At 30.4% G+C, this 143,079-nt stretch overlaps 14 protein-coding genes, 1 non-coding gene and 1 pseudogene across 24 annotated transcripts; 6 read left to right on the top strand and 10 right to left on the bottom strand.

Annotated features, from left to right (window-relative positions):
* Nucleotides 1–4,001: 4,001 nt before the first annotated feature.
* On the bottom strand, nucleotides 4,002–4,095 carry TRNAY-GUA (transfer RNA tyrosine (anticodon GUA)). The gene is made up of 2 exons: nucleotides 4,059–4,095; nucleotides 4,002–4,037 (listed from the first exon to the last, which is right to left on the bottom strand). It is a non-coding gene; the product is annotated as a tRNA-Tyr (tRNA).
* Nucleotides 4,096–4,482: 387 nt separating this feature from the next.
* Nucleotides 4,483–9,097, bottom strand: LOC100810845 (TATA-box-binding protein). 4 transcript variants are annotated; one of them, XM_014762459.3, is made up of 10 exons: nucleotides 8,829–9,095; nucleotides 8,432–8,556; nucleotides 7,653–7,740; nucleotides 7,246–7,317; nucleotides 6,640–6,690; nucleotides 6,324–6,368; nucleotides 6,137–6,229; nucleotides 5,312–5,413; nucleotides 5,147–5,220; nucleotides 4,483–4,783 (listed from the first exon to the last, which is right to left on the bottom strand). In XM_014762459.3, coding segments are annotated over exons 2-10 (603 nt in total). In that variant the 5' UTR covers nucleotides 8,509–8,556; nucleotides 8,829–9,095; the 3' UTR covers nucleotides 4,483–4,782. The 4 variants fall into 4 exon arrangements, with proteins under 4 accessions (XP_014617945.1, XP_006587932.2, XP_014617946.1 ...); XM_006587869.4 differs by lacking the exon at nucleotides 6,324–6,368 and having other exon boundaries at nucleotides 8,829–9,097; XM_014762460.3 differs by lacking the exon at nucleotides 7,246–7,317.
* A 2,679-nt stretch (nucleotides 9,098–11,776) lies between these two features.
* LOC100811923 (CBL-interacting protein kinase 2) lies at nucleotides 11,777–15,376 on the bottom strand. 2 transcript variants are annotated; one of them, XM_014762463.3, is made up of 3 exons: nucleotides 15,182–15,376; nucleotides 14,929–15,060; nucleotides 11,777–13,815 (listed from the first exon to the last, which is right to left on the bottom strand). In XM_014762463.3, the coding sequence occupies exon 3, from the start codon at nucleotides 13,348–13,350 to the stop codon at nucleotides 11,968–11,970; it is 1,383 nt and encodes a 460-aa protein (XP_014617949.1). In that variant the 5' UTR covers nucleotides 13,351–13,815; nucleotides 14,929–15,060; nucleotides 15,182–15,376; the 3' UTR covers nucleotides 11,777–11,967. The 2 variants fall into 2 exon arrangements, with proteins under 2 accessions (XP_014617949.1, XP_003534649.1); XM_003534601.5 differs by lacking the exon at nucleotides 14,929–15,060.
* A 10,395-nt stretch (nucleotides 15,377–25,771) lies between these two features.
* LOC100811390 (prosaposin-like) lies at nucleotides 25,772–29,041 on the bottom strand (annotated as a pseudogene).
* Nucleotides 29,042–31,236: 2,195 nt separating this feature from the next.
* On the bottom strand, nucleotides 31,237–35,118 carry LOC100812470 (uncharacterized). Of its 6 annotated transcripts, none has more exon segments than NM_001255692.2 (6): nucleotides 31,237–31,556; nucleotides 32,346–32,405; nucleotides 32,936–33,133; nucleotides 33,296–33,441; nucleotides 34,041–34,127; nucleotides 35,062–35,118. In NM_001255692.2, coding segments are annotated over 5 exon segments (630 nt in total). In that variant the 5' UTR covers nucleotides 34,123–34,127; nucleotides 35,062–35,118; the 3' UTR covers nucleotides 31,237–31,412.
* Nucleotides 35,119–39,793: 4,675 nt separating this feature from the next.
* Nucleotides 39,794–40,948, bottom strand: LOC100820466 (WEB family protein At2g38370). Its single transcript, XM_026123951.1, has one exon. The coding sequence runs from the start codon at nucleotides 40,946–40,948 to the stop codon at nucleotides 39,794–39,796; it is 1,155 nt and encodes a 384-aa protein (XP_025979736.1).
* A 4,746-nt stretch (nucleotides 40,949–45,694) lies between these two features.
* LOC100813007 (3-oxoacyl-[acyl-carrier-protein] synthase 3 A, chloroplastic) lies at nucleotides 45,695–50,097 on the top strand. The gene is made up of 8 exons (XM_003534603.5): nucleotides 45,695–46,189; nucleotides 46,410–46,558; nucleotides 47,500–47,636; nucleotides 47,897–48,002; nucleotides 48,081–48,199; nucleotides 48,594–48,658; nucleotides 48,744–48,966; nucleotides 49,517–50,097. The coding sequence occupies exons 1-8, from the start codon at nucleotides 46,017–46,019 to the stop codon at nucleotides 49,736–49,738; spliced, it is 1,194 nt and encodes a 397-aa protein (XP_003534651.1). The 5' UTR covers nucleotides 45,695–46,016; the 3' UTR covers nucleotides 49,739–50,097.
* An 8,061-nt stretch (nucleotides 50,098–58,158) lies between these two features.
* On the top strand, nucleotides 58,159–59,245 carry LOC100813546 (uncharacterized). Its single transcript, XM_003534604.5, has one exon. The coding sequence runs from the start codon at nucleotides 58,230–58,232 to the stop codon at nucleotides 59,001–59,003; it is 774 nt and encodes a 257-aa protein (XP_003534652.2). The 5' UTR covers nucleotides 58,159–58,229; the 3' UTR covers nucleotides 59,004–59,245.
* Nucleotides 59,246–65,414: 6,169 nt separating this feature from the next.
* LOC100814092 (uncharacterized) lies at nucleotides 65,415–70,656 on the top strand. Its single transcript, XM_041005211.1, has 4 exons — nucleotides 65,415–65,632; nucleotides 65,767–67,427; nucleotides 67,601–68,637; nucleotides 70,278–70,656. The coding sequence occupies exons 2-4, from the start codon at nucleotides 65,937–65,939 to the stop codon at nucleotides 70,357–70,359; spliced, it is 2,610 nt and encodes an 869-aa protein (XP_040861145.1). The 5' UTR covers nucleotides 65,415–65,632; nucleotides 65,767–65,936; the 3' UTR covers nucleotides 70,360–70,656.
* Nucleotides 70,657–72,513: 1,857 nt separating this feature from the next.
* On the top strand, nucleotides 72,514–77,794 carry LOC100814617 (uncharacterized). The gene is made up of 4 exons (XM_041005212.1): nucleotides 72,514–72,662; nucleotides 72,811–74,457; nucleotides 74,807–75,855; nucleotides 77,367–77,794. The coding sequence occupies exons 2-4, from the start codon at nucleotides 72,967–72,969 to the stop codon at nucleotides 77,482–77,484; spliced, it is 2,658 nt and encodes an 885-aa protein (XP_040861146.1). The 5' UTR covers nucleotides 72,514–72,662; nucleotides 72,811–72,966; the 3' UTR covers nucleotides 77,485–77,794.
* A 1,446-nt stretch (nucleotides 77,795–79,240) lies between these two features.
* LOC100815671 (peroxidase) lies at nucleotides 79,241–81,826 on the bottom strand. Its single transcript, NM_001255160.3, has 4 exons — nucleotides 81,554–81,826; nucleotides 80,903–81,094; nucleotides 80,611–80,776; nucleotides 79,241–79,908 (listed from the first exon to the last, which is right to left on the bottom strand). Exons 1-4 carry the CDS (start codon nucleotides 81,779–81,781, stop codon nucleotides 79,526–79,528), a joined length of 969 nt encoding a protein of 322 aa, NP_001242089.2. The 5' UTR covers nucleotides 81,782–81,826; the 3' UTR covers nucleotides 79,241–79,525.
* Nucleotides 81,827–87,395: 5,569 nt separating this feature from the next.
* Nucleotides 87,396–90,498, bottom strand: LOC100815142 (cationic peroxidase 1). Its single transcript, XM_003534607.3, has 4 exons — nucleotides 90,199–90,498; nucleotides 88,839–89,030; nucleotides 88,489–88,654; nucleotides 87,396–87,952 (listed from the first exon to the last, which is right to left on the bottom strand). The coding sequence occupies exons 1-4, from the start codon at nucleotides 90,481–90,483 to the stop codon at nucleotides 87,567–87,569; spliced, it is 1,029 nt and encodes a 342-aa protein (XP_003534655.2). The 5' UTR covers nucleotides 90,484–90,498; the 3' UTR covers nucleotides 87,396–87,566.
* A 13,599-nt stretch (nucleotides 90,499–104,097) lies between these two features.
* Nucleotides 104,098–105,382, top strand: LOC100306706 (AAI_LTSS superfamily protein). The gene is made up of 2 exons (NM_001349747.1): nucleotides 104,098–104,501; nucleotides 105,106–105,382. The coding sequence occupies exons 1-2, from the start codon at nucleotides 104,164–104,166 to the stop codon at nucleotides 105,116–105,118; spliced, it is 351 nt and encodes a 116-aa protein (NP_001336676.1). The 5' UTR covers nucleotides 104,098–104,163; the 3' UTR covers nucleotides 105,119–105,382.
* A 3,109-nt stretch (nucleotides 105,383–108,491) lies between these two features.
* Nucleotides 108,492–110,498, bottom strand: LOC100527466 (uncharacterized). The gene is made up of 4 exons (NM_001249524.2): nucleotides 110,338–110,498; nucleotides 110,046–110,177; nucleotides 109,680–109,850; nucleotides 108,492–109,000 (listed from the first exon to the last, which is right to left on the bottom strand). The coding sequence occupies exons 1-4, from the start codon at nucleotides 110,416–110,418 to the stop codon at nucleotides 108,926–108,928; spliced, it is 459 nt and encodes a 152-aa protein (NP_001236453.1). The 5' UTR covers nucleotides 110,419–110,498; the 3' UTR covers nucleotides 108,492–108,925.
* A 15,797-nt stretch (nucleotides 110,499–126,295) lies between these two features.
* Nucleotides 126,296–128,735, bottom strand: LOC100775566 (PAN domain-containing protein At5g03700). The gene is made up of 2 exons (XM_003533621.5): nucleotides 128,005–128,735; nucleotides 126,296–127,541 (listed from the first exon to the last, which is right to left on the bottom strand). The coding sequence occupies exons 1-2, from the start codon at nucleotides 128,416–128,418 to the stop codon at nucleotides 126,540–126,542; spliced, it is 1,416 nt and encodes a 471-aa protein (XP_003533669.2). The 5' UTR covers nucleotides 128,419–128,735; the 3' UTR covers nucleotides 126,296–126,539.
* An 8,041-nt stretch (nucleotides 128,736–136,776) lies between these two features.
* LOC100776643 (PH, RCC1 and FYVE domains-containing protein 1) lies at nucleotides 136,777–142,404 on the top strand. Its single transcript, XM_041005514.1, has 9 exons — nucleotides 136,777–136,833; nucleotides 137,726–137,812; nucleotides 137,939–138,028; nucleotides 138,133–138,219; nucleotides 138,313–138,411; nucleotides 138,680–140,767; nucleotides 140,866–141,003; nucleotides 141,251–141,678; nucleotides 142,233–142,404. Exons 1-9 carry the CDS (start codon nucleotides 136,786–136,788, stop codon nucleotides 142,402–142,404), a joined length of 3,237 nt encoding a protein of 1,078 aa, XP_040861448.1. The 5' UTR covers nucleotides 136,777–136,785.
* Nucleotides 142,405–143,079: the final 675 nt, after the last annotated feature.

Genomic DNA, 143,079 nt, shown 5'->3' on the forward strand with positions numbered 1-143,079 from the left:
CAAAATATACTTTTTTTTCATAAAAAAAAAAACTTAGTTCTAACTTCTAAGTATTTGAATAAAAAAACACGTGAAATATACGGGTAGGGTAAATAGCTAATCTTTAAAAAAGCAAAATTAGGGTGGCGTGCAGTATAAAATTGCCATTGTTCTATAGTGTGGAGTAGGCAGAAAGCACTTTAGCATTTAGAATATGCAATATGGTTGATTTATATTACTTGATGACTAAAATTAAATTACAAAAGACAGCATTATAGTATTCTGTGGTAACATGCTACGCTTTTTCTGTAGTTGTTAGTGTTTGATGTATCTTTTGGGTAAACTTTCTTTCGGCCCCAAGATGATACTCCGCGTTTGATGTATATTAGTGCAAGACTGCTACTTACTTAAACCTTTACGAAAAAGAATGAGAAAACCATAGAAAAGTAACTTGTACAGGTTATGGCCGACACTTTGTTAAATGTGTTCTCCAATAAGACAATGCTTAGAGTTTCTAAGAATTTTTTACTTTTCTCTCCTTGTCAATGTATTTGGTATGGATTATTATTGTTTCTCCATATTATTTGACGTGTTTTTTATTCATTTATTTACGTGCATGCATAGATATAGAAAGTTATTGAGGAAACTAAAAAGAAGGCGTGATCTCACTTATTTTTAAATCTATCTTTTAATCATAAAAATTGTACTTATTTCTTGAAAGAAATATATTTTTATAATAAATTAAATAATTTTTACTAAATGATTCTAATAATAAATAAATATTTAAAGATAAAATATATAATTCATTCTCAATTGTAAATTCTTTTTAATCAAACAAACAAATTTTTAACTTATTAGAGAATTGTCTAATGTTTAATATATATATATAATAATAATAGTTTTGATAAATATATTCATAGATAATTATGATAATATTATATAATGGCTTGTAATAAGTAGATTTTATGATAGTGTTTTTGATTAAAAAGTTAATTTCAATAATTATTATACTTTGATAGTAATTTCAATAGTAACAAAAAATAGAGATTCAAAAAAATAAATTTTTTGAAAAGAAACGAAAATTGAAAAAATTAAAAGGTTTAGACAGATGCAATAAAGAGACATGAATACATACACAATAATCTTATGAATCAGTAACCAATTTTGATGTGAGATGTTATCAATGCTTGAGAAGTTAACTAATATGATTCAATCCTTTGAAAATTGATAGATAGAGATCTTATTTATAGACTTTTAATTTTAATGGTCGAATTTCTGAAAAACATAAAAACTTGCTATGGTTGTGCCTAGTTAACTTACCTAGTCGAATGATCCACATCCTCTCAAGTGTTGAGGCCAAAAGGTACATAAATACTTATTATGTGTAATGGATTTAGCCGGCAAGACAATTCACTATGTACTTAAGTTAAATTAAGTAGAATTTTCCATTCATATGATAATTAAGTTTATGATATTTTTCAAAGTTTAACTTATCTTAAAAACCAAAACTTAATTATTTTATATTTTGTATGAAGCGTAATGCTTAACATAACTTTCCTTTATAAAACATGACTTGTGTATTATTTTTCCCTTTTCTAATATAACAAATGACATTATCAAAGGATAGTTGATAAGTTAATTAATCTTCAAATTAATGATGAAGATTTATTACGCAGATTGAGCTTCTAAAATTAGAATTTAGTTTTATGCTTAACTTTTTGCATAAAATAAAATTTATGCTTCTAAAATTTATGCTTTTTATCATTTTATTTAGTTTTAATCTTTTGTTTTTAAATTTATAATTATAATTCCTCATTTTTTAAAATTACATAATTTTAGTTTTTTTATTTGTTGACTGATAGTTGATAATGACGTTACATTTTCTTGTTGATGTGAATGAATGATGTGATCCTTGTTTGGACTAGTAAATAATATTATCTAAGTGAGAGGTGTATTAATTGCTAATGATTTACGAAGAGTTTTATTTATAGATTTTAAGTCTAATATATTAAATTTGATACAAACACATGCTGAATTGCCTAAAATTGATTATATAAGATGTTCATATATTTCCTGATTCGTTTAACATATGATAACTACTTATAATTGTCTTCTAAATTAGTGTACTCAAACTCTTGCCTCAAATTCTTCTTCTCTTAGACTTTGGTCATTTTTATCTCTCTCAACTTGACTTTCTTGTTCTCATTTAGAATTCAAATTAGTTTTTCTCCAATTCATGTATATTTCTTTTAACATAATTTAAATCTACTCCAAATCATAATCTTTGAAGAAATCAAAATTTGACTAGAAAATTATAAATTAACACCAACAAAACATAATGACACGATATATCTATATGATTATACCCTTCTGAGAAGATTATAAATTTCCTTCACGCAATAGTAACTCAGATTTGTTTGCCAATATTCATTGGATATGATCATCATTTCGCCTGGTTAAAATTCAAAACCTACCATGACAATTAACTAGTTATCTTATCACAACTACTGTACAGAAGGATCAGCGAAAATTGCTTGGTGCATGAACTTTGACTTGTAATTACAGATCCGAGCAATTTATATCGAAGCTCAATCTCTTGCATATGGTTGTTTGGTTGCCTCTTGCTTACGCTGAATATGCCAGACATCTTTTTAGTGGGATTTACGCTGTCTCTGAAATGTTCTAAAAGTTGAGGATCATTTCAAACTCGTAAAAGGCTATAAATTATCATAATTATTTTGGAGAAAAAAAAGTGACTAAAGTTTTTTCTCTGGTCTTCTTATTCGTTTAAAAGGGCAAAAATAAATGGAAATGTTACCTATCGATTCTTTCTATAGTGCGGATATATATATAATATTACTTGACCAAAGTAGAAAGGAAAGTATTTTACTATTGTCTTAATTGGTGAAGTATTCTATACTTTTTCTTTAATTACCAAACTCTTATTGGGGAGTTGGGGGCCTAGAGGGGTCCTCTTTGTTTCATATATATGTTTGGTGCCGATTTTTTAAACCCTTATGAAAAAGCATATGAAAATGAAATAATTAAATGTATCCTGAAAAGCATATTACCGAAAAATTGATCGTTTTGTTATTGTAAAAATAAGACCGGCTTGGCGTTCCTTAGAAAAATTTAATTCTATCCGCTCATCAATTTATTTGGTGGTGTTATTATTCTTTTACGTATTTTGATTTGAAGTTTATACTTTATATAGCTGCAGAGCTGCCGCTGTAGCTTGTAATATTTATACATTTAATTAATCATTTGATCATAAATAAAAAGAAAATTAAAAAAAAAAAAGTTACGACTTGCTTGGTCTTTTTTTCCTTTTCTTGTCAATTGAGAATTTTCATAACCATAGTCGTGAGACCAATCATCATGTCTGAAGTGAAGGTTAAGAAAAGTCTTTTGTAAAATGACAACTTTAAGATTTAAAACTCTTAATATTACAAGTAAAGTTCGCCCACAATCATACTGTTAGCACTTTTATCTCTAAAACAAAAACTATTCATTTAGTTATTTAAGATTATAAAGAAGAGATATTTTAACTTTTTTTCTTTCAATGAATATTCTGAAGGATTGTTGTGTGACCTTTTTTAGAGAATAAATTGTTTAAGAAGCTGAATTTAATATTTACTCTAATTTATTTTATGATTAAAATTGTAGTTAAAATTAACCATTCACATAATAGTTTAACGATTAAAATGTCAAAATTTATAATTCCATTTACACACTAACGTATTTTATCAGGATTTTACTCCTTAACTTTTAATGTTAATAATAGTCAAAGATCATTTGATTGCAAACTTGTAACAAAATTTACATTTAAGAAAAAAAAATGGATTCGAAAGCGGGAAACATGATACATCTAGTTTATTCTCTGTTCAATGTCAAAAATGGTTTTGAATAGGTTGCATTTCAAAGTTGTAAAATAAGTATAACTAAAAAATTAACAGAGAAAGAAAGGGCAAAATGGACCAAACTTTGAAAGAAAAAAAAAAAGAAAATTTCAAAAACATAAATCCGACCTGCCGGATTCGAACCAGCGACCTAAGGATATCTATTTGGCATATTACCAACTACAGTCCTCCGCTCTACCAACTGAGCTAAGGTCGGTTTGTAAACTCAATGCACATAAATGATACTTCTTTATACAAATGAAAATATTTTAGCATTTTTCTCATCATTCAACAGTTTTTGGGGTAATAAGAATCCTCGAAATATTCGGATCATACAATGATAATCGTTTTTTAATTTATTATTATTATTATTATCTTTTCTGGTGTATAAATATAAATAAAAAAGGGATAGTTTCATTTCCATATTATACTGGCCATTAATATAGTGAATCAGTTGTTTCAATGAAGATGACCAGTATAGGAACTAGACTAAAATAAAAAGTTGATAAACCAATTCCTTTGTTCAATTACAACGTTATTGTAAGCATGAAGCATAGTTATCAAATGTAGTGTTTGATTAGCCAAAAAACAAAGTTACTCATAGTTGAAATGAACCACAAATAGTTTCCACTTCAGTGAAAGTTATTCATGATTTGCACAGGCTTCCACTTTTTCTTTTCATTCTGCCTCTTATAAATCTCTTTTTCTACAGTCAAATTCAATACACGGTTTTTTTTTTTCTTCCACTTTACTAAAGCAGGATCCCTTTTCTTAAAAGAGAGAAAAAGACAGAACAAACACAGGTGTCTTATTAAAACTCAATCCAGATTACAGATATTTCTATCTCTGGTCTTCATATTTACAGTTCAATCAAGCCTTGCTCCTGCTCTCTTGACAGTAGTAATCTGTGCCATTAATAGCAAATATTCCAAAGACATCAGAACTAACAAGATAAACTTCATGACACACTACTAGTCACACTGAGTGCCTCCAAACTAAAGTTTCAGTTTACTTTTGTAGTTAAATCGCATTTTACATTATTCAGATTTCAGAACTTATACAAATATATGACCCAGAAAAGAAACTGCGTAAAGAATTTCGTCATTTCAATTAGGAAAACCTCAGCCCTACATCTGACACAATTATATTCTGATAGCTGAACAAAGAAAAAAAAATAATAGAGACAATGATATTGATTCATTATATTCCTAGCCCAGGGATTACAACATGTATATCCTATAGCAATTGAAAAAGAGCCACTTCCATACCATTGTTGGTTTTTCCTGAACTCAGTAAGCACTGGATATATGTTCTCAAAAGCTGTGTAAGTCTCATCTCTAACCTAAAGAGACGAAAATGAAAACATCACTGTAAGTGAATCAGCCGGAAAATGCTAAAATGTACATGGGAAGATCCCAAGACCATTATTATACCTTGGCTCCTGTCAGAACAATTTTTCCAGAGACAAATATAAGCAAGACTATCTTGGGTTGCTTCATGCGATAGATTAGTCCTGGAAACAGCTCTGGTTCATACTACCAACAAGAACAAACAAGTTTAACATATGTTAATCATTACTTAAACATTTAGTATGTAGAAAGAAGCCAGGAAACCAACTGCACATGCAGAAACACAACTGAAAATGGCTCTTTCCATCATCTACACTTTCTTTATAACACAAGCACCATGGTAAAAAATACTTCCCCACTCAGTTCTTCCGGTTATAATCATAAAAACTTCCAACACTTTTAGAACATACAAGTATCTGCAAAAGTGCAGTTGGCAATGGATATCATGGGTTAACACAGCCTCTGCTTAATGAAAATTAATAAAAACCGATTTGTGGTTGTTTGGCTGTCATGGAAATCAAGAATGGTTTTCCATTTGTACTAGTTAAATCCATTTTTTCCAAAGTTTACACCTGTTATTGAATTTAGTTTTTCAGTATAGAATATTTGACACCACTAAAATCAGGTATACAATTCAAGGAAACAAAGAAAATTATGTAATATGATACCAAACACCAAGATGTGATTTCCTAACAACAAATAACAATTGAGCAATGATAACCATTTTTCAAATAATAAGCAATATTAGTTAAAGAAAAAAAATTCATCAAGTCATGTACAACATCCTATAGAATAGCCCACGTCAAGAGGACCATATGTAGGACTGATTACTAGGGCAGGAATTTGTGAGGACCATTTTTCCATGAAATTCACCAGGAAAAACAGATGATTATTGCACTTCACACTTACACTTGAGAAAGCACCATGGGAATAGGCAAGACCCTCAAGTCGAATGGGGAACTTGACATCACAAGAGCCAACAATGTTCTGAATCTTAAAATCCTAAAGCAGAATAAAGAAAAAGGAATAAATCAATGACCACAAACTGCTTCTGTAGAGTGGAAAACAACTGATAAAATTTTTGGAGATGTTGAACCTTAAATTTAGCTGGGAAACCAAGCTTTTGAATAATTCTAGCATACTGAAAAGAGAGAAAAACAAGTAAAAAGTGCTATAAATTTTCGAATAAAATGTGTGAATCATGCTTATACTAAGTGAAGAGAACAATAAAATCATCCACCCCTTCCATTGGTTTAAGGAGTTTATTTTTCTACAAACTACAGAATGAATAAGCTCCAAACCAAGCTAAAATTAATGGCAAGATTCTCCAGTCAATCAACCTCAACTTTGAGAAATTTCAATAATATACAGTATGAATGAGCTTACAAGATGAGGGGGGAGCATTAGCATACCTTCCTTGCCGCCAATTTAGACTGTTGCTCACTCTTGGCTCCAGTACAGACCTAACCATGAGATTTAAATTTAGGGGGGAAAAGAGCATAAGAAATAGAAGCCCATCACAAGCAAGTGAAGCAACATGCTGAATCAGTTAGTTTTTTCAAATGAAGGAATAGAAGCCCTTCAAAAAAAATGGCATTGGGGGGTATCCTAATGTTAACTCTGCAGCCACATTACAAGCACCTATAATGGTAAACTAGTGAAAAATGGACAAATCTGAATTGTATAAATAATATAAATATAAATATAGCATTCACTTGGCACTAGTGCCCAAATTCGTGTCCATCAATCTTACCAGCATAGTTAACTAAAACACAGGACAAGAGAATTAAAGACAGAATCAGACAATTACAACTTCACTGCGACTTGCAAAAATGTGTATAAATAGAATAGTTTCTTTATTCTTGACAAAAAAAAAAAAAAGAGAATAGTTTCTTTATATACTTTTTATGTGCAAAACATCAACTGATCTGTATCAACTCACATTAACTTATTGCATGTCATGCAATTCCAACTTAATTGGACAGAAGTACCAGATTCAACCAAAAAAAAAAAAATACCATCTTGCCAGATGCAAAAATGAGTGCAGTAGTTTTTGGTTCCCTGATCCTCATAATAACAGCAGCAAAACGCTGCAAAGATTCAAAAGATAGACATAAGCACTGCAGATAAATGACCAATCAGCATAAAGACATGTCTAGCATGCAAATTAATTATTGATCTCAGATAAAAAAAAGTGTAGTGGATAAGTGGTTTGAAATCAACAGTAACATTAATAGAAATCATAGATCAACCTATCCTCGTTGGACCAAATATTAAAACTACATCTTTTTAGACAAATTTAGAACAGAACAGAAACCAAGTCAACCACCTTCACAATAATTGCAATGCAAAAAGCAACACAATGTACACATGCACACACACACACACAGATGGGAGGAATTCACAATCAACAAGCAAAACTTGCCTTGGGATTGTATTCTGCATTTCGAGCTTGAAGTGCAATTGATTTAAGCTCCAACTTACAGTCCAAATTGACCGTTGACACAATATTTCTGGCAGTATAAATAGTAAACAATTTTAGATATTCCAATGCAAATATAAGAAATCATTATCCAGTCTAAGTAATTAACATAAAATTTACATGAATGCAATCAGCATAATCTGTATATATTTTGAGCTCATCTTAGAAGAGATGTGGAATACACTACAACTCTACAAGGATTTCCACATTAGAGTATAACCCCCATCTATTATGGACATGCCTCTCAAACCTCATTCACTTAGTTCTGATGGCTGAAATTCTGAATTGAGCTAAGAATTCCCATAACGAGATATGTATCATATTTGAATTTGAATTTGAATGCTGACATACAGAAAAAAGGACTGATCATTTACAGGTAATTCTTAAGCAAAACAGTTTCTGTTTTGAAGCAATAGTTTCTATTGGCATACAAGTAAATGATACGTTGACCAAGAAAACATCTTTAGCCCAAATACTGGTAAACCCATCTGATCCACTCGACATAAAACCACGAGGTTAATTTGGAAGTAGTAATCTCAAACTCAATATCATACACGGGGGATCACTTGGATTTGGATAACACTTCTTTATTACTCATGAACAAAAACCCACAGACCACAACTTCAAACTACAACACATTGTTGCAAACAACACAGTTACCCATTTCATGCTCTTAATTACAATCCAAAGAAGCATTAACTTAAAAGACAAGTGATACTCACTGAAGGGTAGGCACAATCCCAGAAGGGTGCTTTGTTAAATCCACAGGTTGGCTACCTTCCAATGCTTGTTCAGCCATGAATAATCAAAATCCAATTTAATGCTATGCCTCAAAACCAGCAAAAAGCTGCCCATCAACGAAAACCACCATGTTCCACAGTGATCAGTACCAAAACCCTCAATTTTCCTTACAAAAGTAACAAAATACACAAAAGAACCAATTTTTAAAAGAACCCAGATCACGGATGGTTTTATACACACACAAAATTGTTTTTGACAAAAAAAAATCAACAAAAGGGCAATTTTTTTTTCCCGCAATCAGGTTATAATCGTTAAGAAATTGTGGGGAAATCCGTGTGTGAAGAATTAGATCTTATTGACAATGGGTATCTATCAGACCTTTTTTCCTTTATATATTTACAGAACTAGGGTTTTCTATCTTTTATATTTTGTTTGACGGATCTGAGAGATTGTTGAGTTGAAATGAATGGAATTGAGGAGAGTGGGAAGGATTTGGTGCCAGAAATTTGTATTTGAGCGTTTAAAAAGGGTTCGATTTGATGGGATTAAGAAGAGTTGTAAGGCTGCTTATTTATAGAGAGAGAAAAGAAATAGAGACATATAGAGAACAGAAGAGGGTAAGAATCAACCTATAGTAAGATAGATTTGTCAGCTTCAGGCGAGCATGATCTATTTGTAGGTGCCCATATTGCCCCTGGAGAGACATGGACACGTGAGAAATGTGTCACGTACCAATGCTGTTGTCACACGCTCATTGACTCGTAGTCATACCTCATTGCTGATCTAAATTATACATATATATATATATAAGAAACTGAATAATAATTCTTGTGAGAAAAAAATTATGGAGGTATAAAATAATTTGATAGTGTTATCTAATTATAAATTATTATTTAAATTACTTTAAGATAAGACTTTTTATCTTAAAATAATTTAAACAATAATTTATAATTCATATAAATTAAATTCTTCTTATATTTGTGAATATAAATAAACTTTTTATATAATTGTTTTGATATTTGTTTGTTTCACACCATCCTATTTTTTATTATTAATCTTCATTCCTATTTTGTAAGCATTAATTTGGGAATTAAGAATGTATTTTTTAATTATAAAGTTAAAATATACTGCATGTTGTAAAGTTAAAATATAATGCTATGAATACATGTTGTGACTTGTAAACCATTGTTTTGGGCCATACTGGGCCTTCCTTTCAAGTAAAAAATTGGGACACAATAACGGAACTTTCCCACCTCCCATTATTCAATAAAAATACAATAACACTTTTAATGAAATTTTCACCTCCCTTCTTCCTTCTCTCATTTCGCAACAGCATCTCCCTCAACTCCCTCAACGACACACCCTTGCAGCGGCATCCCAACACACCCACAATGACAATACCCCTCCCTCTTGTGGTGACTCCTTCCCCCCCCCTCATTCTCGCACTTATTCCTCCTTCCATGAAGGTAAGTGGCTCCTTCATCCTTCTCTTCTCTTTTCTTTGCTTTTCTTCTTCCTTCTTCTCCCTATATTAAATTTAATTAACTATAAAAAGGCTTTAGGAATGGTCTTCTCGTAAGCAAAAATACTTCCAATACTTCCAGAATAATCTTTTCATAAGCAAAAAATACTTTTGGGATGATCTTTTCATAAGCAAAAATTGCTTATGAAAGGTCATTCCAGAAGCATTTTTGCTTATGGAATGACCATTCTAGGAGTTTTTTTTTTTTTTTTAAATCTAGAGCACCATTTCTGGAAGTGTATTTTGTAAATTCTGGAAAAGGGGTTCTGAAAATCATTATTGTGCTTACGAAAAGCCCATTCTGAAAGCAACAACTACAATATGGAGTAGTCTTTCGAGAAGTGTATTTTGTATCTTTCGAAAAGGGCATCTCAAAAAGTACTATTTTAGCTTATGAAAGAATCATTTTGGAAGCAAAAACTGCAATCCAAAATGTCTTTCTAGAAGTGCATTTTGTATCTTCTAGAATGGTCATTCTAGAAGCACTATTACTACTTTTGCTTATGAAAAAGGTGTTCCATAAGTTTTTTCCTTTTGGAAGGGTCATTCCGTAAGACCATTTATACCTTTATGAAACGCTTGTTCTGGAAACAGATCCAAAACTCAAAATAGGAATGTCAATTCCAGGAAGAAGAGTTGAGTTGGAGAAAAAGAGAAGAACAGGAAAAGGGAGGGTCTGGACTTGTGCTGACTGCGGGAGAAAGAGAGGAAGAAGGGAATGCGGGAGAAAGAGAGGAAGAAGGGAAGCAGAGGATCGGAAGAAGATAGAAGGGGTACATTGGGATTTAAAAAAAAAACTAGGAGGTGTAGAATGCAATAAGGAAGGTGCAAAATTCAATTGCCTAAAATTATTGACCCTGGATCACAAAGAACTGACGAGGGGTTTTGGTTTTTCAATAATTAATTTTGAAAAGAAATTTTAGTAACGCATTTGACGAGATTTTTTTAAAATAAACCTTTCTTTATTAGATCAACTTTATATGGAACCTACTGAATAAAGATTGGAACATTATTATATCAACGTAAATTTCACTAAAAGTGTTGAAAAAAGTGTACTTTATAAACACTCATAAGAAAAAAAAAATAAGTAAAATGAATTACACTTTTCTCACAAGTTAAATCAAATTATGTATCTCAACTTGAAAAAATTACATGGGAGAGCATCTATACAAGTTGACCAAAAACTGCATTGGTGGACCAATATTATACTCCGATTTCCCTCTGGTTTCTATAATATATCCTTGGTGCACACCAAATATGATTTGTATCCTGTGTTGACTGTTGGCTCATCCAAAGAAAAACAAGGATAAAAAATTACTGGTTATTCAGCATAACCCCGATAAAGCAGTTAATGTAGCGTGTTAGATATGATCACTATATATGGGTTATCTACTACTACAAGTTTTAGCTTCCACGTCTATTAATCAAACCCGGACACAAAACATTCGTGAACTCATTGGCGAATAAAAGTCAAAAGGCAATATATGATGCCATTTTTAAACTTTCGCCCAATTGCATTTCAGAATCCACTTTTAAATAAAATAAAATGCAAAATAAAAAGCAGAGCAGGTCCAAATCAATTCATAGGAAAATTGGTATTGGGAAAAAAAAAATTAAGAAAATGACACAAACCAAGCAGTTTCATTAGACCCGAACACAGGGAAATTGTGGTGGGGTACTTAGTAACCTATGATATCAATATCATATCACACAGTTACTAACTCAAGCTTCAAAATGCAAATTGCCAGTTCAAAACATGTGAAGCAATATAAAGCAACTAAGTATAAAGAATGACCATGAAGGATGGAATAAAACACCCAAATTGGTGAAATTTGCAATTTAGGTACACAATTGTTCAAGTATCCATCAGACAAGAGGAGGCTGAACCAGCCACATTATTCTATGAGTCCTATTAAAATTAAGCACTTGACTAAGATAATGACAAAAGAAGCACAGTGCATACAAAAACCAAGGGGTGAAATATTGATCATGAAACTAAGCAGTATGAGAAGGTTGGTGCTCTTCCTGGACTACTTCATGTTGCTCTTGCTCTTGCTGTGGTTTTTCTCCTTGCCAGGTCCAAACAATGTCCTTAAGCGCTGGTCTTATATCCTGTTTAAAAAGCTTCTGGTACTCCATGGTGTCACCATTGGACTTTCTAAGTTCCACCATATGGAAGTGTGGGGTAATCTCAAAAATCTCAGCATCAACACCCAAAGTTCCTTTCCTGCCTTCCTTGGAACCTTCCAATTTGAGCAAGCCTCCATCTTTCTTCTTTACTTTCAAGCAAAGCCGCTTACAAATTTCTTCCAACTTCAAGACTATGATTGAGGCAGGCTTTTTTGACATAAACCGTGTCTCTTTCTTGAGAAAAGTGTCCTCGAACAAACCAGATAAATCAAAACCAGTTGAGAAGGAGATAATATCAAAAGCATTTAAGTTACAAGGCTTGGCCTGTTCTTGCTTAGGCTCGGCAATAGGACCATCATTTTCGCATGCTTCAAATATTCCATCAGCATCAAGGGGAGCTAGCTCTTCGTTTTCGGTCACAGTAATAGCAGGCTTCTCCAACCCCTTTTTAAACCAAGAACTTTCCATAATCTTGGCCATTGATATCCTGGCCTTTGGGTTTGGATCCAATATTCTGGACAAAAACCGGCGAACATCCGGTGCAAACCATTTAGGAAATTTGAATTCCCCTCTACCAATCTTCCTGTACATCTCCATCAGATTTGTATCCTGGAATGGAAGATGACCAGCCAATAGAACATACAAGATTACCCCACATGACCATATATCAGCTTTAATCCCATCATAGCCCTTTCTGTTTATCACTTCCGGAGCAACATAGGCAGGGGTACCACATGTAGTATGGAGCAATCCATCTTGGCACTTAGATTCAGCAAGTGCACTCAACCCAAAGTCAGAAACCTTCAAATTCTCATTTTCATCCAATAGTAGATTTTCGGGTTTTAAATCTCGATGACACACACCCCTGCTATGGCAGTAGTCAACTGCACTAATCAGTTGCTGAAAATATTTCCGAGCAACATCCACCTTGAGCCTTCCTTTGACTACCTTGTTGAAGAGCTCACCACCTTTTGCATGTTCCATGACAAAGTAAATTTTGGTTTTACTGGCCATTACCTCATAAAGCTCAACCACATGTGGATGTCTGATTAATCTCATCACCGAAATTTCACGCTTAATCTGATCAATCATTCCAACCTTCAAAATCTTTTCTTTATCAACTACCTTAATGGCCACACTCATGCCAGTTATAAGGTTCCTAGCATGGTAGACCTTAGCAAAGGTTCCTTGGCCTAATAATCTCCCAAGTTCATATCTTTGCATAAGCACACTTCCCTTCTGCTCCATTTACTGTAACTACTCCTTTAGCATACAACCAATGCTACTACCAATAGGATAATATACTAAGTATACACTAAATACAGGTGCTTATGTGACCAGAAAGCAGTAAACTATTCCAAAGATGCTCAAAGCTCATCCATCTTCACAAACATCCCGTTTTGAAATCAAACAATTGCTAAGATTTCCAGCCACCTCAGGCAAATGAGCATATAATTGATGTTGGCAGTGATCTAAACATCCAATCTCATCAAGGATTAATAAGGCTACCTCAGATGGAGCTACAACCTCATTAACCTGAGAGAGGGAACTCTTTACTTTCAACCACATCTTTCAGCATTCCCTGGATTTGGTAAAGTAAACTGGAGAATATTGAAGATGAACTCCTGAGAAACCTTCTCGAGCAGTCAAGAATAAAGCAGCACCTGGTTACCTTTCAACTACCCAAAAGCAAAACATTCAATGAAGGCATACCTGAAAAAAAAAAGGCAGGAAATTGAGTAGGCAACATTAAACAATCCAATCCAACTAAAAAAATTATAAAATGCGAGGAAAAAATTAATCTTTTTCTATCAACATTTATAGCTTCTTTCAGATTTCAGCGTTTAACAATCTGGATTCATGCAAAACAAACTAAGAAAAGGAACAAGGAAATCAAATCTCAAAACAAAACAGCAACAGGTGACTTTTAATCATAAATTTACAGGATTTAACTCGACAACAAATTGGCCAATTGATTAATTACAGATTCCTCCATAATTATTAGGAATAAGTAGTTCAAGACAGGCAAGAAGAAAACAGGTTTGAACAACTACAGAAGTACATGCCTATATGGTGTCAAAATTTAATAGATCCACCCAAGCAGTGACAGTATGCTTCACCAAAGCAATCAAGTTTAATAAAAAAAATCATTCAACTGGTTAGATAAGCACACTGACATTTTTCAATACAACACACACTGATGATGGGCTTGAGACTTAAAAAAGGCACATGTAACCTGTGATACCATCACACGGTTTTGATGAGATCACCAGTGATTTCATACCAAAACAAGCTAGACAAACAAATAAAACAGTGCTCACATATCCATGTGGATTTTCTTAAATTAGGAGAATTTGGTGGAACCTCAGAGAGAAAGGAAATTCCACTAGGTTGAAAATAAACACTACAAGCATGTGTTTCCACCTTCCATCATATCATGGCCCAACTTTAATAATATTCCTTTCTGTCTACCTAATTTCATGTTTGTTTCACATGTCAATGGTCCTGTTTTGAAGGGTAGCAATCAAGTAGAGAAAAATTGTATCCACGCTTTAAGATTGGCAAAACTGTCACCACATACAACAATTCAATCGAAGAAAAGAGGCAAAGTAGAAGTAAAAACAAAAAGAAAAAACTTTTACAAGAAAGGATTAAGAAACTAAGAAATTGTCAATCAGTAATAACAAGTAAACAATCAACACCAAAAAAAATAAAAATAGCACATCCTCAACACAAGAGATATACTAAGAACAAAACCAGTAATAACAAATAAACGATCCACACACACATCACCCCCACAATAAAAAAAGAAGGAAAATAGCACACCTTCAACACCACCACACAAATAAGAACATAAAGGGGTATGGAAAGAGAGTGGAAAAGCTTGTGACTTTGCGAGATGTTGAACAAAATAGAGAGAAATAATCATCAAAATGATGTTAAACAATGATCTCAGACCTGAAGCCAACAAAGTAAAGCTTCAAACTTTCATGCAGAAAAAAGAGTGAGGATGTTGAGAATGATGCAGAAAAAAATGATTGTTTAAACTCATAAAAAAAAAATGCAGAAGGGTGTTTACCTGTGAGGGGGTTTGAGAATGATTGTTAAACTGTTAGTGGCTGCAAATTGCAGTGCAGAAGACGAAGGAGAATTGAGCACCGAATGAGAGAAACATGTGTTGTCGCTTTAACGTTAGATGAGAAAATTTGGGGAGACTCGAATTCCTTCTTAGCAGATTCTTATAAACTTGAATTCTTGTCTCTTCCCACTGGCCCCTCCCCCCTTGACCTGATTGCTACGTTACTTGTTCATTTTATTTTATTTTATTATTATATTTTTATTTTAATATGCTAATCAATACGTTAATAAGTAACAAATTTATTTATTTTTAAATTAAAAGTATAATAAAATAGTGTGACATAGCACTCATCATATCATATCATATAAATATGATATTACTTTTATAAAATATATTTAAAATTTTTATAATTTAAAAGTATATATCATTAGAATGGACTACTTCTAATTGAAAGTGGATTCGCAGCTCCAAACTAGTATTATTGGAGCATCTGAGGGAACGCATTTGAACGAGCAGTACTTATCCTTCACTCAGCTTGATTTTTTTTTTTTCATCAAGTAAATTTTTAAATTCAAGTACAATTCGATTCAAATTAGAGTTTAAGTACACGAGAGCAAGGTGTGCAGGTCGAATAAAATCATAAAATAAGCTAAATTATGTAAGCCCATCTAACTTATCAATTGTTAAATTTATTTTAAACTAATTATTATAGTGAAATTTACATGTTAAATGTTGCTATAACATTTTTATTAAAAATAGCATACAGTAAGATTTAACTAAAGTACTATAGTACTTATTTTTTATACTTGTGTTTTAAGAAGAAGAAAAATATTTTAGACTTTATATTTATCTTTTAATATTCGTTTTGGCATATTAGTAAGATGGCCTTAGAAAGCTTTGCCTTGACGAATGGGAAAATCCTAAACATGAGATGCTAAATGGGTGGGAAATTTTTTGAAAAAAATGGAAAATGACTCACCATTATCTTTGTTTAACTTCTTGTGTTATCCTTCCACCTAAACATTCTATACACAACAAAAGAGTTAGGAAGAAAGAGGAACTCCGTGCATGAGACCTCTTAGTGGTATAAAATTAAGAAGAAATACTATGCATGATGAGGGAAACAATGATTGAGGAGGTGACAAAAAAACCTTAGAGTATGTTATTTTAAATTGTGTAGATAGTCCCATAACCTACAATGAAGGGAATATATTGGGTTAGCATATGTCCCAATGCAATCAGGTCTGATCTCCTTAAAAATTGAAATAGTCGTGACCTACTACATAAATTTAACTTACTTAAAGAAGAAGTTGCTAACTAAATTAATGCAAACCCTAATCAATTGTCTCCTTTAAAACGATAACTTTATCTTCTTTCCTACTTGAGACTTTTTAATTGTAAAAAGCTACATGTTACTTTTGTACAAGAATAACAAATCTAGCTTGTACATTTGATGTAACTTATACATGTATCTATGGCCTCGCCTATTGGCAAAGCCATGAACCTTTTAAGAAATCATAACAAAATCTTGCATGTCAATCATGATAAACCATGTTGGTGAAAGAACAAAACATGAGTAGAAGTTACAATGCCAACGTGTCAACCATCTCTTCGCTCTCTAAATCATCTATATAATTAATTATTGCACCAGGTTTGAGTGCATCATTCATCCCTTGAGAAATATTATGAGGTTTTGGATCATCTAGCAAGTTTAATTAGTTTATGTATAGTCATAACTTGGACATGCATATCCAACAAGATGTCATGGGTATGGAAAGTAAAAGGTGGAGCTTGAATAAGATTAGAGGGCATGGAGTTCTTTGGTGCTACAATGGTGCTTATAGGGGGTTGCATCGATAATTTCATCATGCAAAGGTTGTGGGATATTACTAGAAACTGTAGGAACTTAACCTATAATATTAACCTTTTTCACATGTTGAATATTCATGTCCATATTCTTTCTTGTTTTAGGCCCTTTATGTGATTTTTTCTTTTTCTTTGAGACCTTCCCATGATCTCGTGGGGATCAATAAACCCACTATCATTTGTTTTAAGATAGTAATTGTCCCTCCATCATTAATGAGCTCATCATTGAAATTTAATAAATTAAATAGATTATTTTCCATTTTTGTCTTCCATGATTGACACAACTATCATTATGAACTTTATTTTTGCCATTATCACATTGCCTACTTGGCATTTTCCCCACATAACAACAAGCCAATCATAGTAAAGATCTTGATTATCATAATTAACATTTGTAGCATATTGTGAATTAGGGTTTGCATGTGATTGTTATCTTGTACATACATTTACCCATCACCCTCTTGGGTGGAGAGGGTCAACAAACCGATGGTGGAGTAACTCCAACTTTCAAACAATTTGTTGTGTGACCATAATAGCCATATACAAGTTTTCAAGGTATACATTAAACAAAAATAATAATTAAACCAAATCGTCCACACTACAAGATGTTTTAGGTCAATATCCACAAAAATTCCAACAAACTTGTCTCTTGATACATCAATTGTTCTAACATAATCTCTAAATATTGAATTTCCCACTACTGATGCTAGAGGGTCAAGACAACACTTTTGTCATAATATTCCAAACCAAGGCTAGGAAATTAATTGTATTTAGACTAAGGTTCTATCAATTTAGACATTTAATGGAACAAAATAAAAAATCCATGGATAAACTACAAGATAACAATAATAAAAAAAAATTCCCCCATTGATGACCTTATTTTTATCTTTTGGCTAAATCAAATTTGACCCACATAAAAATTATTCCCCATATCAACCACATCAATGGCTCTCAATGGTGTCTGAATTGCTTTCCGTCAATCCTTCATAATGAGGAAAAGTTCTAACAATATGTTATCATCATATACCATTGAAGCTTTATCCTATTTCTGTCTCCAAGTTCTATTTTAAACAAAATACTTTCAATAAGCTCCACGTGGCTCTAGTTACGGGGTTACGAAGAGGGAGAATTCTTTCTTTCAAGGGGGAGCTTAGCAATGTAACAAACATGAGTGTACTCGTATAAATTAATCAATAAAAAAATGTTAGAAAAGTATTAAGAAATAGTAATAAGACTCATGTTATTATAATTGATTGGAGTTTATGTATGTCTTTGACACTCCTATATTTGGAAATAACAATAACACATCAGTCAGGTTGAAGTGAATAAGATGCAAGGGCAACATTGGTAGCCTTATGGGCCAATATTTGATGAATTTGTGATAATGTGGGTTCGTTTGATTTGCTAAACTTTATCATATTTAACATGATAAATATTTTTATTCTACGTTAATTTTAAAAAAAAATCATGGGATAATACAAAATTAATGAGACGAGAACATGACAAAAACAAACTCCTCAATTTCTTGTTATTCAGAAAATCATGGAACAATTTTTACAACTTTTTGTCTCAAGTATTCAAAAGACAAACATACTTAAAATTATAAAATGATGTTATTTGATTAATTAATAAAATAGCATATAAATTTATTTATTTATGCAAATTAAGAACACAAAGGTGTTGAAGCTAAATAGAATTCTGCAAAACAGCATATTTCTATGTACCTATGATGCTTGCTTAGTGGAGTATTTGCCTGATTACGTTTATAGTGTCCCGATCAACAATCCATTCAAATTCGATGTCGCACAAAGCAACAAAAGTGGTACCCGGAAGCTTCTCAGAGAATAGAAATATAGAATACAAAGTTTTGTGTGAAACTCAAGAAGTTAATTAGCAAGAACAAAATAGAATAGAAAAATACAAAAAAAAAATGAGTTTTTTAATCTTATTTATTTAATATGAACAATAGTTGATAACAAAAATGCATTGAATTTCGTGCACAATTTATTTTTTTTGGTCTCACGAGTTAAGAAAATAGAAGAGTGACACAAATATAATGATTTATATTTCCCAAACAAGTGAAATTCGCCTAACATATTTTGCTTAGAAAAATGAAAAACAATGTATATAGGTTATACAAAGTATACATATGGGACATTATATATAATGAATTTTTCTTTTCATTTTCCCTCTTGCTAAATAAGTAATACAAAAATAGAGTCTATTTTTTTTATCTGTGATAATTGAATACACTATTAAATAATTTATAACACTCACACAACCTACTCAACCAATTAAGCTAAACTTCCTTAATAAATTAGAGTCTATTTAGTTTGACAAAATGATTTTCTTATTTCATATTTTCATTAATTAAAAATATTTATTTTAAAATTTTCAAGATTTAAAAAATATGTTTATTTATTTTTTTCTCATCATCATTTTTGTACCAAATTCATCTCATCACCCCAACACTAATGTTTTATTGGGGTTTGTGAAAAATAGAAGTAAAGATTGTGGAAGGAAGGAAAAGAGACTAAGGGCATATTTGATTATATTCTCCATTTTTAGTTTTAAAAATTGTTTTCTAGAATAATTCCATACTATTAAAAGGCTAATTTCTCATAAAAAATTTATTAAGTTTTAAAAATTGTTTCTAAAACAATTGAAAAAAAAAACAAAAAGAGCTTCCAAGTGTTTTTCTTTTTTATACTGTTTTTGCAACTCATGTAAGCACAAGTAGTGGGACTGCTCTAAGGAGTTTGTCTTAATTACTTCAATTAATATTATTGAATTAATTTTGTTTAATAATATTTAATAGTCAATTTTGGAGGCAATATATATAAGAGATTTTTTATAGAAGATTATTCTATCAATAAATGAGAGGTAAATTATAATAGTCGTCTTAAAAAGTAACTTTAAGTTTTGTAAAATGTCAAAATTTGATTTAATTGACAAAATAATTTTACACTAGTAATTTGCAAATATCTTATTTTTCCCTATTGATTGAATTTTTTTTACATTAATTAAATAAATTAAGAAAAGTAAATATTTCTTTTAAAAGAATAATAGTTCAAGAAAAAATATTTATCTAAGTTGATATAAAAAACTAAAAAATCACGTATCGCAAAATGAGTAAGACACAAGCTATATATGAGAAAGATACAGGTTATATGAGAAAGATATCTTTTTTCTTACTATTAGAAAGAAAGTTATTTATCTTATTTTCAAAAGTAACATTTAAATTTATTTTTAAAAAAAATCTCTCATTTTTTTAAATAAAATGAAAATAGTTCTACTAGCATAAAAGGACAGAATATATATTTTATTTGGTAAACCAAGATTACATGATAATTTTAAAATTGAATTGGATATTAAATTGATAAAGTGAAATGATTGATGTTTTAAGGTATGAAGGTGTTCATGAAAAGAAAGTTATATATATATATATATATATATATATATATATATATATATATATATATATATATATATATATATATATATATATATATATATTAATGGTTCGGTGCTAGATTAATCACCATTGCTATAATATTTATTTAATACGAATTGAACTTTATATAACTATATATAGACATTTCAAATATATTATTGTGTTAGTATAAATGGTAAACGATGAATAGATATTAATGCTAGGAAACAAATCAGACAAGGTGTGGATAATGGATGATCGGTCACTAGCTAGGATCAAATTTTGAATGTTGTTGTGTCACGAATATATAAGATATATTGTAAATTGGTTTTATATATTGTGGTTATCTCTATTCTGTAGAATACCCCACTAACACTTCATTGGCCATGATCAAAAGATGGAAAGTATATTTTCCTTAACAAGAACGACAATGCAGTGCTTATCCCTTTACACCAAGAATTGAAGAATATTTGTTATCTTAATAAATTAAAGACGATTATCCTCTCAAAATAATAATAATTAATTAAAGACGATATATATAGCATTCAATCTTATCGTCCTCTTGAGCTGAGTTTGAGACTATTACATAATGAACACCAAATATTGGCATGTTCTGTAAAGAAACACTCGTTGACTTCACCATCATTAATCATTAGGAAATATATTTATTCTTTGATAAATTATTTAAGTGAAATTTAATCACATGTTGTATAAACGAATGAATAAGAAAATGGTTAATTTCCGAAAATATCTCTTTGGTGACGGCAACAAAAGGCTCCGTAGTGATCTTTATCCGTAAAATGGGACAAATAAGTGTCAAACTTGAAACGAGGTAATGATGTGTTTAGAAGAATTGGTTTAAACTTATGAAAGTGATTTATGATATTTATATATGTCTTGTTTTGAATTTATTTTGATAAAATTTTCTAAAAAAAAACTTATAATTTAACTTATGAATATTATTGTTTGATAATTTTTTTGACAGATTTATATTATTCAATAAATTTTATTAAATAAATATTTAGTTTAATTATTTATTCAATTTCACCCCAAAGACTGTTGGTAGGTAATTAATCTCGTCGGCTTTTTTCCTGCTTATAATTATTAGGAGTGGATTAAATCCAAGATTTTTGTTAGTAAAATATTCATTATTTTATTGTGACCCTTCATAAGATTGATGGGTTACCTTTTTTCTTAAAAATAAAATAAAATGAAGGCCTCTGCGCTTACTCTATTTTTTTGGTTTTAAAAAAAACAATATGAATTATAAATATTGCGATCGTACCGTTGGGTTTATCGCTTTACAAATTTATGACTTTGAAATTTTTTTTGGCAATACGTGTTGATTGAGTTCTGACTATTTTAAATAGCAAATGAACGATTCATTTGCCATTTGATATGAGCTCTTTATAGAAAGTAAATTACTTGCTATAATTTCACAATTCCATCTAAATTCATTGACTCATTTTTATCTTTAAAAAGAAGAAAAGAAAAATCTTAAAAAATTTATCATGTAATAATTTTCTACCAAATCCTTCTTTGGATTTCTCATAATGCCAAAAATTAGACCCAAAAAAAAATAGTTATAAGGAGGCTTAGTAAAGTTGCACTAAAAAAAACACGACATATTTGTCATTTTTTTAAAATAATGTACATATATAGTTCTTGTAATGGCATTGGCCCGCACTACATTATTTTGGTTGGATAAGAGACCTCTAATTTGTGTCAATCTCTCTCTACTAACTATTATATTATTTATTTCTTAAAAAAATATTATATTATTTGTTATATTTTATTATTCTCTTTTAATTGTATAAATATTTTTTTCTTCTCAAAATAAATAAATAGGCATGAATTTCAGTATTACTTTGTGTATGGTGTCCTTAGAAAATAAATACTACACTAATATATTATAATTATCTTAATTAAGTGGTTCATAATTCGAATCATATTTGACTCTTAAATATGAAAAAAAAATCATATTAAAAAAAAAGTATTTTTCTTATGTTGACTCAAGGTTTTTAATGAAAATTTATAATTTATTTGTAGTTGAAACAACTTCATATTAATATGATTAAAAAAAATACTATAACTACCTTTGGCTAAGCCATTTTTTAAAATTAGTAAGCCTTGGTCTCAAGTGACCATAACTTTTCCATTTTTTTTTATTGGACATTCAGTTTTTCCTTCAATAGACTTTATTTTAATTTGTTGTGGCCAATCAGTACTAATACTATAGGCCAGAAGCATTTCGGTGGGCGTTATAAATTATCAGCCATAAAAAGTACTAGTATGATTGAACAACTTGCCCAAAAAAAAACAATAGGGTTGAACAACTTAGCCGTAAAATTATATATTTATAATTTTTTCAAAGGATTCTTTTGGAAAGAGCTGAGACTTATTATCCTTACTCTCTAAACCATTCCTGACCATGAAAAAACATAAAATAATTATAATAAGTCACAATAATACTAATGTTGATTTCATTAATTTTATTTTTATGTTTTTTTATTTCTTTTAATGTAACATTGTCATATGTTACTTGCTGATACTAAGAAGATCCAAATCTAATAAAAGTATAATCTAAAGGATGAATGGTTACTTTTATTCTTAAAAATATAAAAACGATGATGATTTAATCTCTAAAAAAACAAAAAAATAGATTTAATATCTAGATGTGGAAAAAATACCATAAGTATGTTGCCATGCATTAAGTGTATATTTTATTCAGGTGCACATATATCATTACTTCAAATTTTGTAATTGGATAGTTGAAAGTTCAACTGGTATATTTTATTCAGGTGCACATATATCATTACTTCAAATTTTGTAATTGGATAGTTGAAAGTTCAACTGGTCTATTCAAATGTTTTACATCAATTTTGATTGATTTGCACTGTAGTCTAACATGAATTTGATTTTAATAGTAAACCAAAATGACTAAGCGTTTGTTTCAAAATCAAGTTGGTTGGATTGTTCAACCCAGTTTGGTATTTCCTATAATAAATGCGAGTTATGTGTGGATTAACTTGACAAATAAACTAAAAGTTTGTTGACAAAATAAACTTTAAAAGTCTAAAACACTGAAAATTTAAACTTTAATTATAAAATTATATGGTGACAAATGCTTAATGCTATCATTTCTGAGCCAACTATTCCAATAATAATAATAATAATAATAATAATAATAATAGAGAATCATATATACCCACAGACACACAGTGACAATTAATGAAAATCATACACGCACGCATGCAATGAACTCGCACAAATAATGACAACAAAATTTAAAACGAGACTTCAAATGTCTGGCATATATTATATGCTATATACGAAACATTTTATGACTTCAATGCATACTTTGATGAGTTATTGACAAATGACAATAACGTATGGTTCAAAAGAAGTACCTCGAAGGAGCTGAAGTTTTTCATTCACAAGCCAAAAGGCCATATAATAATTAATTGATGAGTTTAGACCAAACAACTGAAATAATGCCACAGCCTCATGTTATTACGCATAGCCCCACATGAAGCTTTCCATTGATGAAGTGGATGACTTCACTCCACAAAACCCAAATTCAAACATAAATTATGGAGGGATATTTTCCTCAACTCAACAATGCTGGCAAAGGACAGATTAAGATTTTCTCATTTGGTTTGGATTATGTTAGGAGAGACAGATCGAGACAAAACAATTACAATAAATTTTACTTCGGGTTTAATAGGCATTGGGTACTAAGGTTCCTACTAAATTCTTATACTGTTAAATCAATTAAAAATCAGCTTTGATGTAAGTTTTAAAATAATTTTTACAATGTAAGTAAACTTATTATACATAACAGTTTGTGATTCAATGCATATATATACTATTTTTTCTTTTATTTTTTTATCTTTCTTTTCTGTGACATGTCATTGTCATATTATTTGTTAACAAGAGAGAATTCAAATCCACACAAACACTATATACGTATACATCAAGTATCAACACATCATGAACCATACCATATTGTTATCATCTTTCTCTATAGCATGTGAAAATCACACCTGGGTGGACCCTCTATGACTATAAGCAGGGACCAGAATACACAGTGTTGTGTCCAATCCAAACAGGTTAAGAAAAACTAGTGGTCCTGTATACAGGAAAGGAAAATTATATCATATCACCCTCAAGATCTATCCGGTTTCCTGTATATTATCCAACGGCTTGGAAATATAGCAATGCTACTTAAATGTCATCTCTGTCCATTCTGTTTGAAGTTGTCACCACAAACAGTTTTTTAACTTGATTGTTGTGTTATAACTTATACATGAACCATCGATTTTCAGTGGCCAGAATGATTCTAGCACTAAAGGCACACCATGTAGCTATCAAAAAGATTTGTTACAAGAGGAGTGCTACGTTCTTTTTAACAATATATATTCATGACTAAAATTTATTGAAAACTTTAAAATTATGAATATAATTTATTAAGTAAGAAGCAAGACTCACAAAATTTGGTTATTTACAATAAATTTCAATCAATAATAAAGAGTGTGTTATAAACAAAATTATTTGATAGTAAGATTATCAGTATCCATGATCTTGACTAATCTTTATATGAAAACATATTCAAGTTTTATAATTTACCAAAAAAAATTTTAAAAACATAATTATGTGTCATGCAGAAATTAATCAAGACTATGATGGTATCAGGCCATCTAATAATTTCATGTTACAAAGAGTGTTGTTAATACTTCTTTTTGTTACAATATCAATTTTTTTTAATGGCAGTGACGATCGAGCAAATAAATTGGAAACAAACAAACGAATGAATTAAGAAACTAGCTATGATGGACATAGAAAGGGTAAAGGTGTTGGAATTGCAATACAGTGCGAAATGAAGGGAAAAAAGAGTTGAGCTTTTACTGCAGTAATGGGAAATTCATACTGAAACAGGTAGAACAACTTGCTTACAGAATGAAGAAATACAAATAACACAACAATTTATCATTTAGGAATTTTACAATTCATGAGTAGATATTTCAAAGCAAAAGCGCACATGGATAAAAGGAATTTAGTTCCTCTTAGAGAAAGTGTGCAAATTAAGAAAGTAGAGATATATTTAGTTACCCTTAATTTAAAGTGAATTAAATTTATGCAGCACTTTAATTCAAATCCAAAAAGGTAGACGCATTGTTAATCTCTAACTTTACACATCTTACTCTTAATTTACCAACCCCAAATAAAAGCATTCAGAATTTTAACATAGATACCATAAAATCCAGATTTTCTTTTTAAGGATCTGCATGTAAACATTCAAATATGTATTGACAAATTATTAAACAAACTTGAGTATCACAATCACTACATAGGAAGACTTGACTTTTCTAATGACCTATAGACACATAATTAGATAGTATTAAAAACTTGACACTGATAATGTATAGAATTTGTGCTCTCCCTCTCCCTCATTGTGTTGTTATATATATGGCAATCTTCTGCAGCAAGTACATCACAAATCTGTTAGAACGTTGTTTCCATAAGAATCTGAAAGAAAGGTTTGCTGGCCAGCCACTGTTGAAGATTTGCATGGCATATATGGCAGTGCAAATATCTGTGCTCTCCAGGAATTTCTCTGCATTGTCAAAAACCAAGGGTCCATACTCCAAAACCATTCTCTTGCACTGCAAACAATTTGGAAGATAAATAAAATAATCAAAATCAAAATGGGATTAGGAAGATTATGCTATTGTGCAGTTTCTACACAACACTACATATTGCCCTTCATAATGTACAATAACATATAGGCAATCCAGATCCTGTAATAACTATCCTTGATTCAGAAAATCCTTCCTCCAAGTATCAGAAGATAATTGTTGTGAGTTTGTTTCTGTAGGAGGTGCAACGACCATCCAAAAAAATTTCACACTAGAGTCAGTTATTGATGTTAAGGAGGCTGCCAAGTGACCCAAGTCCATGAAATTATCATTGCAAGGAAATTACCGTGGTTCCAAGCATGATAGTTTCCAATTTGGTCACTAGGATAGAATTTGAAAATTGAAGCTTCATATGACTGAATATGAACTGAGGAGAATGGACGAATTTGCCAGATTTTTCTCACCTTATTTGCATACTTCTCCACTGAATTGCACACCTTCAGTGATGTCTCAATTATCTCTAGCTGACATTTCAAAATAAATGGTTAAAGATATATTCAACAAAAGATAATCTAAACCAAGCAGGGGCAGTAGTAGGTTTAAAATATTGGAGGGGTCAAAGAAAAAATAGTAGAGGACTTTTAATTTCAAAGTTTTGTAGTAACAGTGTAGAACCAGAAACTATAGAGAAAGTTTGCCCATATCAGGAAAGATGCAGTACAATATCACGCCACAGTGCCACACTTCATTGGAGTAACAGAAAGATGAAATTACTTACCTTAGTGTCACTGTCTTTCAACTTAGCCGATAGAGTTGAAACAGTATCTTTGCAAAACCCACTGGTATCTTCTTGAACTAGCAAGGAAATATATGTAATGAGCTGACAGAGATTGACCTTGTGGCAGAATTCTCCAGGCTGGATTGTAACTATTTCTAAGAAGAAAAGAGGAGCATAATAGTCCACCAAAGTAATGCACTGTGCAATACAGAAGAAACAGATGAATTCATACAGGATCTCATAAATTGTGATTCATTCAGTTATGCTTCCTTAGAAGTCTAAAATGTGTTGATGGTTGTTTGACCAGGTGAACTTTCACAAGTTTCACCAAGTTAGTTCATTGGACATCAAAACTTTGCTCGGTTAATCTTTATACGACAAGTTATTATAAGTTTCATATAGACCATCATGCATTGAGATTGAAGAGGGTGCCAAGAATGCTGTTTAAACATTAGAGAGCATAGTAGGAAATTAAAGTTGATTTTTACAACATCTGAGAACAATTGCAGCATCTAAACCAGAACAATAAGAGATCCAGAAAATGACCAACCTTCTGCTTAAAAGAGGAAGTTTGGTGGCAAATGTTGTGCAGGATGTCAATGATCTCTTGCTGGGTCTTGTTTTCATTCAGATAATCAAGTACCTTAGTAGAATATTCTTCACAAAGTGCACACGCATCTGGTTTTCTGCTTAGTTCTGAAATTTGAAGATAGGTCAACAAGATATTTACACCGCATTTGCATTTCAAACTATATTTAACAGAAAATTATTCAAAGTTTCAAAGATATGCACATGATGTTCAATCAACCCACATTTGCATCAGTGGACTAATGAAAAGTAGAAAGCCTATCAAATTGACTAGTAGTTTTGACAAAATTGGCACCATTAGTATTAAACTTAAGAGTGTTTAAGTTAAAATTCTTCACTTCATTCTTCACCTACACTATAGCATGTCATCTAAAGAAAAAAGGTTTCTGATAAAATTGAAACTCATTAAGTTTACATGGTTGAACTATAATACCATTACTTCAATACTCCTTCCCATTCTCGCGTCACTTATCTCACCTCAATAATTTCTAACTATAAACTTTTCGAACCACCCTTAATTTTAATCTGATCTTACTTTTGACAATTGACTAGTTGCCAATGCCAACATTTTTCTAAGAGTTGGTGGGTATAATGTATGCATAACCAACCTGCCACTCCTCAAATTTTTCACGTTCACCAAACAGACTAAAAATGGGGGACTGAAAATGTCATGTACAATACATGCTTCTTCCACTCTATTGACTTCCTAAGCAGGATAGTAAAAATCAAAGAAAGACAAAAATGAAATTAGGGAATGATGTTATGAGAAGTGTCAGAGTTTGCTGTATTACTGCTTAATAGATCAGGTTTAGCCAGTTCTCTAGCATCACAAGCCCATGCAGCACCCAATACAACAAGAAACAAGAGTCCCATTCTCCCCTCCATGGTTCCTATAACAAAACATTTTTTTTTAGCATGACAACTTCCATCAGGGAAAAGATAGAATTTAATTAAAATTTCAGGGCTATGATATTCCAATTTCCAAACATTTATTAAAGGAAATAAGAATTGACAGAAGGGCATTAATGAAATATGATTCACTCAGACACAAAGATGAACACACAGAAGCAGAGATATATACTCAGACACCGTATATTTTTATGATGTCAAACTCTTAAATCACCTAATGGACTTCAAAAGTTACATGGCACAATTCTTAATTGAGTTGATATAATCAAACCAAAAAGCTTGCAACTCAGTTCATGCTCCCCCTAGAAAAGAAAATCTGGTTGAGAAAATTATGTCAGCGATGATAAACCATTAAACCAATGATCAAAAGTGAAAAAGAACCAGAAAAAACAGAATCTGACTGAAGTGCTGAACCATGATGTCTTCCAACACAGATTATAGAAAGTGAAGTAGTAGCAACTAGCAAGGCCAATTAAGATAACAACATGCAATAGTTGAATGCATCACATGATATGGGAATAAAAAAGACCAGTGGGATAAAATTTAATTTTGAGGATTAGTGGGTGGCAAGTAAAGAGAAAAAAAAATACTATTTTTCTGAGTGGTTTTAATTGGAAGCAACATAAACAAGGAATGAAGAGAAGAAAGACTATTACTTTATTTTATTTTTCTTGAAAAGAAATGATGAGAAGAATGGAAACGAGGTGGCAGTGATTCCTTGCTGGAACTTGGGAGTGTCGTGTTGTTTGGTGCAATGAATGGTTCAGAATCAAGGAGGGTGGGTCTAGCTTTGTTTGATGAACAAATCAAGATGCTTAATCTGTGAGGTTGTCTCTCCCAAAAGTAAAATCTGATAAAGACTTTACCGAGATAACCGAAAAAGTGAAAAGAAACACCATCAATATTGGTCTTAACCCTTAAGCAATAAAAGAACATTTTTTCCCACTTTCTATTTCAATTTGAATAAACAATATATGCCTCGATATTGATTTAATCATTTACTTTACTTTTCATGAAAATTATTCTAAAAATCATTTATTAAAAATATTTTTAAATTTATTAACAATGTATAATAGTTTTTTTTTTAGCAATGAGAGTGCAGCAGTTCTTTTGTTTTTTCTTTGCTTTTGAGAGAAAGTAAAAAGAAATTGTTTTCTTTTCTTGTTCGATTAACAACAATCAAAGGAATTTAATTCCTCTAAAATGATAAAGTGTGTAAATTAAAAATTGAAGACATATGTTTATTCTTAATTTAAAAATAGTTAAATTTATGATTTACTTTAATTCAAATCAAAGGTGGTAGATCCTTATTTTCTCACTAAATACATTTTCACACTTTAAATTTGACAAGCCCAAACAAAAGCATTCAGAATTTCGGCATAGAAACCATAAAAATATATACGAATTTTCTTTTGAAGAACTGCATGTAAACATCCAAATATGTATTGTCAAATAAACAAGCTAGACTATCACAACCAGTACATAGGAAGTTTCAACTTTTTTAATGATGTGCCGACATGCACATAGATAGTGTTAATTAAAAATATCGAATTGGTGCTCCCATTTCCCTTGTTATATTGTATATATTACAATCTTTTAGCAACATGTGAACCATAAATCTGGTAGAGCTTTGCATGCATGTATTTCAGTTCATATATCTGTATTCTCCAGGAATCTCTCTGCATGGTCAACAACCAAGGGTCCATACTCGAAAACCATCCTCTTGCACTGCAGAAAATTTGGAAGATTAATGAAAATTCCAAGTGAATTGATGGGAAAAAAATACTGGATTAGGAAAGTTATATGTTGTTGTGCACTTTCTATACAATGCAAAATTTCTTTGTTGTTCATGCATATTTGCTATTGCCTAGTTCATGATGTACAATAAAATGAATACTATAATGACTATCCTTGATGCAGAAAATCCTCCCGAGTATCTGAAGATAACTGTTGTAGAGTTTGTTTCTCTGGAAAAGGTGCAATGAACATACAAAAAGAAAACAAAAAATTGAAATCAGACAAATTAATAATAACTTAATGTTGAAATGCTTAGTTTAATTTTCCCGTGAAATACATGATTTTAAGAAAGATGGAGTAATTTCTCTTGTCTACTTCTTAACATAAGATCATGATCAGGTTGTTGATGTCTTCACTGACCCACTGTCAATCAAAATGTTCGAATTTCTGAGATCAAAACTTGGTGTGTTTAGGACATTTGATGTGAAGTCAAACTGTTGCTAAGTCAAATGTTCTAAATATCTACTGTTGTTTGGTGATAGGTTATTTTTCATTTGCTCTTCAGTTTATGATTGTGGATTATTTTTTAGGTCAAGATTTTAGTGGGTGGTCATTAGGATTTACAATTATTTGCTTAGTTTGAACAGGCGTGTAATGTTATCAATGAGAATACAGTAGTTTATCCTTCGTCGATTTTGCCAAAGTAAAAAAATTGTTTTCTTTTCTTGTTCAATTTCACAACTATCAAAGGAATTTAGTTTCTCTAAAATGATAAAGTGCGTGAATTAAAAAAAGTAAAGATATACATTTATCTTTTATTTAAAATGAATTAAACTTATGGTGTACTTTAAATTGAAGAAGAAGTTATAAGATTAACTTGATCGTAAAAAGAGAAAGAAAGAAAAAAATTATTATAGTTTTGATTCCCTGACCATCAGATAAAAAAATTAAATCAAAGGTGATCATGTCCTTATTTTCTCACTTTACAGATCTTCACAATTTATATTTGGCAGCCCCATGATAAAAGTATTCAGAATGTTAACATCCAATTATGTATTGTCAAATAATTAAACAAGCATGAGTATCACAGCCACTACGTAGAAAGTTTCAACCTTTTTAATGGTGTGCTGACACATAATTAGAAACTTAGATAGTATTAAGAATTTTACACTGATAATATATTGAATTTGTACTCTCCCTCCCCCTTATTACATTGAATATATGGCAATCTTTTTCAGCCAACAAGTGAAGCATAAATCTGGTAGAGCTTTGTTTCTATAATTAAGAGACTGAAAGAAATGCTTGCTGTCCAGCTACATCTGAAGATCTGCAGGCATGTATTATAGTGCATATATCTGTCGTCTCTAGGATTTTCTCTGCATGGTCAAAAATCAAGTGTCCATACTCGAAAACCATTCTCTTGCACTGCAACAAACAATTTGGAACATAAATGGAAAATCAAAGTCAAAATTATGTTCGAACTTTCTACACAATACTGTGTTGTTTTTATGTATAACAGCAAATATAAAGTGTAGTGGGTAAAGAAAAACAAAGAGGAAATTGTAAATACAGAAGGCTTATCTTATTCATATGCAAAACAGAACTGTTAACAGATAAATAAACCATTAACAGATCAGGCCTAAAAAATAGGAACAAAATAGAATCATCTGAATGGTATTGGATTTGATACCCTCAAGCAAATTTGAGCTATTGATGGAAAAAAATTGTGATTATTGGGAGGAAAGAATCCCACTAAAAGTGATTAGTCAGGTCCTCCAAATCGGTAGATATATATATATATATATATATATATATATATATATATATATATATATATTGGGATTCCAATCATCACAATAAATATATATATTTATTGGCCAGTTCACCTTGTACAACAAAATAGGCTATCCAGATTCTATAATGACCATCCTTGATTCAGAAAATCTTTCCTCGGAGTATCTGAAAATAATTGTTGGAGTTTGTTTGTTTCTCAAGGAGGTATGAGCATACAGAAAAAAAAAAAAATCCACTACAGTATATTATTGATGGTAAGTAGCCGGCCAAGTCCATGAAATTATCATTGCAAGGAAATTTCTGGGGTTCCAAGCATGATAATTTATAATTTGGTCGATAGGATAAAAGTTAAAAAAATGAAACTTCATATGATTGAGTACGAATTGAGGAAAATGGAGGAATTTATTAGATTTTTCTTACCTTATTTGCATACTTCTCCACTGAATTGCACACCTTTAGTAACGTCTCAATTATCTCTAGCTGACATTTTAAAATAAATGGTTAGCATTTTATTCAACAAAAGATAATCTAAACCAAGCAGGGGTAGTACTAGGATTACGACATTGGAGTGGTCAAAGTAAAGATTGTGTTTTAAGAGAACAAAGATGGTAGAAATCTACATATTACATATATTTTCCCTTTTTTTCCACTCATATTATAATATACATCCATATGCTCCTACCCCTGAACATTATAATGAAATATTGTGTATATACATCCATATGCTCCTACCCCTGAACATTATAACAAGATTCCTTTTTTATTTGATTGAAACCATAAAAGAAAGTCTAATTTGCAATCAAAATATCCATACAATCATTTTAAAACTGTGGAAGTAATTCAAGTATGCAACAACCATCAAAGTTTTGTGGTAGATGAAAGCCGTATAAAAGTAAAAACTAAAGAAAAAGTTTCCTCACATCCGGACAGATGAAGTAAAATTTCACCTCACAGTGCAACACTTCATTGGAGTAGCAGAAACATGAGATGATTATTGTTACAACATTTACCTTAGTATCACTCTCCTTCAACTTTTCCAATAGAGTTGAAACAGTATCTTGGCAAAACTCACAGCTATCATCTTGAACTTTCAAGGCAATATATGCAATTTTCTGACAGAGATTGACCTTGTGGCAGAATTCTCCAGGCTGAATTGTAGCTACTTCAGAGAAGAAAAGAGGAGCATAAAAGTCCACCAAAGCAACGCACTGTTTAATACAGAAGAAACAGATGATTGAGAATGAAGAGAATTCTGTATGTTGTTTAAACATTAGAGACCATAGTGGGAAATTAAAACTTTATTTTCACAACAACTTATAACAACTAGAGTATCTAAACCACAACACAAGAGATCCAAAAGGATGACCAACCTTCTGCTTGAAAGAGGGAAGCTGGTGGCAAGTGTTGTGCAGGATATTAATGATCTCTGTCTCGGTCTTGTTTTCATGTAGATAATCAAGTGCCTTGGTAATATATTCCTCACAAAGTGCACACACATCCGGCTTTATGCTTAGTTCTACAATTTGAAGATAGGTCAACAAAATTACTTATGTCACATTTGTATTTTAAACTATATTTAACAGAAAATCATTCAAAGCAAAGTTCCAAAGATTTGAACAAAATGTCATCTTTGATAAAAAAAAAAAAGCTTTTGATAAAATTGAAAATTATTAGTCATGCTTAGAAGAAGAAATGACATATTAATGTTAGACCAGGTGCTTCAATCCCATCAAGGGAAGAGCCTCTGGAAAATGGTCAGAGCAATTCAATCAACAGTGTCTGATTTGAGATTACACAAAATTTGTAAACCTCAATAATTCCAAAATCCAAACTATAAACTTTTCAAACCACCCTTTATTTTAGTCTGATCTTTTGACAATTGACTAGTTGTCAATACCTTCATTTTTTTTAATTGTTCATAGGTAAAATCTATGCATAAATAACCTGCTACTCCTTAAATTTTTCACATTCACCAAAACATATTAATAAATGGGGGTCTGAAATTTTAAAATATCAAGTACAATACATGCCTCTACTCTACTGTCTTCCTAAGCAGGATAATAAAAAGCAAAGAAAGGCAAGAATGAAATTAGTGAGCAATGTTACCGGAAGTACCAGAGTTAGTCAGTTCCCTTGAATCACATGCCCAAGCAGCACCTAATACAACAAGAAACAAGAGTCCCGTTCTCCCTTCCATGGTTTCTATACCAAAATAATTATTTTTAATGACAACTTCCATCACGAAAAAAAGAGAAATTAATCAAAATTTCAGGGCTATTAGAAACCTCAAAGATAAAGATCTGACATTCCAAACATTTGCTAAATGAAATAAGAATTGATTGAAGGGCATATCAAAATATGATGCCATTTTGATAGAACAACATCATCAATTAAATATAATTTACTCAGACACTCTCTTATCACACTTGTAAAAATATATACCATATTGGTTTTTAGCACAAAGTTGGACACAAGACAAAAAAAGGCATATTAAGAGTTAAGAGTTAAGACCATTTATTTTTATGATCTCAAACTCTTAGATCACCTTATGTACTTCAAAAGTAACATGGCGCGACCGAGTTGATATGATCAAAGCCAAAAAAACATGCAATTCAGTTTATGCTTCCCCCAGAAATGAAAATCCCAGTTGAGAATGATTTTGTCAGCAATGATAATCATAAACCAACGATGCAAACTAAAAAAGAACCAGAAAAAAAAAATCTGGCTGAACCATGATGTCATCCAACACAGAACTTTAATTGATTTGATATAATCAAGCAAAAAAAAAACATGTAATTCAGTTCATGCTCCCCCAGAAAAGAAAATCCCAGTTGAGAATAACTTTGTCAGCAATAACCAACGATCAAAACTGAAAAAGAACCAGAAAAAACAGAATCTGGCTGAACCATGATGTCATCCAACACGGATAATAGAAATTAGCAAGACCAATTAACATAACAAGTTAACAACAAACAATAGTTGAATAGATCACATGATCAGATGAAAAAAAAAGTTGTTGGAAATGATAAATTTTGAGGATTGATAGGTGGCAAGCAAAGAGAAAAAAGAACACTACTTTTCTGAGTGGTTTTCCTTGGAAGCAAAGCAAGCAAGGAATGAAGAGAAGATAGAATACCTTTTTTGTGGAAAAAGAAGTGATGAGAAGAAGAATTGAAGATAATGGAAACAAGGTGGTAGTGAAGTGAATCCTCGTAGGAACTTATAGTGTCGTGTTAGTTGGTGAAAAACTGAAATATGGTTGGTTTGCTATCGTCACTTGCATTGGTTGGTACTTTTATTGCAAAGTGAGTTTCTTGGAACTTGAGAAAGGCTTCAGTGTGGGAAGCCTCATGGAGAGGATTGTGTGCCTCACACTTTATCATTACGTGGCAGAATCAGGGAAGGGGTCTAGCTTTGGTGAACAAAACCAACGACCCTTATTATGTGATGTTGACATTCCAAGAGAAAAATGAAAAATATCTCAAAGACTTTAACCACGAGTATTTATAGATTATCTATCAATCAAATATTTACATCAATCATAAGAATCAAACTTACATTTTTTTAAAATTTCATTTGATTCCTTATGAAGATTATCATCTTTATCTTTATTGGTTCAAATACTTTAACTACAGAACCGAAAAAGTGAAAAGGAAATTCATTAGTCTTAACTCTTACGCAATCTCTGGTGTTCCGTTCTACTTTGATCTTTTCTATAATTTTAAAAATGCATACTCTATCTTTTTGGAAAATAAAAAATTCATACGGTCACAGTTGTACATTTACCTGATATGTTAATATTTTCGATTAGTGACTATTGCAAACTAGGGTAATTCACTAATTCGAAACAAATAAAGAACCATTCAATATAATGACTATAAGTTATTTTAGTAAGTTTTTAATTTTTTTTAATAACTGAAAATTTTAGTGATTATTTGATAAGTAAACTTTTTTTTAATAGTTTCTAACATTTCTTGTTTAATATTTTTTAAAATGCATACTTTTAGTTTTTGATATTTTTTTCACTTTTATCCTTACATATTTATTTATTTTCTTTATTATTTTTTATAAAAAAATCATGTATTACTATTTTTTTATTTTATATTTTTTAGTTACTTTAACATTAAGTTTTATCGAATATTTTTAATTTAATAATTTCATTTTTTAGCTATCAACTAAATTATGAGTTTTCAACTAGTGTTTTAATTAATTTCGCTAAAAAGATCGGCAATGTCGATGAAAAAATCCATAGGAAACGCATGAAAAAACGCTGGATGGAATTAATATAACATATATTATTAAAGCTTAAAAGGCAGTAATTTGTTTTATACTATACAGAGAAGAAAGAACAAATTTATGTACTTTTACAACATAAGTTTAAACATATTTTAGTACGGAAAGCAAAAAAATATGAAAATAAGTTAATCATATATTTACTAAAATTAAAAAAATATGTTTTTATAATTATTTTAATACTAATGGTCAAAATATATAAAAAAAATAGTTTATACATTGTTATTATAAATTAGTATACTATCAATACATTTGTAATTACTCTAGATATATGACTTTTAAAATATATAATTAAATAACGGTGCTAAAAATTTACGCTATTAATATATTTTAATTAAATTCTAAATTAGTGAATAAATAGTAGTAATTAATAAAAAAAACATGGTAAGAAAAATTATAATTATTCTCCAATGAAAGGAAGCATCGCGAAATCCGACAGAAATATTAAACGTGAGAAATCTACCAAAGCCGGTCCTTTTAACGCATGGCAAATTGGTGAAAGATTTTCATGCTTTTATAAAATTTAACATTTGGATAATGGTTCCACTTGCTCATCCATGTTTGGATTAGAGGAAAAAATTGAGGGAGAGGGAAATTTTTATTTTATTTTATTAGAGAAAATAAATAAATAAAAGTTAAGTTTTACGTACGATAATTTAATATTTTCTTTTTCTTAGTTTTTAATTCAGTATAAAAAAATCCTCTTTTTTTTTTTTTGAAGTTGTGAGCGGAAAATGAAAGTGTCTACTGTTCTGTTTAGATGGACTGAAAGCATTAGTGAAAGTTATCCAAAAATGTTGGGATTCCACACATTTGAGTTTCAACTCAAAAATAAAGTGTAAGAGGAATGAAAGTGCACATTAATTTGATGACCTTTTATGCTTCCGAAACTGCAGCTCGGAAATTCATTGGTGTATCCAGCATTTTTCTTGTGCATTTACCATATTTTTGTAAATTCCAAAAGTACTTTTATTAATAAATATATGAATTTGTAATTTGTATAAATTAATCCGTATAAATTAATTTGTATAATTCATATAGATTAAATCGGTATGATTTATACAGATTTTAACTGTGTTTTTTAAAAAAATCCGTATGAATATATATGATTCATACGATTTGTAAATCCATATATTTATTAGAAGAAATATTTTTGAAATTTATAAAATTTTGTTAGGTGTATAAAAAAAATACTGAGTGCACAAAGCAATTATCCTATAGCTAAAAAAAAGTTATAGTACAAAATAAAATGCATGTACATGAAATAAGAGAATTATATAAATAATTAATTCTTGTTTTTATTTTCTTGCCTATCAACTTACTTTAGTTCAAATTTTTAATCTTTTTTTAACTCCATCACATTTCTATACAACCTAACTAATCTTCCTCCAGCCTTTTAGACTCATTTTGAGATAAAGTGATGCTTACCATGAGTTTCAACTATGAAAATTAAGGGCATGTTTGTTTTGTCATCACATCCTATGAATTCACGTTTCCTGCATGCATATTGCTTTATCTTCTACGTCGTTTTACTATATTTGACGTGGTTTGTACTAGACATAGTCATCAGACGTTCTTCCAACACATGCGTTAATTCATCCAATAAATATACAAGCATTAAAATTTATACAAATTGTTCACAATTATATATTTTTCAAAACGGTCTAAGAACATATAATAGAGAATATATTTACATAAAACACAAATTAAACACTTTTTTAAAAGATAAAAAATTACTAAAGACAATCAAGTCACTGTCACCGAGAATCCCTCATGAATTTATAATAAAAATTGGTATTTATGTTAAACAAATTTTTATTTAAAAAAAAACTCAATTGGTTATGTTCCAAATAACTACTAAATTAAAATAAATTATTTTACTCACTAAATTATCTTTTATGACAATAATAACCACTAACCATTTTAAAATATTTTGCTTTCAGATAGTCAAACAATAGAAGAAGAAAAATGTTTTTATCGATGTAAAAGTTACAACTTTGAAAGTAGTAAATTATGATGGACCTTTGGTTGAATTTGATATCTAATTTTTTATCCTAAAGATTACACAGCACGTGTGTGTCTGGACTCTTGCACTTGAGACTTTCACATTAGAACCTCTCAAACAATGATAAGAAAAAATAAGAATAATGATGATAGAAAGATATAACATTTGTTTATGTATTTCAAAATCTAAGTTATCAATCTCTTGAAAAAGTTAATAAATAGTGTTTGTAAATTTGACCAATTGCCCAATCGAAAAAAAAGTTTGGCCCATTGAAAAGTTAATAAATGATCTTTCTTTTTTAAATATATAAAAAAATATTAATAAAGTCATTTAATTACAAACTACAACTATCTATAATTTTTAAAATAATAATAACATATTAACTATCAAAAGAAAAATAAATGAGACTCAAATATTTTATCTAAAAAATATAATTATCTATACAATAAAAATTATAAAAGAGTAGAATGTTTTGTTATAAAGTAAAAAAAACATTTAAGTAACATTATATAGATAATTAATCTGCTAAATAATAATAATTACGACATTATATTATATCCCTATATATATATATATATATATATATATATATATATATATATATATATATATATATATATATATTAAAAAATTGTAAAAAGTCATGGATAGTCCCCCAATATTGCAACTCCATGCAAAAGTCAAGATCAAATTTTAGGCCTTAGTTAAAAAATTCAGTATCAACAACTTTTGGTCAATGCCACAATAATTAATATAGCTTATTAAATAAATGGAAATTAAAAATAATTAAAGAGGAATTATCTAAAGTATCTCTAGTTTGGATGAAAAAAAATGTGACAAAATCTTTTTTATTATTTTATAAAAGATTCATTATTGTCGTATATGATTTTTTTTCAGTACAATAATGTCCACTTTGTTTGATGCAATATATCTTTGTTAAAACTTATTCAACATGCTTTTTACAATTTATTTGTTAACTATATACTCATTTTAGAAGATATTTTTTAATTTTTTTTATCGTATTAATTATGTTTATTAAATATAATTTCTAATTTAACTAGCTATTTTATAATTTACACTCAATATAGTTTGGGTGAAAAATCTCAGCATTATTGTAACACTAGGCATGTCATTGTCTTTCATTTCGTTTTAAATCAACTGCTTCACGTTATTATGAGAATGATGCATAATGCACAAGTATCAATCGTAAACAGTTAATGACAATGTCATAAAGACATTACACTCTTACTCTAGCTTTGTATAGAACCGTGTATAAATACAAACAGAGTAAAAACATTATTAAGCAAATAAACTCACTAGAGCCAGCCTAGTAGTAAAAACGTTTGAGTAATTATAACACATCATGCAAGAGGTTAAGAATTCATATGAATCATCTCTACAGCTAGCATAGGAAGCAAATGGAAGTGCATACCTAATAAGTAGTTAATATACAAGCAGGGATCGAAAGCTAAATAAACACTGTTAAAAAAACAAGATATTCAAGCAAGCACAATAAGACAATGAGACAAGGATTGACTTAGAAGATTGAGCAAATTATCCCAACAATTTATCACCTCAAATTCAGGGTTGGCTTCTTCTTCTGTTTTGACAAAATATGCGAGAATCGTGCAAATCCAAATTTCTGGCTCTTGGTAGAAAACAACTTATGGCCAGTTTCTTTCTCAACTTGTCTATCAATTGGTCGATCATTGTTCTGTTTACCAAACATCTGACCCAGTGACACATTCTGTTTCATCGAGATTCCTTCTCCGGCTTCAAATTTTTGTGGTTGAAGCAGCTTCCTGCTAAGTATTTGTCCTATTGATAGGGTTGGCTTTACTGGCTTTGCTTCATCATTTACCAGATGCAATCCATTCACATCAAGTAATTGAGGATCTCTCCAATGATGAGACAAACAACAGTTTTTGAACTTGGTAGAGTTGTGTATAGAAGAACGTCTTTTTTGACCCTCAGATCGCCAATTCCTTAAAGCCTCTTCAACTGCTACTTTGTCTCTATTCGCAGCTTCTACCCTTTCTAGAGCTTCTTCAAGGGCCTTCTTGCTGGTTTTAACTTCTTCTGTAGCTTCTTCTACCCTTTTCAAAATGTCCATGTTTGACAAATTTGTTTCGTCAACTTCAAGCATAGCACTTGCAACTCTCTTCTTGGATTGTTCCTCTGAATCTCGAGCTTTGCACGTCAAAGCAGTATACTTTTCAAATGAAAGAGTAACCTGATTTCCTGGTGAACTGTCATGATTAGATACAACATTAATTTCTGCAAGGGCAAAAGCTTCGACAGCTCTAGCAGCTTCTTTCATTTTTCTGGCCGCAACCAATCTGATCTCAGTAGTTCTTAACATCGTTTTTGTCTGTTCAATCTCAGACATTGTCCTCAAAACTTTTGATTTCGCAGATTCTCCCATTCTTTTGAAATTCTTTGCCTCATAACTCAATCGCTGGAGCTCTCTTGTAATATCTAAAGGGTCATCTAGAGCACCTTTAATTTCAGCATCTTTTGCTATTTGCAGCCTTAATCTGGTTTGGTTTAGCTCTTCCTCAAGAGAAGATATCTTTGAAGTATTTTGAGCTAACCTCTCACATGTTTTCTTAAGTGAGATTCTTTCCTTCTCTAACCTCTTATTAAGCGATTCAACAGAAGTTCGGACGTCAGCAAGGTCATTAGTAGTTTTAGTTAAATTCAATTTGGCCTGCTTCAATTTCATTAGTATCAACCCAGGAGTAGACGAAGGGTAGGGGATAAAACCTTCCCTGGAAGGTTGAAGAACATTCAATTGATTCACTTGGTTTTCCTTTTCTTCATTCTCATCAACAACTGATTTTTTATCACATTTTCCCATCTGAAGATTCAAATTTGCTTCAGACTCTTCCTTCTGTATCTTTGATTTCAAATCTTCAACAAGTCTTTTGGTACTTTCCAATTCTTTCAATACATCAAGAGTTTCCCTTTCTTGCAAGATAAGTTATTTCTCCAATAGCACAGCCTGCTCCTCCAGTTTTTCAGCGCCAAGCTCTTCTGCATGGTGCTGCTAACAAAACAAGGGGATAGGGACAAAGTTCACAATTTAGCTCAACCAAATACTTGAAAAAAGAAGTTTAATTCAAAACGAATATTCACACACAATATAAGGTATTATGCCAAGGAAAAAATGTAGATACAATTCATTAGGTGCTTTTGTTGTTTTCTAGTCAAAAGTGAAGTTTTCCCTTCAGAAATCAGCGAAATAAAGGTATGCTGCTTTAAAGATTAACATAGGTTACCGAGGTGATAACTGTCAAATAAAAGTTGTTTTTTTTTATGAAAAAAGAGTTAAAATATCTTTAAAAATAATTATTTAGCAGTTATTCATGCTTAATGGTTAGCAATTGATGTTTTTTTATTTATGGCTACAGATATAAAAAATAAAGGGATTAAAAGCAAAAAGATGCAAAAAATACGAAAAAAATTAAGATTTTAGCATCAGACTCAGTCCAAAACGCGCACAGCACGCGCTAAGCGCAAAGACAAGCAATTATAAAAAGAGAGTAGGTAGACCCAAGTTCACTTCAGCAATTATAAAAAGAGAGTAAAGTCAAAGGAAAAAGACACACCGAGTCTCGGAGCACTCTCATACTTACCTAAAGCTTGAGAACTCTTCCTTAGGAAATTCTCTTCTTTCTCTCATCATTTTTTTCCTTCTTCCATCTCTTCTCATCCACCAATTCTTATACCCCCATTTCAGTGTAAGGCTCTCAATGATCATGAAAAGTTAAACTCATAGTTAGGACTTGACATGCCTAAAAAGCCAAAGACATGTATGATGTACTCCATATTTATTAATGCAACATGTGTTTTCTATCCTATTGTCTTTTTCTATTTATATTTCATGCATTACTCATCTTTACATTATGTTAGGGTTGGATGCTCGACAGAGGATAACTCTTAATAAAAATATAAAAAAGATATGTATGGATCAGTTTTAGGAGTTAGACGCTCGATAGAGGATAACTTGTAATAGAATTAAAAGAAAAAGACATCATAATGAAATCATTCCTGGACGTAGGATGATAACATTATGTCCATGCATTAAAGCACACATCTAGAATCAAGGTTTCATGCATTTTATCTATTGAATCTTTGCGAAGACATTTGGGAGATGAGTATGTAAAATAGACTTGTTATTGTGAGACATCAGGAACAAATAATTAAATAGATGTGGGTAGGGTAAATTCACCTAATTGATAAAGAAAAATCCAAAAATCATACATCCTAGGCAAACAAGGCATGTTAAGTTCTAACATCTGCATTCTATTGATTTCTCTAATTAATTATTTTGCTTTCTATGATTTTCTCTACCATTAGTTGTTATCTATTACTATTCTTTTACCTATTTTACACCACTCTTTATTTCTTCCCTTACGAATTAAAAATTATATAATAAAAATACAAAACAAAATTTCTGTGGAATTTGACACTCGAACTTCCAAGTTTTACTACTTAGATATTTGGTGCACTTGTCAAACCGTTAACAATATATTAGGAGTTAATTAATTGACAAGAATTAGTTTTGATGTGTGTTTGATTTCTTATTATTGATGGGATCGGTGTTGGATCAACCATTCAAATTTCAAAATGAATTGAGCAAGTGGAAATTCAAATAGAGTTTTTTAAGTACAAATTGAGTTTTTTAGAATTTATTATGTTCAAATCTTGAAAATATTATTTATATTTAAAGATTTTATCTATTTGTTTTAATTTATTTCATATATTTGTTTCTTTTTTTAAGATTATTATGCTGATAGTACTTAAATTTTGTATTACAATTTAACTTTATATATAGAGATAAGAAATAAAAAAATGGTTTGTGTCAAACACATCTCCTGTATTACTTATACACCTCCCCTTTATTTATTTTATAATTATTTTTCCGAATATATCCTTTCATCCTTTTCCAGAAATCAGTGTACCTCCTTCTTTGTCCCTTCTCCTCATCTGGTACGCTTCCTTCGTGGGTTACCTTATGAAATGCGATGTGCAGAGGAACAGAGTCGTCGTACTAATTTTCGGAGAAAACAGAAATGGCACATTTGGAAAAAGAATTACATAACTAGTAAAAGGGGGTATACAAGTAAAAATGAGAGGTGCTTTTAGAAAAATCCTTAAAAAGACAAAGTATGCTCCATGATTCCATCTAAGTCCTTTTGGTCATGTTGGACAATTGTTATTTACACCTTCAAACGTTTTTAGTAAACCTTCTAATTATATTTTTTGAAAAAGAAAAACTTTCAAAATACTAAAATTTTAACACTTCGAAAAGCCAATTTCCAAGAGAGAAAAAAAACTAAACTCTAAATCCTGAAGAAAAAAGGGGCACCAATCATCTTTTAAGTTGCTCTATGTTTGTTATGCATTGATATACTCACTTTCTTGATTTGTTTAAAATAAGCCCTGGAAAAAAATAATTATGAGATTCTAGAAGGAGTCATAGGAATATGAATCTCATAGATGTGTTGACACACCAATCATGTTGATAACAAATTTCTAAATAAAATAATCACTAAAATCATATCTTATTTGCTGATGAAGTCACTCCTTCAATTAAGAATTAAAAACTTAATGACAACCAGAAACACAATCAAATGCCTAGATTCTTTGTGACTATGATGTCACCATAATAAACTATCCCAAATGGTGCAAAGGTTCTCCCTTAAATTTGGTGTCCTATTTTCCCCTAAAAATTGGCTTATAGAAATTATTTCATAATGTTAACATTTTGAAAAGTACTTTTATATTCATAAAATTGAGAGGTGTAAATAACAATCGGACTTTCATTGTGAGCAAAGGAGTTTTTCCAATAGTGACAATAGAACAATGAAAAAAAAACATACAAAAGTTTGAAATTTAAGTATTAAAATATTTCAATCTCATTAGTCTAAACAAAACCCTATAAACTAAAGTAACCCAATCTTTTAAGATCAAACGGAAGTTCATAAGGTATAATACTTCAATTTCATAAGTTCAAAGAAAAATCAATAACTAAAATACTTGAATTTCATATACTTAAACAAGGACATTTAAATAATTTTATTATAATGGATATCCATTTGGTCATCCATATTATATTTGTCACAAATTTCATTTATGGATATAAAAAAATAAATATTTTTGTCATCCCTGATTTGGTACAATTATATCAAAATGAAACCCAATCAAGTGACAAATTGCTTAGCTAAACTTGGTATTTCCTCCATCCTTTCTAATAAGGTTTTTGAAGTGGATTGCTTAGTAAAACTTAGTCTTTTCTCCATTTTTCTTAATAAGGTTTTCGAAGTAACCTTGGTTCTATTTTGAATAAAATAAGCTTATGAGTAATTATACTACCAATACTAAATTTATAAGAATTATATTTTAATCATTGTACATAAAAATCATTTTTTTATTCCGATGTAAAAGCAACAAAAAACTGCTATAATGAATGCTAGAAAGCTCATCGTCATATGGAAAAAACTTACCATTCCAACCATCCCTATCCAAAGCTGCACTATTATACACTCCTTGTTTCACTTCCGCTGGCAATATTGACATTATAATTCAAAGAATTCAACTTCACTAACACCCTGTTTCTGCACTTAAATAACCTAAAAGGCTTTTGCCTTTTCCATAGATCCTGGCTCCTCCCAGGTCCTAACAGTCTCCAACTATTTTTGTTCTGTTTCATTTTCCTAATTAATTAAACGTGTCACTCTCCAATAATTCGGTATGTTTAATTTTCTTCATAATTAATTAGTTGTGATTTTTGTTGGCTCACTCCATTGTCAAACCTCAACTGTCTCACCGGTCAACTTCTTTAGGATTTGTGACTATGAGTGCTCTTTTCATCAATTAAAAAAAAAGTGTTTTCTTCGTCACTTATTTATTTAATCTTTATATATATTTATTTAAAAAAATTCGTTGAAATTAGCAAAAACAGACTCTTCTTAGTTCATACCCAAAATTAATGTTTAATAAACATTTTTTTCCTTTTTTTTCATTTAAACATCTTCCATAATTTTTCCGATCATTATGCTTTTTTAAGAAAAAAATCATTATTTTATTATTGTAAAATATTTATCGAATTAGTTAGTTTTTTATTTTCTTTCAATCATGCTTCTTTCTTTATATATATATATATATATAAAGATTGATTTCAGTTGTTTAAGAGATTCAAACTAATAAGAGATTTAAATAGTCAGATGGATCAACCACAATTTATTAAAATTTTCTTAGTTGCTTACATGAGAGTAAAATAATTTAATCCTATCATTTAATTATAAAGTATGCATGATTTTTATTAAGATAATTTTATGAAAATCAAAATTTTCATAAATAACGGGTTATGATTTGATGAGGATATAATCCTATAGTACACTTATAACTTTACATCGTATTAATTAAAATTAGTATAGATAAAGAGATACAATTTATAGAAATTGTTGTAATAAAATTGGCAGACAACACGAGAATAAGAACCTTGGATTTTCCGTCATAAAAAGCAGAAACAACATTGGAGTTTCCTCAAATCCAATCCATAATCGCTCGCTGCCGAAGATCATTGTTGGCTTTGCTTCTCTCTCTCTGCGATGCATTCATTTCTTTGTTCTTCTCCACCATTTAATACATATAGTTATACTACAAAAGCATAACACATTTATTTATATATATATAAATATTCCCTTGTTGGTGTTACATATACACTTTGTTGTTGTTGTTCTTCTTCTTCTTCACCTTCTTCTTCTTCCTCTTCTTCTTGTAAAATGGCGAATGCATCTGGGTTCTTCACCCCTTCGGTTCCCCACTTCAAAGTGAGGGTTAAGCCTCTCAACACTGCCATTGGATTCTCCGCCAAAGTGGTTTGCTTTGGAAACATCGAAGGAGCTGAAAAACATGCTTCCACCGTTTCCCCTTCTTCCCAATCTCCAATACCCAGGTCGCTTTTTCTCCTCTGCTTGATCTATTTCCGTTAAAGTTTTGATTTTGAATCACACCCTACTCAGTTTTTGTTTGCCATCTCAAGCATTATTTCTAGGTTATGAAGTTATGTAGATACATCGCATGGCCTAGCTTAGCTTTTGTTAATTAGTGTTATTTTGGATCAGAATAATCTGGTTTGTGTTTCCTATTATCATTCGTTTAATTGAAGTGTGCAGGCTTGTCAGCAAAGGGTGCAAGTTAGTTGGATGTGGCTCTGCTGTGCCAGCTCTTCAGATTTCCAATGACGACCTTTCGAAAATGGTTGATACTAATGATGAATGGATATCTGTTCGCACCGGAATTCGTAGACGACGAGTTCTTTCAGGTTAGTCATTGGCAGTGGCATTAGTGATTAGTCCCATCTTGCATGCTAGTACTAGTGTGCTATAAACAGATAGGTACAGTGGTTAGAATTTGATTAGATTACACTGCCTGCTCTTAGAGGGCAAGCCCTGGTGCAATGGTTAAGTTGTGCCTTGGCGACTGGTTAGCCATGGGCCTGAATCCGGAAATAGCCTCTTTGCAAGGCTATGCACAATTACCCTCCTCCAAAACTTCACGAAGCGAGGAGCCTCTGGCATCAGAGTGTGTTACTTAGTTAGTTAGTATGATCGAACAATGATTGATAAAAGTTATAAAGTATAAATGTTGAACACTGAAATCACACATAATACAGCAATACACTTGCTGTCCCAGAGACGAAAGTCTCCTATTATGCAAATACAATAATAATACACTTGTTGTCCCAGAGACTAATGTCTCTTACAGAGAGTTCTTCTCTCTCCACAAATTGCAAATAACTTTACACTCCTAATAACTCAGCATACTATCAGAGATATACTCCTAATACATAACCACCGCCAGTAATTTTCTACACTACCACTCTGCAATTCTAATACAGAACTGTATTCTAAAACAGTTATCTGAGTTTCTAATACATAACTGATTTCTAAAACAGCTATTTTCTATGCTTAACTGTCATAACTACCCCTAACTCTCAGTTTCCATCATAGTACACTTCCTTTCTCAGCTTAGCCTCTTTATGATAAATTGGCAAGGCAAAATTGAGCATCTCAAGAGGGTGAACTTTCATTTATGTTGCATTGCCTGCTGTATAAACCCCGTTCTTGTTTTCATGTGATAATCCTGTCTAAAAGTGCTTAGTATTGTTTTGGAAGTTTTGTGGTATAGTAACGTGTCTGCCTTCTATTGCTTGCTGTGGTGCTTGCTTACCAAAAAAAAAATTGCTTGCTGTTGTGCTTGCAGGCAAAGATAACTTGACAAGTTTAGCAGTAGAGGCAGCTAGGAAAGCTCTTGAGATGGCAAAGGTAGACCCTGATGATCTTGACCTAATATTGATGTGCACATCTACGCCAGAGGATCTTTTTGGTAGTGCTCCACAGGTATGGGTTCAGGATGTATCATGTTGAGATTAATTCTTTACATTCTGCTGTTGTCTTTAACCTTTGCCTAGTAATCCTTTTTTTTTTAATTATTAGCACACTTTAAGGGATTAGTGGTGTATTTGAGCAATTACGATGTTGCAAACTTCCTCTTGCAAATGATTATAGCTTATTATTGTATCCATAGCTCTCCAAGATTGGGTGTCTTCTTTTCATTTATGGAACCTCTTGTATAATATTATTGTCATTACAACATGCAGATTCAAAAACAGCTTGGCTGCAAAACAAATCCATTGTCTTATGACATTACAGCTGCATGTAGTGGATTTGTGTTGGGTTTAATATCAGCTGCTTGCCACATTAGGGGTATGAATTGGCTATTTTTGTTGTCTTGATAATTCCTAAATATGTTGAAAATCATTGCCCTTTATTGTGTGAGTTCAGGAGGTGGGTTTAATAATGTTCTAGTTATTGGGGCGGATGCTCTTTCACGATATGTTGATTGGACAGACAGAGGGACCTGTATTCTTTTTGGGGATGCTGCTGGTGCTGTACTAGTACAGGTAATTGTATATCTTCCAGGCATTGTTCAACATTGGTAGCAAATGTCAGTTAGCAATTTGGATCTTGTTTCTTGGCTATTACAATTAGTTTTGTTGGTTATGTTTGTCTTATCTTTGTTTAAGATGAAAGCAAGGTTTTGAGAATCTTTTTAAAATTTAAGATGATAAAGATTTTCAAACTGTTGTCCTCATCCTTGAAATTACAGTTCAAAGTTGCAAATATAATATTAAATATATTCTGAGAGGAAGTCTGCTGTCCCTAGGTTTTCTCTAGATTTTATTGTTGCTTAAGAATGACAATGAACTGATGATTTTTTATTCGACAAGGAGAAGTCATTTATAGGTAAGGGATATAAATTGATGCCATTGCTCTGGTACCATGATTACATTGCAGGCCTGCAACAGTGAAGAAGATGGTTTATTTGGTTTTGATTTGCATAGTGATGGCAGTGGTCAAAGGTTTGTGCTTCTCATATCATTCAAAAGAGTTTTTCTCTTCTTCCTGTAAGCTATGTAATTAAGAACCAACTCTTACTTCATGTAGGCACTTGAATGCTTCCATTAAAGAAAACGAGTCAAATAATGCATTGGATTCAAATGGTTCTGTGGTTGGCTTTCCTCCCAAGCAGTCCTCATATTCATGCATTCAAATGAATGGCAAAGAAGTCTTTCGCTTTGCTGTACGATGTGTGCCACAGTCAATTGAATCTGCTCTTCAAAAGGCTGGTCTCCCTGCATCTAGCATTGATTGGCTACTTCTCCATCAGGTAAGCTGAAATGATCTATAAAATAAAATTCAAGCTTTTTACCAATATACTTGTTGAAAATTTATGCTGGGAGTAATACTGATGAATGAACCAATTCCTTCATCTGTTGCCCATACTAACTCTTCACAGCATTGTTGTTGCTTATAGCAAATGTGATGATAACTTAGGGTATAGGTAATATCTATTGGTTGAATCACTATTGCAACTTGCTATGATTTCTTCAAATAGGTGGACAAAGTGGATTTGCTATACATTTTGCATTTTTATGTTGGCACCCTAGATGGACAGATGGTGGCTGTTGTGTTATCATTTACTTGCTCAACTTGTTGGTATCAAGTTCATTTATATGTTTGTTTTCTAGTAAAAAGAATGTAAAATATCATTTATATTGAAAACAATTCATTAGCTTGTAGAAAGGTGATGTTACATGCATGTTGTATTGAAAACAGAATATCATTTTAGTTAACTTGGGAATTGCATGGCATACTTCATAATATCTTGTAGAAAGGTGATGTTACATACACTTAGGGGGCCTTCATAATAAGTGCAGGCAAACCAGAGGATTATTGACGCAGTTGCCACTCGGTTAGAACTCCCCTCAGAACGTGTGATATCAAATTTGGCCAATTATGGTAACACAAGTGCAGCTTCCATTCCCTTGGCTTTAGATGAAGCGGTTCGAAGCGGTAAGGTTAAGGCAGGCCAGACTATTGCAACGGCTGGCTTCGGTGCTGGTCTTACTTGGGGTTCAGCAATTCTTCGTTGGGGCTGAATGCTTTTCTTTCACGGCAGAATTGCAAATAGAGAAGAATCAGTTGCAAGTGCAGCTGTCCAAATACCCCACATTCTTACACAATTGTAGAAAATGGGGTTTGGGGAATTTGCAAACGGATAGATATCATTAACATCCAGCACTCCCTAAACATTTCCCTTTCTTTTTGTCTTCAAGTTATTTTGTCTTCAATTTACATTCTCCTTGGGCTTCCTTTCTCAAGTACCATTTTTTTTTCTTTTTGAGGCATGTATTTGTCATTCAGATTTATTTGAAACGAGGCTTACTATTTATGTTTCTCAATGGTACTTGTAATTAAAAATGCAGCATGCCAAGTGTTTGCTTGCTTGTACTTTAAACAAACTTGTCAACACCAAGCCACCCCCTTTAATTTAGTTATTTGTTTTTGGATCTAATAAATTTAATGGGAAGCATCGGGATTTAAATTTTTTGATTGTATGTCGGCAAAATCATGGAAAAGAAAATTATGTTAACGACATTATGACACGTACTTTTACTGAGGAATAGAACAAGAAGAACTTGGGGGGTTGCTGATGCTGTTTTGCAAGTGACTCACTTTCCTGATTATGACTTCTGTGGAGTGTGGTCCATTATTACACGACGAATCAATTATGAAAATGCTGTATAATTAACGACAGCCAATTTCAATCCATTTAGGTGTTAGAAATTGTTTGTTAACCAAAAAGATAACAGAAGGTATGCTTGACCTCAAGCCTCAATGATCTTCTAGTTCTTTAATAGGATGAATTGGTGAACTACTGCTTCTAATATGTACAAAATAGGATACCTGTGTTGACAAAGAGTAAAATATCACAACAAAAGGGAAATCCTTTCTGAATATGGAAAACAAATAAACAAGGCCAGTCCTTTAGAAAGACTAGAGTGTAAGAATGCATCTCTTTCAAGAAGTCAAGGCAAGCCTACAAAACAACTTTAATCTCTTAAAAACAACTGCAACTAACAAATACCCTTTTGCCCTTATCTGTTACAATGAAGAGTTAAGCTAGCCAGTAACCATCCTATACACGGTTCAGCTGCAACCATGCGCCATTGGGGGAAACATGATGTGTATTCAACATGAATCTAACAATACTAGTGAATTCAGGCTCCAAATCATATTTGAGTGATCTAACATGATGAGCTGAGGACCTATGAACAAACCTTCAACATTACAAAATCTATTCTGCAGTGTCCTTATGTTTTCTCCTTGATTTGTTGTACAATTTGGAAGGTGGAGAGGGGGAGGACTCAAATGGAAGTGGTGGAAGGTCCATCTCCCCCTTCAAAATCTTAACAATATCATCAATATCTGGCTGCAACTAGTGAATTTTCTGTAAGCGAGTGTCAAGTAACACAGGCTTGCTTGGTCCTTGTTGTAATCTTCTTTCAATCTCTCATCCACTAGTTCTATCATGTAACTAGCATGAGCCAAGTGGATGAGTCATGAGTCCCCGGTCCTGGCTAACCAAGTCCACCCCAAACTCACCCTTCCACCATAGTGCATGTTTGGACTAAAGTTTGCAAAAGTATCCCAAGTCTCACTTCTCCAAAATTGAGTTTGCAGACACAATTTTACTCTCAAACATCACTATTGAGGGGTAACCAAACATGACCCCAAACGGATTCTACTCTCAAACATGATTTTGGACACTCCCACCGGAAATCCAAACATAAATCCTTGACAAGCTAAAGTCAGAGATCTTCCCACCCCACTCAGCTTCAAGCAGAGCATCCAATATTATGCAGAACCTGCTATCCAAACTCAAACTCCAACTCAAACCACCCCATCTCCAAATAGGGATTCCTACAGGCTTGTGTTGGACATATACTCATACACCAACACTCTTATGTTCTTTTTCACAAGTAACCCGAAAAGGCCACCAAAAATGGTGACCTTAGCTCATTTTGAAACTTCCTCTCTGACTACAAAGACATCTCCAAGAATCACTTTTGTTAATGACATTGGCTGTGTCAATTTAAAGTCATTGGTGGCTTGCGTTAAATCTTTGTATGAGAATCCTTGGAGCTTCAAGGGAGCACTTTCATGAAAGGGGATAGTCTTGAACTTGTGAACAAGAGAAGTAGAGAACGTTATTTGTCAATTTTATTACACTATGTTGATATCAAATTAATAACTTGTCCAAACACCATTTTACCCACTGTTTCATTTTAGACAGCATCCTCTCACACTGCACACATTTTCAATCATGATAAATGGTTGAGATGCATCACAACTTGGATCTCAACCACGTTCAATGAAAGAGTCCAATTGATATTAGGAGATAACAAAATAAAAACTAACTAGGCAATTTGACAACATATACAAACACTTCTCGTGGTCCAAAATTAATATTTCAAAATCAATTCTTATTAAAAAAAAAAGATTAAGTTTTAACTTTTCTTAAAGTATATTAATTTTATCGAACAACGTGAATTGCTATTGCAACTTTTAGCTGCTGCAATGTTCTAGCGGAAGTTTTAGCTCATCAAAGTCCCCCCTTAAGATTATAGCCTTAATTATGCCCTTATTGATGTATGGTGTTAATATGTCTCTATCCTCCGTTAAAAAAAAATTAATTTTTTTTTAACAAAAACGAATTAACAATTTAATGAAGGTATAGCGAAAATTTAATTGTTATTTGTAGATTTTGTAAGGAAGTCACACTGATCCACAACAATTAACGGCCACAAATTCACTTCTCTAATGATTTAGATCAGTATTATTAATAGTGTCATTTATGACGATGAAGATTATGTATTTTCAAATAATAACTTATGTTTAATACAATTGATTGTTATTTTTTTAGCATGATAAAATGATAATAATTATCATACATTATTTATGAGAGATACAAGGTTGATCTAGTGATAATAAAGGAAAGAAGAAGAGAAATATTGTGGGTTTGAATTTATTCGCTAATAAAAATTAATAAACTAATTACTAACATTTATCCAAAAAAGTAAAACATAATTATACACTGTTCTTTCTTACATTTTTTTAATCTTTTTATTTTTTTTATCAGTTACTATATCTCTTACTATCATTTTTATCTCTTTCTTCTTTTTATCTTTCATCCCAAAAATAGTTATGCTTATGTGTTTGCTAAGTAGAAGAACCAACTTCATAGAGTAGTAACTAATTGATTATGACAAAGTAACATACATATTATGACTTGACATTTAAAAAGAACAATGGTGATACTCTCATACACAATTATACAATCCACTTTTTATTTCACCTTTTACCCCCTATCCTATCATATTACATTTTTTTTTATCTTTCTCATCATATTTTTTTATAGTATGTTTGATTAATATTGAGCAAACAAAATTAAATAAAAAATATGATAATAATATATTTTATTTTATTTGATTAATAAGTGGAAAGGAAAATGAGAAAAAAGTCAACTACAAGAAACACATAAATTCAAAATTTTCGTTCCCCTAATTCAAATTAAATTTTTTATTCACTTATTTTCCTTCCATTAATCAAGAAAACCCTAATTAAGTTTATACGCCTCATCGGATTCATACCAATCATTTTCCTTGAAGAAATAATTATGCGATTGCGAGCTTAGTTAGAGATAAGATATAATTAATTGTGGCATGATACTTGTCGAGATACTATTAAGTTTCAAAGTGCATGAAAATGGCTTGATGGAATGTACACATCTTTAAAAAGTTTCCGTTCCGCTGCATACCAGCACATTTTATTCTCCTAAATATAGTGTGGAAACCTTAATTATTAAATAATTCGTTAAATTTCAATTGAAGATCAGATCATCAAAATTGAGCTCAACATTTTCCATCTAAAACTTTCCTCTTTAATAAAGAATCTTATAGATGTTTTTACATACAGATTAAAACTTGTAATAATTAATAATCAAATACAATAATTTTTCTGGGAGAGTGACGTAGCATTCCTCTATAGCATATATCAATGATTACTTATGATCTCATGTGGTAGATTAAATTCTTATTTTCGGATACTATAACTAATAATAATACTGGACTTCAAAAACAAAAGTAATAATAATACTGAAGATTCATTAAAACTAAAAAGTTTTACTTACAGATTGAAAAATTAATTAAGAAGCCAGTATTTAAAAGTGTTATAAATGTAAACAAATTATTTTTTATAATAAATTTTGATTAAATAATAATATTTTTTTATATTGACTTGTTGAGTTGGATATATAAACCTTTAAAATTAAGCTTATAGTACTATATATAAAAATAATGAGTGCGTATATAAAAAAAAGAGTCCCAGAAAATAATGAGGTAATATGGACTCTTAAAACTGACCTCTTTTTATAAAAATAAGAGCAAACAATTTGGAGGGGGGAGGGATTTGGGTTTGAGTAGACGAAAATCAAATCGAAAGAAAACAGGAATTAACAATGAATAAAACAAATAGATAGTGGAAATTCAATAATTAAAGACTCTAACCCAATGTGTATTTCAAGGAGAAAATGGGGTTAAACTGATGTAAGTTGTAAATTGTTTTTATAAGTTATCTTGGAAAGTTTATCGATAGAAATATGTTAAAAACAACTTATAAGTAAATTATAAATGAGATAGTTTAAATAAATTAATTCTTGCTTCATGGTCAATCTCCGTAGGTTTTCTATCATATTGATTAAGGGATTGTGTTTTTAAAACATGCGTTTGAATAAATAACTTAATTAAGTACTTATATATTGAATAAGTGCTTATCATATAAACACTTATCGAATAATTTATTTATCGTATAAGCACTTATGCATAAATTGTGTCCATAATCAGATAAAAATGAGATTAAAATGTTTTAATAGAAGTTATACGTTGTTTTGTATACTATCTTGAAGAGTTTACCGAAAAAGCTAAAAAACCCTTTAGATAATTAATGCGTATGAGTATTATTGTAAACCCTTTAGATAATTAATGCGTATGAGTATTATTGTAAACCCTTTAGATAATTAATGCGTATGAGTATTATTGTAAACCCTTTAGATAAAAAAATAAATAAATTGTAATATTGATAAGTCTTTCAAACACCAGCGGATCTATACAGAGGCTAATGTGAGGCTAATGTGGTAATTGTTCATACGTCATTTTTTTTTACTTGAATATATTGAATAAATATTTTTTTCATAAAAAATAGATCTTTCACCCGCAAGATAATTTTTTAATAAGATGAATATAAATAATTATAAAATAGATCTTGAAGAGTTTATCTTTTTAAATTTTATTATTTTTAATTTTTTATTACAATTTTTAATGAAGTTTATATAATTTTTTATTTGAAAAAATATTAAACTATTTTTTACTTCCACTGAAAAAAAAAATCTGAATGAAAATTTTTTGGAAATCCACCACTCCTTTAAAACATATGGGGTTATAGGAGAGTGATATTACAAATTAAATTTAATGTAGTTCAGGACTTGTTCTAGCCTAGGCACACACTATGGGCCACTTTTGGCTCTTGCATTATATGACAGAGGGGTTGTCCCATAATTATTATTTTGCATGCATTAATTTGTGTTTAGGTAGATGGACTTGGCAACATTCATGCATATATAAGCCCTACAAATAAATTTGTCCCTATAAAAAAAAGTTAGTTTCATCTTTCTAAAATACGAATTTACCGTTTTTGCTTATTTTATAAAAGACCAGAAATAATTATTTCATTTTAAGAGATAAAAACTAAAAAGACTGTTACGGGAAACAAAATGAAAACTCAGATATTTTACAGAGACTAAATATTTTAAGCTCTCAACAAATTAAATATTATATTTTAATTTTTTTAATTCTTTAAATAGTTCAGTTAAAATATTCATTAGTGAGATCCTAATTGAAATACTAATATTAGATTAACACCATATCTATAAAAGAATGAAAACTTTCTATTATTTATCTAATACCAAAATAATCAACATACACTTGTTAAAAAGGAGTATTTTCAAAATGAAACGCTTCATAAATTTACAGAAATATTCACCCTCCGAATATAAGATTTTATGCCGCTCTCTCTATATAATAATGGATTTAACTTTAATGGTTAAAAATTCGAGTTAGTCCAATATTGGAAACATGTTCACGAATGGATCAATTAGAGCAATCATATATAAATGAATATATAACACTTTAATTTAAAACTTTAATGTTTAGGTTTATTAATTTTTTTTAATGTTTAACATTTTAATTCTTATACGGGACTTCAACTCACATTTATATTCAACAAAGGTTATGTTAGGAAAAATTAATTAAAAAATTAGTTAAAAACTAAAAAATCAATTGAAAACTAAAGTTAATAGATAACTAGAATTTGAACGATGTAAGCTAACAATTAATTTATTAAATTAGAAATATTCGATAAAATTACCCGTTAAAATAACTAAAAGTGTAAAATGATAGAAATAAACATATTTATATTCTACTATTTTATGTTACATTTTTCATGTTAATTATTCTATTATTAATCTTATATTATTTCTTAAAATATTTTTAATCAAGCTTAAAATAATATAAGAAAATACACTTAAGTAGACATTATACTTTCATTATATTAATTAATGTAATAGTTAGAATAAATCATCTAATATATAATTATTCAAAAAATAATAGACAAAATATAGTGTTTAAATAATAAATAAAATATTATAAGTGATACAATAGTTAAAATAAATAATATAACATAAAAAAATATAAACTATAATAACAAAAAAAACCTTTATCAATGTCTTGATTTATAATGCTAAATTAATAAAATAAATAATATAATCATTAAATTAAAAATGCAATATAAAAATATTCAAAAAATAATATAAAAAATAAAATAAATTAAAGTAAACCTATAACCTATTATTCTATATTAAATAACAATAAAATCTTGATTTATTTGAAATGATAAGTAGGAAATATGAGAAATACATTAACGATTAAAGAAAGAAAATATAAAAAATTAAAAATTAGAAGCTAAGATTTTAAAAAATATTACTTCAAGTAACAATTCAAAAAATACTAAAAATACTGATAAATTAATAAAAACATTTATTTATTAGACAATCAAATAAGTTTTTTAATTAATAAAAAAAGTTAAAAATTAATTCAAACGTATTGTCAAACATAATAAAAAATTAATAAAAAATAATTATTTATTTAGACTTGTAATTTGAGTTTTAGTATTGTTACTCTTGGACCGACAGATTATCCCAATTCCCACGAATAACATATATATTTATATATGAATATGCTTATTTTTTTTTTAACTATTACTACTTTAATTTTCTAAAGTAACCTGCTTCATCTCTCAAATAACTATATCCATCCATTGCAACATTTTACCAGCTCAACCAATCAATACACGAATAGAATGCAATTTCACACATTAACACACACACACATATATGTGAGTGATTGTGTCTTGTTTGAAAAGGAATGAGATTTGTGGTGATGGACTCTTAGAAAATATCCCTACCCAATAATTATTTAATCATGAACTTCATCTAGCTAATGACTTTCAGACACATCTACTCCTACAGATATAATCGTGTCATGTTCAAACACCAAGAGTAGTGTCATGCCCTTACCCTATATAATACTCACTGATACAGGACACAGCGATCCACTCAAGTTTCTGTCATAAATATGAAGAAAGATGGACCATGGGGTAGGTGATTCTCCCCTATTCATTTAGTCCAGGCCTATTCATAGTCACAACCTATTAAACATATTTGTCTAGTATCTTATTATTATTCTTCCTTAAATTTGAAGAAACTACTGTTAAAGGCCACAGGTTTCTTCAGTTTGCAATAAATTGCGTAAATTCCTGGAAGTTGCATGTGATATAGCTCGTAGTACAAGAAAATTTATTAAATTACAACAATACAAGAGGAAAGGGTGTCCCTTAATGTAGTGTAGTGTGCCCCATGTTAGGCCTATTAAGGGACTATTTTTTAGCATCACTTCAAAGTTTGACTCTCAAGGGTAGAAGATCTGCAGCCGTAAATTTAGCATGTTTTGTGGATATATCGTGCCTGATCAAGCAATTCATGTAGGAAAGTAAGAAAGTCTATACTCTATATTCTATAATGTATATATGTAACTTTAAGAAGGCTCTAATAATGAACCAAATTGGAGTTAGAGGATACTTTTATATTGTTAGTGAATATTTTTATATTGTTAACCAATTTGTTTTAATTATTTAAAAGAATTAACCTTCTTAAATAATGTAACTTTTGTAGTCAACTTTGTTTTTCTTAAAATACATTTAGCAATACTGAGTTCAAATTAAAACTTGCATGAATTCAATTAAACTATTTTTGATTAAGAAGGACGTACTTGTACACTTAGAATCTGCTCACACACAATAAAATAAAAGAGGGAATGGTCGAAATCATTGGATGCAGAAACTACGAACCTTTGTCATTTAAAAGTAAATTAACAAACAATATGATACAATATCAATTTCTGTCAATAATGGAGTTGCATGTGTTGCATATTAAAAGATGTCCAAGTGCTGATTTCATCTCTCCATGTATATGTGACACTATTATTTAAATCAAAACTAAAGTCCAAAACCTCTACCTCCATATTTTTTTCTCTCCCTAATCAGCATACCCTTTTGCAAACCAACAAGCACACACACACACACAAATTCTCATCAAAGATGTTCAGTGCCAAAAAAGCTGAGCTTCATCCCCCAAAGACAGTGCTCCAAATCAAGCAAGATGACAAGTTCTTCAGCAGGCTTCTTTCCAAGGAAAGTTCCATGTCCAAACCCTCTTTCAGAATGGCTGTTGCAGTCCCTTTTGTTTGGGAGTCTCAACCTGGCACCCCCAAGTACACTTTCTCTGAGGACACTCTCCCACCCCTCACTCCTCCACCTTCCTATTTTGTTAACTTCATCACCAAAAAAAACAAACCACTGAAGAAACGCTCAAGATCAAATCTCTTCTTAGCACTCTTTCCAAAACTAAATCTCAAGAAGAAAAACATTCTCTCACCCTCTTCACCTTCCTCTCCATCTTCTCTATGGTCAACCTCAGATCATTCTTCCAAAGTAGTTCCAATGGGGAAGCATGGAAGAAGGCGCTTTCTAAGCTTTGGTTCATCTTTTGACTTTAGAGGAGATGATGAAGAAGAGAGTGCTAGTGCTAGTGCTACTACTACTTCAACTACTTCAAAACTTTGCTTTGGCATTTCTCGTTCTACAAGCACTTTGGCTAGTATTGGCTTCCGAGGCTCAAGCAGGAGGTCATGAGTTTCATTGTAATTAAGCCCTTTTCATAGCATCTTGGAGACTCACATCTTGTTTTGTGTTGCTGCTTAGAGTTTTATGTGTAAATGTTTTTTTGTTCTGCCTCTCTTCATGCATGTTTTAAATGGCTACCAATTTTTTAGGATAGAATTGCTCTTGAGCTTGTTTTTCTCTCAAATAAAAGTTCTGCTTCCAAGGTGTACTGTGTTAAACATATTTTGCATTTAAAAAAGTTGAAAACATCATATATTGGTCCTCTTAGCCTCTAGAATGTGGCAAAGCATTCATGGAAGTAAGAACTGTTGTATCTTTTGCGTGGCTTCTTGTTATTTTGGTTTTCTTTGTTGTGTTATCGTGATAATAAACAAACAATCAAAGAGATAACAAGGGAGAATAAATAAGAGCTCATTTTAGTTGTAATTTGTAAATATAACTACTTTGTATTTGATGATTCAATTAAAGTCTCAATCATGGATTCTAAATAAGTTTGTTGAACAGGATACCTAAGTTATTTTATTTAAACTCTTCGATGCATTTTTTTTATTACTGCGTACGGATAAAAAAATTTCAATGAAAGTCTCAACAATCTCATTTCAGACACACTTTTGTTTTATTTTTCTTTTCCCAGATAAGGTCAATATTAGTATTCTATGGACTACTTCCTTTTTGTTTTTCTCAACGTGATTATTCATTGCAAAAAGAAAATTCAGGTAAAAGTTGCCATCATACTATTAATTTGGCCCAAATGGCTGGCAAATTTGCTGCTCCATTTGAAATGACATTCCATGTCAAGTAGCTATGTTTTAGTGTCGTGTTGGTAAAGGACGCTTCTTCTGTGTGTTAGGCGTTCCTTTTGCTTCAACATTTCTCGTGTGTCACGGATTCACACGTACAAAATATCCTTAGTCACATAGCTAGGAACAGAACACATCTTCAGTTTCTGGCTTTCTGCAATTAGTTACTAGAGGGTGAACTTTCGTTAAGGGAATTTGTTTGATCCTGTTATGTCAGATAGGAAAACAGTAACAACCTTTTTGTGTCTAGGTACTTTCTTTAGATAATTTAATCAGGGCAGGGTTAATAGCTTATGTTGTCATGTTACCAAAAAAAGAAGGGTGTAAATGGAAGGTCTTAACCACCTTTTACATTGTGGTTAAATTATTCATTCACTTCTAGCAATATGATGCTCTTTAAAATTAAAGTAATTTTTATCAAGATTTTATAGCTTCTTTGATTATATGCCCAATTACACAGTAGTTTTTGTGTTGCTAGCTTAAGTTGACTCGAATTACCAACTTTACTTGTATTTCTAACATGTAATCAAACATATAGTTAAATTGAAATTTCGTCATAACTCTTGATCATATCATGGAAAATTATGAACAAATGAGGTTGATATAACAATTATAGTTGCAATTGTGATATGGTTTCAAAGTTAGATCTAAAAAAAAAAATTGACATTTCAATAGAAAATGTTGATTTTAAAACCTTTTTTGTTTCATTTAAATTATACTGACACAACGATAAAGTTGTGTCTTATAAATAGTTGGTCATGAGTACAACTCTGAAAACTAGAAAGTAGGTAGGCATATTTAATTATCGGAGAAAGAAGTTTCGTTTCTCCTAAAACTAGAAAGGAACTTCTCAATTTTGATTCCCGCCCTATTGTTTTAGCTAGGTCCCTGCCTAAGTTGTGGCCAAATCATTTGTTAGTCCTACGAAAAAGCCACAAAAAAAGTATTGATTTGAATGGTTTCTGTGAACTTGATGGACGTACAATCAATCTGCTAGTTGCTTGAGAGAGTTACATTAGTTAAAGGGTAAAAATTATTTTGATCCCCCAAGGTAAAAAGCAGATTATTTTTTAAAAGAAGAAAATTTTAAATTTAATTTTTGAATATAAAAATTTACAATAAATTGATGTTGTTAAATTTATGAGACTATTTTATTTTATTGTTAAAAAACTAACATGTCATAATTAACAATATTTTGCAATGATTGAATCTCTTCTACCTAAACCAACTGTGCATCTTGGTCTGGCTGAGAATTGTTCATCATCATATCAGTCATGAAGAATATAAATCATAGCTTTAGTTTATTCACTTATGTTTAGATTATTTTATTTTATAATTTATTGTAATAAAAGCTTGAGAAGTCTAACAATATACTTTATAACAAACTTTTTATTATAATTGATTAAAAAATATTGAAAACTATAAAATGAAGTGAATCTCATTAAATGGTTAACAAGTGAAATTACTAGGATGTGAGCGCATGAGCTCTCTGGTTGAGATTTTATAGTGTCTATAACATCAAAGCCCCTCAATGAATTAACCTTTGGAAAAGCAGTTTTCTCGCCTGTGAAAGTATATATGTCGTTTAACAATACAGATGCATCGCATCCCTGTAAAAATGCCAACAAGAAATGATAAAAGAAGTGATCTTTAATTTCCATGAACAAGAGTAAAAGAATTTGCATTACTTTTGACATTTTATGCTTAGCTAAAGAGGAAAGCACGATATTAAATTTAAGTAAATTAGTTTCAATTCAAAAGGTTAAAAGAAATATAATTGCTTCTTTTTAATCATGCAGTTTATATTTAATTTACTGTTTACTTAATATTTTTATCATGCAGTTTATATTTAATTTACTGTTTACTCAATATTTTTTAAGAGTATTGTTTAGTTGATATATACATGCAACTAGATTGGATTAAAGTTAGATTTTTTGAAGAGAAAAGGTTATTTAAGTAATTTGATTTTAGAAAAAAAGAAAAGGAAATATAATTAGAATAAAAGGAAGGGAATAGCAATAGTAAAAAATAATGAACTAAATCTAATCCAACTTAATTAAATTTTATTGAGTTAACTTAATCAAACCAACCCAATTTAATTTAATCCAATCATACTCCTATCAATGAGATAATAAATAAAATGAAAGAGGTGTGTAATATATATATATATTTCATTTTCTTAAAATTTAATGATTTTAATAAATTATTAATCATATTCGTTAGATTTTAAAAAATAAATAATAAAGATAAAAAATAATTCTAAAAATTTATTAATCATTTTCCATATATATATGCCAATCCAAATTTCTTTAATTTGCAATTTACATTGTTATATGTTTACCATTTCATATAAATGCAACTTTTCATTTGAGTTTCTAAATATAAATTGCATGCCAACATATTTTTATTTAATATCAATATATTCTATTTGTTCTAAAACTATTTTAGGGCTTGATCATCTTATGCACAGCCTACAGTAAATCAGTAATTACTTTAAGTGTCTTTCTCACCATTTTCCTACTATAGAAGACATTTCATACCTATAGGTACATATCAAAATCTCATTGCTCATCTCAAACACTTGACTGACATCAAAATTTCATTTCTCATTGTTAATCATTTTAATACATGTATAAAAATAAAATAGCCACCAACAAGTTGTCCACATCGTAGCCACTTCAACTCCTCAAGTTGTCCACATTTTTTGTTCCGCGCTATCACGTGTTTTTCTGTTAAAATTTATTTAAATCAAACTACCATAAATTTTTAACACTAACTATATAAAATAATTTTAAAGATTTATATTTTATTTTACTTCAATATATTATTATTATTATTTTATCATATATTGATGTGTAATTCATTTATTGAATAATTTATTTTGTGTTTGATGAATTTTTAAATGTAAGTTTTTTTCCTATGCCTTATTTTTAGTTTTTTTTTTCTCTCAATACTTTTCTATTTTTGCACATTTTTTTTTGTTTGTATCTCTTTATCATTCATCAAATAATTCAAGATTTGTATCTTTGAATAGGAAAGAAAATATCAGGTTGAAAGAGAAATATTCACTGTGTTCATCATTTTTAACTAAGAGTTGTGACAACTTTCATGGGAGATAAATTTATATTAATATTATGATATATGTTAGTTTTAGTTTGTAATTTTTTTTTTCCTGAGTACATTTTTTTTTGCATTTTTTTTATCATTTTTATTTTTGTGTCTTTGATATTTTTGGTAATCTAATTATTTTTTTATCTATATTTATGTTAAGTTGATTGATATTTTTTTAATTGGCTGATTTGATAAACCTCTATAATTTAAAACCTGTGAAATTTTTTGTTTTAATTTCAAAGTTCCAAACTACACCACTACTCTTTTCTTCACTTTTGTAATTAAATCACTATTATTTAAAAATGGTCATTTTTTAAAAAATTTACACTCACTCAAACACGTTCTTTATTTATCTAAATATAAGAGATATTTTATTGATTTCTTCCTTACAATTATATGCACAACAATATTTGAGAATGAGTTTAAATATTTATTCTATTAAATTGCTTGATATTTCATATTTGATTGCTAGAGGGAAAAAGAAATAGTTATTTTTCCTTACATTTTTAAGTTTTTTTTTGTCTTAGGTAATATGACTAACATTCTTACTCAGTTCACATCTTTAAGTTTGAATAACGTAAACTACTATTATTTAAAAACTTCTACTTTTTACTCATAAAATTTCAAATAACTATTTTATTTAAAAACTGTCAATTTTTTAATTTTAAAATTTCAAACTACCACATTACTCTCTTATGGGATATTATAACAAACTACCATTATCTTAAACCTGACAAAGTTTTTGAATTTTAAAGTTTCAAATTATATTTAAAATATGCTAATTTGTTTTTATAATTTTAAAATTCTAAACTACACCTCTACTCTCTTTTTGCTTGAATAGAGAAATATTAAGAGCTGTCATCATTATTTGATTCAAAACACTGTATTAATAATGTGAAGTACATAATTATTTTTCCATTACAAATATACATTGTCACGAGAATAATATGGTAATTTATAAACATGGAATAAATCTTGTGAAGCTACCTTCTTTGGCCTTTGTTCTAAGGGTAATGGACAATTAATTAGAGGTTAAAGAAGAGAAGGATTTTATACATGTTGATAAAATTACATCTAGATGTTGATAGATTTTTTCTATGGACATTGCTTATAGAAGTATGTAAATTACAAATAAAACATATATAACTCACAAAAAATGGTTAATAAAAGATGTGAAATATAAGTATTTTAGATAATAATAAAAGATGTGCCATTTCCATTCAAATTTTGGTTATGTAATTAAATTCCATGGCAAATAAAATAGAAATCTTGTAGCTCAAGAAGTGAAGATCAGTAGTCCCAATTTCTTTGCCAGTAAGATGCTTTGATATCTTCTTCACTCATAAGGGCAAGCCATACCCTATAGCAAATGAATGTGGAATAAGATTAGTATAAAATATATTACAACACAAAGTAGTACAATCGTCAAAACAAACTAACAGAAAATAGGTAGTGAAAATAACTAATTGAAAAAAAATAAAATAAAACTAATCTATAACCATGATGAATGAAAGCAAACTCACCAATCAAATTATGCTACTTTGGGAGCACATGCATAAAATCCACCTGCAGACATCGGGAACACATAGCATATTGTTTATTCTAAGAAAAAACAATTATAATGGATGGAATATAAAATTGAAATAAGAAAAGATAAAGCTCACTGTTCCTTGACTTTCTAAACATTCAGACTTTTGTTCTAAACACTGTAAATTCTTTTTAATTAATGTTCTAAAAATCTAGTGATTGAAAATCAAGAAGACACAGAAAAAAAAAAACAAAGATGCTCACACATAATTTAAGTGAAATAGAGAAAGCTTGTTTTTGTGTTAACCTGAACTAATAACTAGAATTCACTTGCCAGTGAAAATAAAAAATAAAACGTATATCATGGTATTATACAGTTATTGAGAGTAGATTAAGGAATAAGATGACATGATTGGTTATAATAAGTTGTTTTATAAATTTTAATTTTTCAAAATAAAGGAATGAGTGGATAACATGGATGCCATCACACTCCACTCTCCACTCTCCACTCTCCACCTCCACGTTTAAATGGGTTATAACCATTATATTGCTTTTATATATTATTGGGATAATAAGAAGAAACAAACTCTATATACTTGTTTATATTAAATCAAAAAAGCTATTATAGATAAACAACTACTTTATACATTTTAAATTTTAAATTCGCCTAAAAAGTGCATATCAACAAGATAATATATAGGAAGAAGAAAGACAATGAGATATTGACATCAATTACCTACCATGGTTAACCCAACCATACAAAAAAAAATGCAAAAAAAAAACATGTATTTATACTCAACAAAATAAAGTAAATGTTTTCTTGCTGTAAAATTCCTTCTACGGAAGTTTCATCATCATCATTTTCTTCCTGCAAAATTCTTTCCTCTTTTTGTTCTCATTCCCATCCAATTCTTCCGGGCAATTTTTTTTTTCTTTTTCCTAAATTTGCCAGAAAGTGAAATTAGATAAATTGGATTTTTATATATCCTTGGGTGAGTGAAAAAATGCAAGACAAAAAGTAAAGCCAACAAGACTTATTGAAAAAAGCAAATACATAGCCATCAAGTAATCATTTAATAGTATTAAACTTGCATATTAGCTGCAACCTTGGTTTCTCTCATTTTCTTACAGGCACCCACCCGAGTAGAGTCCAGCTCCGAACCCGTTCACGTCTTCCTACCCTGAATGGACATTCAATCTGTAAGTGCTCCATTCCCTTTCGATTCATCTCACAATCGCTGTACTTGAAGCTCTCCATAGCTCTGAGCCACGATTGGGTTTTTTTTTCTCCCCTTCGATTTTAACTTTTTTTCCTTTCTTTTTTGTGTTTATAGGTTTGAATTTTTAGGGTTTTGAAGTTTCTGCGCGTTTCTCTGTTGTTGGGTATTGATTTTGGAGGCGGGGGATAGTATAAATAGGGTTAGGGTTTTCTTGAAAGCGTTGGTGGATTGTGGTTAGGGTTTGGTTATTCGAGACGGCGACGATTGGCGTGGGTTAGAGGATAATGTGTATACTGTGTGTGATTCAGAAGTGGTCTCGCCGGGTTGCTACAATGCTGCCTTGGTTGGTTATTCCGTTCATTGGTCTCTGGGCTCTCTCTCAGCTTCTGCCGCCAGCTTTTCGCTTCGAGATTACTTCGCCTCGTCTTGCTTGTGTCTTTGTGTTGCTGATTACTCTCTTTTGGTATGAGATTTTGATGCCTTGGCTGTCGGCTTGGCGGGTGAGGAGGAATGCTAGGATTAGGGAGAGGAAGAGGTTTGAGGCCATAGAAATGCAGAAGTTGAGGAAGACGGCTACGAGGCGGTGTCGCAACTGTTTGAACCCGTATAGGGATCAGAACCCTGGTGGGGGTAGGTTTATGTGTTCGTACTGTGGCCATGTTTCAAAGAGGCCCGTTTTAGACTTGCCTGTGCTGCCAGGGTTTGGGATTTCAAATTCTGGTATAGTTAAGGACTTGGTTGGGAAAAATGGCAAGATAGTGAATAGCAAGGTTTGGTCTGAAAATGGGTGGATGTGCAGTCAGGAATGGTTGGAGAATGGCAGTTGGGTTGGTGGGTCTATTCTAGGTAATCCTAGCAACTGGAGGACAAATGGGAGTGCTGGCCTTTATGGAGGTGATGAGCATTGTTTGACAGAGCCATCGTATTCTGGTATATCAGTTTTTGTTTGCAGGCTTTTGACAACTTTTTTCGTGAGCATTAGATGGCTCTGGAGAAAGACTTTTAGGCTTAGTTCAAGGGAAGACTGTTCGTCTGATGCTGAACATAGGGCACTCTTAGCAAAACGGGGTGAGAGTGGGCCAAACCTCAATGAAAGTAGAGGGGAAAGAGCACGCAGGAAAGCTGAGGAGAAAAGACAGGCTAGGCTAGAAAAAGAACTTTTGGAGGAGGAAGAGAGAAAACAGAGGGAGGAGGTTTCAAGGCTAGTGGAGGAGCGTAGGAGGCTGAGAGATGAGAAAATGGAAGCTGAAAAAGAACGCAGCAAATCATCATATCCTAGTAAGGAGAAAGACAGTAGGAAGGAAGCTGAAAGGAAGCACCAGGAAAAAAGAAAAGAGAAAGATAAGGGTTCTAGTAAGAGCAACTCTGATGTAGAAGAAGTGGATAGAAGAGCCAGCAAGGAAAGTGAACGGAAGTGTGACTTTGACAAAAAGAGTGAAACTGACCGTAGAGAGCTCCAGAAGTCTGGGTTTGAAAGTGGCAAGGGACATAATACAGACAATACACATAGTAAAAATGTTGCTGCAAACAGTTACAACCGTGGAAGTACTGGAACAAGGTACCTTGATCGTATGCGTGGTACAATTTTGTCTTCTTCTAAAGCTCTTGGTTTTGGAAAGGGTGCTAATGCTCCTGGAACTGTGGTGAAAGAAAACAAATTTAATGGCTCTGTCAATCATATTCATTCAACTGCTTCCAGGAAAGATATATGTCCTCCTGATCGTTCCACTGCTAAATCCAATTTGAATGGAAACGATACGAATATAAATCACTCTGTAAGTTATTGTGCTCTGTATCCCTTTATCATTGCCATATTATTATTACTGTTTTAGCTCAAGTTGTTATTAGCCCAAGTTGGTATCAGTCGCTTGTGGTCTATGAGAATCTTAGGCAGCATTTAACACTTTTTTGGTAAAGTAAACAATATCATGATGATTGTTCTCTGCAGGTTCCCCCAGAACCACAGCCATGGAGTCCATGGATTGCACCTAAAAAGTCATGGCAGCAATTATTTACTCGTTCCTCAACTGTTGCTCAATCCTCAAACTCAAATGTAATATGTAGACCAAATTCCAAAATTCAAGCTGAAGCCAAAAGCCCACAGTTATCTGGCCAGTCACCAATTACTCAGCCATTTAACAATCCAATTCAATTTGGTCTTCCATCACCTTTTAATATTTCCAGCTATCCAATTGGATCAACCGGTAGCAGTCAAGGTTTTTCTCCTGCAATTGAACCCTTATACTCTCCAGTTGAAAATATTTCGCATGACTTTATACATGAAGAACAAGAGCTTTTTGAAGACCCCTGTTATATCCCTGATCCGGTATCCTTGCTTGGTCCTGTTTCTGAGTCACTTGATAATTTTCAATTGGACTTGGGAAGTGGCTTTGTGACAGACACAAAGATGGCAATGCCTCACTCTTTAAAAAACACATCTGCGGGTTCTGACGTCAATAAACCATCTCCAATTGAGTCCCCAATGTCCCGAGAAAAGAATAGCTGTTCTAATCGGTTTCCAAGTATCTCCCAGGCCCAGGATATGCAGTCATTTCCAGCTGCAAATGAGAAGGGAACATGGCAGATGTGGAATACTTTGCCACTTGGTCAGGAAGGTTTAGGTTTGGTTGGTGACCCAGCAAACTGGTTTTTATCCCCTCAAAGGGATGTGCTAAACAAGGATGATTTTGTGCTTCCATCGTCTAAGACTATGGATTCTCTTTTTAAGACAGATGATAACATAATTTCCAGTAACCATTCTTCACAACATGTTTTTCTTCCTAATGTTCAGAGTGGTGGGACCTTCAGCCCGGTTACTGGTTCAAATGGTTATGATCCTTGGTCACAGGGTGCTTTATTTCCACCGTTGTCAGGTGGACTTAAAGCTCAGGAGAGTGCTACTCAGAATGAAATAATATATGGGAGTCGAAGTGGGTCTGCTAGCAACCACATGCTCGAGTGTTCTCCGGCTAACAGTTGGTCCAGGTGAGTAAATTTATGTTTGGATTAAATTTTGCCCATTATTGCATGGCGAATTTCCTTTCTATTATGGATCTGCATTGTTGTCAGAACATTTTAAATTGATGAACTTCTGTAACCAAAAGATGAAGGAAACCTCCTCATTTTTGTTTTTCCTGATGAATGAATTTTACGGCTTGAAATATTGATTGATTGATTGATCATGTGTTCTTATTGGGGAAATAATTGTTTAAGTGATAAAAAATCATTAATGATGTATTTATAGCACATGATGGAACTATGATATGAATGCACTTGGTTCTCTCTCCAAGCAATGACTTGTAATATTTGATTATTTAATATGTAATATTTGTATATTATACATGACATGTTTAAAATACATCCCATTGTACATGTATATGTTTTGTATTTATGTGCTATTTTTTAAATTTCATTATGGTCTGTAGGCTGTTTCTGAAGGATAGGTTAGTAAGAGGCTGAAATGCTGAACTTAGTGGTTCAAAATATAATTTTAGGAGTTTGACGTCTCACCAATATAGAGCAGCATATATTGTCCTAGGGCATTTCTGAACAGACTGGTTGAGGCTGTGTTTGGTTTAGAGGATGGAAATAGAAGATGGATTTTTGAATTAAAGTAGAGTGTAAAAGGTGTGTGGGATCCACAAAATTTCTCTCCTCCCTCCCTAAACCAAACAGCCATATTTTAATCTTTCCTTAGAGAAAGAAGACAAAGTTAGTTATCAATCAATACTCAAATACAACCAGGAAGAGTATGAAACACACACACACATGTTGATAATAGCTACAGCTGACTTATTACAGTATGTAGTATATGCTCTGATAAAGTGGGGGAACAAAATATACTGAGAGAGAAATAAGATATAGGCTAATAGGCATAACATAACTAGGATGTGATGAATGAAGCTGATTGGCTAGCTACATAGACTACAAAACTGTGTGTCATCACCAAGACACCAACCTGTGTTTCTTCAGGGAAAAAAAAATTTATGAATAGCAAATTGAACAGGGATCAGAGTTGAAGTAACATGAAATAGATGCTTTCTATGTGGGCTTACATGATTGCAGCTTATATTAAGATTGCCCTAATTTTGGATTTTGTGTTATCCATGGACCACATATGTTGATACATATGAAGGGTACGTTTACCTGTTTGATTGAAATTGAAACCTGTAATATAGGATAGCTATGGATGCATGAAAGAAGTTATTGGATCCAACTTTAAATATACTTTTTATTTAGTTGGAAGTTATAAGTCAAATGATTTTGTGGATGTATCTGTATGATCATATGCTTATAGTCATGTAATGAAACAAATCAGTATGTATTCCAACATTCAGTTCCAGATATCTTTTGTTGTTTTTTACCTAATGCAATGTAATGGTGAAGTCAATGTGTATTGTGAAGTCTTCTGGCTTGATGATGTCTGTGCTGACATTGTCTTGGGTGTGATCTTTCCTTAATTCTGTAACTTGTGGTCTTCCTTCTGTAATATACATATTTAGTGGTAATATTAACGGTTTAAACTGCTGATTTGACCTTGCTCTTTTGTTTATAATATTTTTTTCTAAATAAAAATTTATATTTTTACTGGTAGTTTAACAGCTTGAAATCTTGTTACTTTGCAGAAATGAATGGCCTGTAAAAGGTGCTGTAGAAGGCTTAGGGAAGTCATCTGTCGCAAGGCCCCATATTAAAAAGAGGGTATGAGACAAAGTTGGTAGATAAACACCATTGTTCTCTTGAGGCAGAAATAGTCTCCTATGGGGGAAGAGTTTAGAATACTGAACCCATTGTATCTTCTTCCTTTCTTCTTTTGTGAAGGAAGATTGATGTTAACTTAATGTTAGTGTTGATAGGAGTACGCGTTAATGCGTGCTTTTCTTGAGGCAGATAACAAAAGGTGTCACCCCTTTGGTGTCAATTTGTCCTTTGGAGAATGGAGGTTCATATTCACCCTTTGTCATGATCTTCAAATATGTTAATGAAAAATAAAACTTATACTAACGTGATCTGCTGTTAATGAAGAAATATAGTCGGGTTTCTTTGTCTCATTTAAGATTCGAGCATCATCTTTGATATCGGTGTGCAGAAACTTGGGTGTGATCTGACCCAGATTTTAGAATAATAGGATCCCGTGTTCTTTTTGTTAACAATGCGTTAACGAGTCAATGGGAAATGAGTTTTAGAATCCTTTGCACTTTACAGTTTATACATTCTATAACCAAACTTGGAATGGCGCAGATGCAAATGTTGGTTGAATTGGTCATGAATTACCAGCGCTGGAGAAGTGATATAACGTTTTCGCAAGAGCAGAACACTTCTTGTGCGACGAACCTTAATAACTTCTTTCAAAATTTATGTTAGTGAATATTTGAACAATAATAACAAAATTTATGTTTCCGAATTCGAACCCATGACTAACAAGTCACCAAGGCACAACTTTACCGCTGTACCAGGGCTCGCCCTCAACAATAATAACAAATATTAGCCCTAAATAAATAGAGAGGATTTTAATTTCTAAAATGCTAATTAATTATTTATTTATTCAACAATGTAAATAATAGGCATTTAAACTTTTTCTTTCCATTAATGGAAAGATTAAACGGTCTCACTTTTATTATTTTAAAGGATTGTTATTTTAAAGGATTGTTAGGACTTTTTTTTGTAATTAAATTGGATTAAACAATTATTTTAAGGAACTGAATTAAATATTTTCTCTAATTTATTTTATGGTTAATGTTAAAATTAACCGTTGGCATAGAAATTTAGTGATTAATATTTTATTCTTTAAACTGCATCTTATACTTTAAATAAGAAAAGTGATTTTCCTTTTAGAATTTGCTTTCATCCAAATCAAATAACTCCTGCAAAATGCAAATAGGTCGAACAGGTTGCATTTTCAAAGTTGTATAACTAACAAATAATAACCAAACGTTGGAAAAAATTAAGAAACAATTATTTGTTTATTTCAAATGTTATAATCTTTTTTTTTTTTTTAACAAAGCAAACTTGTTTCATTTCATTCATAAGGGGAAGCACGATACAATTAGGAATTGGCTCAAATTCATGGATTCTAGCATACGACCTAGAAGTCTTTTCTAAAGAGTGAACCGCTCGATTTGCTTGCCTTTTTACAAAATTCACCTTTGAGTTTGGGATAAAATTCACAAGAGTGTTGCATCTGGAAATAAGAAAATTAAATTCATTTGAGTGCATAGAGTCTAGCACATTTTTGCAATCCATTGGAGCGCGTGGATGTTGCATTTGGTTATTGAGATATTGCATGTTCAAGGAGAAAGATATTTGATAATTGAGGCTGTGTTTCAATCCCTTCTCAAAGCTTATTGTTCTGGAAATGAGGTTCTATCATGCATTGTCTGAGCAAAAAATCTTATTATAGGAAAAAGAACAACATATTGCTCTAAAGAATAAAGGTGTCCCTAAGCAAGCTCCAAATATCAAATCTGTTGCATGTTCTTATCGATATGGGATTCATAGCTGGAAAAGAAGAGAGAAAAAAATTCTTATTCCAGTGTGGTCTCTCTTGGATAGTCCCGCAATTATTTTAACCATTGAATATAATAGATATACATCTAACCACGGTTTAAATGGGAAAATAATAAACTAAAAGAGGAGAGGCATAAATAATTGCATTTGTTCACTCTTTGTTTTAAAATTTACTATATCATATATTTAATTGAGACAGTATTACAACTGAGGAAACATTAATTGGCTTGAGCTACTGTTAAATTTAATTTGTAAGTAAATACTAAAATGAACTAATAATACTCATGAGGCCCATCGTAATCACTTCAACACATCAAGATGTTAAACACCAGCGCTAGATTACGACCCGGTTCGGTTCACCGTCACCGGTCCAATCTTTTCCGCACCTGGTTCACTTACATTATTTCATTCTCTTCACATCTCATTTCGTTTCCCCTAGTATTTTCTTAAAGGCACCCACCCGAGTAGAGTCCAGCTCCGAACCCCGAATGGACATTCAATCTGTAAGTGCTCCATTCCCTTTCGATTCATCTCACAATCGCTGTACTTGAAGTTCTCCCTAGATCTGATCGACGATTGGGTTTTTTTTTCTCCCCTTCGATTTTGATTTTTTTTCCTTTCTTTTTTGTGTTTATGGATTTGAATTTTTAGGGTTTTGAAGTTTCTGCGGGTGGCTCTGTTGTCGGGTATTGATTTTGGAGGCGGGGGATAGTATGTATTGGGTTAGGGTTTTCTTGAAAGCATTGGTGGATTGTGGTTAGGGTTTGGTTATTCGAGACGGCGACGATTGGCGTGGGTTAGAGGATAATGTGTATACTGTGTGTGATTCAGAAGTGGTCTCGCCGGGTTGCTACAATGCTGCCTTGGTTGGTTATTCCGTTCATTGGTCTCTGGGCTCTCTCTCAGCTTCTGCCGCCAGCTTTTCGCTTCGAGATTACTTCGCCTCGTCTTGCTTGTGTCTTTGTGTTGCTGATTACTCTCTTTTGGTATGAGATTTTGATGCCTTGGCTGTCGGCTTGGCGGGTGAGGAGGAATGCTAGGATTAGGGAGAGGAAGAGGTTTGAGGCCATAGAAATGCAGAAGTTGAGGAAGACGGCTACGAGGCGGTGTCGGAACTGTTTGAACCCGTATAGGGATCAGAACCCTGGTGGGGGTAGGTTTATGTGTTCGTACTGTGGCCACGTTTCGAAGAGGCCCGTTTTAGACTTGCCTGTGCTGCCAGGGTTTGGGATTTCAAATTCTGGTATAGTTAAGGACTTGGTTGGGAAAAATGGCAAGATAGTGAATAGCAAGGTTTGGTCTGAAAATGGGTGGATGTGCAGTCAGGAATGGTTGGAGAATGGCAGTTGGGTTGGTGGGTCTATTCTAGGTAATCCTAGCAACTGGAGGACAAATGGGAGTGCTGGCCTTTATGGAGGTGATGAGCATTGTTTGACAGAGAGGTCGTATTCTGGTATATTAGTTTTTGTTTGCAGGCTTTGGACAACTTTTTTCTTGAGCATTAGATGGCTCTGGAGAAAGACTTTTAGGCTTAGTTCAAGGGAAGACTGTTCGTCTGATGCTGAACATAGGGCACTCTTAGCAAAACGGGGTGAGAGTGGGCCAAACCTCAATGAAAGTAGAGGGGAAAGAGCACGCAGGAAAGCTGAGGAGAAAAGACAGGCTAGGCTAGAAAAAGAACTTTTGGAGGAGGAAGAGAGAAAACAGAGGGAGGAGGTTTCAAGGCTAGTGGAGGAGCGTAGGAGGCTGAGAGATGAGAAAATGGAAGCTGAAAAAGAACGCAGCAAATCATCATATCCTAGTAAGGAGAAAGACAGTAAGAAGGAAGCTGAAAGGAAGCGCCAGGAAAAAAGAAAAGAGAAAGATAAGGGTTCTAGTAAGAGCAACTCTGATGTAGAAGAACTGGATAGAAGAGCCAGCAAGGAAAGTGAACGGAAGTGTGACTTTGACAAAAAGAGTGAAACTGACCGTAGAGAGCACCAGAAATCTGGGTTTGAAAGTGGCAAGGGACATAATACAGACAATACACATAGTAAAAATGTTGCTGCAAACAGTTACAACCGTGGAAGTACTGGAACAAGGTACCTTGATCGTATGCGTGGTACAATTTTGTCTTCTTCTAAAGCTCTTGGTTTCGGAAAGGGTGCTAATGCTCCTGGATCTGTGGTGAAAGAAAACAAATTTAATGGCTCTGTCGATCATATTCATTCAACTGCTACCAGGAAAGATATATATCCTCCTGATTGTTCAACTGCTAAATCCAATTTGAATGGAGACGATAAGAATATAAATCACTCTGTAAGTTATTGTGCTCTATATCCCTTTATCGTTGCCATATTATTATTACTGTTTTAGCTGGCTTAGTTGATGTGTGATTGATATAGCATATAGGAATACTATGACTGTTAAGAATAATTTTAAAACTCAAGTGGATTTTACAAGCTTGCATTATATCCGTGTCTCTCTTTTCACTACATCCTGGTTTTAATGCACATTCTAGACTTTTTCAGTCTTTTGTGATTTATGAAAAGTATATGATGCTCTACAGCTCAAGTTGGTATCAGTCGGTTGTGATCTATGAGAATCTTAGGCAGCATTTAACATTTTTTGGTGAAGTGAACAATATCATGATGATTGTTCTCTGCAGGTTCCCCCAGAACCACAGCCATGGAGTCCATGGACTGCACCTAAAAAGTCATGGCAGCAATTATTTACTCGTTCCTCAACTGTTGCTCAATCCTCAAACTCAAATGTAATATGTAGACCAAATTCCAAAATTCAAGCTGAAGCCAAAAGCCCACAGTTATCTGGCCAGTCACCAATTACACAGCCATTTAACAATCCAATTCAATTTGGTCTTCCATCACCTTTTAATATTTCCAGCTATCCAATTGGATCAACCGGTAGCAGTCAAGGTTTTTCTCCTGCAATTGAACCCTTATACTCTACAGTTGAAAATATTTCACAGGACTTTAGACATGAAGAACAAGAGCTTTTTGAAGACCCCTGTTATATCCCTGATCCGGTATCCTTGCTTGGTCCTGTTTCTGAGTCACTTGATAATTTTCAATTGGACTTGGGAAGTGGCTTTGTGACAGACACAAAGATGGCAATGCCTCACTCTTTAAAAAGCACATCTGCCGGTTCTGACATCAGCAAACCATCTCCAATTGAGTCCCCATTGTCCCGAGAAAAGAATAGCTGTTCTAATCGGTTTCCAAGTATCTCCCAGGCCCAGGATATGCATCCATTTCCTTTGGATAATGCAGCTGCAAATGAGAAGGGAACATGGCAGATGTGGAATACTTTGCCACTTGGTCAGGAAGGTTTAGGTTTGGTTAGTGACCCAGCAAACTGGTTTTTATCCCCTCAAAGGGACGTGCCAAACAAGGATGATTTTGTGCTTCCATCATCTAAGACTATGGATTCTCTTTTCAACAAAGATGATAACATTATTTCCAGTAACCATTCTTCACAACATTTTTTTCTTCCTAATGGTCAGAGTGGTGGGACCTTCAGCCCAGTTACTGGTTCAAATGGTTATGATCCTTGGTCACAGGGTGCTTTATTTCCATCGTTGTCAGGTGGACTTAAAGCTCAGGAGAGTGCTACTCAGAATGAAATGATATATGCGAGTCAGAGTGGGTCTGCTAGCAACCATGTGCACGAGTGTTCTAAGGCTAACAGTTGGACCAAGTGAGTAAATTACTGTTTGGCTTAAATTTTGCCTATTATTGCATGGCGAATTTCCTTTCTATTATGGATCTGTGTTTTTGTAAGAACATTATAAATTGATGAACTTCTATAACCAAAAGATGAAGGAAACCTCCTCATTTTGTTCTTCCTGAATGAATTTTACTGCTTGAAATATTGATTGATTGATCGATCATGTGCGTCTTATTTTGGAAATAATTGTCTCTGATAAAAACGTGTATTTATAGCACATGATGGAACTATGATATGAATGCACTTGGTTCACTCTCCAAGTAGTGACTCGTAGTATTTGACCATTTTATATGTAATTATTATATATGACATGCTTAAAATACATCCCATTTTACATGTATTTGTTTTGTATTTATGTGCTATTTTTTTTTAATGTCGTTGTGGTCTGTAGGCTTTTTCTGAAGTATAGGTTAGTAAGAGGCTGAAATGCCAAACTTAGTGGTTCAAAATATAATTTTAGGAGTCTGAAGTCTCACTAATTTAGAGAAGTGCATATTGTCCTTGGGCATTTCTAAACAGACTGGTTTAATCTTTTCTTACAGAAAGAAGGACAAGTTTGTTATCAATCAATACTCAAATACAATCAGGAAAAGTATGAAACACTCACCCACACATGTTGACTTTTTACAGTATACAGTATATACTCTGATAAAGTGGGGGAACAAAAGATACTGTGAGGGAAATAAGATATAGGCTAAGAGGCATAACATAACTAGGATGCGATGAATGAAGCTGATTGGCTAGGTACATACACTACAAAACTGTGTGTCATCCCCAAGACACCAACCTGTGTTTCTTCAGGGGAAAAAAAATCATAAATAGCAAATTTAACAGGGATCACAGTTGAAGTAACATGAAATATATGCTTTCTGTGTGGGGGGCTTATATGATTGCAGCTTATATTAAAGATTGCCCTAATTTTGGATGTTGTGTTATCCATGGACCACATATGTTGATACATATGAAGGGTAAGTTTACCTGTTTGATTGAAATAGAAACCTGTAATATAGGATATCTATGGATGCATAAAAGAAGTTATTGAATCCAACTTTAAATATAATTTTTATACTATTTTATTTAGTAAGAATGGATTTAGTTGTAAGTTATAAATCAAATGATTTTGTGGATGGATCTGTATGATCATATGTCGATATTCATGTAATGAAATGAATCAGTATGTATTTTAACATTCAGTTCCAGATATCTTTTGTTGTTTTTTACCGAATGCAATGTAATGGTGAAGTCAATGTGTGTTGTGAAGTCTTCTGGCTTGATGTCTGTGCTGACATTGTCTTGGGTGTGTTCTTTCCTTGATGCTGTAACTCGTGGTCCTTCCTTCTGTAATATACATAATTAGTGGTAATATTAACGGTTTAAACTGCTGCTTTGACCTTGCTCTTTTGTTTATAATATTTTTTTTTCTGAATATAAAATTATATTTTTATTGGTAGTTTAACAGCTTGAAATCTGCTAATTTGCAGAAATGAATGGCCTGTAAAAACTACTGTGGAAGGCTTAGGGAAGTCATCTGTTGCAAGGCCCCATAATGGCAGTCAACATCCAACCTCAGATGTACAGTCATTTTGGTCATTTGATTAAAAAGAGGGCATTAGATAAAGTTGATAGATAAACACCATTGTTCTCTTGAGGCAGAAATAGTCTCCTATGGGGGAAGAGTTTAGAATACTGAACCCATTGTATCTTCTTCCTTTCTTCTTTTGTGAAGGAAGATTGATGTTAACTTAATGTTAGTGTCGATAGGAGTACGCGTTAATGCGTGCTTTTCTTGAGGCAGATAACAAGAGGTGTCACTCCTTTGATGTTAATTTGTCCTTTGGAGAATGGAGGTTCATACTCACCCTGTGTCATGATCTTCAAATATCTTAATGAAAAATAAAACTTATACTAACGTGATCCGCTGCTAATGAAGAAATATAGTCGGGTTTCTTTGTATCTCATTATTTAAGATTCGAGCATCATCTTTGATAGCGATGTGCACAAACTTGGGTGTGATCTGTCCCATTTTTCAGAATAATAGAATCCTGTGTTCTTTTTTAAGAATCCTTTGTACTTAGCAGTTTGAACTAAAATAATAAATATTATTCTTAAAAGAAGAGAGAGCATTTTAATCACTAAAAAAATAAATAATTATTTATTTATTCAACAATATAAATAATAGACATTTTAACTTTTTCTTCCTATTAATGGAATGATTAAACGGTCTCACATTTATTATTTTAAAGGATTGGTTTAACTTTTTTTTATAATTAAATTGGGTTAAACAGTTATTTTAAGGGACTGAATTAAATATTTTCTCTAATTTATTTTATGGTTAATGTTAAAATTAACCATTTGCATAGAAATTTAGTGATTAATATTTTATACTTTAGATAAGAGTGATTTTCCTTTGATCCAAATAAAAAAACTCCTGCAAAATGCAAATAGGTCGAACAGGTTGCATATTCAAAGTGGCATAACTAACAAATAATGACCAAAAACAATATTCTGACCTGCCGGATTCGAAGCTCCGACCTATTTGGTATGATACCAACTACAGTCCTCCGCTCTACCAACTGACCCAAGGTCGGAATTATATCCGTACAAAATATACGCTTTACATTACCACCAATGGATTACTTATAAATCTACGATGTTTTTTTTTACACCCTCTTGATCTATGTTGTTAAACTTTACCACAAGTTTCTAATACTCAACTATATATGTTTTTTTATTATAATTTTACACCTTAAATAAAAGTAAATATTGAATAATCTATTATGTTTTCATAAACCAAAAAGAAACAATTATTTATTTATTTCGAATGTTATAAGCTTATTTAGGAACAAGTACAACATAATTATCAATCTAATAAACAATTCCTTTTCCATATTGCACCAAAAGTTATAAAAAATGTACTGAGAAAAATATTGACAATAACAAGGCACAACCTTCATTTGCTCTAAAGAATAAAGATGTCCCTAACCAACTCTAAGCTCCAAATATCAAATGATGTAAGTTGTATAAATTCTATATGAAAATTAATTAACTAACATTGAATGAGGAGAAGCCTAAATAATTGAAAATTAATTGCATTTGTTTACTCTTTATTTTTTAAAATGTATTATATCGTATTTTGATTTATTATTTTATATTTTTCCTGATTTATATGAGCCACTATTTCACCGATCTAACCAAGCCAAAATCAAACAAATCCAAACATTTTTGCTCCATATTATAAAAATTCATATTACAAGTTTACAACTGAGGAAACATTAATTGGTTTGTGTTAGGCCGCCTCCATGCTTGAGCTACTGCTAAATGTATGGTAAAAGAAAAGGGTAAGTAAATACTAAAATTAATTAATACTCGCGAGATTTTTCATTGATTGCTTGATCTTTTAAATACAAATACACTTAAAATCAATGGATAATAGTTATCCATCGGTCAACTTCTCATTCATTTAAGAGAAATAAAACAAAAACTATAATTTATAATATAAAAATCTAATCCCATTCAATATAGTCTTTTAACCGCTTTAGTTTAAAGACATGTTTAGATCTACTTGGGCCATCCTAAAAGTAACAGTTTGTCCCTTAACTGCTATTGTACTATAGTACTTAGTACGAAAAGGACCAAGATCTTAATTGGTCTTCCAACAATTGGTCCTGATTTCGCCACTAGAGCCAGTAAGTGGGCTAATGTTTCCCATTTTAACCATTGCATTGGCAAAGTCAGTGTTGAAGCTTGAAGGGTCGCTGGCATAACCATTTACTTGAGAGTCTGTGGATCCTCCATTGAAAAGCACTTGATCTGTGTGCAAGAGACCCTTTTGGCTCTGCAAATCCTTGAAGTAAGCATTGTCAAAGGTGTTTTGGCTGCTGTCAAGAGGGGCCAAATTGCTGTCACCACCCACGCTTGGACAATTTGCCTGCAATGATGTTGCAAAAGAGGAATCTATGTTGGTCTCGTTGTAAATCCTTGTTCTGAAAGTTGAACATTTAGCTTGCCCAATTGTGTGCCCTCCTGAAATATATATTACAAATATTAGAAGAACATATAGTACATTGTAAAAGTAATTATAAATATACAATTTTTCATTTCATCATTTGGGTGACCTGGTCTAATGGCATCATATCTCTCCTATCTCCTCTTATTAATGGAAAAATCAATATCACCACGTGTTATTGTCTTAATCAATCTTCATATGATACATAATTAAATTTTTTAGTTTATAAAAAAGAGTTAATAAGACTTGATTGTGTTACATAGATAAATATTAGGGTGAGAAAAATAAATTTGAATCACACAGATATTGATTAGGACCACCATGGTCTAAGACAATCACACACACAAACTTACCAGTTGATTCATGCATTAGGTAGTTAATCGAATTAACATGAAATAAATGTTATGTTTTAAGTAACTTATCCATGGATTAATAAAGTTGGTTAATTTTATTTAATTCTTTTAATGATTTAAAAAAATTATTTTCTAAAGTGTCATTTATTAGAACTTGATATTAAGAATAAAAAGGAGTAATTGAAATTATAATCACAATGGAAGGATATTCTTGCAATGATATTATTACATGGGGTTAAAATAGTTAAAATTTTCTTATATTTGAGTTTAAAAAATATATTCAGTTGTTGTTTATATTTAGGTCCAGAGGGTAGTAAATCCTTAATAATTCAACATGCATTTAGCGGGTAGTCAATTATTAATTACCTGAGAGAGCAACCATTTCTGCGGTGGTGAGACCTTTGTTTTGGAAATTATCGCTGAGTTGTTGCAGACTTAAATCAAAACGGGGCAAGTCTGAGTTTGCAGAACTTAAACTTGCAGTGGTTGAGTCTCTTCTGCCCAATTGCACTGTCCAACTAGGTCCACCAAGCTAAGAGATAGATCATATTTCAATAAATTATTAGTACCTAGCTAGGAGTAACTCATTATATATGGGTTTTATGTTAATTATTGTGTAGCGTTTTGATATATATATATATATATATATAATACTTACAGCAACAACAGAGTCCCTTGCAGCTACAGTGAGAATATCAGCACAAGAAACAACACCAGGACATAAGCTCTCAACTTGAGACTTGATGTTGTCTATTACACCAAAACCCCTTATGGAATTAACGTTGCCAGCTGCCGTCTGTTCACCTGTGAAACTTGATGTATCATTCAATAGCACTGATGCATCACATCCCTGAAATTAAATTAAACACGTACAAATTATTTGGTGATTAATAGAATGAGTCGTTTAACTAGCCTCATTTAACATTAGTTAGTTATTAGCAACACACGTGAATATGATTGTCAATGTCAAGTTTTCTTTTTCTGAATAATGATTTAAAAAAGGATATTGACTTGGTCTCTTTTGCTGGCCACTAGGGAATTAAACAAATGCTAACGGAAAATTAGATGTTCATATTGTCACTAAAAAATGTCATGTATTAACAGTTAGGAATTGAGTTTAATTTGTTTGAATTGATATAGTATTTGTCAAATAAAAAAGTAAACTATATAGCACTGCCACGTAATTGAAGAAAATTTTCTTGTGTATTATTCGTGATAAACATGTATGCATGTGTGTGTGCAGATGCACGATGAACATGAAATTTGAAGTAATGAAAGAAGATTGATGAAGCTGGGTAAGTTGACTTGCTTGAACAAAACAATCATGGAAATGAAGACGTAGGAGGGAAGCCCCCATGCGAGCCTCATTGCTCACAGCAGAATCCACTGCACTCTTAATGGTTGAAAGCGCATTAGGACAAGTTGTGGAGTAAAAGTCAGAGGACAATTGAGATGAACTTATCCCAATAAAGCATAAGAATAAGAAGAAGCGAATTTTGAAGATTGGTGTTGTCATGGAGAAACAACTACTAGCCATATATGATGGTATAGATGGAGAGGCTTATGATTAGTGCTTGTGGTTATATCTTTACATGCCTCACTTATATATATATAGGAGGTCTAATTTGAACTTTTCTTTATTAGTCAATTATATAACATTATATAGGGGTCTACTTTGTACTTTTCTCTATTAGTCAATATATGCATGCGCATGCAGCCAATCAGAAATAGGTTATCTATTAAAATTTAAACATATTAAAGATTTTTCTCTATTTTTGTAATAATTTTATTTATATTCAATAAAAACTAAATATTTATAATTTATTAAAAATGTAAAAAGAACATTTAATATTATCTACGATTAGAAGTCTAGAGAGTCGTTAAAAGGATTGGTTATGAAGATTTAGAACTATCTACCTCTTGTATAGTAAAGTAAAAAGCATTCTCTAAAAGTCATTTAGTTTTAATACACTCATTTTTAAATTGAGATATATATGATTTTCAATTTTTTTTAATTTTAAATGATTAATTATATATTTTCTTCATAGTCTTAAATATAATATTTAAATGTATGCCATTTCAAATTTTATTTGAGTTAATTAATCATGCATATTCTTTCATTTTTTGAACAGTTTTTGAATAATTTTCTCTTCAATTTTTAAATTATATATTCTTAAATTTAAAAGTATATACAAATAGAAGGAAGCTGTTAAAAAAAAAGAAAGAAATATAAATAGACGGAACCTTCCTAAGTAGGATATGACGAAGCAAATCAATTGAACCGATCGCAGATACATATAATGAATCTATCAATCATTAAATTTTCTTGTGTGTTAGTGTTAGAGTGGAAGGAAGTGGTCTTTTTCCAAATAAAGTACGTGGACTTCTCAAATCCTTCCATTTTTCGCTACTACTATTCTAAGCAGTAGTTTTGCTACCAATTCTTCGACTAATTTTCCAAAATCGAGCAATTTGAGCGAAATATTTGAAAACTTTTCTTTATTTTGTTTCTCTGAAACTTTTGAAACCATATGAAGAGAGTAACTATATTTCGTTATCATTTTAAAGGTTACATAACATGATTTAATAAAAAAATATAATTTTATATGCATAACATATATAATAAATTCAATATATAACTATTTTTATTATAAAAAAATACATAATTATATGGAGTAAAAAAATAACACATGAGAAAGAAATATATTACATGAATAAAGTAATTTTATTTTAAATTTTAGGAGGCAACAACAAAGTTTTATATAACTATTCAAATACTTTTTTTTTAAAAAAAAAAAAGAGAGTGACCATGGCGCCGGCCACTAGGTCACCCTTCCCTCCTCCCCTGATTGTGTTCAAGCAATATCTAAATCAACTTACCGACATATTATTAATTTTTTTTATCATATTAGGGGTGAGAACTGAGGATTATTTATCGATTCAATGACACAACTGTTTATTTTTAATAGAGTTTTTCATTTCAATCATACTTTTCTCATTATTAAAGACTTGGATGTGATACTTTTTTTTAATAGAATTTGAGCTTGATTTCATCAAACCAATGTAACGAGTGAGAATTTTTTTATCAATTAATATTTTGGCTTAAATAACTTCTAAATGTACACAATATATACTTTTTCAATTATAGTTCGTAGAAAAAAAAATCTTATCACTTTTAATTCATGAAAAATAAGATCTCCCCCCTATTTTTTATCCTTATCATTTATCTTTAAGGTGGTTAAATTTTTTTTTTTTACCTTGGTTAAACATGTTTTTTTTCCGTTTTATTAATTCCTGTGTTATGACATCTTCTAAATAATTAAACTTTTGTTAGATTATTGATATGATAGAAGAGTTACTTACAAGTTATTATAATTTAAATTCAGTTTTATATATATATATATGAAAAATTTAGACTTTCTCACTTTATGAAGTTAAGATAAACACTTAGTAATTAAAGACCGTAATGAGAACACACGATTATAATTCTCCAATATAAAAATTCTTCTACTATACAAATGAATAGTAGGTTTATAATGATGTGTTTATAAAATTGACTCACTCTACGATGACTATCTCAAAGAGACTCTTTAACTTTTTAGCTTTGTCACTCTAAGAAGTGGATTCACTCTTGTCTTGGATGGTTATGAATGAAAACTCCTACCCTTATTTATACTACTTCATATTCACAATGAATGGTGGAGATTACTTGTATCCTACGGTGGAGATTAATTCCCTAGAATGCTCCACACATTCTAGGAGTCTCTACACTTTTCTACTCCCTTCCAAACATCTTCAAAATATTCCAGAGATTTTCACATTCTTTTACAAGCTTCTAGAGAATTTTGTACTACTTTAGAATTTTCCAGGACATTCTAAAAAATTCTACACTTTTCTAGAAAGTTCTAGAATTTTTTAGAACCTCTCCAATTAAGGAAGGATCTCAACAATATATATATATATATATATATATATATATATATATATATATATATATATATAATTTAAGTTATAAATAATTTAATAGATAATTTAAAGTTTGTTATTTGTTTATATTTTATATATCTCTTGTATACTTACAATTAAATTTGAATTAAAATCCTATTTTTTCATCTTTCTATAAATTAATAATCTATATCCAGTCAAAAATATAAATAATGGTCTATATGTATTTCTCTCATCTAAAAGAATCCTACTTGCTCATTATAAATGTTATTTTTTTCATCAATAAATATTAATTTTTTAGATTTTATTAGTCAGAAATCACTCTACAATATACATGCTGCTGTCACTCTCTCTAATACAGTGATTAAAACAACCTTAGTTTCTTTTCTTAATGTGAGATCTGTACATAGCAAGAGAGTCAAAGATGCCGAGGTGCTTTTTGGGCATTTCTGCCTTAATCAAACATGCATGTTCGTTCCATGTCTTCAGTTTAACAAAAAAACGCGTCGATGCCGTAAATCATGCAGTTCATGATGAGTATCGTACCATGCATGATGAATGGCGCAGTTTATCGTTTATTTGGAGGCAAAGTCAATCGCAGCCAACTAATAAGTGCTAAATTTTCTATGTAGCTTGTAGCCCACGATACATATATCCATCGTTTTCCTCATCTTTGTTTTCTATATATGTTACATCTAAACTATTTTCAGCCTCCAAATTGACTTGTCAATACTCTTGTACTTTGAAAAGTGCGTCTTCAGTGGTAAAAGGTTAATTTGTTAGAGCAAGCACTACTACTGAGGTCCTTGTTAATTGTGATTTTTGAAGTTCCGTATAGAAGAAGTGCATATGTTATGAATGATTGGCAAAAAGACAATATATGTAATTAAGACTTTTTGGCATAAGAAATTGACGTGTAATTATGAGTTCACAAATATTTATGTTATTAGATTAATTCCTGTCAATTTTATAATTACATAATATTTCACTGGATTAACTTAAAAAATATTATATTAAATTGGTGTAGTTTTTAAGTTCTTTATACGTGCTTTTTCTTTTTCTTTTCATTATCTAATTAGATTGATTGAGAATTGTAAACAAAATTTCAACAAAAGAAAGGCGAGAATGAAACATTACATACAATATTAAAAGCTAAGTAGCAAGCACTCTCAATATTATTCTGTATGAATGCAGGGATAATTGAATATATGTAAAATTAGCAAGTTGTTCCTGCATTGCATGAATATTTTAAAGAAATTTCTTTATTATTAATAATGAATATTTTTTTTTCCATTAGTAACAAATAAATTATAAAATATGTATATGTAGAAATATATATATATATATATATATATATATATATATATATATATATATATATATATATATATATATATATATATATATATATATATATATATATATATATATATATATATATATATATATATATATATATATATATATATATATATATATATATATTATAATAAAAACGCCTTATTTTATATCTATTAATTTGATATGATGTGTCAAAATTTTAAAAATGAATTTAAATTGAAATTTACATAAATTGAAAAATTCAATTTTAACTTAATAAAAGAGAGACGGCTAGTAGGATTATTGTGTGAAAAAAATGTTAATGGAATCGAAGTATTTATAAACATTAATAAAATAGTTGTGGAAGAATTAAATTTTAGCCATTAGAATTATCAATTTATCATCATTCTATAGTCTTTAAAATGCAAGCAAGTATTTATTTAGCATACGGAGGGAAAGTTTTGCTTGTCTTACCTGGTTCGAGTATAAGATTACTTTCAATAGAATATATATATATATATATATATGATCGACTTAAGGGAATTTTCAATAAATTACTTTACTTGAGTGGCTATATTATATATTTTATAATATTTCATATTTTTATCATTTTTTACTTTAATAAATTTAATTAATTTTTTTAATAGACTCTACAACAGATCTCATTTTTTATATTTAATTATTCAGCTTAATTTTAATTTAATACATTTATATGCTAATTTTTAAATAAAATAAATATATGTTAATTTTTAGTTTCATTGAATATTTATTAATCTACGTGCAATAATTTTAAACATAAAAAATATAGGAAGTAGGTAGTATTATGTTTTAATTAAATAAAATTTGGCTATCAAATTTAAAATACATGAAAAATAATGCAAAAATGCATAAAATTTTTGCTTTATTGGAAATGGCAACTCATGATTAAACGAGAGAGATGGAAACGTACATTTGACAACATGGTATTGCGGTGTACGTGGAAAAAGCAACGGGAATATAGAAAGGTCAATTAAAAGTAGCATTATATTGAGTATTATTGAACTGATAAAAAAATATTGAGTATTTTTAAATAAAAGATGACTAGCGTCACATATTTTTGGATGAGAACCCGTTGCTTCACATAACAATAACAATCTAATAAATAATGTAATAAAAATAGCAATATAATATATAAGAGGATCTTACATAGTTGTTATCTCGTGTCAAAATGAGTGGGGTTGTAAATTATTTTATAAAAACTAATCTTGGTATTATTATAAAATCAAAATAATATTTATTAAGGTTATTAATAAAAATAAGAAATTAATATTACATCAAAAAATAAAATAAAATATTTATTTTGAGTTTTTTTTTGTAAAAAATATGATACTTGTTTTAGAATAAAAAGAGTATGTTATATAAAATACATTTGATATCATTATTTCCAATAGTACCGTGTGCGAGGGGAAAGCAACGGTCATATAGAAAGGTCAATTAAAAGTAGCATTGTTATATTGAGTATTATTGAATAAAAGATGCCTAGCTCCACATACTTTTTGGCGAGAACCTGTTCATTCAGATAACAATCTAATAAAGAAGTGGGTCTTACATGTTCTTTCATCATATAATTTTTTTTATTTGAATTGCTATCTGTTGTTGAAATTAGGAGAGAAACTCCCATTGAAGTTATCCTAATAAAAATATTGTCCTAATAAAATAGAGAAAATTTTCTAAAACTTTTATTTAAGACTTAAGAGTGAGGATTGAGATATATTATTTAAGAGTGAATATAGAAAATATAGTTCATGAAGAGGTAGGATAGCAGGGTTCGGACCATTCTCTTTCTTAATAACATCAATAGTCAAATGAATTCAATCGGAAATTTAGCAACTCTTGCCGGTCCAGAATTAACCAAAGTCCAAACATTTTGACATTGATATTCTTATATTATATTATTACTACAATTAAGGAAGCATTTACTTTGCTCCTAATTAACTGCGACTGATACAACATTGAGTATCTAAAATATCCCATAACCTTGATTTTGTTTCATACTTAGTACAAGAAGGCCAAAAATCTTAGTTGGTCTTCCTACAATTGGTCCTAATCTGGCCACTAGACCCAGTGAGAGGACTAAGGTTCCCCATTTTAATCATTGCATTGGCAAAGTCAGTTTGGAAACTTGCAGGATTACTGCTGTAGGAATTTACTTGAGAGTCCGTGGATCCTCCATTGAAGAGCTCTTGATCTGAGTGCAAGAGACCCTTTTTGCTCTGCAAGTTCTTGAAGTAAGCATTGTCAAAGGTGTTTGGGCTTGTGGTGTCAAGAGGGGCCAAATTGCTGTCCCCACCTGTGCTAGGGCAATTTCCTTGCAATGATTTTGCAAAAGAGGAATCTATGTTGGTGTCGTTGTAAATCCTTGTTCTGAAAGATGAACATTGAGCTTGTCCAATTGTGTGCGATCCTGAAGGAAATAGGTTTTAGAAAAAAGTTCAAAGTACATGGTAAAGCTAAATATAACATTTGATCAGAGACATGTATGTGATCGTATATTTATATTGACCATCCTTATTTAAAAGGAGAAGTAAGAAATGTTACCAACACACAAATTCTTTGGAACACATTTTCTTACTGTGTGAATTTCACACGAGTCTTACTAATACATGAGATTTATTCCTCGTTTGAATGATTTCATATAATATGACTCTCATACATGAATTTTAACTAATAAAAAAATTATATTGAAAGAAAATATTAGTATTTGATTAGCTAGTATATATTCTTCAAAGAAAATATACAATGTTCGAAAGAAAAAATAATATTTGCCAGCTAGCTATAAACTTGTTTCAAGATATTTTTTTATTGTTAATGATGTAAAACTCATAGGGGCAAGTTCCATTCTTAATTTAATAGGTCTTGCATAAATTTCAAGTAATAAAAAAAATGTTTTAAAATAGCATTCCTAACTATGCTGCAGTTATGCATATCTAGCTAGCTTACCTGAAAGAGCAACCAGTTCCTTAGATGAAAAACCTTTGTTGGAGAAAGAACTGATAAGGGCACTTAAACTTGAAGTGGGACCAGGCAAGTCTGAGTTAGCAGAACTTAAACTTGCAGTGGTTGAGTCTCTTCTACCCAATTGTACAGTCCAAGTAGTTCCACCAAGCTGAAAATTCAGACAGACACTATTTAACATAATTATATATTTATGACTTAAACGCATGCATGATTATTAGATTAAGCTGAAATAATTTTACCTTAATTGATTCACATATTTGGTGGTATATATATATATGTTTTATATTGCTCTATTAATAATATATTTGGCTTGAAATAATACATATACTTACAGCAACGACCGAGTCTCTTGCTGCTACAGCAAGGATATCAGCACAAGAAACAACACCAGGGCATAAGCTTTCCACTTTAGATTTTATGGTGTCTATTACATCAAAGCCTCTAATCGAACCAGCGTTGGGACCTGCCGTCTTCTCACCTGTGAAACTCGATGTATCATCCAATAGTACTGATGCATCACAACCCTGGCATGGAAAATAAAAACAAAAGCATTAATTAGGTACGAACAAAATGAGAATTATTAATTTCGAATTCAATTTAATTAGTTGTCATTTTTATTTTGCCAAAAAATATTATGAATGAACTATATATTGTCAAGTTTTGTTTTTCTGTTGATGTGGACTTGGCCTAAACATCACTTTGTTGCATATGATAATTTGAAAACAAATGCTTGTTGCCAGAAAAGTCCACTTTTAGCCATTATTTTTAATTTGATGTGAAATTAAATTTGTATATTATTATGCAAGTGGATTTTCTTATTTTGAAAATCCAACCTTTTTATAATTTCACAAATTTCTTAATTCTTAATATAATATATCGATTGATTATTGAGATAAAATTAACGACTAGAAAATAAAAATTTCATTTTTTTTATTAAAAAAAACAAACTAATAATACTCGCTATATTATATCTAAGTTTTTGTTTCTGAAAAAAGAAAATTAAAATCTCATATCATTATTTTCCTTACGTTTCTAATTACTTTCCCCAATTCCCCCAGCTCGTGGGACTTCAAGAGTAGATTTCTTTAAGGCTCCTGCCCTATTCGAACGACTAAAGTCTCTTTTTAGTAAAACCGAATAGTATTTAGAATAATAAACATATTGACTCATATAACTAAATAATTATATATCTTACCATGCTAAAATCTAACATTAAAATTATACTTTATGAAACCAAATCCAAATCGTAATAATCAGTCAAATTTACCGTGATAATCAGTGATAAAGTGTTAGATTATTGACTTGCATAGACAAATAAATAGTTTATCGCACTAAAGCACAAATGAACTGAAGAAGGAACAAAATTCAAGAGATGGTCAATTAATCACATTATTATCTCTTAAGTTGTTAACATGTGTGATTTTTTTTCTTCTTCAATATATGCGAATTGAAGTCGTATCGTCGCTCTATGACGTTATATATAAGTAAAAAAAAATGACTTTAGTAATTACGATAAAATATATAATTTTTCCGTAACTAATGATTAATTTTGTGTGTGTGTGAACACGTGCATGCATAGTAAATGCAACCCATATACATATATATTAGGTTAAGCCTTCAAGCATAAACTTATGGTGCCGAAAGAGTAAATAAATAATAATAAAAAAAGGGGCATAGTGAAAGTTGACTTGCTTGAACAAAGCAATCATGGAAATGAAGACGGAGCAAGGAGGCTCCCATGCGACGCTCGTTGTTCACAGCAGACACTACTTCTGATTTAATGGTTGAAAGTGCATTAGGACACGTTTTGGCATAAAAGGTAGAGGATAACTGAGCTGACACTATCCCAATAAGGCAAAAGAGTAAGAAAAAACGAACTTTGATGTTTGGAAGGATCATTGTAATTGGAGTTTTAAAATTGAAATATGTAACTAAGAAGATAGGGTTAAGTGCGTGGCTTATGATTAGTGTTTGCATGTGGTGAATACCAAGGAATTGTCACGTATTTATATGAGATTTGTCCCAGTTTACTTTTTATTTTTCTCCTTTTCAATATATGCAGCTATGGTCATGGATTAATTACGAAATTAAATTTTAACTTGTTTATAGAAAGTGGAATGGTAGGTATTATCTGCGTTAATCGTTGATTTTCATTGTATATTAATTTTAGGCTGAAAAGCTAGCTGTATTTTCTAAAATATATTGACTTGTTAAAAGCCTTTGGCGACTGTTCTACTAAAATCTACAGTGAGTGTCCCTTTTGAGCGAAAAATTTGAAAAGTGTGTATTTTTTTTTTCTTTCTTGGCTTTTGAGACCGAGCCACTATACATGATTTTTTTTAAACAATTTTTAATTTATTAAGAAAAACATATGAGGAGCATGTTTTTTTCCGTGGCCAAGACATATTTTAGAAGTAATGCATCCTTATAATGAATTCGTTCTCTTTCGTTTCAATATCCAAATCGAGTTAATATTGTTATCAAAATTTACCAGTTTCATCATTGATAATGATCGAGTAACGAAATTCACTAGTTTATACAAAATTTCAATATAATATCTTAAGTGTTTCTTTATGTAAATATAACGAATCTTACTGGTTTAGAAATAAAGAAAAATAGAAAATTATAAATATACATTCACTTTCTTTTTCATCTTATTTCCACCGTATTTAATTTTTTCTTATCTTTTTTGTAAAACACAGACAAACACATCTATTTTAATGGGGATGGAGTTGTAGCGGGTCACTTGGATATTAATTTGGTGCAACCCGTAGTTTCTGCAATCTCCTGAGCTGTGGGTTCTTTCTGTTTTTACCTTGGCCAAGGGAGTTTAATAAAATATTTAATACAATTAATATAATTAAGCCTTATTCTTGCCAAATTCATTCTAATTTTCCTACAGTTATCTCCAGGAACTGAAGCTATGTTGCAAATATGTGACAGCGTGGGCAATAAGTATTAAGCTGGCTTTATTTCATGTTAAAATCACATCTGATTTGTTATTTAGAATTGAGGTTTACAATCATATATCATTGTGTTCAGAATTTTTCTTTTTTCTATCTGCTGAGCTATTACTAGTACTGATTTTACAGTATTGATTGGCTAGTGTATTTTATTTGACAACAAAGTAATGTATGGGGACACCCAAAATAAATAAATTGTAGGTATTACTTATAGAGACATACAAAAATATACAATTGTAGGTAAATGTATATTTGTAGGTAAAACTTATGCCAACAAACTAATAATTATCATTTCTTAAAATTGAGATACAAAGTGTGTAGGTCAATATTAACTATATTTTTATTTACGAATTATTGACTTTTAGTGATAAATTTTGTCAGTCGTTTTTCTTGTAGTAGTGTTTATAATCAACTTAATTACATATAGTATATTTTAGTGTGAAATGTTATAAAGTGGAACCTATAGTATTGACCCAAACTCATTTCGTCCCTCCTGCAGTCTCATGTATGTGGTGCCGGTTTTAATCTCGCAAGTAGGTTAAGTAGTCAAGTGGAGTCCACATTTAAGTGTTTCACTTATACACATTGATAAGCATTTTTCTTTTAGTAAATATAGTAAAGCTAAATATGATGTACCAATAATTGATCCATTGACGAAATTAAACTGTTTGAAGACTGTTTGTGTGAACGTAATTTATGGTATGTGGGAGAAATCAAAATTTTCCTTGTCTTTCTTTAGAAAATCATTAGTTTATCTCTCTAAGAATAAAAAAATTGTCAACTAAAAACATTCCAAAGTAATGAAATTAAGCTATCTAGTTAGCTAGACTCGTGTGACATATAATTAACAACGTCGAAAGTGTTTATGCTTTGTTAGAATGTAGTAATGCAGGTCAATGATCAAGCCAACATGTTCTCTGGCCTTTTTGCGTTAATCAAACATGTCACCTGCTTGCCCGTCTTTCTTGACGAAGATTGACGCGTTAATGTTGAGAATCATTAATTAAAGCTACCCTCCCTGAGCATGCAAATAATATTTTTCATGACCATGCATAGGAAGAAGTCCTCTAAAATAACCAATCATTTAAAGTTAGAAAATAAAATGATATTTATTAATAAACACTTGATTTGAAACGAGTTGAATTTATGAAATATTTTAATTTAAATTAAAAATAAAAATCATGTCTTTACTCTTCTTTTTTTTTTTTTAAAAATTTGAACGCATCTTTTTACTTTTGAATTATGACATAGGTAATCCTTTAATTACTTGGAACCTAAGTCAATAAAGTAGCGTATATACTATATACTGTATATGCATGCTACACGCTAGTGCTAGTGCTAGTGCAGTTGCAGCCAGCTGTTTCCCACAATTACATATTCTTTATCTCTAAATTTGAATGGAAAGAAAGAAAATGACATTTTTTTTAATTATTAGGAAAAAAATGCATTTTTACTCCAAATACTTATGATCAAGTATGGCCAAGGTTCTTATATTTTTATACCGATAAGTTTAGTCCACAAACTTTTAAAAACATGTAAACTCAAAGAAAAAGTATAATGATTAAAAATATATTTTTCTCTAAATTTTTTAATTTGACTAAAGAGAACATGAAGAGAAAATAGACATAAAAAATAAACTAAAACTCAAACAAAAATTGCAAAATATTTTTTTTCTTTCAATTCAACATTCTTTTCTCATAAAGAAAGGTTTTTTTATTTATTTATGAAAAGTGTGTTTTTATATATGAATTTAGTTGAAGGCATTAACACCGAAGAGTTTTTATTCTCTCATTTAATTAAAAATTAAAAATGTCTTTATTGATTTTTATGATAATTATCTTAAAAATAATTTAAGAATGATTTATGATTTATTAATAATATAAAACTTTTTACATCAACAATAAATGATGATTAAACTCTTTATAGACTAGATTATTGCATGCTGATGCAAATGATAGTTTGTTATAGGCTATGCTAGTTGTGTTTCTGTGATCTTTTTCTTTCTTTTCCTATGCCTTACTATTTTACATTATGTGTATAGTGTTTTTGTTTTTTTTTTATAAAGTTTAATGATCATTTATTAATCATATAAAATAATTTTTTAGTATGATCATTGACATGTCTTTTAAAATAATCATTATAAAAGTTATAAAAAAAGTAAAGACACCCAAAGGTGTCATGAGATTGGATAGAGAAAAGTCTAACACAAATGATAATATTGATATGTAAGAATTTTTTTTATATATAAAATTCTAGAATTGAAGAAATGTATGTTTAAAACACACATAGGTACTTTAAGCAAATCTTATTTTGCTTTATTGATTTGATAAAAAAAATGAAATGGAATGGAGTGTAATAGAACATATAGTGAAATAACGTGTCCAGTATTTGGGTGTATAATATGATGATCTGAAACAAAATTGTTATTCCATCTCATTCCTTGCAATCATTTTTGTTTTCAATTGTTTTTTTGGCAATTTAGCAACAATTAATTTTTTTTTATGATTTTATACCTTCAGTTTAGATTTTTTGGCATTGTTAGAGAAGCTAAAGTTAATAGAGTTACTTGACAACTATCAACAAGGACTAAGTAAATAATTTAATATATATATATATATATATATATATATATATATATATATATATATATATATCAATGATAAATTATTAATAGTATGATTTTTAAGAAAATAATTATATAATAATTTATAATTAAATAACATTATAATTAAAAATATTTACTGTTAATATATTTGTCTATTTTCTTACGCGACAATAAGCTAAAATTTTGTCAGAAAGAAATACTCCAAATCAATTTAAGTCACAATCACATACATATGACAACTTGCTGTCAATATATATGCATTTTCCAAATTTGGCTTGATAATTTTGGAATCCTGATAGGTACTGATAGCAAAATGTTAAGCAAAAAATGTTACACAATGATTAAGATACCATGCACAGTCGGTTCAAAATTAATTTGATAATTTAATTGTCAAACTCGATTTTGATTTCTTTTTTTTTTAATGTTTCTGTCGTTCTTTTTGACTTAACAGTACGTTTGAATAATGGTTATAACATCTAATGAGACAAGAAATCTAAGGAAATGTAAATAAAAGCAACTATGGTAAACAAAAGAAAATAAATCATTTGTGCACTGCATAGCAAAATTCTAATTTCTTCATATAAACATCTCCACACAATTCCACGCGGTTGATTATATAGAACATATATTCCATTCATTGTGGCATCAATCATGAATAAAATTAAAAAATCATAGTCATAGCAGGTACAAAGATCTAAAAGATCGTGTATATTATACTGTAACACAAGTCAAAGATTCCATCTTCTTTCAAATGATGTGGTAATAAAGTGTAATCCTGCTGGCCATGAGTTGCTAATCGGGGACATGCTGTATTACAAATTAAATCTGTCTAATAAATTGCAAACAACTTGCAGATCAATTGATCTAAGATTATTTTAATTTAATTAATAATTTCAATTTGAGTCTTAAGTAATTATTAATAAGTAGCTAAATGAATAAACCTGTCTAATAATAATTAAATCTTTATGGTTCTCCATTTATACGGGTGTTTGACCCTTGCTAGTTGCTGCTAGCTACTTCAGTAACATCTGTTCTGCACAAAATCACACTGAGTGACACAAGATGCCAATTTTTTTTAACTAGAATCCAGCTCCAGAAAATTTTATTGATAATTTTCTAAGGGAACTTTGAAAACAAAAAAATATTTATTTTAAAAATAATAGATATACCAAATATACAATAAATTTAAATAGAAGGGGGCTGATAGGGATCTGGATAGAAGGTTACAATTTTCAAAATTAAAGTAGCATTCGATCACAATCAAAGTCGGATATTAAAAGCATAAAACTTTTCTTACCAAGTTGAAAATACTCGTAATTTGAAAATCATGCGTTATCGTTGATGCATTGCATTAAAAGAATGAGAAGGACGTCAAGGCATGATTTGTCATGTGCAAGTGGTGTTTTGTTTTTCTCCATGAACTATTTTAGTAGCGGTTCCAACTTCCATGCGACTGGACATTTTCTTAAAAAATAGATTCTTATTCGTACAAAATAAAACTAATTTTCTTCCAGCTGCAAATTTTGACTAATCTAGAAAGTTTAGGCCCATAATTTGTGTAGAAAAATGGAGCGGATACTTTAGACACTATACCAATCAGCTTCGTTGAAAATTTTAAAAATGTTATCACATCAAGCAATCATCGTAAAAGAAAAAGAATTTGAGTTACTAACAATTTGGTCAAACTAGCTTAAAACTAAAATATTCTTTGAAAAAGAAATTGTACTATTCTGTGAAAGGATTTTCATATGTTTACATTTTTCTATTAATTTTTTTTCATTATATATCCCATCTCTTATTTTATTATTTTGCTTATCTGTATTTCACATCCTATTTAACATGACTTGAAGTAAACGGTATCTTTTTTTTAAAATTGTCTTCGCCAATCCGAGTGTGGATTTGGGATGTAAAGCTGTTTGTTTAATTCGTCTGCCTTCAGGCTTTATCCATGCATGGAATTACTTTACTTGCCAATCTGCTTTAGAATAGAAAAAAATGTGGAGCTCATTCGTTAATTAACTTACTTTATATGGTGTTGAGTTTGGCAACATCTCAGAATATAATAAAGAAATTTCTTCCATTGAAATTAAGCATTTGGACGTAGTAAAAGATATGTTTTTTTAAGTTCCTAAAATTCAGTATCGCTTGTAAACAGCGTTTTCTTTTGATTTCTGACTATACACGAGTGGAAAATAAATATACAAAATATTTTAATAAATTTCTTTTTAATTATTATTAATTAGTATCATGTATACAAAAACAGGATGTGCTCCCCCTCCCCCCGGTATACTTGTATTCACAAGTTGGATTGGTTTAAGTTTAGGATAAAATTAAATATGAAACAGTCAAATTTAAATAAATTTGGTTAGCTCGGATTTTTATTTTTTTTCAAATAATCGATTGACTTGTTTTAGTTCGAATTATTGAATTATTATAAGTAATATATTTTTTCAAGTTTTTGTCTTCATCTATTGTCCTTTTAATTTAAATATTTAATTTTATATTAATTTAAGGTTAAAATATTTCTTATTCTTTAATGACTAATTACTTTTCTACAGTTATCACTTTGAATATATCTTAATTTTTTTTATCTAAAATTTAATATAAAAAATTACATAGAAAAAATGTCCAACTAAGGCAGTTCGAAAAATTAGAAAAATCATAAGAAAATAAAAAATGAATGAAAAAGAGAATAAAAAGTACAAGATAAAAAGCTCTAAAATCATCGATGCTGCATCAAATATTTTATATGGCGATGCAGAAAGTGCGTCAAATGTGTTTATCTGCTAAACTTGCAACGTCAATTTTTTCGGAAACCAATGTAAAAGATTCACTTTCTACTATAAAAATCGTGCTAAAACAACTTGATGAGAACTGAAGAAGAAAGTCTTTTTTAAAAAAAAAAAAAAAAAGATTATACATATTTTCATATATTACTGTGATCAACATATTAAACTTGTTAGTTGTCACAATTTTTTTTTCCAAATTTAAACTAAATTACTGAGAAGTACATCATAAATTAAAAATATTAAAAAAGGCAGCATAATTGAAGAAAAATATGTACAAACAAGTGCAAACATTCAAATTTACAATTAGAAACACCAAAGAAATAATTATACCACAGAAGTTTATTTGCATGCAAGCACTTACACATATTAGGAAACTATAAAAAGACAACATATTTTAACATGAATAACTTTGTTGCTCTTACCTGATACAGAGCATGAGTCAGCTCTTCCCTTGCTGCAATCGTTGCTCCGCATTAATCCATCCCATTCCTACAAATTAGGCAAACCAAATCATCCTAAGTCGAAGCCTACATAATTGTTTTTTTCCACAGAAAGAAGACCACACTGTCTAAATATATTTGGAAAACTTTCAAACATAAACCACCATTAAACTCCTCCCAATCCAATAATGTAGAGCAGCGTATAAATAATCCTGATTATATAACTAACAAAAAACCTCACCAATTCCTTTTCATTAATAAAAATGTCTTATATTACATGTATTATAAGAGATTTTGAATATAAATCATAAAGTTCAACTTTGAAACTGTAGGGGATGGAAGAAGGAAGAGATCTTGACATGGAAGCGGCGTCGCTATGCCTTACCCATCAAGTGGGTCTTCACATTAATTAACGATCAAGAAACCACACAGTGGAAATCAAACGTCAAACATCTAGCCACGTGTCCACCGACACATGATCATTGAAACGAGCTCACCCACCAAAATAACACCCCCATCAATCCTCTTAAATTCATCAAACGTTCCCACTTATTACCAAATACCAAACCATCCACCAAAAATGTCAACATCACGCTGTTTAACTTACTCTTTCAAATTCTCTAAAAAAACAAATACTCTTTGAAATACTACATTTTTTTATCATTGATTTTATAGTTTTCTAAAAAAATTTAATCAAAAAATAAAATATACAATTTTCAACGATAAATATAAGATTTTTAAAAAAAGTTGTTTGTCTCTTTTTTATAAACTCTCCTCAATTTATCTACTACATTAATTATTTTTTATCAAAATAATTTTAATTAATTTCCAGTAAATGCTATGAATTACTTCCTTCGTTTCAAAATAATTACAATTTTAATCTTTGTAAAAAAAATTCTAAATTATTTGGTATTCTCAATATTTTTAATAAGATACTTAAATATTTATTCCAAATTTACCCTCTAATAAATATTATTGTATTTAAAAAATTTAATAATATATTTATTGAAATTAACAAGAGAATAAGAATATTTTAGTAAAATTATCTTCTAATAAATACTATTTATCTTCGAATACTTATTTTTCAATTTGTATAAAAAATATTAAACATCAATAATTTATTTTAGGACAAAGAGATCGAATAGTAAGATAAATTCATTTTCTCTTAATCGTGACGATTGAAAATTGAAAAAAAGTGATTATTACACATTAATTAGTTAAAAATAATTAAGTGAAAAATATGAAATAATGAGTTTCAATAAATGTTTTTAAGAGCAATTTTAAAAAATAATATAAATTATTTAACTAAATTAATTAATTTTTTAATAATTATGAATTAATTGAAAGAATTTTATACCGTATAAAAAAATAATATAAATTTAATTCAATTATAAATTAAATATTGATATAACTTTTAAGATAATTTAAAATTAAACCAACAAATAAAATTATGTACACAATTTTTTTTTTTTTTGCTGATATAATTATGTACACAGTTAATGCATAGCTAATTTTCTCAAACATATAGTTTTAGAAAAAGTGTGATAGATACTACTACACTACACCACCCGTTGTCCATCCAGGCCACACCACTTGTCACTTGTCTCCGAAGAGAAACATTTGGAACTGCTATTATGGGTGTGTGGTTGTGATGTGCATGGCTGTTTTGAGTGTCATGCAACCATGTGACGATGAACCAGTACGCTCAGCCACTCCCTGCCCTCTGCGGAAACAAAAATAAGTATTAAAGAGAAGAGGAAAAAAAGTTACTCTACAAGGAGAAATTAAATACTAATGTGTTATTTATACCACATATTATATAACAAAATCTAGCTGTTAGTAATTTAGTATGAGAGAGAAAGAAAAAAAAAATAAGAAATATTATCTAATAAATGATGTCATAGAAAGATAATTACAAAATAATATTATATATGAGTTATTTGAAAGAAAATATATAATTTTGGTACCAATTTCCCAATTCAAATTATATATACCGTTCTCTCTCATATATATGTAAATAGAATTATTATATCTAGATGTACACACACAGATTTATTAGTTGGGTTAATGAGGAAAATGATTGGCGAAATAGTTAAGAAGAATATATATAGGGTTAAGCACGGAACAAATTGATCCAACTAACCCGATCAACCAAACTTTATAGAGTTACAAAGTCTGATGGGATTAATTCAAAAGGCCATAACGGATTGAATTAATGTTAAATCTGATTTGGATTTGCAGTGCTGTCCGTGCATATGTTGGATTTCACTCAAACTCAACCTAATCCAAATTTAAAAACGCTATTAATTGTTCTCATGATTTGAAAATGGTAGATAATATATTTAACTTCATGTGTTTATTTTTGTAATGTTGCAGCATCAGGTTCTGAACGAGAGGATAGCTTTGCTAATTTCTGGAGCCGCAGGATACTGAGGCGCATGAGCGAAACAATTCTTATCAGAATAAGAGAAATCGAGTGTGACTGTAGGGCCACTTATGCTAGCCTTTTAATTAGTACTGTATTAGTTTCTGTTTCTGACACTTTATAGTCTTTGTTGTTGGGTGTGATTAGTTGATTGTTGCATGTATCAATCACGTATTTGATATAATAGTTCCATGCTACTCTGATTGTTGCATACCATGTTTTATTAAAAAGAACAGTAACACCTATAAAAAAGAACATAGCAAAAATGAGCCACCTTTAAAAGCCCAAAAATGCTAGAACCAACACAGTATAATTTGTTTTTGCCTATAGAAAGAAAGACCAACAGTACAATTTGCAATTAAAATTTAACCCCTATAAGTTATGCAGAACCAACACCTTCAGATGATAAGCCATTAGAGAAAACCTCGAAGATAGCATTAACTTCAACCTGCGCAAGGAAACATGACCATGTGTACAAATGTACCATCGTAAGCCAAGAAGCAAAGCCATATCATGTCATTTGCACTTGCCGATGAGTGACCCCATCATGAACAATAAAATAAGCTAAGCCCCAAAAGTCTCTAGCAGCCAAAGTTAATCACCTTACCCTTATGCAAGAGAGGTGAAAACTTCAACATGGATTATGAGGACGTAGCCAGATATATGCGAGAGCGTGATATTGGGTTAGAGCACCACTTTGAAAAAATCAGATACTGTTTAACTAATTGTGCTTGAAACCAAGACCAGGGACTGCACCTTTATGTAGTCTATAGAGGATAAATCAAGTCATAGGAACCATGTTGGAAAATGATTTTGTTGCGCAGCATCCATGAAGGCTACACGTACAACTGCATGCCAAAGGATATACCAAACCTTAGCTTTTTTTTCTCTTTTTTTTTCCCCTCTAAGTAAACCTCCATCAAAGAAAAAGTGGAGTCAGTTATTTGAAATAGGAAGGACCACTTCAAAACCTGTCCAAGGGTACATACTTTACCAAACCTGTGAATGACAAGAAAAAAAGAGGTGACTAGCTACAGCAATCTCTTGCTGTGATCCACAGAAAGAGCAAAATATTTCCGAAACACCATTCAACGCTTTTCTTTAAGAAGTGTCGTTTTAATTTCCTAAAAATGATGTTTAGGATCACAGCATCCTAAACTCTAGTATTAATCTCCATGAAAAATTTCCAAGAAAGCTACATATACATACAGTGATTCAAAAATCAAATGCAACATTGCTAAAGTATGTTTTTCTTCTTGTAAAATCGCAAAATTTGAATTGTCATTGTAAAAAAATTTCTCCTCATAAAATTATAATGTTATTTTTGGCCCAAAATCAGATTTAATGAATTTTATTTTATAGAATTAAATTATGTGAGTTTATTAAATTGTTAAATAAGATGATATGACTTGAATTGAACTGGGATGTTAGTATTAGTCCAAAATTAGGAAATAATAGAAAACCTTTCTATTTTTTTTAAAAGAAAAAAAGCTTTGTAAGTTAACATAATATAAGGTTATAATTCTCAATATCATTATTATAATTATCATTGTTTTCATTCAATCACCACAATGGATATCATGCCCTATTTTTGTCATCTTAAAATAATTAAGATAAAATATATTGAGATAATACTAAAAAGGACATTACAACAAATTTCACATTATTTATCTTGTACTATCCATTGTTTATCATACAAATTTCACATTATTTGTCTTGTGCTATCCATTGTTTACCATACAAATTGTATTAGACTGAACTATATAACTTGTGCATTTGTCCAATTATATTCTTGTTATATGTTATATCTGAATGTATATTAAAGGCGCCCTTAATATTCTAACTTTGTATAAAGTATGGCATCCTTAGAAATATATATTACAATATGTCCTAATAAATAAAAATGACATATAGCAAATAAAATGGTACGTATAATGTTGATAGCTTTGATACAATGGTTGTAAACTATTCTAACAAAGTCCACTTTTCGCTCTTTATGATGACAGAGGGTACCAGTAGACTAATTTAATTGGATAGAGAGGTTGCATTATTGTAATAAATACAAAACCAGAGAAATAATATGTTTGTTTAATTAAAATTGATAATAATGATAAGTTATTATCACAAGCTACAACTTTTTAAACCAATCTGATTGTCATTAAACTATACTCTCATTTTCTCATTTTATTTAATTTTTTTAGAAAAAATATTTTTCCTTTTAATTGATATTTTACAATATCAATAAAGTAGTTAATATTTTTTTCTTATTATATTATAAAGTGAAAAAAATTAAATATAGATGCATGAAAGATATATAATATAATTAACATGAAAGATAAAATATACAGAAACAACAAACTTTTTTTTTGAAGAAAAAATGATATACCCATGGAGTAGGGTGGGAGTTAAATTTGAATTAGGTATCCATCATAAAATATTGGTTTATACTGATGCGTGTATATAAAAGTTGTCCAGTTCAGCAAAAAAAATATAAAAGTTGTTCATTAAATCTTTTATGCGCCTCAACTTTAGGAAACTACCAATTAAACTTAAAAAAAAAAAAAAGCAATTAAATGTGATCTGGATACCGACGTGCTCATTTCTTTAAATAGGAATGTACTTTTTTTCAATGGAAAAATAGGTGTGTACTAGTGCTAGTAAAATAGTAGTATTACTCCTCTCTAAAGTCTAACCAATGATTTACTCCTCTCTTTTTTTTTCTATGCACACCTTCTTTTTTTTTAAATATTTATTTCATAATACTAGAACTATAAAAAAAAATTGACTTCCAGTATTTCAATTTTTGAACTGTGTAAAAATAATTGACTTCCAAAGTTTATATTCTAAACTATGCAAAATACATTTTAATTTTTTGGAAATATGTATGTTTTGAGAATTTGAATTTCGGAAATAGTATGTTATAACATAATTTAAGAATTTAGATACAACATTTCCAATGAAAATTCTTAAAAGGCTTCTTAAGTTACCACTTTTTATTGGAATAAATCTATATGGTAAAAAAAAGTTTATTAAAGATAAAATTTGTATCTTCTATAACAAACTGTTTTTTAGTAATAAAAAATAATATTTATTTGTCACCTAATAGCATCATAATTAAGTGAAAACAAAAAATATAAAAGTGTCAATTTTTTAAAGTTTTTTAGGATTTTATTATTAGAGTAAAATTATGTATGAATTTCTTATAATAACATACAATATGGAAACCACAACAAGTACTATGAAAATCATAAAAAAGTAACTTAAAAACATATTAGATATTGTTTGAAAATTCTTCAGTTTACTTAAAAACATCTATAAAATTTCCATCATTTTAAAAAATTTGGATTATTCAACATCCAAACAAATCATTTGGCATTTTAAATTCATTTAAAAATATCAAATTCCTCTTAAATTTTTACCTAAACAATATTAAAATTCAATTATATTATTTTTTTCATTTAGAAGACTCTTTTGCTTAAAGGGACTAAATACAATTTCACACGGACTAACACTATGTTGGTGGTTTGATATTCATAATGCTTAACTTAATTTATTATATATATATATATATATATATATATATATATATATATATATATATATATATATATATATATATATTTTCAATAACTTTGGCCCGCTAACTTTGTTTGACACAAGACTAAGTTAGACTATCAAATCCAATTGAAGAAAGAAAAATGTTTGTTGGACATCCCTTATGTTAATATATACTTAGAGAGAAAAAATAATAAAAACTAAATAAATACAAGAGTGATTATATTTTGTCAACAAGGAATTTTAAACAGTCAATTAACATTTTTTTTTATTTTCCTCTTTTAAGCACATGAGATCATCAATCAAATTAATTATTTTTTTTCTCTTTAAGTTATATAAAACTCAAGATTGTTTAAGAAATATTTTTTAAAATATAATAAGTACTCAATGTGACAAAAGAGAGATAATGACAAATATAATGTATAAGTGAGATGTTTAAAAGATCACTACTCTCGAAATAAAATTCAGTCTAATTCAATCTAGCCCAAATGGACTAGATAAAGCAACTCAATTTGACAACTCTAGCCGTGCTAACCAAGAATTGGCAATTACAAAATATCCAAAATTGAAACCATTTTGATATACAAATTAAAGAAATCCGTGCAATAAAGTGGCCTACACTACAACAAGAAAGCAGAAGAAGAGGTAACGAAGTCGCAAGTGGTTGCATGTAATGTAAGTAACACCGGCCTATAGCTCACCCACCAATATAATAAACCCCCATCAATTTTCATAAATTCATCTAACGTCGCCACTCATTTCCAATCTATCCACTCATCTATATAAACACCACACTACATCACTTGTTCTCACCACATTCCAAAACACAAACACATACATTGTAGTATCACTTTTGTCTCGGAATTTGTTCTTTTGAGTTATGGCAAGCTTAAAGGTTGCATGTGTGGTTTTGATGTGCATGGCTGTGATGAGTGCACCAATGATGGTGCAAGCCGTGTCATGCAATGATGTTTCTGTGAACCTAGCACCGTGCCTATCTTACCTGATGCAGGGTGGAGATGTTCCAGAATCGTGCTGTAGCGGAGTGAGGAACATTCTGGGTTCTGCCAGCACCACCTTTGACAAACAAACCGTGTGCAAATGTCTTCAGCAAGCTGCTAATAACTATGGCATCAACGACGAATACGCTCAGGCACTCCCCGCCCGCTGCAATGTCAGCGTCCCTTACAAGATCAGCCGATCCACCAACTGCGACTCGTACGTTATTTTTTTCTTATAAAACATTAAAATTACTGACGAAATAATTTATATGTAATTTTAAAAAACATATCACTAAAATTCAGTGACACCAGAATTAGTGAAAGAAAAACAATTTTTTTCTCACCAAATCAACATTCTTGAATTTTTCACTTCATAATGCATGTAGTAACCAGCAAAGCTATATTGGTACCTATAACTACCTTTTACCAAAAGTGTTACGTATGAATGATTTTAACTTTTAATTGAGATGTCTTTGGATTACAATTACATCTAACTTAATCCACGTTAAAATCAATTTACCATTCTCATGAGTTTTCGGTTTGTCAGATTGAAATTTGTAATATTACATTTTAATGTATTTTCAGTGCCTATCCAAACACAATCTAAGCAATCGGGTATAAGTACACAAAGAGAAGAGGCTAAAATAACCATATATAATCTTCGTATAATTCAAATTATTTATATTTTTCGCTCTTGTGATAGAATTATTATCTGTATATAAACGTTTATTAGCTGTGTTAAGAGAGAAAAACAATAGTGACAGATCGAAAATGGTGATTATATGTTGAACTTCGCGTGCTTGTTTTTTGTAATGTTGCAGCATCAAGTTCTAAAGGAGCGGGTAGCTTTGCCAATTTCTTCCGCGGGATAATGAGGCAACGTATGCTGTAACACTTGTTATCGTTATCATTAAAATAAAAGAAAGCGAGTGTGACTCGGGTTCCACTCATGTGAGCCTGTTATTGTATTAGTTTCTGTTTCAGATACTCTCTAGTCTTTGTTGTTTCGGTGTGATTAAATGTATCTTAGTTGATTGTTGCTCGCAACAATTAATCACGTATTTGATATAATAATTCCAAGCTACTTTGATTGTTGCATACCTTGTTCTCAAATCGTGTTATTTTATTTTCCAATATATTTAGCTTATAAGAAAAAAAAAATCAATTCTACTTTCATTTTTTCACTTTCGTTCTTGGGTTCTTCTGCCCTCAAAATTGGTTAAATTCGTTCACATGAAAAAGTGTGTGTGTGTATATATGCAATGAAATGGTCATCAGTCGATACGTTACAATTTTTTGGGCTGGCTGAGGGAGCCCATATTATTAATTGGGCCTGTACTGATACATATGACATTACCAATTACCTGTTTTTAATAGCGAAAATAAATTTGTATAGAATAGGAGAATAATGAAGACAATAGTACAATTCAAAGTGGTTTGTTTGTTAGACCAAAAATAAATAATTAGTTAAGGGTGTGTTTGATTCGCTAAAAAATAAAGGATTAGATAACACAAAAATATTTGTTCAATGTTTGATTTAAAAAATGACTGAGGGATAATACAAAATAAATAATGATGGACTATACAAAGATCAAAAAACTTGTAACTCACTAAATCCGTAAAACTTTTTGTTCAGTGTGTAATAAAAGTAAAAATATAATATTATCCTTATTTGTTGACTCTTCATTATCCTACACCTTTTGTGTTTTTCCATATGTGCTTCTTTCTCTAAACTTCTCTCTCCAAACATTGTACCTTTCTACTGGCGAGGGGGCCTTAGCCGCCGACGAGAGTCATATGAACTGTTGTTATTTCATTTTTGCTCATTATTTTATTTCTCTTTATTGTTAATTTATTCAAATGTTTCCATCATCATCTTTCTATGTTTTTTTTTCTTTTGGCCAACTCTAGCAAGGCCGTGTCGTGCCGCCATGCTACTGTCGCCATCGTCATGACCTTGTGCTGCTAGGCCCTATGCCCAGTGGTGTCGAGGGTCGCGCCTCCTTCGTGGAGATGCCTCTTCTTTGTTATGTCGTCAAGGTGTTGATAATGCACCTAGAATTTTATAGTAAAATGTACATTATTTTGTCCGATACATAAGCACATCAAATAAGATTCAACACAAAATTATTTGTATTGTGCATTGATCACCAAATAGCGTATAATACAAAAACTTGTCCTGCGACTCAATTGTTTGTCAAGTGCTATTTTATTTATCCTATTTTTTTAGCAAATCAAACGTGTCATAAGTGGATTGTGTAACCGAATAGAATGGCCACTTGATTATACAAACTTGGCTAATGAATTTTTCACCGAATTACAATCCCATGGAACAAATTTCTTTGAGAAATGGGAATTGAACCGTGGTATGAAAATGCTTTTGTACAATCTTTCTAATCACAAAATTTTATTAAAAAAATATTTGTTTAATATTTATAGATTTCTTTTAGAATTAAAATTTAAAGAGGGGAGATAATATTAAAAGAAAGTAAGTCTTTTTCACATTTAGATATAAAAAAGTATATAAAATCCATGCATTTTTAATATCAATATATGTAAGTAAAGTTAGATTATAAATGAGTTAAACATGTAAAACTTTAAGCTTTTAGTTAAACTCGTTTAAATAAAAGAGCTAAATATAGGCAAACAATTTTATTCACAAACCACAAATTTAAGTATTTGATTTAGCTCAAGTCACTTATACCCTACACATTGGTATCCTTTTTTAGAGGTAATTTTGTTCAAATTTGGAATATACTAATGATATATAGTACACCTTTGCTAACAGTTATTCAAACCTTAATTTATTCACTTCTTTATGAGGGATTAGCCCTTAGGGCTTTCTAAAATCTAAACCACTTTGAGGCATTGACCTTAGGTTCCAATTATTTAGGGCCTCAATTTTGTAATTAATATTTTAATAAATTCTTTATTATTAATTTCAACCATTAGGTGATAAATTATGTTATGATATACTATATTATTTACTATTATTTTTATTAATAAGACTACATAATATCAACATATAGATATAAGTGTTACTCTAAATTGTTTAAGTGTAATTTTATTATATATTAAAATAATTACATCTATTTTGAACCCTACCTTTCACCTCCCTAAAAAAATGCTATTGGAATAAGTATAGACTTTAAATTTAATGTATGAATAATTATTAATATATACAACAGCTATTTTGGTGCCAATGATGATAAGATCATGCTTTTAACTACAGGTTCTATTAATATCACCCATTTTGTATGTATATTAGATTAATTTAGAACTTTAATTTAAAGCCAATTTGAATAATTTTTAAAATATGAAACCATGTTTTATAATTTAATTTCTAAAAATTGAAACTTTAGAGGAGGAAAAATTGAAAATATTATATTACTCTTTATTAATTTTTAAAAATAGTTATTGCAAGAAGTGCATACAAAAGATTTTTTATACTCTACTGAAAGTATTACATTATATCTAAAGATTTTTGTTTTTGAAACATATTTTTTGAAATGAAATTGCTCATAGCCCATTGTCCATGAAACTTGATACATTTATTGAACTATTAGCTATATATAGAACACATTTAGTAATTTTTGAATTATAATTAGTAGTGTTATTATATCTAACCATCACTTAAACCAACTAATTCTATGGGTATTTTTGAAAATAAAATTTAAATTTATGATAATATTAGTTAAAATTAAACAATTTAAATTTTTTTAAAAATTTTGACGAATTAAGTATTTACTTTTTTATATATAAGACCAAAGTACCAACTAATTCTATGGGTATTTAAAAAAATTAAATTTATGATAATATTAGTTAAAATTAAACAATTTAACTCTTTTTTTTAAATTTTGACAAATTAAGTATTTATTTATTTTATATATAAGACCAAAGTAGTATGTTACTTAATTTTATACACAGTAATTATTTTGTTTTACTAATTGAGTTTAATTTTATACATAATTATTGTAAATATTTTTACATTGTGAATCAATATTAGAAAAATATATTTAGTACGTTATTCAAAATATATAAAACAAAGGTTAACAAACTTATCCTAAATGATGATATAATTAAATGATAAGGCAAAATACTTTTACATTGTATTCTAATTAAATTCTTACTAAAGTATGTTTTTCATTATTTAATTTATCAAGAATTATATTTATAAATTAAGAGAAAACCGTTATAAATTAATTACATGGGAGGAAATATACTAGGTTTCTACTCCATGGATGTTTAATTTTCACTACACTATGTATAAAAGTCCACTAAAAATGTCAACTTATGCTTGCTGCTAATAATTAAAGGGATAATAAACATGCATTTCTTCTGCCAATAGGGTTTGTTTTGTCTATTGTCTTCCCCACCCACTGAATGCCAAAATGGCACTATATATACATATCAAGTTGGACGATGCATGTCCATTCATTCATTTCGCACTGTCCAAGAAGATGATGATAAGCCATATCAATATGTAAGGGTCATTGAAGAGGTAACTCATGAGGTTTTGGCAGAACATGCAATCACAAATTTCTTTCAGTTCATGTGCAAATTTTAAGCTTAAACAAGACAAAAAACGGTACTTGTTTTTTTTTTTTTCAATCTTTTTTCTAATCCGTGTGCTTCCTTTGATTAGTCCGCGTTCTTGATTGCTTGCAACACTGCTTGCTTTACCACTTGCGCGTCAACACTGTCGTTCTTGTGACTCTGCAAAATAAGGCTTTTGTCAAATTAAAGTTTAGAATGAAAGTTATAATAATTTGAGAGTGCTGTTGGTTGTATCATATTTTATTAATTACTAGGAATATTATCCCCATAGTTTTGTTGCCACATTATATAGCCCATGCAACTAAAAATAGTTAAAGGAACCCAAATAAAGTGATGTTTTAACCTCTCTTTTTTTAGAACAAAACTGAAATTATTGTTGCTGTTGGGAAGAATGGTTTAATTTTGTGAAAATTTCTTGTATGCTCCTTCCTTCTGAAAATTCTTCCTAGCCTCTAGGAGTAGGAGCATGTAGCACTCCATTAGATACATTTTTTTTCTTCAAAAGGTGTGCATACACTCGAATATCCAACTTGTGTTACTAATTGGAACCCGAGATCAATAAAAGAATTTCTCACCAAAATGTTAAAGTTACTCGTTGTTCTAGTTTCTATGTATGTATATATTTGGAATGGTTGATATGAAAGGATATAAAGTGAGAAACTCTTATATAAGTTTCGGAACTCATGTTAACCAACTATAAGGAAAGAGTTGTGAACTGGTTAATTTAGACGTTTAAAATTATTTTAAAAGGAAAATCGAAGAACAATAATTAAAGGGAAAAAGTTTGACGATATAAAGAGTAATTAATGATAGAAATAATTTATATATATTGTCTTACTTCTCTTCCCACAGCTTCTAGCTGGAAACTGTCTTCACAAGAAACCCTAGCATCAAGCACATCAAGGCCAAGTTCTTCGAAGGCTTCGAGTATAGAGACGAGCATTCCAGGGCAATTCTTTTCTAAAAGCACATTAATCAGGAAACCCTTTTTTAGGGTTTTCACAATTACCTGCAGAAAATTTTCCATAAGATATATCAGTGATGAATTGTGCTAACTGAGTGAAAGTTTTATCACACATGATAATGATGATTTTATCCAACTTAATTAAGTGGAATAATTAAATGTTTTTCTATATGATCTTAGAACCAAAAAAATTTAACAATCTTGGAACAAAATACAGCAACAAGATTAATAATAAAGCACCATAGGTAGTTCATCAATTTGAGTGGTTGTTGATGATTCCGCGATTTCCAGCTCTGAGTTCAGTCCCTCCACTTTTTGTTTCAACTCCTCTATGTATTTTGAGGCGTCTACAATAATTGAGGCTTTGTTCAACTGCCAAACCCAAATTAAAAAAAAAAATTATTAACTAAGTCACATATATATTTAAAAGCTTTGATTCAAGATGAACCAGAAGCACAAGCTTCATATCTGTAATAATAAACATCAATATATAGAAAGATAGATACATATATAATAATATAAAACCAATTACAGCAGTGGAGTTTGTGACATCGCGAAGTTGTTGCAACGTTTCTTCCAGAGATGCTCTTCTTTTCTCCCTAGAAGCAGCCATGAATGCTTCTTCTGGTTCTTATCACTTTTGTCTACTTGATTTGATTTTGATTTTCTCTCTGTGCCCTTCCTTTTCCATCTGTCGCTTAGAGTGGCGGTTTACCCTTTTTATAGAATTGGCTGAGCAAATAAAAAATATATGTGATATGTTTGTTTGCATGACGACTACCTAAATATTCCCCACACAAATTATGCTTTTACGAAATTGACCTCATCATTTTCAGATATCTGCAAACAAAATTTCTGGAGAAGCAATGAATATATATGATAAGAAATAACAATTATAAATCTTAATCATATATACAACCATATACATTTATATATAAATAATCAAGATTATAAGATAAATACAAATAATTATTTTAAGTATATCATTATTTAACTTTTAATTTTGATTATCTTATATAATTGTATAATTAGTTTAGATTTATAATTATTATTTCTCTTAATAATCGCTTTCACTTATATATATAATTTTTTTCCTAGTGACATGTTATAATATTATCATTTTTTTTTCACGACTAAACTTCTCATTATTTCTATTTTCTTTAATTGTTACAATTCTAGATCTTGGATATAGTGATCTATGATAAAATATAATGTGTCTGATCCCAAGAAAAATGTGAATGATTGTTCTATTTCACTCACCCTTCCAATCTAGCAAATGCGAAATGATATTACTCTTCAGATTCTTTATATTTTTCTATCTTCCTTACAAAGCTAGCACTCACGTGTGAAAACATCTTTATGTACTTAATTTTACTGTATATAGTATCCCTTTCTACGTTCATTTAACTTCGCCAAGGCATGCTTAAAGTGTGTTATAACTTTGCAGATGCACATAAACTAATGATAGATAAAACATCAATCGTGAACATACATCCAATCAAGGAGATAAGTAAACATTAATTATATAAGTAAATAATAATTAACATTAAAAATCATTTAAATGTCACATAAAAACTAATGTGTTAGTTTGAGTAGAAAGAGTACCTTAAATGTGATTTAAGTAGAAAAATATTATTAAAATGATATCACTTTAACATATGAATATTCTTTTTAGAGTTTAACATATGAATATACTTCAAGGATTACTTTTAAAATGAGAAAATACTCTGAAAAATAAAAATAATTATGTCATGTGACAAATAAAAATAATAGTTCACTTTTTTTACTTGACAGGGATTACAAAAATATTATCAAGTATTCTTTTCAATATATTTTTAGAATTTAGAAGTTCTCATGACATATTACTTCTTAATGAGTGTTGGAGAAAGATACTTAGATACTGAAGAGGTGTGTATATTTAGAGAAAAAATTAGAAGAGAGAAGAAATAATTAATTAATTAATAATGATTGATGATATATATATGATGTAATAAAAAATAGAAAGAAATGAAGTCTGAACAAGGTGTTTGTTTTATTAAAATGTCAGATACCATAACTCTAATTAATGAGTTTTAGTTACTAGTATGATTTTGTAATTTTTTAAGTGTATTGACAGTAGTTAATTGTTAAACGTACGTGTAATATATAAGAGCAGTAATACATGAATTATATTAATGTTTCTCATTTATTTGTTTCTATATTCCAATCACATTTATACCTATTTTTTTATTCGTTCTAAATGTTTGATAACATATATTGAGTGTTGGATCATCAAATATATTGGGTGTAATAATTAGCCCCAGTACAAATATCGCTTTGAGTAGACATGTAAGGGGAAGATGTGAAAGGGTATTTGAGTGAAAACATGACAAATATATGGAAGCATACATGTTGAGAGATGGAGAGAGGAATAATGGAGCCCCGTGAAGCGATCCAAGTGTTTGAAAGAATTGACAGCTAAACTAGATTGACTACACATCCTTGGAGTTTTGGATGCTAACATATATACATAGATTGGAATGGAATCAGCCTTCAGCTTTCAACAAAGGATATTCATCAATCACACCCACTCCCACCACATGCGTGTCTCTAATCTTATCACGCGTTAAGCCCATGGCCACAACAAAAACATTCATTCTCTTCTTGCACCACGTCGCACGTGTACATGTACATGTGTGCCTCCTTCCTCTCATGACCCTTCTCAGTCTCTTTCTCTACTTTTCTGTCTCTCATCTCATGAAATTTGTACTTCTCTTAAAAGGGTTCTCCAGCATGTCTAGGGATGAGAATATGATGGATCAGAGACAAATATTTAGCTATTCTTATTTGCACCTGTGTTAAGGATATATATGATAGATCTCTGCATTATGAGGCATGACCTTGAATTAAATCAGCTCCCCATGAGTTCGAGTCAGGTTGAATTTATCAAAATTTAACCCAACTTATTTAGTTCGTGACTCACCTGATTAAACCATGAGCCAGGTTAACTCATGAAATTGTTTTTTTTTTATTTTTAAATTGCACTACGTTAATTCACTAAATAATTAAAACTGCATGTAATTCAATTATTTAATTTTATTCTAATTATGGAAAAGGATTAGTACACTAGCTCATATCCTTTCATATATACATAGAATTGGAATGTGACTATAACTTTCCAAGGGACACAGTGTAATAAAAATATTAATGCTCTAATTTTCATTTAATAATATCTCAAAATTTGTATGATCTCAATTTTACTTTTGTATATTTTTTAATTCTTTTTACATATATATAATATCAATTTTAGGTGAGACAACTCGTATATTCAAATTGGTGGGCTCAACCGGATTGACCATTTTTTGGCTTGCAGAAAAGTGAACTGTGTTAGACTGACTCACTTTATTATCAACCCGTTGTAGACCAACTTGGATGAACAATAAAATTTATTAGTGTTTATGTTTAATTTTAAATAAAACATATTTTAAATTATTAATTATATTTTAATTCATATAATACATAAAAATTAATTAAAAAAAATATGAATCATAAAATAAAAAATGTAAGAATTAAACCATATTTTAATAAATTGTGAAATTTTAATTGTATTATTTAATTATTATTAAAATTATTTTTTTAATAATTTATTTATATTTTCAAAAATTATAAAAAAAATTAGAGTGTAAAAACATATTCTTCACTCATAATACATACATACAAACATTATGGAGAGGGTTGTAATGGACGATGAGGTAGGGGCGGACCTACGTCTGAATGAGGTGGGGCCTTGGCCCTCCGATTTTTTTAAATTAATTTTTTTATATTAGTTAATTCTAAAAACAGATAATATTAAGTATTATTTTAATTTTTGAAATTAAAGTATGTAAATAATAATATTTAAGTATTACTTATCATTTTATATTTTAATAAAATATTCTATTCTTTTGTAATATTTATTGTAAAGAATAGAGATAATTATATTTTTGTTTTTTCTAGATAAAATATTTTACTATTAATTATTTTTCTTTTAAATAGTTTTCTTTTTATAATATGTTATTATTATTATTACTACTACTTTAAAAGTTATGAATAAGTATAGTTTATAATCAAATATCTTTATTAACATTCAATGAGTCAAATTTTACAAATACTATATATAAGATTCACAACTTAAAATTTGTAACATATCAAGAAATATTCTATCTTTCTATCTACAATTTCTTATAACTTTTTTATTTTTCTTGTTTCGTTTTTATCCATAATTTCTACCATTATGAGATTACACTATATTTTTCATTCTAATGGAAAAATACAGATCTACGTGCTATGTAAAACTTATGAAAACAAATTAGATATCAAGTTACACTAAATGTTTGTCATAATTTATTTTTAAAGTTGTAGCCTTTGTTATAACAAATATTTTTTTCTTCAATTTTTCAACTTTTTGAAAGTAAATTATTCTCTAATGGTTGTTGACTACTTTTGTTCAAAAAGATATTTTAGTGAGATATATAATTTATTCAAATTGAGTAAATTTTTAGAATATGATTAATAAGAATTTTCTTAAGAAATATATAATTAACAAAAATATCAATTTTTATTATAAATTTAATTCATTGATTTTTTTGGTGAAATATAGAATTTTTTATTGTCATTTTTAATTTAGGGTCTTTAAAAATATGTTTAATATATTCTATGTAAATATATTCTTTGTTATATCATATATGTTTTTAAATCATTTTAGAAAATATATAAATATTTTGTATGAATTTTAATGCTTATATATTTTATTGATTTTGACCCTATCATTGAATCCTGGGTCTGTCCCTGATGAGGTGTTTACAAATTCATACAATATTACAATCTCATTTTACAAGAATAAGTATGATATTATTCTCCCTAGAGACTAGAACAAACATAATGCACTAATGTTTGACATTAGTTAAGAAAAAATAAAGTTTGGTTGTCAGGGTTATTGGGGGTTAGGGTGAGTTAGTATGGACCTAATTAATTGAACTTTGAAATCCACCTATAGTGTGAGCTAGTTGACAAAATAGCAAAAGACTCAAGATACAAGGACTCAGCACGAACACAAGTAACTCGTGATCAACTAATCATATATAGTTCCCTCTCTAAACCTAGCACACACGCAATCAAACTATGTTTGACTTTTTAGGACCTCGTTCTAATTCCTTTGCTTGTCTGTTACTTTGATATTTGGTTGTAAAACTGTGGTACAACTGGTACCGTATAATATATCTTGTTTTTGTCGAGAGAAAAAACTTTTTGACTCCTTAGGACCAGCTCGTTCTAATTCCTTAGCAAAATATGCCCTAACTGTCAAGACAAATACCCTAATTTCTTATGTGCACTCACTAAGAATTCATGCATTACGCTTAGGGTTCTCCATGAACACACATAATACATACATCTCTATTTCTAGAGTCTTTCAATTGAGTTAACCCGATAGTAAGGCTTTTTCCCTTTAGCTTCAATAAAATATTCACTAGTTTTATGAGAATATTCCATAACATTCGCTTGTTCATTAGCTCCACATAATTTAATTGAGATCATAATATTATGTCCTTGTCGCAATACCCCACAATAATTCCCTTGATGAAGATGATAAGAGGAATTTTTCTTTCTTTTTCAAAATAATTTGTAAGATAACGATGAAGAGGCCCCCACTAGAAACACAAATTATATTCGGTTTCGTGAGGCGTAAAATGAATTAAGGGCTATTATTTGGAGCATATATATCGGTGGCACGTGCATGCTCGTCGTCGTCTCCTTCACCTTTTTATCTGATATATTTTTGGTGAATACTTTTTATCTGATACAATGATTATGAATTGATCAGAAGATCGATCGTAATACGATTTTAAATTTTAATTTTATATATAAAAAAGGATCGTTATACTATCACTATAAAACTCCAACATCAATGCGACGATGGTTGAGAAAACTGATTTATATATAATTTATTGAATCTTAATGTGGAGGCAAAAGAGTTTACAGGTGTCGATTAGTGGCGATGGACTCTTTGTTATTAAGTACGCAAAGAAGTAAACACCTATAAATACTCTGATGTTCAAATGAGTTATGAATCCAATAGAAAAGTAAAATAACTCAAAGAAGAGAGCATGAGAGAAAAGATATCCTTGTGCTGTATAGAGGTATATGGTCAATAAAGTAGATGGGATTAAAAGAAATGAGGTAGATGATTGGTGAATAGGGTTGTTAATTTGGGTCAGTTTCGATTGATATATCATGAGTTAATAAATTTTGAGTCAAATATGTTTTTAGTTATTGAATTTCTTTAGTTTTCATTTTTAGTTTTTGAAGAAAAAAAAAATTGGTCTTAATCTTTTATTCCATTTTATCTTTAGTCTCTCATTAAATGACATAACAAGAATTTTATTATTATTTAATTATGATTCATTTTATAACAGCTTAAAAACCGCTATAATAAGTTATTTGGGTAAGTCATAATAAATAAACCTAACAATTTCTAATGGTTTAAAAGTTAAAACCGTCACAAATTGCTAATTCCCTCTGTTAACCACAAGTTGCTAAATCCCTTTCCATGATTGCATCGTGCTCACAAACACACATCATGCTCACAAAGTGAAATTTTCAAACTTTTCTACAATTCAATTTAATGAGATAATGAGACAAAAGAGATTAATCTTGATTGTTCTAACTTTCTTCGCTTAGATAGATCCTAGAAAAAATATTCGATCATACTCTGCAATAAAGATCACAGCACATCAGCATTAACTTTGTTTTAAATGCTTCTTAGAAACTTATTTAATATCTTAATGTTGTCATTTGTTTTATCAAAGGCATACACAATATTATCATTTGATGGCATATAAGATATGCAACCTTAAGACTTAATAATTATTTACATTTAATCAAAATTATTAAAAGTTATGTTTAGTCTTATGACTCAATACACATTTTTTTTTATTATATTTTTTCTTAATTTTGAAAGTTTTATCTGTTATTAGTAATGATAATTTAGCTACCACCATGCACATGTTAATTTATCATAAATTTTTATTTACAGTAGAACAGAATGATAAAATAAATCTGAAACCAGACAAAATGCATTAGTATTTAACATATAAATAATTAAATAGTGTACAATTTGGAACTTTATCTCGTGACTACCCTTTTCTCCCTTCTATTCCTTTTATTCTTTTATTTTTCTTTTTATAGCCAAAAAAATATTAAGATAATTGTATCTAAGACCTAATACAAAGACGAGTAAAATCTAGCCACAAGGAATAAGAGTACATAAATACTATTCCTTTCATTAATTTGTTTATTTAATTATTATATTAAATAGAAAAGTTTTAATATTCATTGGTAACTAGAACTATTTTATGGTTGAATTAACTACTTAAATTTCTTTAAATCTTTTAAACACTATCCATTTTTTTCTTTTTTTGGATACAAATACACAATCATTTTGGTGACTGAAAAATACCCGACAACGATCTGTAAGTTGTCGATTTAAAAAAGGTGTTAATCATAAAATGATTTATAAAGTGTATCAGTATTATTTTTTTTCGTTATGACAATTGTGACACAAGTATCATAGTGTATGAAGAGCCAGCGGAGAGAAGATTGAGAAGCCTGAAGAGACAATATCATTGTGCATGTGTACATGCCGATGAAAGAGACTTTGCGAAACATCTAGCTCAGATACAAACAAGTCTTAAGTGTTTAATTGGCAATCACAGGGTCTACAATACATATATATGTACATAGCAATAATATTTGGAAAACTATAGTTACATCATAATGCATAGTTCATCATCTTTTATTATATATATATATATATATATATATATATATATATATATATATATATATATATATATATATGTCGTTTTCCTTGCATAGAGAATGGTCTCCTGCGTATGACTCCACAAATGGTGGGCCTCCTGTGCACGTAAGACCAACCCTTGGACCAGAAGTGAAATAAAATATAACTTTTACACCACAAATTCTCTTGGATGTATTTTCATTGTTTATATATATGTTTTTGCAAACGATAGTACCAGCAAATTCAGGAGAAAAGAAAGCAATAAAAAATGAATACAACTACCTATACATATTTTATGCATACCTTGGTGTCTATATAGTTTTCATTATTTTATTAAAATTGTTTCTATCTTAATTTTTTCATATTTATATTTCGACTAGCTATGTCCTTCATTTGCTCATATATATATATATATATATATATATATATATATATATATATATATATATATATATATATATATATATATATATATATATATATATATATATATATATATAGAGAGAGAGAGAGAGAGAGAGAGAGAGAGAGAGAGATAATCGTGTGATCAAGCGTTTCTCTTAAAGAAAATTAGAACACTATATATGCAGTCTCAGCATACTATATATCTAACTAGCATCTAAACTTCCCCTTTCTTTCTCTGTAAAATTAAAGTCAACCCTACAAAAGTGTGCTCTGAATTATGTTAACCTTCATGATTAATAATATATTTACACACTATTTATTTTACATTATTCTTAAATTTATTTAATTATTTTTTGAAATATGGACAATCTAGTGTGTCCAAAGTAAATCAAACTCATGGTTCAAGGTCGATCAAGTTGGTGTACATGTTTGATGTTAATAAAATCATTATTATTATGATGATTATTTTGCATTGAAAATGTATATGTAAAAAAAAATGGCTTCCTGTTGCCACTATGTGAAAAACTCTTGAGTGCTTGATAAAACTCTATCAGCTAGATTTGATGGAGTTTTTTTTATAGATTACATATATTTTTTTTTATTGTTAGAGACAAATATTTTTTGAGTAAGATAAAATTATAGTGGACAATAAAATTTTTCTTAACATGTATAATATTTAATATTTAAATTTGATATTATTCATTAAATAAGAACAATCCCATGTCAATTAATCTATAAATACAATATTTTTTATCTTATTTATAAGAAACATAGATAAGAAACATAGGATTATTTTATTATTAAATTTCTTTTTTATCCCTAATGATTACTCTCTTTGTCCTATGAAAGTATGTGTATTTATTGAAGCTATTAACAAAATAAGACACACTAATTGATTGAAAAATAATTGTATCTCAAATATTTATGGATAGTCTTAAAATAATATTAAAATATAGGAGTATTTTTATTGGTTTTGATGGATTAAGTATCCAATTAGGTAGTAATATTTAAAATGAATTGAATGTGCATAAGAATTAGTGTATAGCGTGGGGTCCTTTTGAGCCGATGGGCGTTGACATTGAAGTGGCTAGCAAGAGTCCAAAAAAAGGAAATGGCAGAGCCCTTGATCAAAATGTGTTGCATCTTGCTTGATGTGAGAGTTGTAAGTGACGTTGAGGTTCACGGGCTAAGTTCTAATTACGTAACAGAACAAGTTCTTTCTAAACTCATTTGGGGTGGAATTGCAATCAAAATCCTTCGCGGAAAATTCCATGACCACATCCTACAAAAGCTACTTTGTCTCTTTTCCTCACATGCTAAATCCAGCCAGCAACACCTACACATAGAAACAACCAAAGTGCATCAAAAGGAAGACAATAGGATCATTTGTACAAAGACATCAAGTATTTTTATGTTTTGGATTGGATTGCACAGGACAGCTACAGCTATAATATGAGTGGTAAACACCCCCCATAATAGGAGCCTTGAAAGTTGAATCTATCTTTTTATTTTTGGAATCAAAGAAGAGAAATGCTAGCATTCCTCTTATATGCAAATTAAAAAGCTAGGAGAAAGCAACCCTTCAATGCTCTATGCTTCTACTATAGACAAATTAGTGCAACCTCCTAAAAAATTGGCGGAATTTCTAGTCTCTTGTATCTTGAAAACCCTTTTGCAAAAAATTTCGTTCTCATGATACAAACAAGAAGGATGAGTAAGCAGATTATGATGTCTTTGAAAAATGAACCCCTATCTAAGTGCATTTCCCCATGAAAGTTGGAGATCAACGATTCTTTAACCGTAGTTTAACTCAGTGATCTATGAGCTACTAACTTTAGTTAATTAATTATAAAAGGCCAGGTTTGGCAAAATGCTATTACAAGAAAGAATTAAGGGGATGGGAGAATTATGATCGTAAGGATTAATTATTCTGAAGAAATATAATTAACATTTTTATTTATATTAATTTTTTTAATTAAAAAAATTATTTTGATATTTCGTTTCACTTATGTTACTTATATAATTATTATCGGTGCACTGAAACATTCAAAGCCTGTATAATGGTAGATGCTTGAGAATTCATAAAAAAAATCGTTTATACAAGGCATTTTACCAATATATTTTAAATATTTTTATTTATTTTTACGATAAGTGTAAAAAACAATTAAGAATAATTGATTAAATATATAAATATAATTAAAATAATTAATGATTAATATTATCTTAAAATTTTAATACAAGAAAAAAAATAAGAACATTTTTTTAAAATTTAATGTTACTAATTATATTAATTAATTTTTTTAAAGGAGAGAGTATGTCAAATAAAATAGAAGAAAAAGCATGTTTTTGTTGGAATTTATTGCTCAATGACGTGGATAGCATTTCAAGTGAACAATCAGTTATTCGTATCATGCTATATTACTGCACCGTTTACTCTGGAACATGTGTTTGAGATTGCATTGACATTCAATTGGAATCATGTTTATTTAATTTGGGTACAAATCATACAAACAAGTTTCATTAGGATCTAATGTTTTACTGTTTAGTAGGTATCATATGTTGTAGGATGGATTTAAGCTACTGTATTATTTAGCTTTTACTTGGTAATCAAGCCAATCCGCTAACACCAATTTTCTTACATCACATGCATCACTCTTACACAGGATAGTTGATTACTACTTCTGTCTTTATATATAAGATTTTTTTAAAATTTTTTTTTCCTAAAATAAATTATTTTTTTTATAAGACACTTTCTAAATTATTTTTTACTAAAATATTTTTAATTATTTTACAATATTAAATATTATGAATTAAAAAGATAAATACATTTTTTATAATTTTTGTATTCATAAGAATTGAATATGATATAACAAGGTTTATAATACTTATACACATTGTTTAATTAATTGACTTAAACTCCTTTGACATGCATTCTCGCTTATAAGTATCAGAAAAAAAGACTAACACACTAATTAATTAATTAAATAAAAGTAATTCGGTGGAAATAAAAAGATAATGAGCTGAGTCTCAATAATTTTAAAGATAATTTTTTAAACAATAATATAAATAACTAACAAATTTAATATTATTAACTAAATTAATAAATTTTATTAAATGATATGAATTAATTAAAATAATATTATATTTTGGAACGGAGGTAGTGTCTTTGTTCACCGTAAGCATTCACAATTTATATTTAGATGATCGATGTTAGAAGCGATGCAAGAAAGAAAAAAAAAAGTATGTTTGGGCATTTAAAAATTAAGTCAAGGTGCGTATATTGTATAATATGAGATAAATTATTCATATAAGATATTTCATAGAGAGATATAGAAATAGTAAAAAAAACAAAATGTGATATTTGATATAATATGATAAAATGGAGAAATAGATAAAAAAAAATGTCAAATAAGTGTTCACAATATAATATTAAAGTGTACATATATATGATATATCAAAGTTGACTTGGAGTGTAAAAGGTCTTATTTTCATGCGTTTTTCAGTTAGGTTTTTCAAACATAATTTCTCTTTTCTTTAATTCAAATATACATTTGACACACTAATCCTGTAATTAATAAAAAATATCTTTTTTAACTTAAACTATTATATTTTGTATTTTTATTTGTGTTTTCAATTTTCTTAATCCTTTATCTATTTCAATTAAAAATAACTTTATATCATAATTTAAACTACTTATTATAAATCTAAAATATAATTTATATGTTTAAATATTTAATTATTATAAGTTTTAATTATGATTAATTTATATATTTAAAAATATTTTTTATTGTAATATTAATTATATAAAATACATCTTTATCTCACAAATGAAATACTAATTTAAATTAAATTCTAGTAATTATGATTGACAACAAAATTATCATCTTCCAGTAAAAAATAAATAAAAATTATCATCTAGGATTGATGATCCAAAAATATGGCCCACAATACTCGACCTCCATCATGGCAGTGTTGTCATTGTGCAGTGACGTTGCTAACATTGCTAATTTGTACTGTACTAGACCCGTGTGGAAACTGGAGCACCAGATGTGCCTGCTATAGGAAATCTTCATCTAACTCCACTGTGAGTGCTTCTTTAATTTGTTTTGTTCTATTTCATTTATTTTATTTTATTTTTCTCTTTCTATTTTCTTCCCTTCTGTTTTAGGTACTGTGTGAGAATGAGTATGATCATAATTGATATACATTACTGTTTATGTAACTGTATCAAACTCTCTTAGTCTCATGAATATAAGTATTTGAGTTTGTTTATATCACTCTCCTCACTTTTTTGCCGTAACTGGGAGGTACATGGACTTGTTAATTATTTGATCCTTACTCCTTCCATGGGATCGCTTCATTTTGAACCAAAGTGATATTTTAGTTATGTCAAATCACTTGTGCCAACAATTTTGATGTATTCACTCTTCTCATTGTAGACAGGGTTCGGATCCTATCCTATTAGAGTACGCAGTATTTGGTGCAACAAACGATCTATTGACCACGCAGTTACTTTATATATATACCTTGTTATTTCTGTGTCTAAGATTTTTCTTGGTCGAGAGTAAAAATCTCTCAACATACACAGACCAACATTTTATGCATAGACCTGAAAATTAAATCTCTGATCACACGTTTAAAGAGTATACCACACTGGTAGTTAGTTATATGTACATCATCACATTGAATTTGGCTTCCCTGTAGTCAAATTCGGTGTAGTGAGACATATGTTATGTAAATTGGTCTCACTAATAGATTATTTTGCGCACCTAATACTCATTTAGCATCAGGACTAGGACACTACACTAGTACCTTTAGGTTGCAACTGCACCTTTAACTTTGCACCACCAACCGGATAGCTTATGATTGAATCATCATTATGGGGAAGCTATAATCATTTACTTGAGGGCATAAATAAGATTGGTGAAGTAGTTTTTGTGTTAGCTGGAAAACGTAAATAAATGTTCATTATTTCTCGCTTTGGTTGATGACTTGATTCTTAAGATTTTCTTAACTACTTCGTATAGTAATATAGTCTACCAAAGCAGAGTAGAACTGAGAGCTTTTCTTTGCCCTTGACTCACCTAATATATAAAACTTTGAATAGCCACTGCAGCACTCCAGCTAGCTGCTATTCATGTGGTTCTATTGCTTTCAACTATCTTCAAATTTATTATGCTTTCCCTTCTTAAGGCCACCTTGGGACACTTGGTTACTAAGAACCCTTACCTTATATTCAGCAAACATCTTTCCTTACAAATTTACAATATAATTATGATTTTATGTCTTTATAGTGTTTTTGTGGTTTATAAGCTTGTTTCGTTAGGCAATGAGATAACAGCAATGCAACTTGTTTGTTATATGAACATTGTTGTCTTGTTCAGTAGCAAGGTTTTAAATTATTGTTGTGGTCACTGTCACGATTTTGTAGCAATCGTTGATATTGAGGAAAATTGCAGATAAATATGGCCAATGCAACTGCAATTGCAGTCATTTAAAGTTCAAAAACACGTTGAAGCCAAAATAACGGTCAAATGCCATTTTTTAAAATCTTGTTCAATAGATTTAGGAACTAATCATTTGAAATTATATGATTTTGTAGGAGACTAGAGTCAATGGATGAGTAATTGTTGAGAGTAATGGTATATCTTCCTACTTCTAATGGTCTTAGTACTCTACAGTATTAATTGAAAACGTGAATGAATTTAATATCTTCATCAAATAAATTGTATTCAATTTTTTGGGGGATTTGCAGGAAGATTCTGTAGGAGGATTTAGACTAATTTGCAGTTGTTTATGAATTAATGTCTATATTAATTATACTGTCACAGAAATTACTGTTGGCCTTTATTTGTGAAGATGATTTTGAAAGCTACCTTCTAGGCATTTGCCACATCATCTGCTGCACATTATTATAACGGGTTATGGAGAACATCCCAAGCTTGTGTTATTCTAGTAATCGTATTTATTGAAGTTATGAACTCAAGCCTAACGAGGATGTCATTTCCCTTTTACAATTCCAAAGAAGCTGAGGGAGACATTTATATGAAATTTAGAAAATGTAAATCATTGATCAGAAGGATTTGATTCGCATTTTCCTTGTTTAATCAACTCGTAGCGCGTGGTTCTGTTTTATGCTTATTTGCATTTAGAAATTGGCACGGATACACTCATATGTATACTCTCTTTTAAATCAATAAGGTTAAATTAATGTGTAGATTCCTGAACTATTTGATAATTTTTAAATTAGGTTCCTAAATATATTGGACCTCTTGTATTTATTTTGGTGACGGTGAACTCCCTAGCAGGGCTAAAACTCTGTGGAGAATGGATGGATACATATAAAAGATACTTCAACATTGAAACTAATAAATATTCAACCAAAGTAATAATATGTAATAAATGACAACCTCATAAAATGATGTAAGTTGTATTTATATACGAGCCTAAAATAGGTTGGTTTCCTTTATAAGGGGCCAAGGCTTCTAAAGCATAAGATTCCCCTATTTTGGTGTAGCAACAATGATTTGAGCTGAAGTGTGATCCTCTATTCGTGAACTTATCTTAGAAGTCTTAGTCCTTGGTGTTAACCCTAGTTGACACCGCATTTGGGTCAAGGAGGCCCATACAGATTCGGTCTTAAGCCCAGTCAGGAATACTTTTAAAGATTAAGTATTGGATTGCCAGTGTTTTGAGGATATGTTCATAAATTTTTAACTTTATCATATATTACCATTAATCCATTATTGAATCCATCTGTCTTTGGACTATAAAGTAAAAATAAAGTACAACGAGTTAATAATATACAAAGAAAGGCTTCCCATTCTTCAATTTGATTCAATTTTCTTATACATGATCTATCAAGATACAATTACAATATCTCAACGTGACAGTTGGTTTTCTAATAACAAATATAAGAAAAATTAATGTCGGGTGTCTAATACATTAAGTACAATATACAGAAAAACAGAACACTTAGCCTTCTTGTCCCGTTTTAGTTATGATTCTTCTGACACGTATGATTCTTCCATTCTAGACATCTCTAATGGCCCCTTGTCTAGTTGAATGTACAGAACCATAGAGTAAGCACTGAAGTGATCTTAGTAGATAGAGTTTACTATACTGTCAATACACACCTTAGAGGTATGCAAAAATGAGTAAACTAAATGAACTAGCGTTTAATTATCACATAACATAAGACTTAAACCATTAGTAAGAGATATTAATATAAGACCTGCTCTTATTATGCATCAACCAATCAGTTTTTTACCATAACAGGCAGATTTTGCGAAGCTAATAATAATAAAATGTGTCACATGCTAAGTGATTCTACAAAACATATGCCACTGTACAACTTCATGCATGAATTGTGTCCGACATTTTTATTTGAACCATACTACTCACATTATCTCTTCAACGTTATAAATAGGTGAGTAAAAATCATTGAAATTATGTTAGGTGAGGATTTATGCGCTTTTCATTGTAGCTTCAGTCCTTCAATGTAGCCTGATTCTTAAATTTCTGAAATGGTAATTCTAATTGTAACCATCATGGGTTATGCAATGGTGGAAGTATTAAATTTCCTTGATCCAATGACCATAGCAGTTCCCTGAAAAGCTTAATCTCATATGATTATGTTCTCTTTGAATTATGACTAACAACACCAGTTCTTGCAAGACATTTGAACAACCTCATGACTTTTATGAGATACCCCTATGGAAATTTAGAAAAACCTTGCATGGGGCACCTTTAGAAGTAACTATTTAATAAATCCCATGGGACAGGTAATTAATTGAAATCCAAAAATATCAAACGTTTACTACAATTGTTAGTACCATATCAATGAGACATTAATGAGCAAGACGAGTGCATTCCTGTTTAAAAGATTAGTGGCTATAATAATACATGTTTTGCTTTCCTATGAAGCAACACTGAGAGAATTACCTTTTCAGTAAATAAAAAATAAAAAATCAGCCTTCTGTCCTTTGCAACATATGAAAGAACAGAATGGGTCCAAATCATCAACTTCCAATTTGAGATGAAAAACAAACAAGGGAGATTTTCTCATATCTCAATTCTCAACCTAGCAGATGCCTGCGCTTAATACTATTCTCTATGATCTTTGATTGCGTAGTACTATTATTATCTTTTGTAGATGAAATTAATTACTAAGTTTAATAACCACAAGATAATTAAATGATGCGCAGTCAGAAAATCCACTGTCATGATTCAAGAAGAAACCAAACATGTATACGTTGGACTTTGGAAATTGAGGTTTCAAAAGTTCACATTTTTATTAGCATCATTGAAAAACAAATTTTCTATATGCTGCAAATATGCAGCATTTTGTCCTCCTCATAAAAAAAATCAATCTACTTGAATGATCTATGATGATTCTCCTGAAATCAACAAAAATTGTGTTTACATGTTTCAATGAATGATTTCTATATTATTATTTTTTTTCACATATGAACTCAGAAGTTAAACCTGGTCCAGGCTTTTTCCTAAACTGCTCATGTATTGCCGGCTCGAGAATGTAAGCTATGACTTCTCCTTTTAACCAACCAATATCCAAACCCTCCAACAAGAAGTAGAATAATGAGTCCATCAACCCCTCCAGCCACAATCAACACCCATCTTTTAACATTATGCCTCTCATGGTTTTTAATAGTTCCCTTTGGGACCTTAACCATGTAACTAAATCCTGTGCCTTTTTTTACCTGTTTGAGACCCAGCACTAGTCTGTAAATATAACATTCTGCCTCATCTGTGCTTGCATTCCCAAAATACAAAGCAGCAGCACATTTACAGTCCTGTAAGCACAAACTCTCACATGTTTTTTTGCTAATATTTACCACCCTAGTAACATTTTTAAGCACACTACTTATATTATCTATTTCTAGCATTTCCGCCTCTTTACCATTGCAAAACCCTCCTGTGATTCCTCCACTGCAATCAGCACCACCTTTGTTTTCATTTGCCAAAAGCTGAATACATGAACAAGAATTGGAGAATGTGCATATCCCATAAGGCCTACAAGAAATTGGAAGATCACATGTGCTGTTAAGAGCTTGAAAAGAGGCCTCAAACTTTCCTTTCTCGGGTGAATAGTGATAAAGGCCAAGGTTTCCTGTTTCATTATTCAGTGCTAGAAATCTTAGTGGATGAATCCCCTCCGATGGAATTTGTGCTATTTTCTTGTATTTGACATCAAACAACAACAACCCTCTTGAACTCAGCTTAATATATGTAATACTTCTGTTCATGGTAGGCTGAAACCCCCAGTAAGAATACCTCAACTTACCATAGTTCAAGTACAATGCAACCTTCTTGTCCTCGATTTCAAAAGAGAAGTAGAACAAACTTGAGTTGCTTTGGGAAGATGTCAAGCGAGTTGCCACATCAAGTTGCTGACCCCTAAGCATCACATTCGTCGCGAAATTGAAACTCTGCCACTTTATATTGTTCAGTGCATCTACAAGCACCAGATTGCCTGTCCTCTGTATCTCCAATCTCTGATTCAAATTGATTCAATGCAGCAAAGCAAATCATCTATTAGAATCTAAGCAATTCAGCTTAGTTGACTATGAACAATAGGGATACAGTTTTTTCTTTGTTTACATTAAGTCCCAAAAATTTCAAACCAATCGATGGAAATTTTTCACTGATCATTTTCCAGAGTTTTAAAAAAAGTAAATAGTATATGCATTGACAGTAGAAAAGATTTTTACATTATTATTCAATCACAAAACACCATGTATAATAAATTTGTTGACTTTTATATTAACGACATTCCTGATCGGTAATACATAGAAATTGAACTCAGAGAATATTAAGTCACTCGTTTATTTATTTATTTATTTGTCAGAATTATGTGAATTGATAATTATGCAAATACCATTTTCCAATTACTACATCTATGCATAGCAAAGGTAACACTCAACTAACACTATTGGTATGTAAAGTGTCAGTTTTTACCTTCACACCTTGTCCAGAAGTCCCAGTCTTCCATCCCACTCTTTCTTTTGGACCTTTCAGCCTTAAATCTCCATCCATGGTAAGTTCTAGCAAGCATTTCTCAGTTATGTAAAACCTGGAGTAATGGCCAGAATCCCACACCTTCACATCCCCAAGGAAAACTTCCAATGAGCATGAGTATTTCCCATTGATGGCCTCAATGCTCAATGCCACTCTGAAATTTGGTGCAGTCTGATTGGTCTCCACAAGAAAAGCCCTCCCTTTAAAATTCACTTCATACTCCACAGGAACTGCCACCATGAGTTGGTAGCCAGCACCAACACCAGACTCAGAAAAGCCATAATTGAACAAGAGAACAAGGAGGAGGAAAAGGAAAGGGAAAAGCCTCATGAGTGGCAGCAACAACAACAACATCAAGTTTTGGTTTTTCACTTTTGAAAATAGTTTTTGATTGTTTTGGGAGGTGGGTTCGGAGTGTAGTGGTGTGTTGAGGCCAGAATTGATGAGAACAAGTGAAGGAAAATAAGGTAAGCATGATCACAGAAACTCTGCAAGACCCACCTCACACCTCCCACTCCCAAAAAGGATTTGAGCTTTCATACTGCTCCTTGCCTTAAAGAATTAGTACAAATGAATCCACCATGTGGTGTGGGTTGCTGATTACAAAAAATTGTTGGTTTTCTATTCTATTCTCTTCCACAAATTGTTCTCCACCTTTATGGAGTTTAAAAAAAAATACAAAGTAACGCACCACTTAGATGGCTGGACACATACTCTCCCATGTGAGAGTTTTTAAAGTGTGTTGAGTTGCGAGTAAATTTTCAATAAACATGTTATTAATGTATAATAATATTTATTAATTTTGTTAATAATTAATATTTATCAAAAAAAAGATTGATTATCTTTAGTAGACTTTTTTTAATTAAGTTTTTTTTCATTGCATCTAAAACTTCAGTTAAAGAAATTAAATCTGATAGTACACATATATTGGTTGGATTGTAAGTAAAAGATGTGTCCCATTTAAACATTTTCTAGTTTTTTACGTTGAAAGATGTGTATTTCTTAACATAAAAAGAATTGGGCATTTATGAGTCTATACTAGTCAGTAGTTAGTCAAACCTAATTAATAAATTAATTAAAATAATAAATACTGTAGTAAATATTAGGGTTTACTTGTGAAAAAAAAAACATTTAGAAGTTTAATACTATCATAAATGAGGGTTGAAAATCTTTATGAAGTTTTTCATTTTTTTTTTCTTTTGAAGATGCTTTATAAATTTAAGCTCATTAAATATGGTATGCAAATAAGATTAGTTGGCATTCATATGGGGTTGAGTTTTTGCATCAAATAAGGGGTTTTGTAACTGAAGTGCTGTGATTGTGAGTGGGTTACGTTTGAAGGTTGAATTGACTTTGAGCATGCGTGACCGATGTGGGGCCCTACCCATCTAATTCTGTTGGTTAGATTGAGTGTTATTCTTAAAGTGGGCGTGCAAGTGTGTCCTGTGAGGTTTTGATTGGTCTTGAGAAATTGGTCTTGTCTTGCATAATTGACACGTAAATAGGAATGCTTCAAGCCACGTGTACCACTTCTGCTGCTGACACAGCTCTTACGGTTGGATGACATGTTGGGTTTTCCAACTTCCAAAATCCAAACCACCATCGGATTGGAATCGAAGGTTCTGTGTCCTATTTTTCTGTTCCTCTGTTGGATGGAAGAACTTGGTAGTTGGTACTACAATTACTCAGAAAAATGTTTCTACTACATTTATGGAATGGTTGTCTCAGTTCTAGGATGTGTTTGGATTACAGTTCTTTTTATCTGAATTCACATTAAACTTAATTCCTTATATGTTTATATAGCTTTTCTGTTTGTGCAATGGAATATGCAATATGTAAAACTCATGCAAACGCACTATATATAATATGTTTGGAGTGACAGTATGGTAAACCAAATTTAATTATGAAATTGCGAAGAGGTAATATATAATTGCTTTGTAAAAATTATGATAATACGGTTGTTTTGATATAGTTATCATGATTTTAAAGGATATTTAAATATGCTATATATGAGTTTAATCGTTATATGATTTTAATAAATTTTAAATACTAATTTATTAAAATTATGATTGGTATGATTTTTAAAATAATTATTATACATTATGTTTTGTGATTAGATAATAATATAAAAATATTTTATAATATAACTGGATAACCTATTTTTTCTTTAAATAAAAAAAATATTTGTTTATTTTTCAGAATATTTTTCAGGGAGTTAAAAGGAAATAGATTATTAATTTTAAAAATAAGTTGAAGCAAAGTTGCCCTTATATATTGAAATTATATAATTTTCTTTATAACTAATTTACTGATTCTTTTCATTGCCTCTGGCTGAGATTTTTCTGGGATGAATGTCGTCAAAAAATTATCATAGTATTGAATCGGTAAAAATGTTATTTTTTTAGTTTATTTGTTTAATTATGATCAAATTATAATTGAATTAATAATAATTAAAAAGACGCCAATATTTATGTAATATACTAAAACGACAAATTAATATAAATATCAAAATTAAATTATGTTAAATTTCAATTACTTAATTTAAATAATGATATTATATATCCTGTAAATTGATCATAATAAAACTTTTTTTTTCTTTTTGAACAAGGCAAAATATATATTACTAATATTAGAAAAAGAGGAAATGGCTAACATAAGGCATGATTAAACCAAAACCCAAATAGTACATCAAAAGCACTATGTTCTGAAGCCCATTACAGAATCACTTAAAAAAACCGGCATCAGGAAACATAACTACAGAAAAAAAATAAAAAAATTCAGCAAGACTGATGTATCACTATTATAACATTTCCAAGTTATTATTTACTATTGATGTATTATTACTAGACTTGATTATTTAAATATTTTAAACTTTACGATTTACTGTTTTGCTTTATTATATTGTTGAAATTTTTAATTAATATGTTATTTATAGATATTTTGTTATTATTTTTATATGAAGTAAACTTTTACAAATCTACGAGTCGAGTCTATGAAATTCTCATGAGTCTGCGTAAACTCTCGAGTTTGATAATCTTACATATTACATCTATTACTTTTTTTTTGCATATTACATCTACAAGGAAAATTTACATTTCAGGATTTTTCGAAATATAATGAAAGATGCAGAATATAATAATGAGGGTGCAGAATACAATAGTCCATTGAGTATTCTAGGTAATAATTATATATATGGGCCCTGGTCATAAGCCCATGATAGGAAGACACCGATGATTAAGTATGTTTTTGCTAAATATTCTTTACATTCATGTTAGTTATATTTGATCACTTCACAACTTGTCGCATTGAGAGATGTGAACAGGAAATGGGAGTTGTAATAGAACTTATAGTTGTTTAAGCTTTGCAAGATATAAGATCAAGTGTAACATTTGCTTAAGGTTTGGAATCATATCTTCAACAAGTAAACCTCAAACCTAATTAAATCAATGCTCTAATTTCATATTTATGGTGCCAAAGAATCAATTATATAATTTAGGATCCAATTATTTATTATTGAAGATGGTTTTATTTTTAGGTTTTGAATTTATTGAATTTGTGAATTTCTAGTTTATTTGTTCTTATAAAAATATTAATGTAAAATGGTATAGATTTCACAATTTAGGACTAAAATGGACATTTTAAAAAAAAGGACTAAAAATGAACCTCAAAGTATTTATAGGGATCAAAAGGTTTAATCCTAAAATGTATTACCTGGTCAAAAGGGGAAACAGTAGAAGTTTATGAAAAGCCAACGTTAGGTATTCTATTTTATGGCCACCTAGCTATTAATTATTTTTTGAGGTGCTGCACTTAAATAATTTAGATTTTAACAATGCTCTTCATTGTTGGCTTGTGGCAGAGCATTGCAATTGGTGCTGTTGTGACAACTCCTGAGATTGCCAAGGCCTTGACTTCGGCGGAAATCCTGTTTGCACTGCTGCAGGATTGGCTGTTTTGAGAAGCTTCAAGAAAATGCTTTTGTAGGACAAATATGAATGTAATCCTTCGTCACTTCATTTCTAATTCCTTATCTATTCTAGATTAGTGCACAAGCATGCATGAATTGATTCTCGGTTGAGTTACATGATGGAGAACGAAGGACCTTAATTTAAAAGCATTAGTGTCACAAAAGAATCAGGATTTTTTCCATTTTTCCTTCTACCATGTGAGAAACACCAGCAACACATTCTTTATTATTGGCTGAAATTTACTAGAAATCATGAAAATTTGTGGCCCCACTTTTCATTTAACTAGCTCCCCTTATAATTTTGTAGTTTTTGATAAATTTCTACCAATAATAGAGATTATGTCAAAAAAGTGTGATAGAGAATATATTACTAGTATTCTTCTGCTTCATGCTTCTAAACAAACTTGTTGATTTTCTTCTGCAGTAATTGGGGATGTGAGAGGAATAGGCATGATGCTTGGAGTTGAACTTGTCAGTGATCGCGAACTTAAAACACCAGCACAAAATGAAACACTGCATGTGATGGACCAAATGAAAGGTAAAATCTCATTCATATCCCTCTTCTGGTTCCAGCCATATTTTATAAGTTACTGACCAATAAACTCTTCTGCTGTTAACACAGAATTAGGAGTGTTGATTGGAAAGGGTGGCTATTATGGAAATGTATTCAGAATTACACCAAAGAAGATGCAGGTTGCTCTTTAGTCTCAAACCCTCTCTTTTGTTGGCATTCGATTAATAATACTAGTCTCTATACTTATAGCCTCTGTGTGTTTCTTCCTTTTTTTTGTGGGTGCAGACTTCCTTGTGGATGCGATGGACTACACATTTTCCAAGTGTAAATAAATCTCTATTTTATATTATCATGTTAAGTAAACTGTGTTTGGTTAATGTTTGGTTCTGTGCTGGCGCCACAAAAATCACATTTTTTATGTGGATATCTGGAGGCTACAAAGAGTTGTAGGTGAGATATTTGAATGTGAAAAAATAATTGCTTCCCTTTCACTACACCGCAGGAACCAAACACACCAGTAGAACATCAATGTAGAGACTCTAGCAAGCCAAATTTCTAACTTTTACATGGAAGCTTACTCTCATAATAGCTCACTGTCATGGTTTATCTTATCTCGTCCTAATTTTGTTGGCTGCTAATTTTCTTTTAGGCCTATATGCCTTTCTTGATTTTTTTTTTTCTTTTTTCTTTTGATCATATCATATCTGGTTTTACCTTACTGTCGGCTCTAACCTTTATTTTTGTTTTTGGGGTATATACAATAACTGCAATGAGAATCAAACTTAAGTGGTCGTGTATACTACTCAAATTCCCCTCCGAGAATCCAACTTAATCCGCATAAATTCTATTCAATCCCAACCACTAGACTGATCCTAGTACATTTGTTGGTTGTACACTGTAGAATGTTGTAGCCTATCAAATATCATTTTCCGCCATTGGAAGTTTAATTTTAGCCATTAGTTAAGCACTTTTCTTTAAAAACCGTTTTTACTAAGTCGCTCCTTCCATTTTAAGACTGCTTCGTGTGCCTCAAAATTCTTGACTAAGGTTTTAGAAAACGGTAACAGTAATTTAAAACCTTAGTCTTAATCCTATTAAAATAATGTCTGAGATTTTGAAATTCAACGGGGATGAAACTTTCATTGTTTTTCTTTATGCCCAAAATTTTTCTTCACCAAGAGTAATAATATATCATCACGCTCTGTCATGCTTAAAAATTTTGATCATGCTCAAAATTAAATTAAACTTTCATTTAATTTTTCTTTATGCTCAAGATTCAACTATGTTGGATTTTGTTGGTCAATCAGAACCAGTTTTATTTATTAAATCAAGCTCTGACGTGAAACAGTTATTGGTTTTCCACCCATAATATAATCGTGTTTGATACAGAATTTTTCTCACGTAAAATACATGTATCTGAGTAAAGTCTATATTCAAACGTATTCAGCTAAAACCTATATTCAGAGGTGCTAGTTAGCTGACTCTTAAAACTGTTTGGTTGCTACTTGTTTAGTTTAAGTGGCTATTTCTGAGGAGGGGGAAAAAGCTACCAATATTCTTCCTATGTTTAACAAAAACTACTTTCCTCATCATCTCCAATCCCACCCTCTAAGCTATTTATGATTTGACAAAAGAAAAAAAAGAAGCCAATTATGATAAATCCATCATGGATGTTGGGAATACCTTCCTAAAATATGGTCATTGCTTGAGTCAACTTCTAACATTTTATTATAAAGCCAAGGTGACCCAAAGATGAAGAAAAAGATCATGAATATATAAGCTGGAAGAAAACGAAGTAATAGTCATTTCAATAAAAATAGGAGTAATTAGTAACTCGGTTAGGGATACTCTGAATATTGAGTAAAATTAGTCGAAGCTGAAATAATCAGAACTTTGAATGTTAGCCACTTAGCACTATCAAATTAATATGTCATAATAATATTTTATAGATAAAGAAAGTTTAACTCAATTTGATTGACTATAATAATATATGATATTTATCCTCAATTTTTACTTATAAAAAAAAAATATGCCTTATGAATATGAATTTGGAATTTAACTAGATTAAGTACATTTTAAAGATGTGGAAATAGTAATTGGTGCGCTTATTTTCATTACATCAGTTAACCCAATTAATCTTCATTTCTTTCTTCTCTCTTTATGTTTTCAGTTCTTACTTTCAGCCGTTATTTTTTGCACGTTATAGGTTTCTTTTTATCTTCCTTTCACTTTCAACTATTTGTCTTTTGACCTTAACATTTTATCATTACATCATTTTTTTTTTCACATGTTCATATTTTCGCTTAACTATTAATGGCCACGCCAATTTTAGGTAGAACATGTATTGATATTATACAAAGAACTAGGAGCTTTCCTTTCTTTTAGTACCTGAAAATCGATAACTGAAACAATTTTTAAGCATGACCTTGAAAGTAATATCCTTCCTATTTTTTTCTATTCTTACACTAAATTTTTAAATTGTTTAAAAAATATTAAACTAACACTTCTCTTTTTTTGTAACACATGCACACCGTTAATATATTACATCAACCTTTTTTAATTGTTTTTAAAATATTATACTGTGTCTCCCTAAAAAAGAAATTGTTGGAAACGTTAAAAAAGCACGAGATATTTGTAAAATCCCACAAAATCGCATAAAGTATCAGTGTAATTTACTTTAATATTTACCATATCAAATGCCAGATCCCGCTAGTCTTGAGCAGGACAATAATATTTAATGTATGTAGCAGCAATTAACGTTTTTAATATGAAAAATAAAATTGTTATTCAAACAATATTTTTATAGCTCCCCATTCATATCTTCTTTAGACTTTCACATTTTGTTTTCTCTATTTTTAAATGTATATATATATATATATATATATATATATATATATATATATATATATATATATATATAATATGCATGGATAATATTGTTATATATTAAGGAAAAATTGCACTTATCTCTTTTGAGATATATTTACTAAATTACATTTAAATTTCTTGATAAGTAAAAATATGTGGTGTGTGCGTTAATCTATTTTAATATATATAAACAATCTTTATTGCAGTGATAAGTAACAATACATGTCACAATAAAAATAAAAAAAAAATACGTACGTGCGACTTTCAAGGGCATTTTGAGACTTTAGAATATTATATAAAATTTTGAACATCCTTATTTTTAGCTGAGACTTTATCTAAAAAATATTTAGTTTATTATAAAGTCAATATTAAAGGTTTGAAAACTAATTATCCATAACACAGTGAGTTGCAAAGGGAGAAAATACTACGTACTAAGACTTATTCACCTTCAATTAGTTATATTAAAATATAGCACGTTTTAATCTCCCAAAAACAAATACATTTTTTCAATATTAAGAAAGTAAAGTATCTTTTGAGAGAAAACTAAAATCTTGCATGCATATGCATAATATTAATTTGTCGTATATCAAAACAAACTAATATAACCAATTAGCTTTACTGTACCAAATGGGAAAAAAATCAAAAGAACCCGGATGCTAGAATACTTTTCTAATTAATATATATATATATATATATATATATATATAATAACAGAATAAAGAAATGTTATATCTTCCTAAATAATTCTAAAATTAAATGATGCAGATAAAAAGATCATAAAAATAATTTTAATCATAACAAAGAAAAACTAATAAGTTGAGAGTGGCATTATATATATGGGTAGTTATGAAGCCAAGTGGCAAAAGGCGTTTAGTTTGTTAGTGGGCATGGAAACAATGTAAATACCCCGCTTTCTTAAGTTTAAGGTTTCCTAAAAATTTGACCATTTACTTCCCACGCATTTCGCCTCCTCTCTCTTTATTCTTTCATTGATCTGCAATTCTTGTTATGGCTTCTTTGGTTAAGTCTAATTTCCCCGAAATTGAGATACTTGATGCCAATTCCACAACCCCTTTTTACCTTTTTATTCCCATTTTTTTGTAATGGTATGAAATTTTGTTACATTGGTCATCCTCATCTTTGGATCCAATAGATGGACATGCAAGGCTAATGGAAATTCTTATTTGAGCTTTCAAGCTTTGGAATACATTATCCTTTTTTTTTTGTTCTCTTTTCATTTTCAAATTTTCACCGACATTATTAGAAATTTGGATGAGAGGTCGAAGTAAAAAGCATAACTATCCATGGAGATTTGAATGCAGATATTATCGCTTGAGCTTTGTCAATTTCCTTACAAATTTTCTCATATGGAATGACAGATCCTGCTAGTTATGGGAGTCTTGAGCGTGATGTTGAGCAAGTGAGCTAATTTCGCCCTAAGTTTCCTTTTTTATTTTCCTTTAAGTTGTTTTCTAAAATTGTTTTGCTTAAGATGTGTTCTTTCCCCTCTTGTGAATGGTGATGATCATTTAATTAAATTAAGACATGTTTCTTTTATTCATTCACTTTTGTGTTTGTGTAAAAATAAGGCAAATCCATAACAAAGACAAACTAAAATTTTAGGGTTATTATATTATATAGTACGTTGATCTCAATTGAGATGTTATCACATACTTGGCATTTACGGTTATAGCTGCAATAGCTAATGCTTCATGGCTATTATGAGATGATATTGGCCAATTACAAGTAGTGTAACCTGTAACCATGGTCTTTTGCAGTTGTGGCAACCACTGAAACTAGAATTTAAAAAATGTTATTGGTAGTTTTCTGTAGTAAAAAATATGTTTTTCCTTGCCTAAAGGTAGTTTGGCTAAAGATAGAATTGTCATGTTTTAAACCATTACATGTATTGAACAAAGTGACAGTCATAACAAGTAAAAAAATTATTAGTTGTAATTAAGAATGGAGAACAAAAAGTGACAAGGTAAACATGATATGGAATTTGAGTAATATCATTTATTGTTTCTACATTTTTTAGTATTATTATTTGACATGATATCAATAACTAGTCAATGTTTTAAGAAGAATAAGTTTATCTTTAGCAAAATGGCAGTTGTATTGCACATTTCTTGATTGTTTTTTATTTAATAATAATCAAAATGCTTAATTTGTAAAAGTGGCAAGAAAAAATATCATTGTTGAAAATATGTTTAGATAAGCCACATGATTTGTTGTTGTTATATTTCATTAAGGATTATGTTGCTTAAATGCATCTAACTAGGATTTAATGTATGTTTCAACTTTTTCTAAAGGCACTCATTGCCATAAAAAAAGGGACTCAATTAATAAAGTACAGTCGAAAAACCAAGCCAAAAGTTTGCCCATTCAGACTTTCTCTGGTGAGATTTTACTGTTAAATTAAATGTAGTTCCAGTACTAACCATGCTTATTCTAATTTGTAGAGTAGACATGTGTATGATGATTTTGATATCTCTAAATAAGTTCATATTTAGTGGAATTAACAGGATGAAACAACACTAATTTGGATTTCTCACAAGAAGGAAAGGAAATTGAATTTATCGTCAGTTTCACGTATTATCCCTGGACAAAGAACTGTTAGTTAATTACTTATATTTTATTCCATAGATGATATTTATGTCCATATATATTAACAATCTTTTAAAGCTAATTTATATTTTATATGACATTTTCTTTGTAGGTAGTCTTTAGAAGATATTTACAGCCAGAAAAAGATTACCTATCGTTTTCACTTGTTTATAGTAACGAGGAGCGAACACTTGATTTGGTTAGAAAATATACTAATTAATAAGCATTTCATTCCAATTTCTCAATTTGATACAAATTTTGAAAAAAGTTATTCTATTGTTCTTATTTATAGATATGCAAGGACAAAGATGAGGCAGAGGTATGGTTTACAGGCCTTAAGACATTAATTTCTACTGGAAAGCTTAGGCGCATTGGAAGTGAATTATTTGATGTGAGTTTTTTAGCATGAATCAATCGAATGATCATTAATTTTATCCTTAATTACTTACTGTGTATGTGAAGACATATAGTTTATGCTTGTTTTTTCAAAATTCCAAAGGATTAACATTTACCTTTTTGCAACTAGAGATTAATTTTTTTTTTCTAATCCTCAAAATACATGAATCACATGATATTTGTTGGTTCATGCAGTAACCATTCCATTCAAGCCTGCATTTCATGAGCACGTTAATTACTTAGTTATTTTTTTCAAATTGCAGGATGGTGTTGATTTTACTCCAAAAGGTCGTCCTTTTGGTGCAGCACTAGAGTTTGGCATATGCATCACTCGTAATAACAAGGTCGCTTTTGATTTTGCTTCTCATGAGCCTTCATTGAATTTGGTAACCAGCACAGATGTGGGGTTAGAGAGTGCTAATAACATGCAACCAAGAACAAGTATTGGAGATGGTTTTCGTGTCAGCGTGTCGAGTACACCAAGTGTTTCGAGCACAGGATCGGGACCAGATGACATAGAATCACTAGGAGATGTTTATATATGGGGAGAGGTTTGGGCAGATGGTGTTTCACTTGATGGATTTTCCACTCAGGCCCCTTCCACAACAGATGTGTTGATTCCTAAGCCATTGGAGTCAAGTGTTGTTCTTGATGTTCAACAGATTGCATCTGGTGTGAGGCACATTGCTTTGGTAACAAGGCAAGGGGAGGTTTTCACTTGGGGAGAAGAATGTGGTGGAAGACTTGGTCATGGAATTGATAGAGATTTCGGTCGCCCTCAACTTGTTGAATTTTTGGCAGTTACTAACATTGATTTTGTTGCATGTGGAGAGAATCATACATGTGCTGTTTCTACATCTGATGATCTTTTCTCATGGGGTGATGGTACATACAATGTTGGACTTCTTGGTCATGGAACTGATGTTAGCCATTGGATACCAAAAAGAATTAGTACTGGCCCTTTAGAAGGGCTTCAAGTTATATCCGTTGCATGTGGCACATGGCATTCAGCACTAACAACTTCTAATGGAAAACTTTTCACCTTTGGTGATGGGACATTTGGAGTTTTAGGCCATGGAAACAGAGAAAGTATTCCATATCCAAAGGAGGTGCAATTGTTAAGTGGACTGAAAACCATTCAGGTTTCATGTGGAGTGTGGCACACTGCAGCTATTGTAGAGGTTACTTTTCAATCCGGTTCATATGTTTCTTCTAGGAAGCTTTTCACTTGGGGAGACGGCGACAAATATCGGTTGGGACATGGAAACAAGGAAACGTACCTTCAACCAACTTGTGTCTCTGCACTTATCGAGTATAATTTCCACCAGATAGCATGTGGACACACCATGACTGTTGCTCTCACTACATCTGGTCACATTTTTACTATGGGAAGCAATGAAAATGGTCAACTAGGAAACCATTTGGCTGATGGAAAAGTACCTATCCTAGTACAAGACAAGTTGGTGGGTGAATTTGTTGAGGTAATATCATGTGGATCTCATCATGTTGCTGCCTTGTCATCAAGAAGTGAATTGTATACTTGGGGGAAAGGTGCCAATGGAAGATTGGGACATGGAGACATAGAGGATAGAAAATCACCAACAATAGTAGAATCCTTAAAAGATAGGCATGTAAAGAATATTTCTTGTGGCTCAAACTTTACATCTTGCATATGCATTCATAAATGGGTCTCTGGAGTTGACCAATCTGTTTGCACGGGTTGTAGACAACCATTTGGATTCACTAGAAAGAGGCACAATTGCTACAATTGTGGATTAGTGCATTGCCATGGTTGTAGTTCAAGAAAGGTATTGAAAGCATCATTGGCTCCAACACCAGGAAAACCTCATCGCGTGTGTGACTCTTGTTATAACAAGCTTAAAGCTGTTGAGGCATGTGCTAGTTCTAATCTTCATAGGAAAATGACCACAACACCTCGTAATTCCTTAGATACCAGGGAAAGATTTGGTCAAGGAGATGTAAAGTCTTCAAGACTAATTTTGCCTCCTATCACAGAACCAATGAAATTTCATCAGATAATGATGGCTAATAAGATGGGAAGCAAACATGATTATTCTTCCATGTCTCCAGCATCCCAAGTTCCATCACTTTTACAATTGAATGATATTGCATTTGGTAACTCAATAAGTTCAACTCAAAATGTTTTGAGGTCTGCTATAGCTCTTAGTCCACCACCAACTCCACCTCTCAATTCAAGACCAACATCTCCTTATTCAAGAAGGGCAAGCCCTCCACGTTCTAGAACTCCGGGATTTTCTAGAAGTCTTATTGATAGTTTGAGGAAGACAAATGAACTTTTGAATCAAGAAGTTTCAAAAATGCAAAACCAAGTAAATTTACTATAGTTTCATTAATTGTATGTTATTGAATAAACATCATATTATATATGTCATTCGTTTATAAGTTTATGGATGTTCTTTTCATATAGATTCGAAGTGTAAGGCTAAAAAATGACATGGAAATTCAGAAGCTCCAAAAAAATGTCATGGAAGCTACCTCCTTTGCTGCAGAGGAATCTTCTAAGCATAAAGCCATGAAAGAAATTTTTGAGTCTACTGTGGATCAGGTATTTTTGTTTTATATATTTCAAGGTTATATTTGAACTTGTAAAAATGTTAAAATATATTTTCATTGTTCTAACTATCTTTTAAGTTCATACACCTCTCTTGTTTAAAATGTCGTTATGTTAGACACCTAATAAGAAGTATCGGATGAAGGAAATATTTTTTAATTTAAAAGATCAATAAGCCAATTAATTAAGATTTCAAGTACATAATCTTAACTTAGTTGACTTTTTTTTTTATTTTATCCAGATGAAGGAAATGATTGAGAAGTTGCCTCCAGACGTTTTAGATAGTGGAAATTTGAAAGTCGTGCTTACTCGAGCTGAGAATTTTCTAAAAGAAAATTCAGAATTTGAAACACCATCAAGTGCGAAGTCTCAACAACAACATGCACTTAATACACCTAACTTAAATACTAGCTCTTCTAAATTGCAAGAACATAGAATAGAAGAAAATAATGAAACTGTAGATGAAGGAAATGTTATTCAAGAAAGCAATAACTCATCTTTATCAAACAACGAGGCATCAATGCCTTCACAAAATGATTCAAAATCCCAAGACTCTTCAAGACCAGGCAAAGAAGGAGAAACAGAAGTCATTGAATTTGAACCTGGGGTACATGTGACACTAATAGTAAAGCCTGGTGGTGTCAGATTTTTCAAACAAGTTAAATTCAGGTGCTACAGTTATTTGTTGATCCAACAAACTCTTCATTTTCAATTTCTATGTGTCAACATGCATTATGATTATGTTTGAAATGGTTGTTATACTACTATAGTTTATTAATTTAGCAGTACTCGTATCCCAATGTGAGGATATGTATATCCAACTATATGTGTGTATTTGTGACTAAACTGAAATAGTAACTACACTTGTACCCAATATATATATAATAAATGCATTGCATGAACAATAAACTTGGTCTTAGATTTGCAAGTAAACCATTAACTCTGTGATTTCCATTTTATAAATTAAGTGTGGCAGAAATTTGCATAAACAAATTCTCTATATTTTGTTCATAAATCCTTATTTAATTATTAAAAAAAAATTGTCATAAGGTATTGTTATTTTTTAAAGTATAAGGACAAAATTGATCAATTTGAAACTATAAGAACTAAAATCAAGTTTGACTAAAAATATAGGACCAAGTACATATTTTACTCTCTTTTTTTTCTCATTCTATCTTAATATTTTATTCTTCTTTTGATGTTTCTATATATTCTTTATGTAGTAAGCGAAGATTCCGTGAACATCAAGCAAAAGAGTGGTGGAGCAAAAATAAAGATAGAGTGCATAGGAAATATATTGCTCCACAAACTACAAATTCCGAAGGTACCGGATCATCTAACACTCTACCACCACCACCACCTACGAAAGAAAATATTGAGACAGTGTCTTCCTAAACTTGAATCCTAGTTTTACACAGGCATCATCTTAGTTTTGATGAAATGATATATTATAGAAAACATCATTAATCTTTTAAGTGTAGCGATATGTATCTAGGTATATTAATTTAAGAGTTTTGTAGATTATCAACATTATGATAAACAAAATATTTTAGCAATATTTTCAAAATAGTCACATAAGATACTGAAATAAGTATAATTTTTCATGATTGACCTATCATATTTGGATGTACATTTGTCTTAATAAATTCACTTGAATGAAAAAAGTGACCCCATTTCTAACAAGTTAATATTCAATGAATAAAAGTCTTAGTGTGTGTGGAACATCAATAAGTCAAATGCTTAGAATTCAGCAACCTTGCCTCCAATAAATAAATTTAACATGACTTGTGTAAAGAAATGCACCCTTTACAAAAGTAAGAATTATTGAATTGCACTAATTATTTTAAGGCTCTCGCTAACTAGTGTTCTTAGAACACTAGTTAAGAAATTTAAAATAAAAAGTTGTTTTTTTTGGAATTCACATTAAGAATGCATTGGAAAATATAGGATAACTTACTCAATATTTTTTTCCTATAAAATTAGACCTCACAATAAATGAACCACATAAAATCTTTATATTCATAATTTACCAATCTCAATCACAAAAGCTACATGGGAATATTAATTTTC

The sequence above is a fragment of the Glycine max genome, chromosome 9, assembly GCF_000004515.6.
Source record: "Glycine max cultivar Williams 82 chromosome 9, Glycine_max_v4.0, whole genome shotgun sequence".
Classification (NCBI taxonomy): domain Eukaryota; kingdom Viridiplantae; phylum Streptophyta; class Magnoliopsida; order Fabales; family Fabaceae; genus Glycine; species Glycine max.

Bases quoted from the DNA above. Each gene is read 5' to 3' on its own strand.
- LOC100820466 (XM_026123951.1), bottom strand. From the start codon at position 40,948: ATGAAATTGAAGCAGGCCAAATTGAATTTAACTAAAACTACTAATGAC.
- LOC100527466 (NM_001249524.2), bottom strand. From the start codon at position 110,418: ATGGCTGCTTCTAGGGAGAAAAGAAGAGCATCTCTGGAAGAAACGTTG. The intron at 110,178-110,337 runs GTAATTGGTTTT...TGGGTTTGGCAG, and splicing joins ATGTCACAAACTCCACTGCT to TTGAACAAAGCCTCAATTAT. The intron at 109,851-110,045 runs GTGCTTTATTAT...AATTTTCTGCAG, and splicing joins AAATTGATGAACTACCTATG to GTAATTGTGAAAACCCTAAA.
- LOC100306706 (NM_001349747.1), top strand. From the start codon at position 104,164: ATGGCAAGCTTAAAGGTTGCATGTGTGGTTTTGATGTGCATGGCTGTG.
- LOC100815142 (XM_003534607.3), bottom strand. From the start codon at position 90,483: ATGCAAACACTAATCATAAGCCACGCACTTAACCCTATCTTCTTAGTT. The intron at 89,031-90,198 runs GCAAGTCAACTT...TTTCCATGCCAG, and splicing joins TCCATGATTGCTTTGTTCAA to GGTTGTGATGCATCAGTACT. The intron at 87,953-88,488 runs GTAAGCTAGCTA...TATTTCCTTCAG, and splicing joins GGAACTGGTTGCTCTTTCAG to GATCGCACACAATTGGACAA.
- LOC100814617 (XM_041005212.1), top strand. From the start codon at position 72,967: ATGTGTATACTGTGTGTGATTCAGAAGTGGTCTCGCCGGGTTGCTACA. The intron at 74,458-74,806 runs GTAAGTTATTGT...TGTTCTCTGCAG, and splicing joins ATAAGAATATAAATCACTCT to GTTCCCCCAGAACCACAGCC. The intron at 75,856-77,366 runs GTGAGTAAATTA...GCTAATTTGCAG, and splicing joins AAGGCTAACAGTTGGACCAA to AAATGAATGGCCTGTAAAAA.
- LOC100810845 (XM_014762459.3), bottom strand. From the start codon at position 8,508: ATGGCTGAACAAGCATTGGAAGGTAGCCAACCTGTGGATTTAACAAAG. The intron at 6,691-7,245 runs GTATTTTTTTTT...TCTCATGGTTAG, and splicing joins TTTTTGCATCTGGCAAGATG to GTCTGTACTGGAGCCAAGAG. The intron at 5,221-5,311 runs GTATAATAATGG...TCGTCTCTTTAG, and splicing joins TTGTTCTGACAGGAGCCAAG to GTTAGAGATGAGACTTACAC.
- LOC100813007 (XM_003534603.5), top strand. From the start codon at position 46,017: ATGGCGAATGCATCTGGGTTCTTCACCCCTTCGGTTCCCCACTTCAAA. The intron at 48,003-48,080 runs GTATGAATTGGC...GTGTGAGTTCAG, and splicing joins AGCTGCTTGCCACATTAGGG to GAGGTGGGTTTAATAATGTT. The intron at 48,659-48,743 runs GTTTGTGCTTCT...TACTTCATGTAG, and splicing joins AGTGATGGCAGTGGTCAAAG to GCACTTGAATGCTTCCATTA.
- LOC100776643 (XM_041005514.1), top strand. From the start codon at position 136,786: ATGACAGATCCTGCTAGTTATGGGAGTCTTGAGCGTGATGTTGAGCAA. The intron at 137,813-137,938 runs GTGAGATTTTAC...TGGAATTAACAG, and splicing joins GCCCATTCAGACTTTCTCTG to GATGAAACAACACTAATTTG. The intron at 141,004-141,250 runs GTATTTTTGTTT...TATTTTATCCAG, and splicing joins TTGAGTCTACTGTGGATCAG to ATGAAGGAAATGATTGAGAA.
- LOC100815671 (NM_001255160.3), bottom strand. From the start codon at position 81,781: ATGGCTAGTAGTTGTTTCTCCATGACAACACCAATCTTCAAAATTCGC. The intron at 81,095-81,553 runs GCAAGTCAACTT...ATTTAATTTCAG, and splicing joins TCCATGATTGTTTTGTTCAA to GGATGTGATGCATCAGTGCT. The intron at 80,777-80,902 runs GTAAGTATTATA...TCTATCTCTTAG, and splicing joins CAAGGGACTCTGTTGTTGCT to CTTGGTGGACCTAGTTGGAC.
- LOC100814092 (XM_041005211.1), top strand. From the start codon at position 65,937: ATGTGTATACTGTGTGTGATTCAGAAGTGGTCTCGCCGGGTTGCTACA. The intron at 67,428-67,600 runs GTAAGTTATTGT...TGTTCTCTGCAG, and splicing joins ATACGAATATAAATCACTCT to GTTCCCCCAGAACCACAGCC. The intron at 68,638-70,277 runs GTGAGTAAATTT...GTTACTTTGCAG, and splicing joins CCGGCTAACAGTTGGTCCAG to AAATGAATGGCCTGTAAAAG.
- LOC100812470 (XM_041004823.1), bottom strand. From the start codon at position 34,122: ATGGAAGGGAGAACGGGACTCTTGTTTCTTGTTGTATTAGGTGCTGCT. The intron at 33,134-33,295 runs GTTGGTCATCCT...TGTATTAAACAG, and splicing joins TTCCCTCTTTCAAGCAGAAG to TGCGTTGCTTTGGTGGACTT. The intron at 31,557-32,345 runs GTAAGAAAAATC...TGTTTGTTGCAG, and splicing joins TGGAGAAGTATGCAAATAAG to TGCAAGAGAATGGTTTTCGA.
- LOC100813546 (XM_003534604.5), top strand. From the start codon at position 58,230: ATGTGTTGCATATTAAAAGATGTCCAAGTGCTGATTTCATCTCTCCAT.
- LOC100811923 (XM_003534601.5), bottom strand. From the start codon at position 13,350: ATGGAGCAGAAGGGAAGTGTGCTTATGCAAAGATATGAACTTGGGAGA.
- LOC100775566 (XM_003533621.5), bottom strand. From the start codon at position 128,418: ATGTTGTTGTTGTTGCTGCCACTCATGAGGCTTTTCCCTTTCCTTTTC. The intron at 127,542-128,004 runs GTAAAAACTGAC...AATTTGAATCAG, and splicing joins CTTCTGGACAAGGTGTGAAG to AGATTGGAGATACAGAGGAC.